At 39.0% G+C, this 144179-nt stretch overlaps 1 protein-coding gene and 1 long non-coding RNA gene across 2 annotated transcripts; both read right to left on the minus strand.

Annotated features, from left to right (window-relative positions):
• Window positions 1-23588: 23588 nt before the first annotated feature.
• On the minus strand, window positions 23589-114460 carry LOC139744858 (high-affinity choline transporter 1-like). The gene is made up of 9 exons (XM_071655269.1): window positions 114402-114460; window positions 89280-89537; window positions 40723-40836; window positions 37160-37315; window positions 34367-34515; window positions 30947-31072; window positions 30105-30258; window positions 25829-26046; window positions 23589-24495 (listed from the first exon to the last, which is right to left on the minus strand). The coding sequence occupies exons 2-9, from the start codon at window positions 89443-89445 to the stop codon at window positions 23830-23832; spliced, it is 1749 nt and encodes a 582-aa protein (XP_071511370.1). The 5' UTR covers window positions 89446-89537; window positions 114402-114460; the 3' UTR covers window positions 23589-23829.
• LOC139744857 (uncharacterized) lies at window positions 60440-62563 on the minus strand. Its single transcript, XR_011711850.1, has 3 exons — window positions 62426-62563; window positions 61841-61994; window positions 60440-61253 (listed from the first exon to the last, which is right to left on the minus strand). It is a non-coding gene; the product is annotated as an uncharacterized lncRNA (long non-coding RNA).
• Window positions 114461-144179: the final 29719 nt, after the last annotated feature.

The raw sequence follows: 144179 nt of genomic DNA on the forward strand, positions 1-144179 counted from the left end.
TCCATGCAAAGATGGATTTTAAAATAAGCATCTCTAATCTCTAAGTTATGAACCAAAACGTCTGAGATAGAGAGATATCGAGATGACAAAACAAGAAACGATGGAAACGATGTAAACATCAATTTTGAGAAAGAGTTTATTCTAATTCTATAACACTATTAATCATTTTGATATAATTTTATCATTTGTATAGTGTATACATTCAGTATAAGCATTATAAAGTTGTTAATTCTTTATTTGGTATATGTTGTTGGTATATGTTTGGTTTGTTGTTTACCATTTTCTCCTTTGTTGTCATGTTTGAACATGTACTCAGTACATAATATGCTTGCATATATCTATCATTTTGTTCTTGAAGCGCCATGAGCACTGAAAGGTGGACCTGTGCACTATACAAGTAGCCATTGTTATTATTATTGTTATTATTATTATTATTATTATTACATGTATTATCATTATACTAATGTTAATTTACAGAACTATTCATATATATGATCAGGAACCAGCGAACCTTACTGGTTTTCAAATAGAGAAAATGCTCACAAAATAAAACAGACAAAGAGGCTCAATTTTATATTCCATTTAAGTGTTTTCATTATGTGAAATGTAGTATTAAAACAAAAGATCATAGAATATACTACTGGAACAAATTAAAAGTGAAACATTATTGCTTTTCTGTGGGTTTGTTGTAGGGCCTATTGAATAACTCATACATATTTTGTGTGTAAGATCTTTCACTGTAGTTTGCTTTACGTGTAGTTGTCCTTGAGTCCTACGCGAATATAGTAGAAAAACAAATAAATGACGAACTAGAAAAGCACTCTGAGAGCGCGCAGCACCTCCGCCAAGCAGCTACTTCATTTCCACCGATGATCTTGCTCTTCCACAGAGATCAGTGATTTACACCCATACGTATACTATTATGTATGCTGAAAAATTGCTCAGTTTCCCAATATAGAAGCCTTTGTTACGTCATAAACCTTCAGCTGCGCGGCGCGCCTTGCCCAAACAGAAACTAGAGCACGCACATTAGTGCGCGTAGTGCGCGTATAAAAACCTCAAAAATGCCCAGCTTGAACTCCCAAGTTCATTGACCCTACCTTGCCAAAATATCAAAAATCCTTCATAAAATCCATAATAAATTCCGGATCACTACCAAAATTTAATCATCTGTTCCTTGTGTCATTCTCAACCTTTCCTGCAAGTTTCCGTAAATCCGTGCACAAATTTTTGAGTTATTTTGCGCACAGACAAACAAACAATACACAAATAATCAAATACACAATAATCTTACTCCTCTTTCAGCACAGGACTATATTGTGGCGGGCTTCGATGGCTTTTTTAGGTCGTTTGTCGTGTGTATCGCCCTATTAGTTGTTGTTGTTTGATCTTCGTCGTCGAGGGCGCAGTGTCGCCACTACCACAGAATATAAGGACCGAGAGTTATTAGTGTAGATGTTGTGTGTTTTCCAGAAGGATTGATCAACTCCGTGGGCGAGATGTTAAGCCCAAATGTCCGAGCGGTAAAAACATATACAGAGTAAATCGACCCTTCGGAAACTAATAGTCTCGGTGGGGATGAGTCCTTTGGTCAAAGTATATGACCGTGGAGGGAAGATGGAATATTCAAGGAGAGGAATATTTGTGTAGTGTGTGTGTGTATATGTATTGTTTGTATGTAGTAGTAGTAGTAGATGTGTATGGGTTGTGTGGTGTGTGAAAATAGAAACTAAGTCAAGTGAGTCGTACACAGAAACAAAGAAAGACACAAGGTTGTAGTACTCAGATTTCAGGTTCAACAAAAACAAAAATCAAAGTTTAATATTCCTTTTACAAAGTTCCAACTAAATCGCCACTGTTACATACTCTCTTTTACATAAATTACACAGAAACAAAGAAGGACACAAGGTTGTAGTACTCAGATTTCAGGTTCAACAAAAACAAAAATCAAAGTTTAATATTCCTTTTACAAAGTTCCAACTAAATCGCCACTGTTACATACTCTCTTTTACATAAATGAGACTAAACACCTGAAGTAATTAAGACTATCTTCAAGTTACTAATATTCATGCATGCCTATACAAACTACTTCGTATATTCTAATACAGATATATACATTTCGTTTGTTTTGTACATGTGCCTATTGAAAGTTCTTCAGTTTTCACTTAGTTAATGACTCGCCAGAATTCCTAACAGTAACATCTCCTGAAACTAATACCAAGCATGTCTCTACACTCTAGTAGAATTTGAATTTACCAAAAGATCCCAAAACATAAGTTGAAATTTTACATGGGGGACATAAGGGGGGGGTGGGTTGTAGTTGATATGTAGAGGAGTGAGCAGATGCTCGATACTTGGAGTAGAATTCCAAGAGTCTCCTCTACATAGGGGGAGGGGGAGGGAGAAAGAAAGTAGTGTGTTGAGGAGTGAGCAGAGAGTAGCTCGTTACCTGGAGCGGAACCGTCTAACGGTTGATCACAGTGGCTAGTTATTTTCGTCAAATTTTCTATGTGCTTGAAATATCTGTAAATGAATTGTATTGTAATGTAAATAGCACCAGTCTGCAAGAATCTTCAGTCTATTGAAGGAGGCAGACTTAATCAGAAGAAGATGAAGATAACAAACAAACAAACCAACGGTACGGAGCATACCCGTGACGTAATGTAAACTACAAGAAGTTCACAAGACACTGAGTAGTCGGAGCGCACATTCCTGTATGACGTCACTCAGTATACGCGCGCTCGTCACTGTTTCCCTATCGACGCGCACCAAAACATAACAGCATGCCTGGAAACGCGTTTGCATCTTTTGTTTACATACACATGACAAATTATCATTGTCATTTTATCATCCAACATCCTGCCCGATGACAGAGCTCTCACCAGTTCTCCTTAATACAAAATATACTTTATTACGTCGTCTACATCCTTTTCTACATTGGGATCTTCGCACTGACGCTACATATCTTCTTCAAGAGACGATAGAAATCATGTCTTCAAATCAAGAAATTTTGCCCGACTCTCTTCCCATTGTCGATGATCAGGATGACGGTCAAACGGAGGAGGAACAAAGAACTCTCGAGGAGGAATCTGCAGAGAGCACTGCATCATTAGTGGGTGCCACAAACATCATCAGAGGTAAGCACACTTGGAAAAAATTGCCGAAATTCCAGATTCTCTGTTAGCATGACGTGAGTGGTTAACGCGTGGTCTAAGGTGTAAGTTAATTTTGGATTTTGTGTTTTGTTTTTAAACCAAAGACTTGATTAAGAAACTTTAGACGCGACAGTGCATAGGCCTAGCGACGAAACAAAATCATTTACTATTTGAATTTGGGTGGTAGTTGCTGTGCCGGCACTTACTTAAAAAAAAATGATCACAACGTCAGCAGCTGCAACTAGACCTAGATTTACAGCAAAAACAACCATAGCAAGTACAAAACAAATTAATGAGGAAAAAAGAAAGAAACTAATGATAAACCACAAACTGAAATTTAGGGGTAGCTTCATATCGCTCCCCTTCCTTTTTAATGCCAGTTGGAAATTACTTTATAGCCATTGATCTACACCGCTGCCGATTCCACAGCTCACAATAACGACGAGCCGGAAGTTGACTCCGCCTATGCCATTGATGCTGCCCCGAAGAGCGAGGAGCTGAACTCGGTTGTCCCTATCGAGGGGACCATCCTGGCCATCGAACCGCCGTCCACCACGGTCACGACCACCGCCGCGTCATCAGCGTCGACGCAAGTGGAGTTCACCGCTACTGCGGTAGTATTCGGACCCGTGCGACCAGATAATCTCGCTCTTCCCTCGCCGTACATCGAGGACCAAGTGGCCAGTCTTAGAGGGCCGGATGTGTTTGCCGCTAACGTCAAGAATGCCTTCGAATCTCGCAAGTATCGAGAGGAAGCGGAAAAAAAGGCGGTAGAAAGTAAAGAAACCAAGAAAGGCGAGTTTTGCATCCACCTTAACTAGCTTAATTTTGCCACCACTACCCCCATAAGGTTATAGTTAAGAAGTTAGGTGCCCTATACCTTATAGCCTACAGGTTCTCCAAAGTTTCTAGAGCATTGTACACGGTTTTTTTTTTTGTTGTTGTTGTAAATGAATTTCATTTCATCAATAGTTTCAACTCTTTGTGCGTTTACCTTGAGTGTGTGCTTGTATGTGTGTGTGTGATTTTTTTTTTTTAGTTGATCATACATTGCTGATTGTATTATTGTGTTTCATTCAAGATGAATATTTCGATCATGTAAAATAAACGAAATCAAATGAAGATTATTTTTAAAAAAAGTGTGTCTGTGTACGTGTGTAGATGTGGGTGTGTGTAGGTGTTTGTTAAATCCGGTGAATGTGCATTTGTATTAAAGTCTTGATGTGGGTTTAATGTTCAAGCACACCTTCGATATCAACCTCCTCGGAAAACTGTAATCAAGCCATCACTGTTGGAATCTGTGCCTCTCCAATAGAGCCCGAGGCTACCATCGAAACAGCCACACCTTATGGAGACGACACCAAGGAGGCAACCAGACCAAGCTTCCGCAACGGCACTGAGGAAGGAGTTGAAGCCTCTCCAACAGAGCCCGCCACCAGCGTCGAGAACAATGCCATTCCGACGCAGATGACAATGAAAGGTAATACATTTACCGGTGCATGAGAAATGGACGACCGATTTCAATGATCACCAGGGGAAGTAAAATAAATAGAGAAAGAATCAACGGATCAACTTAAACGCTGGATTCAAATGACATTACGATTCAACCACCTGTCGAATTGCGAACCACTATCAATCTTATCGATAATGGGTTATGATTTGTCATTCCGAAGATTCTTTATTTCGAAGGTTTGTTAATCCGAAAATAAAATAAGGTTCGCCATTTCGAAAGTTCATTAATCTGAAAATATATAGGGTTTGTAATTCCGAAGGTTCATAGTAGGCCCTCATGCACCGTCTGTTCGTTTTCGGACTAACGAACCTTCAGAATAACGAATCCCAATTCATTTTTGGATTAACGAAACTTCGGAATAACGAATCTTAGTTCGTTTTCGGATTAACGAACCTTCGGAATAACGTCACATGTATTGAATGGGAATTAACGAACCCTTTCTCATTTTCGGATAACGAATATCTAGGTATAGGGGTTTTTTTTATAACAAATCTTCGGGATAACGAACCTTCGGAATAACGAACATGACCCGATAGATGTTTAGTTGCATTTGAAGTACATTAATCTCAGCATAACATGAAAAGAAATGAGAAGAAAAATGTATCAGTACATTTTAGATGGCAACAGGGATTGTTGTAATTCAGGCGTGACATACAAAACAACCAGAAAATTTTTGATGATGATTAAAAAAAAAGATCGGTAACAAGATTTACAGTTTCATTTTATGCTTGATTGACGCAAACCGAATATAAGCCCTTACACACGACAATGAAATGTATGGCTTGTCGAGTCATGAATGAATGAAATGAATATATATGAATGAATGAATGAATATATGAATGAATGAATGAATGAATATAAATGAATGCATGAATGAATGGGTCAGTACACCGAATAGATTATCAATTGAGCGAATGAATTAATACAGTGATGGGGAAGTGAGTGACTGAATGACTGGTCGAAAGAATTGATGGATGGATGGATGGATGAACGAATGAATGAATGTATGAGAAAAAAAAACAGTGAAATGCCTATCATGTCTTCTTTCACTATCTTTCAGCTCCACAAAAAGAAAATGACGACGACGCCGCTCTCCTTGAGGCCAAGATGTGGCATGATTCGATCGTACGTCGCCTGGCCCGACTCCGCGGTCTCTCCTCGTGGCTGGGAGAAAGGAACAAGCGCATGGACGGCATGGTGGAGATACTCGTTCGCTCGCTGGAAAACATGGGCGTCGGGGCGGTGACCGACCACGTGGGGAACTTGGTAAGCGTCTCTGACAAAAGGCTGGCATAAAGACGACGACGTCCATCAGACTATTGTTTATCGTTTGTTTATTCTGTAATTCTTAGTTGAAGAAAAATAGGGGTGGGGTGCAAAGGAGTCACACAGAGCTGGTATGGCTTACATGAAGCACAAATAAACATTAGCTCACGCTGGCAGAAAATACTAAATTCATCATTTTTCTCTTAATTTGATCGAATTAGATATGCCCGCCAAAAGCCAACAATGATAAACAAACGTCGATGTAATTTGTACGAGAGGATTGGGAAAAAAACAGTTCAACATCCCTCCAACAATTAACCTTCCTACCACTAAAAACGCTTGCACATTAAACACACAGACAAACGAGCAAACTATGAAACACACAAACAACACAATAAAAAGGAGGGAACTGTAATCGTTTTTGTCCGCATTCCTCGAAGTGCACTTAGCTATAAAAGGGAAAGCCAATTTGGAAATAGCCATTCCTTGGTCCAGTTCTCACTGCCTATATTCCTGTCAAGGAAAAGAATACAATTATTCTACCTGACAGTACCTATAAGACTGCGTGGATCTTCTTTCAAATTAGCGATGCGTTTAATCGCCTTGTGTATAATGGATAGTTATGAATACGAAAGCAATTCCACTCGGGCAGCTTAATGGATGGACGTCCACGCTGCAGTAAGTATGAAAGGTATAAGGACCCTATAAATAACACACTGAATACATGTGCAGCAGCCAGAACGATCAGAGTCATCGATTCATTACCGAACCCATTTTATCATGATCATAAAACCAGTCAACAGTAGCAAGGGCGCCGGAGGCGGGGGCGGGGGGGGTAAAACTAGTTCCCCCCCCCCATGTGCCCCCTGAAAGGTTACAAATAATTAATCAATCATGTAAAGACCAAAATGAACAATAAAGGCACTTTTCTCGTATAAAATTGTCAATTCCCTAACTTAAAAAATGCGAAATGTTCTCAAGTTTATAAGTTAATTTAGTGTATAACGATGCGATGACGTTCAGGCTTTTAAAGAATACATTTAACGAATGGCAAAGTGGCTCACCAATGCAAATGTGTATAAATAAATGTCTGTGAAAAGATATTGCATGACAAATGTGACTTCTGTTATTTTGAGTCAATAACATCGTTTCAATGCAAAATTTAATTGATAAGACATGAAAATCTATATACATTCCGAAGCGCTAGTTCGTTCTGCCTGTACTTAGTAAAAGAAATAATTTTCATTTATTTGTGACCATTGTCCTTCGCACTGATGTTTTACCATGTTTAATTCCCCAGAAATTTGTTTTTAAATGCTATATAAACGTGACTTTCATACTACTACTTGTATACCACTTCTATTGCTATTACTTTTCCAAGCGCTATCGCTTTGCTTCTACTACAATAGAAACCTGTTAATAGTATTCTATCATCACTATTATTTTAAAACAAGGTCATAGTGAAAGTTTAACTTTAATCTTCATCTTCCTCTCTCTCTATATGTATGTTTGTATGTGATGTATCTATATCTGTCTATCTGTCTATCTATCTATCTATCTATCTATCTATCTATCTTCATACCCTTATTCTACGACTCTCCTCAAATCGTATTATTTTGTTCCATTGCACTTTAATTTTTAATGTAATATCGGATATGGATTGAATTGGTTTTGAAGGGTTGTATTAGCTGTAAATGTACACAGCATGTATTGCATCATAATGAAATTATAGGCTCTCATGCGCCGAAAATATCAGTAATGATAGAAACGGCGCATTATTAAAGTACTTAATTATTGTTATTATTATTATTATCATTATTATTATTATTATTAATAATAATATCATTATTATCATTATTATAATTATTATTATTATTATTATCATCATTATTATCATTACTACTACTACTACTATTACTACTACTACCACCACTACTACTATCATCATCATCATCATCATCGTCGTCGTCATCATCACCATCATCATCTATCGAGATCTCTCTCTCTCTCTCTTACTATATTTCTTCGTTGAATGGAACAGATCCCGCTACAGAATTTCCGTCTAAAGTCTGCAATCAAGCTATCACCCACTGACATCGGATGGGAAACAGATGGTAACGGACTAATGAGCAACGATATCAACAGTAAGAGTTTACTCGTGAAACAAAGTTGAGAGAAGTCTCTAAAACCGAAGATTTGTTCCCAATTAGAAAATGTTGGTATACTCACATCCCAACAGAAATAAGCTTTAAAGCTACCTTCAAACTAAAGGGAAGTCCAAGTGTAGATTTGCGGAATCTATTGTGGTCCTTGAGAAGAGAAACCAATGCTCTGAAAAACCCAGAACAAAGCACATTGAACAAGGTTAATGACATAGGAGGCTTACATATTTCAGAAAATGGGTAACAATGTAATTTCATTACGATATCGCTTGCATAACAAGTTCACCTGAATAGTATCTATGCATGCTTTCTTCTCTTGTTCTGTGTCCTTAAGCCCCCACTCATGCATTCTTATGGTGAAGCTGCCATGTCATCATGCTTGTTCACTGTGATTTGTTATCAATTTTGAAAAACATTTTTATTCATCATCCCAATCACTGTAAATTCTGAAACTCGACCCATGCTGTATAATCAATATATTTAAGTCTGAAAATCATTCGGAGGTCTGCTTTTAGAATACAATTGAAACATCTATAAACGGTGATTAGAAAGAAATATATCTAAAAAAAAGAACAATAAACAGAACGAGGATTTGAATGACAACGGAATGAAATGGAAATTTACTCCCATGCCCTCATAGTCCAGGTGTAAAAATCCTCGTCATTTTCTAAAGTTTTGCGCCCAATTTTCTACCTCTCACTGTTTGTGTTTCATAACGTAAAAACTTATAACTTCATAACTTCATCACAACTTCATTCAACTTCATAAGAGCAAAAACTTCTCTTTCATTTCAGTACTTGCGCTGTTCATCTGCATGGTTGTTTGTGTATATGTTGCAAATGTCAATTGATTCTTGCATTGACAACACATTCTAGGTTCCTATTTGTTTTTTTTCTCTCTCTCTCCAACTGACAAATCTTTGCAAGTATACCTCTAATTCTGCGCAGGTTTAATGAATTTGACCAGTTACAATAATTTTCGCAATAACAGGTATGCAGTTAAATTCAGATAATTTCGCCAACAAAATTCTCCCATCAAAGCCAAAGCAGGTGTCGTCTGCTGACAGTCAAAGCCCTTTGTGGACATGGTTGAGTGAGCGTGGAGAGGATTGACAAAAGGACAGTCAAACAATAATCAGCAACAGAAAACATGGCACCTTATCACCATCAAGACCAGTTTGATTTTAGTCACCGATTCAGAGTGAGGTTGTCATAGTGACGACATAGCATTCAAAATGTGTGAAAAGGCGAATTTCTTTTTTCTCCGACTAGGCTTAAGCAGTATCACTAATATTACGCGTCTGCTCTTTCATTTCCCGTATTCCAGAGAGGATGTAATTCGAACGTTATAAGTTCATGGACACTCCGGCAACTCATTATGTAATCGGTGAATGATTTTAAATAGCGCAGATACAGTAAGAGAACAAAGGTGTCAAAAAGTTTACGACATCCAGCTTTTTAAGTCTGAACGATATCCATGTAATTGTATAATGTACTTGGATTATCTGGACGACCAGAATAAGGTATCGTCATGTATCTATAGCAATATCTGTTCTTGAAATATGTATGGAAAATAATCGGTCTCTTCTTGAGAACAATTTTGATTGCGTATAAATATGCCGTATAAAGAGTTTGGTTCACTACGCTCTTGTTCAAATGATTCTGTCATTTTTTTTTTGGACATTCCTGCACTGTCTGATGTCTACGGGATATCAGATTTACGTGGAAATGATAATTACACTGTAATCATTATTGAAATGGTTTTAACGACTTGTTGTAATTGTCTTATTTGCGTTAAGCATGGCTGCCAACCACAGCCCCAGACGACCATAACCTGCCGCTAACCACCGAGCAAATGCGGAAATACGAGAGCAAGCTGGAAGTGTTGCGCTCGGAGAATGAGAAGCTCCAGCGCGCACTGCAGGCGGCCATCGACAACCAGGGAGCGCTGGGCGCGCAGGTCAACCAATGGCAGGCCTGCATTGACAGCGCCGGCCAACATCTGTGTCACGTGACGAACGAGGTGCATGAGGCCAAGTCCCGCGAACGGCGCCTCCGCCACCTTCTGGTAGAAGAACAGCGGGCAAAGGTAATAATGACTTCTGAGTCCACTTCTATTGTTCCTCCTTGAGAAACTTTTACTCCCTTACTCCAGAACAGCACCTTTTTTTTTCCGCGTGCTTTGTTTAACATTCTGTGATATGGTATGATATCGAAATAAAGGATGTAATGCTTGTGGAAAGCACATTTCAATAGTTTTGTTTGTGTACAAGAAAGTACTTTCCTCAATTCTATTCCACTCCATTCTGATCCATTCAACTCAATTCAATTCCATTCCATTCCATTCAATTCAGTATATTCGTTCTGTTCTTGTTGAGAATCGTGTGTTTGTATGGTCTTGGTGTGTATTGTGTGTGTGTGTGTTGGGAGGGAGGCGGGGGTAGTAGTGTGATAGCGATATAGGCCCCAAACTTCATAACAAAGATTTCACGAGTAAAGACTGTTTCATTTGTTTAGCCATAGGTGAAGGTGCATCTGTACTTGTAACTTGGCAAGATGGTCGACGTTTTAATCCTCGTATATACCTAACACTCTTTATGTTACATGCTGATGTTATAAAATCAGGTTGTAGTTGTTTTAAAAACAACTGGAATGTTGAATTAAGGTCTCTTTGTTGATCTTCTGCTTGTCAATGTTTGCAACCAATCTTTCATTTTGATCAATTTTATTTGTGTTTTTAGAGTCCCTAGTCAAACACGGACAAGAGCATAAATGACATAGGCCCTACGTAATTCATTTGTGTTTTCTATGTCCCCAAGAATGCTCTAGTGCAACAGAGCATGACGATGACCAACGACCACGCGAAACGCACGCAGCAGAACGTGATCGACTGGCAGCAAAGGAACAACGAGCTCCTCAACGAGCAGCACGTGACGAGCACAGCAGCCATCGAAGGTGTGGTCCTGGGACAGCAAATGACTTCGTCAGAGCAGATGCAATCCGTCAATAAAGTCGTTTACAGCAATCCTGGTGTTATACCAGCAACGCACATACAGACACCGTATCATCCTGCATCCCAACGCTTAGATGTGAAACCATGGCAACCGAGAGGCTCTTTCTTCGGGTCTCGCGGTGCACGCACTCGTGGAGGAATGAACGAGTCGGCAACGTACGCGTCGCATTCCCGTGACTACGCGCACTACGACGGGTACGAGGCGCATCGCAGCAGGGGTTCGTCATACGCAATGCCTCACGGTCGATTTGTTCGGAGCCCTGGCACGACTGGCGGCAGGTCGTTCCAGAGAAGATCAAACCACCGACATCAGCATCTTGATCGCTTGCTGGATGGCTTCTTCGCTAACTTGAATAGAATCGAGAACCTGCTCACACAGCGGGGTATCAACGTGCCCGGGCCAAAGTCTTCCTCTCACGCTATAATTAATCCAACACAGCAGCAGCAAGCGCCCCAGCCAGCCAACCCGCAGCCACTGCCACAGCAATTCGTTGCCCCAGTTGCCCAACAGACGACAAGTCCGGTGATCTACTACAGTCCTCCGATCCAGCCGCTTCATTCCGAATTTATCGATCAGTCCGGTGGCGCCTCTGTCGATTCCACGTCTCAACCCATTACTCAGACAATCGTGCAACCAACAGAATTTGCACAGGCTGGAACGCAAGTCTACTAAAAGAGAGTGACTAACGTGAAAGTGTGTAGATGAATGTTGTCACCATGGTAACGCGGGAAACGTGACGTACAGTGTTCTCCTGGTGATATATCCGAGTGTGACTGAGTGCGTCTATGAGTGATTGCTGATTTAAATACAATGTTAGCGAAATATTGCTTGTATTTATACTTGTGCAAAATCACTGAGTGAAATATTCGGTCGCATGACTCATGGGTATGTACACTGTACATGTATCACGAAGTTGATCCCCGGATGTGAAGTTAATGTATCAGGAGGGGGTAATATGGGAAGCACCAGAGCGAGGAAGAATTTGAACAGAACTGTGACCATATGCAGTTTAAACATCTGTGTAACATGTAGGACAAATCATGTTAGTCGATTTAATGCGTAAATCGTTTATAAAATATCCACAATTATCAATAATCATGTGAACGTAGAAAAAACATTGATTTGACACAGACTACGAGATTATGCAAAATAACTTTAAAAGCAGGAGAGAACAACTTTATTTTATTTCCTTTGGACGCTTGATGAAGAAAAAGGTTGAGCCTGCCCCGTATGGTGCACGTCACGAGTTCGACACCCACGAATCATACAGCCCCTACAGCCCATGAGTTCGACGCTTAAGCAAACAAGGTCCAGGAAAGAATCGAACTCAAAGGCCTTATTTGCCTAGTGTCAAGCTCATGGGCTGTATGACTCATGGGCTGTATGACTCATGGGCTGTATGACTCGTGGACCCTTTTTTTTTTTCCAGTGTCGAACTCGTGAGCTGTATGACACGTAGGTGTCGGTCTCGTGGGATGAACCCGCCTCCCAATTATTGTCCAATAGCCTATCCTGATCCTGATAGATGCAACGGAAGATAGGCTTCTACCAATGTTATAGCAGATTGTGGGACAAGCTTTCATTCATTCCTGTGGACTTTCTCAAGCCAAGTGATCACATTTAGCTTGAAAAAGGACACAGGATTTGATCGAAAGCTTGCCGTCAAATGCTAAAGGTTGGTAGAAGCCTATAACATCTGTTGTATGATCATCCTCAACCAATACAAATTTTCTGTAACTTGTAGATCCTATTACATGTAAAATCATGTCTTTTCATTCAGCTCCGGGATGAAATTTTGTCGAAACATAATCTTGATGCGTAAGCTGACAAGTGCTATCTTGAGGATTTTGAAATGATGAGACCACAAACCGTGTGTTGCAAAACAAAACAAAATAAAACAAAACAAAAAACAAAACAAAACGCAATTGCTTGGATGGGGGACTTTCTTTGTTACCATGTACAACCTGAATAAAACTCGTGTGAAAGTACCCGTCATGTATGATAACGACTAGAACTTAATATACCGCATTGAAGTTGTATCTAAAGGAAATTAATACTTCGGGTGCGTTACAAAATACAGAATGCTGTATGAAATGTAATGAACATGTCCAAAAACATTGGAAACAGTGTGACGTGTTCAAGCAGAGCTGGGATGTGTACAATGTATGTTTCTATGGCTGATACGAGGTTGCGTGTTCATGCATGATAATACATTATCATGATGACTTCCGCTTACATCTAGATTCGGGGTCTCCTGTCCTGGCAGGTTGCTTTGCTGTGGTGTAACAATAAAATTTTCTACACGTGCACAATAAATTTCTAAAAATGTGCTGCAGTAAGATTGGAATATAACCTAGAGAGCTACAAGCGAATAAATCTGTAGCATTCAACAAATATACATTTTCTTCGTGGTTTGGTTTTTACACGTGTCGGCTGAAGTTGTGCGAAACTGAGTATTTTTCGTTTTCTCCTCTGGAGTATCAAATTCCTAACCCTGTTGCATCTAAAAGGTGACGGTTGACTGAAATATAAGGTTCTGATATCGACCAGACTTTGAATTAAATCTTGATTAGATTATAGCTGTTCCTGCATCTACTCGTGTGCAATGGATAACAAATAAGTGACGTAGCGTGCCAACTCATTTGATGATTTAGTCAAACACGAGAAATAGATAAACATTTAATGAGTTTTTGTCATACAGATAAATCTTTCTTTAAAGCAGATTGAGTAAAAATTGCAAAATATACCCAGAGAAAGTCTGAGAAAAATATAACGCGGACTACGACCATCCCGATCATCACATCCCGACTTGTTGGAAGGCAGCTCCAGCAAGCTATAAGAGGAGAGTATTTCACAAAATTAACAGACATGAGCGAGTCTGAGCTTCAATCGATTGCCGGGCATGCACGTTAGTATTTTTGTATAAAGTTTTTGTTTTGTTTTGTTTTGTTTTATATTTTTGTTTTTGTGTTCTCAAAGCGGGACGTCGTCTTTTACGGCAAGGGGTTTTATGACTTGCAGCTTTGGACGATAAAAGTTTTGCTTGGCTAGTGCTAACGGTTTTAATAAATTTACTGTTGCCTTTGCTCGTTGCAATCTCTTCAAACGTGCCGTGACTTATCTTCAACAAAACCACAGCGAAGATGTTATATTTCGGACAAGAGAGTTAAAGGAAATTGTCTCTCTTTCGTTTTACCTCATCCTAGCATTTCAGAGTGCATTAATTTTATCGTTACTTCAGTCATTCTAAAATGACTCTATGACTGAATATCAAAAGTTACTTAAATTCAACAGTATATAATTTGTCTCTGCTTAATTAGATTTTAGTTGCAAAAGTCTGAAGCAGTTGGTATATGTGTGGCTTATAATGTTTGCTGTAGATGGCGGTCAAAAACAGAAGAAGAAGAAGAAGAAGAAGAAGAAGAAGAAGAAGAAGAAGAAGAAGAAGAAGAAGAAAATCGAACGCTACTTCAAGCTTCAGGGACTGTGCTAGGTTATTTACCTTTCCAGCCTTTCCAGCCTTCCACGCCCAAAGTGACACAAACTATGCGAAACTGCGCTCTTGACTCGTGTCTCGCTCCTAGCCTCAAAGGACAAGTTTACCTTCATAGACATGTAGGTTGAGTGAATGCAGCAATATTAGTAGAACACATCAGTGAGAGTTTGAGGAAAATTGGACAACCCGTTCAAAAGTTGCGAATTTTTAAAGTTTCTGCTCAATCTCGGCTGGATGAGAAGACTACTATAGCTTGTGATGTCACGTGTGTACCCCAACGATATAAAGAAAGTATAAAGAAAAATCAATATAATTTCATTTTTCTCGCATAACAAAAGAATACTTGACTTCTCTCTTTCAGAAGGCAAGGGGGATGACATAACCCTTAACATACTTTTCATGTATATCAGTAACAAGTCGAAGAAATGTGCACTTTATTCAAAAAGTAAAGTTTTGTGAAATTCTCTTTTTAATTTCCTTATATCGTTCTACGCATGTGACATCATACACCGTAGTTATAGTCTTCTCATCCAGCAGTGATTGCGCAGATACCTTAAAATTCATAACCTTTGAATGGATTATCGGATTTTCCTCGCGCTTTCACAGATGTGTTATAATATTGTTGCATTCACTCAATCAACGTGTATATGAAGATGGACTTGTCCTTTAATTTACCAGACTCAGGGGCGGATCCAGGAATTCCGTAAATGGGAGGCTCCCTTGGAAAAAAAAAAGGGGGGGGGGGGCGCACGCGCCCCACCCATTTTTTTCTCTTTACCTCTTTTTTACACTAAGAGGACTAAGCCTGCAACAATTGCCATTGCCATTGACTTCAAACCATGGAGCTATAGCTCAATGTTGAAACGTACCAACACGACAGGTCGCCGATGAAAGGGATCAATCCTGACCGCATGGTCACACACAAAAGTCGAGTTAAAACCCTATAGATAGAATTAGCGACTGAACGTCATAAAATCGACAGTGGTTTCAGCTCGCTGACCATACTCCTGCTTGGGTCATCACTGACCGTTGCCCAAAACGAAAGGGACAAGCCTCTGCTCTCGCTGAAAATGGAGACGACAACTTACTGAAAAGTTTTTAAAGATATATGCATATTCAGGGATGCGAAGTAATGAAAAGGCAAGAGATGAGCATCTTATGCTTCATTGTCGAAGAGGCGTAAAGAAAGAAACAGTGGCAGATAATCTCATTTCAAGGGATTCGATCCAGACGGGTCATTGCACTAATCTGCGCGAACTTTTGTTGAACCTATCCTGCAAAGAACAAGGGCGCTATTCGAGTCTAATGACAAGGTCCTGCGATCCGACGTGCTTCAAGGTCCCCGTACACGGGGACAAGGAAATTTTCAATGCATGTTTCCAGAATACGGCCTTGCAAAGAGCTGCGTGGTCACTGGACACTATCTTGCCCAGTCATGCGGTTTTGCTTTGTTTTGTCTTGTTTTGTTCTATTAATCCGCCAAACGAGCCCTGTCTATTAAACGGAATGGAAAATATCGCTGTTGCTGGAACTGCAGAGATGGATCCAACAACACCTATCGACTTTTCTAATTTGCGTGTTATAGTTGCTACCTATGTCACTGTTCCCAGAGAAACGTTATAAACCCCGGCCACGATTTTCATCTTGCGCCCGATTTTGATGAATAATGTTAGCTTGATTTCATTCCTTTGCCCTATTTATACTTCAGCACGGACTAGCACTGGACTTGAATTCAAAGTCTCCCTGATTTCTGCACATGGCTCTGAAAATATTTACACACACACACACACACACACACACACACACACACACAAAAGCGCGTGCACACACACACACCCACAAACCCAACTTGGGAATTACTCTTGCCTTTTGAGATGAACTGCATTTATCTCGCTAATTATTGCTCTATGGAACCTTCTTGGGTTTTAATGCGGTCCCCTGGGAGCCCTTTAATGGGTGTGATGTGATACAAGTATGCTGAAAAACAAAATGGAAGGGGGGGGGGGTAGTTTACTATCAACACAGACGAGCACATACAGTGGCAGAAATATAAACCGAGCACACACTCACACGTACACACACACACGTGCACACACACACGCAATGTTGTGTGACCCGTGAAAATATTTTCCGATTGCAAGACATTTAAGTGTATTCATACTATACCCCTATCCTTACAGTTAATTTGGCTTACTAAGTATATGTATAAGAAACAATGAATATGGAAAATTTCATCCAGGAAGCAAACATTATATTACAGGGGCGGATCCAGGGGGGGGGGGGGGTGTTTCATCAATTTAATCAGCGCTGACAAGCTGTCAGTCCCTGACAATTTCAGTAAAATCCTTGGTTTTGACTGGCTGAGAAGCTTTGGTCACTGACTGTTACTATGGTGATTATAAGAGACTGACAACTTGTCAGCGCTGACAACTTTGATGAAACGCTCCCCAGGAATTCCATAAAGGGGAGGCGCCTCTACGAAATTAAGGGGGGGGGGGGGTGCACACGCCCCCCCCCCCCCATTCTTATTTCTTTTGTGCACCCGGTACGCCCCTATGGATCCTCCACTGTATCATGAGGGCATTTTTGAGCCATCAAGCCCTACAAACTAGATTTTTGTGGTTTAATGCTATTTTTAATCCTATTTTTTATGCATCGACAGTGTTTCATAATAAGGTGGAAATTCTTTCCATTTGAGTCCTTCGTTATACACTTTGTTCTTTTCAAATGCAAGATTTCCAAAAAGTCTCGGAATTGTTGAATCAATATCTGCTTCCTAAATTGGCAACACATAAATTCTACAAATAAAAGTTCTTGCTTCTCCCTCAAATCGGCAGTTTGTTGTACATTCTCTGTTCTTGCACAGAGTCGACAAATCAATCCAGTGTAAGCTAATCTTTCTCAAATATAAGATACACGATAAATTCTGGCGGGTATTTCATGAAGCGTTTTGGTCAAATATTTTTCTGACAAGCTGTTATAAGCTACTGAAATCCTTGCATCTGATTGGCTGAGAGCAAATTTGTCCGACCAATATGTCAGACAAAACGCTTCATGAAATGCCCCAGAGGTGCCAATCTAGTGATAATGTGACGATTGTTTCTGCTGCAAATTCACCCAATACCTTCCAATCCTGGTTATAACTTGTAAAAACTCACAGATTAGACACTTCTGACTTCACTAGATGCCTGCTACAAGCAGTGGAAAACATTTAAGACGATATTAAAGCAGTATTATGTATTAACATCTTTTCTAGTGGGTCCCATTATGAGTTAGCACTGACAATCGGCAGTCTTACCCAGTATCATTACTACTGAACAATTTTGAAACTTAGGAGAGCTTACACCAATATGGCCATACACACTCATGATCAACAAAAAACAACAACACACAAACAAACAAAAAAACAAACAAAAACAAACAAAAACAACCACACAAACAGACCTGCATGCAATTAAACCTCGTGTGCATCATGATACTGTACTCTTAAGCCATTCATCTGGGAACATTTCCATAAATGTCCATCAGTCATAGACTTTGCAAGTAAACAACACCAGATCAAGAAAATATTTGGGAATGGTTGACATTTAATCATTTTTTTTCTAAACATTTGTACATAATTGAGCCCTACAGGATTTCATTATTTCATTGATGCATCTCCATCGGGACACGATCTCGTAATATAAGCCCATAAAATCATTCACAAATATGACAACTTCTATCAAACAAAATATGTGGAGCAGTACATATTTTACACAGAATACAAAACAAAGAAAAAGTAAAGCTACACAGAAAAATGTAAGTACTGCATACAATTATCACCAGTTCATACAAAGCACCCACACTGATCTTAATCTTAACAAATGACATAACGAGAAGTATAATACATGTAAAATGGCACAGACTAGGGTGCGATGCTCTTGCTATTGACACTGTTACTACCAATATTCTTCAAAGTTCCCAGGGAAAGGGACATTTTTTTTTCTCTCAGAAATATTTCCCTTTTCCAGTTAGACATAAAAACAAGACAACAGTGTTAGTAGTGTGTATCTGCATCTCCTATGCTAAGAGATGCATTTGTTGATTTGGAACAGGAAGCGACCATAACTTCAAGATTTTTATCACCGATTTACTCGAGAAATATGTCTCACATGGAGGTAAAAATCTGACAAAACTCACAAACCACACTTTATTCCAATGTGGAATGTCTGTAGCAGTAGATCATGAACAAAGCATGTACACATGTTTGCCTTGGGATGCATGAAATCTTTTCAAACACGTGACCATTTACTTACGAACATTTTAATTGGCTTCAAACATGTAGAATAGCAGATGGATAGCAGCAGTGAACCACACAAGAAAACATGCGAATGATACTGACCCCTCGTGGTTCACCCCAGGTGACGAACAATAGTCAGCAAACAGTATCAACCAGGCACCAGTGTGCCATACTCTTGAATAAATGAACCATGCAGCTGTACCTCACCATCAGGCATTTACAATGTATAGTTTCAAGAACTGACCGCACACTGACTCTAGAGGGCATCTGCCAGTTCATGCAATCATGGTCAATGGTTACAAGAACCAGTGTTGCATATGTGCGCAGAAAATTCAAACACCAAGTGTCAAACTCCATCATAAGTCAGAATGTGTCCTTAACACACTGACATAACAACACTTGAACTGCACTTGCTTGTAAAGACCAGCATAAGCAAATGCACCGCAACCATCACAGCCAGATTGCATGATTTTTAATCTAAGGAACCTGTTACGTCATGAGGCCCATGAAAATTGAAAATAGATTTTCAATATGATATATACAGGTTGTATGTATGTATAGAAAGAATGTTACTTGATTTATCACATGGATTCCTTCTCGATACATGCTAACTTGGAGGTAGGAGCTGTAAGAATGGTTTTATTTTGGTCATATATGAAGCAGAATGGCATGTAATGTGTTTACTTCGCACCCACGTCACATCCTTCAGGGTTTGAGGTAATGATACACTAATGGGCCCACACCTACACTTGTAACCCATTACCATGTTACTTGATAAGGTCACAGAAAGTAGGAGCAAACTACTCTGGGGTGGTTTGGCTAAAGTTTGACATCTTATTTACCTCCAGTCCACTATAAAAGTTCTAGATTTTTTTAAATTCTTTTTTTTTTTATTGTGAAACTATGTGGTCATTTTTGAAGAAGTATGCTAGTATGGTATTTCACGTTTAATGCTACATTCATATAGCTTCCATTTTGCATCGTATTTTGCCTTTCCATATCTCTTCCCTAATTCTATGGGGAGGAAAGACAGCAACACTTAGAAGAGGTACATCATCATCATTAGGGAGCTTTAGATTTTCGACGCGCGGACGTTCAAAGGAAAAAACATGTTCTGAGCTTGCGCAGTAGCGCGCGTAAAGTCAATCTATTTTTAGCTTGCGTCGCCTGAGTTGTTTACTACGCGTACTGGGCTATTTTCACGTCCGCACAGTTTGCGACGTAGAGAGCTTCTTCATGCACTGATCATGGGGGCGCGATTTTATTTTTTGTACGTTGCGTCCCAGCGTAATCTAAAGCTACTTTTCCACACGACGCAGGGAGAAGAGAACGTCCAGTGCAAGCGTCGGCTCAAACGTCCGCGCGTCAAAATCTAAAGCTCCCTATTATCTCAAATTAAAGGCATGACACGATTATGCCATTGCTTGTATAAAAAACAGACAAAAGGAGAGGTAGACATATAACGATTCAGTTTGGCGATATGTGGTCTGTCTCAACACTGGGAGTAACAACTTCACAGTTTGACACGCAAACATGACGCTCACGGAGCTTGTCAGAACCATGCCAAGACAAACGCATGCGTACATTCACACAACGTCACAGAAACAGTGTATGAGCAAGAATTACCACACACTGAAGAATATCAGCTATTAAGTCTAAGTCACCTAAAAAAAAAAAATGAGTTGCACATGTTGAGTTACCTATACGTCTACACTGCACTTTTCTTTTGCCTGTGTATTGCTGACGAAAGACATGCAGTCCCACAATGGATGATTGCCACTCACATCATTAACGAGTGCAAAATTTTTTGTACAGAAAGACAAAATATCAACCACGTAGAATACAGACTGACATTTGTGGATTAAAGAGCCATCTAAGACACAATACCAAAACCTTGCTCACATACAAAGAGCAGTGAAACAATTTTTGAAATCATCACATTGCTACTTTGAAAGATTTTTCTTTTCTTTTTGATAGCCTACATCCCAATCCATGAGAAAATAAATAGATTTTCAGAAAATTGGCAACAATTTGTGACGCGGCACACTTCTGACAAGACGAGGAGCTGATGTCTATACACCTTACAGCAACGTCATCTACAAATCATTATGTACATTTTACAATTATTGCCTTTTACATCAAACTTTCTGGATGATTAACTCCATTACATACCAAGCAACATTGTAATTGCAACATCTCTTTTGCATATTCAGACACTTTTGCGATACATATTTTGGAAATTTCCACAGGGTTGACTTTTCACACACCACTTGCAGGTAATATAAATAGCTACAATTTTTCGTGTTATTTTTGTGCTTTTTCTTTTCGTGCACAGAATAAGATTCTCCATACAGTTTACTGAATATACCTCTTGGAGAAAAATCACTATATATAGAACACTGGCATCTGTACAAAATATATACCTCCACTGCTATTCTGTTGCATGTAGTTTGTACAAACCTACAGTTGAACTATCTACTACTCCCTCCTCCACTGGAAAGGAAGATCTGCTCACTCGACATCTGTGTAGAACACCGCTGAAAATAGAGCATACACCAATCCCTGCCTGTGGGACTGTGGTGCAGCTTGTGGAAGGAATGTTCACTGTCAGTCTCAATTCATCTCTCCTCTCCCTAAATTTTGATCCCTCTCTCCAGTACCGGTGGCATCTTTTTTTTTGCCACAAATCCATCTCACATAGTTTGAGGGCAATGGCGGTTCAAAAAATTTGGCATTTATCAAAGGCTAAAACAGTCTCTATTAAACTTACTTTAGCATAGCAAACAGCATCAGCCAAACCTGTATGCCTCTCTTTTGACATTTTTGCTGAGACCTTTCTAATTTATATTTGTTTGTCTTAAACATTTGAAGCAAAAACTCACTCTTAGAAACATTTATCATTTGCCCTAAGAGTCTATTTTCTCTGTAACTGATCTGCATGCAGGGCACTTTTTTCCCCACACACCTATTTCATTACAACCCTTATTATCTGTGTCAGCACAAGTCAGTCTATCTACTGGAATAGCTTCCAAGTCATTGTTGAATGCTTCTTTCAGTAAAAGCCTGATGGGCAAAGAGTAACAACTTGCCACTTACAGACTAATCAAGCAGCAGTCAACATGTTCACATAGACGTTGTCATCATTAGAGGTTGCTCATGTTGTGAATCCTCAGTGAAACTGGGCCTGCAGGTCTACATTGTCTATGAATGAATGAATTACAAATGAATGGGACAGCGGAGAAAAAAAAAAGAATCCCAGACAATTCTTCTAACAATGATATACAGCAAAGAAATGAGGAAAGTTGGGTTCATTCTGTCTTAATGAAATGGACCAATCCAGAGTGAGTCACACTGTGCCATGGTGGCACCCTCAGGCAGATCGATGTGCCAACATATATCAACTTTTCACATGGATCAACATTTCAAACTATTTGGTTAATGCAAAGTCACACAGCACTAACCAGAGTCTAGCAAATTCATTCACTTTTTTCTTTGTCATGCAGTCATTAGAAAGATGAAACTGACAACGAATAAGAGTAGTTTGTCAGACACATGTACAGGTTAGGTGGATATTAAGTATTTTTGACTTTCGCTGAACTGTATAGAAGAACTCCATACAAACACGAGCACTTTTTTCTTCACTAATTTCACACAAATCTGCATAGATATGAAGTTTCCTTTGCAAAGTTCTTGAAAGGGGGAGTGTGTCATAGGACACAAGCTCCTCCTTTACAGCCAGTATCCTGTCCTCACGAAGTTACTCCCACATGATATCTGGAAGTCAGTCCGTCGCGTTGGCAACCCTTCAGGTTCTTTGGTGCAGCACCGAAAGCTTCACAGTGCTGGTTGATGACAAGAATGTCCTACCAAAGGTATCAGCAACAGCTGTCAGTCTCTTGCAAGTCTCTGCCCCACACCTGATGGTACCCTTCCTTTTCACTCTTTCACTTCCCTGTGGCTTCCCTAATTGCAATTTGGTACCAGGAGGGAATAGACATGTGACAAACCAAAAACTCTAGGATTTTCGACTATTTGTCTGATTTGAACGAGATGGTATTTAACAAGAAATGAAAACAAAAAAAAAAATCCTCGTGAGTGAAATTGTCAGTGAAGAGTTCATACATTTCTGTTGAACAGATTGTTGGGAATAAGAATTTTCCATTAGAAATTGTGTTTTCTGTTATCCAATCCAAACTGCCTCACTACGTGTGATGTTGGTATTTTACTGGCAAAAGAAAAGTAGAAAGGAGGAAAAAAAATGGTTTCCACCTGTAAAAATAACACAGGGCTGCATAGTTTGGTCAGATTGTGTTCTGCTGTGAATGATAGCAATAATCGTGTCATGTGACCATGACACTCACATGATACTTTGTCTATTACCCTCCATGTCAGGTGACTTGCCAGTAAATCCCTGCCCTGGGGCAGCAAACAACAGACTGGAAGTGATTAAAACAAAAAAACAAAACTCATAACAAGCAAATGACTGAATGATGATAAAAAAGGGGGCCTTATTCTCCCGACACAATTCATGGGGATATGATTACACCATCTAAATGTATCCATTACCAATATGGAGCATACATAATTATGCTCCACTGCATGGGTACTGTAAAAGTGGAAATTTTCGCGGTGTTCAAATTTTCGCGCATTTTGCGCAACCAGAAACTAGCGCGAAAATAAAAGCACGCGAATATGTTTGCTTGCCATATGTGCCTGTGCGTGATGTCTTGATTCCGCGGAATTAAAAACACGCGAAACTCTTCCAACCCGGCCAAGCGCGAAAAATTAGTCACGCGAAAATATCCACTTTTACAGTAACTTGACCCACGAATGCTTACATTCCCACATGCACACAACCCTTTACTACATGAACATCCTTTGACTGCTCGTTGAAAAAGCACAATCTATCTTCCCCTCTCTGCCTCTCGCTAGTCTATCAGTTCTGTTATTTGGGTGAGTCGGGCGTCTGCGGGGACTCTTCTTCCACGGAGTCCTTCAGCGGCTCCTTGGATATCGACTCCGGGATGATGCTGCGACCAATGTCCAGCAGCTTCTCGCGCTGGAGCTCTGGCATGGCGCCGGGCTGGATCCCGTCCACGGGGTTGGGCGGCTGCATGGCCTTCAGCTGCAGGTTCTCATTGTCCACCGTGTCGTACTTTTCGCGGTGCAGCTCCTGCAGGTTGACCACGCAATGGAAGATGTCGTACTTCCGCTGCAGGTGGCCCTTCAGGAAGAGGAAGTTGGTGAGGTACGAGACCAGGACTATCGTCAGGAACGATAGGGACATGGCGAACGTGCGGAAGGGGAAGAGCTGGCCATCGTCCTCATTGTACATCGGGTACCTGATGAATGTGGGGATCTTGAGGGTGGCCTCGCCCCCTCCCAGCCTCAAGAAGAGGCCAACAATGTACCCCAATAGCGAGCCGTACGTGTTGCAGTTCGTAAAGTACACCACGCAGAAGAGCTGCGGGAAGAGTATGACGTAGACAAAGTCCGAGCAAAGGAACCAGAGGGCGTAGACGGACTTGATGGTGAGACCCAGTGCCAAGGCCAGGGCAGTGATAACAATGATGGAGATGCGAAGGACCCAGAGAAGTTCATACTCTGTCGCCTGAGTGGAAGAAATACATGCAGGAGAGATGCTGTTATCAAAATCTGAGTGAGACCACTGGTAATCACTTACCTATCCATGAATTCTTCTAGAGCAGCAGCTTTACTATAGAGTGAAATTGTCATTGATTATTTTCCATATGAGTACAGAGACAAAGTGGCAATACTGCCCTTGACAAATCATCTAATTTCCTTTCATCGACTATGACTCTGTTCCACTAAAAAACCTTAAAAAACATGATTACGGGACTTGCCTAACAGAAGTTGCGTCATTCCCCCCCACCCCCCCCCCCCCCCCCAAAAAAAAAAAAAAAAAAAAAAATGTGAAATGAGCCAAGACCTTTCATCCCTGTCATTTCTTGAAATGAATTATTTTCTATCCTTCTTTTTTTTCACACCACAAAATAATTATCAGATAAATTCACAAGCACAAAATTGTGGTTGGAATATGGGTTTTAGCAAAGCTACAACGAACTGCAACCTTGACTGTCAACCTTTTACTACTATGATGCTGACCATCAGTACAAAATTATGGTATCATTGGAAATTCTGAGTTTGGGTTAGAAAATGAACTTTTCAGCTGAAGTCTAGTGACCTTGGTGATTCAAAGATTTTTTTTTTTGCCCTGACTGTAATAAACATAGCTACATCTTATGAAGCATACCAGGGCCAGGTAGATTAAAAATTCACTGGAAGGGCTTTTCTTAGAGGTACTGTCTACCAGTGGCAGCATGCAGTGATATAAAAAATGTTTGAGTTATCACATTTGATGCATATCTGTAAGTCAGGTGTATCACAAAACATCGTACCATACTAAAAATCCTCAATAAAGCATAAAATCTAAGTAGACATCACTATTTATTCTTAATAAACAATAACTGTACATGGTTTAGTCTAGAAACAATTTTATCATGATTATCGTTTACATTGTGCATATTTAACAATACTTAACATTGATTACACTGGTAAACATTTTTACATAGGTTGTTTCTATCCCTAACTCATATTTTAAAACTACTTTGAAGCACTAAAGCTGGGTTTTGTTTCATCTGCACATGGTAAATAATACCTTTAACCTTTTCTGTGCCAAGGAGTTGAATACAAACAAATTTCATACAGATACAAATGAAAGATACATATGAATAATTTATGTAGCACTCAGAGGGTTAAATCATGTGAACAAGATTTTGAGCACATGAACGGAGGGACAGATGGACGGACAGACGAGAGAACACATTGCCTCCAGCATCCATCAGAGCAGAGGACCAGCATGGGAGGAGCGAAAGAAGATAAACTAATCCCTCCTCCAGTCAGTGGCTGACCGGAACACTCACGGATTGCCTGAAGACGAGCTTGTAGACATTTCTGACAAACATCGAGCTGGCTGATAGGATGGAGGAGTCAGCGGAGGACATGACCGCGGCGGAGACGGCCCCGAGACCAATGAAGGAGACGGCCGGTGGGGTCAGGTACTGGACCACCAGAGGCAGAATCAGTGCCGGTTCATCCACTGGGTTGGTCTTGTTCAAGTCTAGCTTTGTTTTGGACCAGTCTACATCGCCAAGGTAGAAAGACAAAACAAAACAAAACGAGGGGGAGAAAGGGAGAAATGTCACTGATCATTAATGTCAAATGTAACACGCCACTGATAAGTGCCTTACTTAAAGATAATAAAAAGTTTTGGTACCTCAAAAGTTTCCCTGAATTTCCTTGTCTTGGTTTGTGTTTCACGTTAAAGTACGTTGTCTGTGAGAATTACTCGCCCCAAAGTGCTCTCATGTCTTTAATAGTAATCATGCAATAATGGTTTCGTACCAGAGCCGTCGCCGTACGGCGTCGATAAATATTGTACGAAACCACTGACTGTGACCAGCAGCGTGCAGCCCATTGTATGCATAGCTAACTGCGACCAGCAGCCCTATACACATAGCGTAATGGGGCTTCACATTGTAGCATTCAGGATCATGACAGAATTAGTATCGCGGGTAAATGGCAACTTCAAATCTAAAAATTTCTTCGATTTGAAGACTTACCAATTAAGTTGAAGTATTGAAAACAGGCTTCGAACAACGTTTGGTTCTGCCATTAGTCCCTTTCTTTTCGAATTGATGACTGAATGTGACTCGGTCGAGAGGACCTTGGGAGAGCTACTACACTGACTACTACGGCCAGCGCATGCGCACACAAACATCTTATCCATTGATGGATTTGAAATTTGTGCGCATGTGATGTGTTCGCATGCACTGGCTGTAGTATTCAGTGTATGGTAGCTCTCCCAAGGTCCTCTCGACCGAGTCACATTCAGTCATCAATTCGAACAGAAAGGGACTATAGGCAGAACCAAACGTTGCCCGAAGCCTGTTTTCAATACTTCACCTTAATTGGTAAGTTTTCAAATTGAAGAATTTTTGGGATTTTAAGTTGACATTTATCCTGCGATACTAAATCTGTCATGATCCTGAATGCTACAATGCGAAGCCCGATTACGCTATGCGTATGGGACTGCTGGTCGCTATGCGTATGGGGCTGCTGGTCGCAGTTAATTGCACGATTACTAAGACATGAGAGCACTTTGGGGCGAGTAAGTCTCACAGTGTTAGTTATATGAAAGGTACTTTAACCTGAAACACAAACTAAGACAAGGAAATTCAAGGAAACTTTTGAGGTACCAAAACTTTTTATCATCTTTAATTGGTACAGTCTCCTTGGTGATATCACAATCATTTCCCTAGTACTCATCATGAATTTTCTCACACAACAATCAGATATTTTGGTCCTAAGCTGTGGAATGAGGATGCTCCTCTTTGTCATGCTTCAAAGATGAATTTGAAGGAAAACATTTTCATTCATACACCAGTTCACCATATATCTGCAAATTTGTTTTTATTTTCTGTTTCTGTGTTGTCTCTAATGTCATTTGCATTTTTTTTGGTGAAAATTATATTTTGAACTTTCTTGGGACGAGCACTTGACAAGCCTTTGGCCTTCATTTGTCCCCCACATATGATATCACAGTCTGGCCTCTCCTTTTCGGACATGTCGGGACTGGCACTAATCCAGATAAGGGATTTGGTCGGATATGGGAGACTCAATAGTCAATACACACAGCAGCCGAGGAACAATCGCCTGCACCATGCCCTGATTTAATGAAAAAGTTTTCTGTCCATGCTTCTTGCGGTGATTTGGGGGTAGTGAATGTCTGAATGCACGTTATTTAGATGAAAATTCGACGTGAATGTATGTTAATTATTGTGAGAATACTATGTAATTTATGTGAGTGTCTGTGGGAACTTTGTTGTGTGAGTTTGAAATCCCCCTTTCCCCGGTAATTATTACATTAAAAAAAGAAAATCACGCCAAGATTGCATCCAGATAATAGAGAGATCCGGATAAAGGGAGGCTGGATAGGAGAGGTCGGACTGTATTCTGTTTTCTCCTACTATCTGCTTTAAATATACATATATATATATATATATATATATATATATATATATATATATATATATATATATATATATAAAATTAGTGATTCATTCTGTAGCAGTTATTGTATCATTGTCTTTTTTATTTTTAACAATATGTGAAATAAATGAACTGACTTTGACATTTTTTACCACCAGAATCATGATGTATGGTGCTATGTGATTGTACAGGCAAATACACATTATATCATTTTACACAGGCTGTGCTCAAAAAGCTGATGCCTGATATTTTTCTTTCTACAGACCTTGGTCATTTATAGTTAAGTTGTCATAACAGAGCTTATGAAACATGCAACTACATGTTAGCAGCAGCCTTCATTATTAAACAGTTTTGCCTCATTTTTGTTGCTAAATTTAATGCTAGATGTCTGACTTTCACATCATGTACAGCTGACTTTGATACAGAGAGTGAAATTAGACAAACAGAATGGTAGAAGTCGTATCCGGATAAGACAAAATCACAGGAAAGCGATTCAATTTTGAAGCTCCACATATTGTCACCACAGCAGTATTGGTCAAAAGCACACACTTACAAATCAAAAGAGTTGATGAAATGTTTCCCCTCCCAAGTTTCCCATTGGTGCAAATAATGCTTACAAACTTGCTTTTAGACAATTTTAGGAACTACATAACCTTTCCCACTAAAAGTTAGTATTGCTAGGCTATCATTAGACTGCAATAACTTGTTGCAAATGATATCTCTTATTCTTATTTATTAACCATCAAAACGAGGAATATTTAGTGGTGATTTTTTTTTCTTTTTTTTTTTACATGACAAAGGGAGGTGATGTAAGATGATGGCAGCATCGTCTTTGCTCTTGTGATTGATATCATTGTATAATGAAATTATGTGAAACTGAGGAATTCCACAACTCTACTGTTTTGGGTTTGATTATGATTATAGCTTGACCACTATCCCTGTCTCATTTCACTTTTTTTTTTCTTTTTTTACAGTCAATTTAACTACAGTGTCAAATTGCAATTTTCACAGACAAACGTGCAATGGAAGGAAGTTAAAGGGGCTATACACTGCAAATTAATGTTGACTTCTATGGACTTGTAATACAGCAGCTTCTGTTACCAAAAGAATATCTAAATATGTGCCATACATTTTACAATAACTTTTGTACAATTTTTCTTGAGATTACTTGGATACACCCATAAAAAAAACAAAAAAACAAACAAACAAACAAACCAAGATTCTGTCAGTGACATCATCTGTCAATCACTGGTAAAGTATGAATATGATTAACAAAAGACGACAGAATGCACCATCCCTAGACTGAGCATAACTTTCATGTTTCCACATTACTAACATGATTAACAAAAGGCATTGCACTTCACCAGTGATCGACAGATGATGTCACTCAGACGGAATCTTGGTTTGGAGGGCTTTTTGTGGGCATATCGGGCATCTGAAGCCGTGCTTTTGTGCAACGCATCGTCAATGAAATTGGGGGGGAATCTGTGCATGCGTAAGTGGGTCTCTCTCTTGTCAATGTAATCCCTGAAGGAATTACGAAGTATAATAGAAAAATGATTATATATATGGCAGGTGTTTAGATATTCCTTTAGCCACATAAGTGATGATCAAGGTACATTCTAACCGCTCCTATCCAGAGATGACAGGATTGGCGCTAATCCGGATATGGGATTTGGCCGGATATGGGAGATTCAATGTTTAATACACGCAGCTGTCTAAGAACGATCTCCTACACCATGCCCTGATTTAATGAAAAGTTTTCTGTCCATGTTCTTGCTGTGATTTGGGGGTAGTGAATGTCTGAATGCATGTTATTTAGATGAAAATTATATGTGACTGTATGTTCATTACGCTGAAAATCATATGTAATTCATTCGAGTTTGTGCAGGAATTTTATTTTGAGTTTGAAATCCCCCTTTTCCCCATTATTATTAGACTGACAAAAAAAAAAAATCACGCTGAGATCGTATCCGGATGATAGAGAGATGAGGATAAAGGAAGGCCGGATAGCAGAGGTTAGACTGTATTATGAATCAACACAAGTCAACATGCATTTGCATTGCATAGTCCCTTTAAGTGCAGCTTGTAGCAGTGGAAGCATAGGAGGGAAAGGACCAGTGGGCGGGGCATGTTGTGGATCCCTACCAGCACTGTAGCCGATGGCTCCGATGAGGATGGGCGGGATCGCCATGACCAGGCAGCCGACGGCAGCAATGTAGGAGAGAGCCTGGGCACGCTCTGCGCTCTTGGAAGAAAGGACGCGCTGGAAGTACACTTGCCAGGGTATACCGCCAAACATCTGTGAGTATGAGACAGTGGCAGAGCGCCACCACATGATTAAAAAGTCAGGTGAAGTACATGCATTCGTGTGGAAATGACACTCACTCTATTGGGGTAGCAGTATCATGCATCCTAAATGCTTACATAGACACACACAGAAAGTATTTATGACTCCTGCCAGTCATCATTGAGATCATGATCAATGTAGTGTGATGCACGATCAATGTAGTGTGATGCACAATGTTGGGTTGTTAGGAGAGGTGATGAAAATTAAGGAGAAGGCAAGATATATAAGTGTAATGCTAGAAAATCATGGGTACAATATGCATATAAGGGAAAAAAGATTTAAATACACTTTGCTTTGGAGAAGTAAGGGGAAGTAAAAGCAACAAGATGGAAAAGTGGACACATGGCTCCAATGTCCTTACGATGCTTCTCAACAGGCCATTAGATCATCTACAAGAATACAATGAATGATGGAGGCTTATGGCAGAGTTCGACATAAACTTTTTTTTTTGGTGGCCTGTTTGGGCTACTAAAATCTTCAAATCTGAAATTTTGGTGGCCCGAAAAGCAAAAACTAACAATCCATTTTGAATTCTAGTTGCCCGATTGGGCTGCCAAAAGATAGATTTGGTGGCCTGACATCAATTTTTAGTGGCAATAATAAAGGCTTGTACATGAAAAACTGTTAAGTCTATACTCACCAGTAATAGTGCATAATCAAACCACACTCCTGCATATTTGGCATCCCAAGTCCCTATCCACTCACTGGAGGTATTGGCTATCGGCAGTACTATGTCATTGGTCATTGCAAAAGGAATACAGAGCCACTGGATGAAGAGAAAACAGAGGAAGAGTAATCAATCTTTCATTTTTTTTTTTCAAAGGAGAATCTATCCTGAGAGGTATAGGCAGATTCAGTGAATGTGGAAATAGTAGTAAACACATTTTCAGTGGAGTTTGGGAGAAAATTGGATTTACCTGCTTCAGAAGGCAGGGGGAATGATATTACTCTTAACATATCTCAGCAACAAGTTGAGGGAATGTGAACTCTTCTCTCTAAAAAAAAAAAACACCAACACCTAAACAAACACTGGAATTATCTTCTTCATGTTGTTCTACAAATGTGACATCACAAAAGGCTGTAGTCTTAATATCCAGCAATGACTGCACACGGATTTGACCAAATCTTTGAAATTAATGTTTTTAGGGGTTTTTTTAAGATTTTTTAATTGTTCTAAAAATTCACTGATGTGTTCTTACTATCATTTGGGGAAAATTGAAAAAAACAAAACAAAACTAGAAATGTCGCTATGGCGACTGATGCCTCCGCCATAATGCATGATTCTCCCAATAGGTGTATAGTACAATGTCTTCACAATGTGTGATGACAGTTGCACATAATTGGCAAAATACTGATAAGACAGGTTTGTCAGAAATGTCTTGAATGTTCTCTTTTCTCAAACTGGGTTTGCTATAATTGTCTAAGAGTGCAGGTACATATATTTGGGGATTTGAGGATTTTTACTTGACTTCTGACCGACCTTGTTATAAGTTTATGCATTGAGTAATTTTCAAGGTATGAAGAAAGAGTGTAATTACAATACAAAATAATTTTTTTTTTGTCATTTAAACCTGACCTTTGATCCTAAACCTTTGACCTTTGACCTTCTGGCTGGAAATTTCCCAGAGAATCTCCATTAGGTAATACATGTATATATTAAGTTTTAAAACTAATAATGCAAGCATTGCATATACTAGTATATGAGGGGAAACAGTAAAATTCTGAGGATTTGACCTTGACCTTTGACCCCTCACTATTGAGCCATGACCCCTAAATTCCCTAGATAATCCCTGCCAGTCAGAACATGCATATGTACCAAGTTCCATGAAGATATATTGAACCATTTGAGAGAAAAGTGAAATTGCAACATTTTCACCTAACCTTTGACCTTTTGACCTTTTGACCTTTGACCTTATGACATGAAACTCTCTCTGGAGAATCTTTACACAGTAGTACATGTCTACACTAAGTTTCAATAAAATACCTTTGGGCATTGCATAGATATGGGGGAAAGAGCAACATTTTTAGCATTTGACCTTGACCTTTTGACCTTTGACCTCTTGCCAATGTCACTAAAATCTCCTCAACTAATTGCCCCATCATACATCATCCTTGGACCAAGTTTGGTGAAAGCTGCTTCATCCAAATTTCAGTTATCACGTAAACAGATAAATTTTAGGATTTGACCTTGATCTTTGACCTCTGTCCAATTTCACTAAAAAATAGTCATGTAATTGTCCCATCATACATCATCCTCAGACAAAGTTTGGTGAAATTTGCTTGATCCAGTCTTGAGTTATCGCGTAAACGGATACAATTTCATGATTAGACCTTGACCTTTGGCCTTTGGCCGATTTCATCCAAACTCTTATCAAGTAATTGCCCCATCATACTTTATACTTGAACCATGTTTGGTAAAATTCCAGTTAATATTTCTCAAGTTATCGTGTAAACGAATACGGACGGATGGACAACCCGAAAACATAATGCCTCCGGCACCACTTCGTAGCGGAGGCATACAAATGTTTGGGGTAGGCCTACATTTCCCTTTTATAGCTCTAATCTTGGCTTCCCAGGTGATGTTTCCTATATGACTATTAAACTCACTATTACAGACCCCTTTTATACTGTGCACAACTTTAGTTGACAATGGGAAGGCCATAGCCAATCACCTGAGAGAGATGATAGTGCTATGACAACTGTTACCAATATAAACCTGCAATTATATTCATGTAATGTATAGTAAATAAAGCCTGGGAGCAAAGTAAGAATCTTTTATTTTATAAAAATTCATAACATTTTTAGTAATTCTTTACTTCACACTATTTTCACAAAGACCTTTGTTTTGGTCACCATAACAACAATACTGGAAATATTGCACAACTCATTCCAGAATATGTTAGCTGTGAACAAACTTGATACTTCAACCCTGCACAGAGAGTAGCTTTTGTATCTTCAAATTCTACATGACACGGTTGGCGGGCTCCTCTATTTAAGAGATACAAGGGGCAAAAGCATAATGGCGAAAGAAAAACAAGGAAAAGTAGAAATTACGCGGTGCGTAACATATGTCCCCGCCGGAAGTAGCATTTTGTAACAAAATGTGCAATATAGGTAAAAAATCAAGGTCAAAGGTCAAAGAAGTCAAAGGTCAAAATTCTGTGTAGAAGTTTTGAAGCCCTCACCTAGTGCCATCACATAAAGCAAATGGAATCGAAATTGGGTTAGAAATGGCGAAGGAGCAGCATTTTGTAGCCAATGTACAATATAGGTCAAAAATCAAGGTCAAAGGTCAAAGAAGACAAAGGTCAAAATTCTGTGTAGAAGTTTTGAAGCCCTCACCTAGTGCTATCACATAAAGCAAACGGAATCGAAATCGGGTTAGAAATGGCGAAGGAGTAGCATTCTGTAGCAAAATGCACAATATAGGTCAAAAATCAAGGTCAAAGGTCAAAGAAGTCAAAGGTCAATATTCTGTGTAGAAGTTTTGAAGCCCTCAACTAGTGCCATCATATAAAGCAAACGGAATCGAAATCGGGTTAAAAATGGCGAAGGAGTAGCATTTCGTAGCAAAATGTACAATATAGGTCAAAAATCAAGGTCAAAGGTCAAAGAAGTCAAAGGTCAAAATTCTGTGTAGAAGTTTTGAAGCCCTCACCTAGTGCCATCACATAAAGCAAACGGAATCGAAATCGGGTTAGAAATGGCGAAGGAGTAGCATTTTGTAGCAAAATGTACAATATAGGTCAAAGGTCAAGGTCAAAGGTCACGACTGAAATTCTGTGTAGAAGTTTCAAAGCTCCCATGTAGTGCTATCATATAAAGCAAACAGAATCAAAATTGGCTCATAAATGACAGAGAAGTAGCAAATTGAAGATTTTGATCACACACGGACGCACACACGGACACACGGACACACGGACGGACGGACGGACGGACACACGGACACACACACGTACGGAGCCCGTTTCATAGTCCCCTGCTCGAACTCGTTCGGCGGGGACAACAAAAACGAATGCAGTGACCTCACAAAACTGTCCACCCTCTCGGCAGTTCTTACCAGGCCAAAAAATATGCAAATGAGCTGTATAACATCTGTGTAAGCTACAGAGTAGAGACCCCCAAAGAATGTGTAGAATGCAGCGATGCAGGCAGAGATGATGACGGATATTTCTATGTTCAGCTCCAGTATGACACTTATTGTTGCACCTGTAATGGAGTAAAAAATTGAGAATGAATCAAGTTAGACTTCAACTCCAAATATACCTTAAATCTTCACACATATACAAAACTTTAATCTTTGAGTACCATACAATCCCCTACACTCTTTAATAGATGCTTAATTTTGGAGGAGACCTCCACCATAATAGGAAGGTAAAAAGATAAATGCAATACCTGAAACTATGCCGAGGTCAATCATGAATACTACTTTAAAAGCAAGCTTTGCTGAACATGAAATCAATGTGTAATAAAGACATGTTGGCAGAACAAAAATGAATCGGGGAAAAGAAAAATTCAAAATATAAGAGTACACTCAAAGACAAAATGTCAAAGGGAAGTGCTCCCACTAACAGCTGGTATCATACATGAATAGCAAAGCCTAATTTTCATGATACTGAGGCTCAAAGATGTAGCTTACAATGATCACCACCTGTTTCTGGTAACACATTGTGCAAGTTCTTTCCTTTAATTCATTAAATCCCACGACCATATTTCCTTCATTTGGTGCTCAATGTGTTTATCATAAATGCTACTTTTCATTGGTAGTGTTTCATGAGGTAGAAATAAAAAAAAAAATCATTTCAGCCTTCTACTGTTCCTACGTATATAACTTATATTTGCCCGTTTACTTTTAGAATTTCCAAAGCCACTTAATCGCTAAATTTAGAAATGATTCTCAAATAGGTAACACATTAACAGTTAAAGTTCATGTTGCCTATTGAAATTGGCAAATACATGTAAATTTCTTTTTATTTTTTGTACATTCAATATAGTTACTCAACTAGATTTTACTTCCATCCAGTATAAAATGTAGTATGCAATGATACTCTGGGGTGCCAATTTGATGAACAAGATGATTTTTGCCACAAATTTATCCAAGGACTCAATGAGTGAAATGTAATATGGACGTAGCAGTTCTTTTGCTAATGGCTAGATGAGAATGTCATGTGACATGGTATCCACTCTCAAAGCCAGTCATGTGATCACGCCACCATTTAGAGGTGATCTGGTGACTTGGAACGAATTTGCTGGGGGTGTTAGGTGTGCTATAAACCTGAAACATTCTCAGCAAAACAACCTCGATCGGTGGGCGGACTCCATAACCAAGGAAGATGGCAGGTTAACAAAAGAATGATCAGTGTTTACTGGGAACATGTATTCCAGAGCAGGAGAGTCTGATGAAACAGAATGCTAATGGGTGGAAAAGGAATTTTGCATGCCAAGGTACTATAGGTTTTCCCATTCATTTTCAAACTTTTTTCATTCAATTTCACAAATTTTTACTTCAATTTCGTCGCGGGATGTCGGGAATAGGCCAATCTTACTTTCAAATTCGTCTTTTGTCGTTCATTTTCAAATAAAGTCCATTCAATTTAGTCATTTGGCATACATTTTTGTCACTTACAGTTTAAATTCGTCAGTCTCACTTGCAGCACTCAAAACAGCAGGATAAATTCCGTCTTTTGTCAATCATTTTCGTTAAATTTCCATTCATATTCGTCTCATATCTCTATCCGGTGTGATTCCCCAGTCATTCATGTATTTTTCTGTAACGTTCATATTTTTCATTCAGGACTTGAACATACACACAAGTGTCCCCCCCCCCCCCAACACAGAACCACAGATATATACAGACACACACACAAGCAAACTGAGCACACACTGATAAAAACAGACATGCCGTCTCGCATACGAAAACACTGACAAACAATTTCTAGGCAAACATGATTAAAGACAAAATTTTAAGTGTAGAATTGTAGCTTGTTTAATGTCAAAGAATGGATAACGTAATTATGTTTGCTGCTTTCCAGGGTACAAAATTTAAAGTAACAAGAGAAAGTAAAAATATGTTGGCTTAAAGTTGGTTCACCCTCAAAATAAAGATTCGACAACATCTGGCTAATTTGAATGAAAAATTTATGAAATTGTGGGAACAAAGATGTATTTGATCTTGACATTCTGCGATTCGTCAGCGGGAGGGATGAATTTGAATGACCATTGACGATTTTGAATGTGATGTCTTCGAAAATGTTTTACGAAAAACAAATTACAATGACAATTGACGAAATTGAAGTTAGGATTTGCGTTCCACGTGCTTCTTGGGACAAAACTGAATAATAAATCTTTTGATATTGAATGACAAAAGTGCGAAAATGGATGGGGAAACCTATACTACGGCTCAATTTTGGCTTAATTTACATAACTGCCTGGAGAGATCACAGGCATGACAAATGTGATTATACCTAATCAATTTCATGTCCAAACCATCTTGGTGCTGTACATCTAGCTTTGTTCAGGATTTACTGTTATTGTTGTTGTTTTTTTTCTTTTTGTGTAATTCCACAAATGTCTGGGAATACAACGATGCTGAATCCTATGACGAACAGACGATGAAACCAATCTGCCATTAGCTGCTCAGAGAGCAATCACAGCCGAACATCCAATTTTCGGATCTAAAATGACTTCGCATCATCATCCTCACAATCGTAAAAGACAAAATGTGCATTGCATTAGGCGAGAGGCACCATAGACAAGAAGTAATGTAGTTGTGATATGGGCACATATCTTCTGATAAGCTCATCACTGTATGAATAATTGACTTGGCAGATGGAAATTACGATCTCTAACTCACCGAGCGACGAGAGGATGGCGGCAGACCAGAAGAGCTCCCCCATGAGGGCAGGCAGGAACAGGAGTCCTCCCATCCGAGAGCCGTACTTCAGCTGGAAGGGGTCCAGCATCGTCACGTAGCCCTGGGAACGCATCTGCTTGGCGAAAAGAAGACCACCTGAACACAGAGATAGAGAGAGTGAGATTCAATGAGGACCTTTAAGGGTACTTTTAATCGAAAGAGATGCTTGACTTGAACACAATTGGTGACAACACAGAAACTTGTATGCACACCAATGTCCAACCATAACCACAGAACTATGACAAGTATAATGATATGAACAGAATAATCCTGGCGTATGGTGGGTTGGTGGGAGGTCCTCAAAACAGCCATCTTGGTTATATGATAGTAATGCTGCTTGAGAAGTATCCTCTCCTTTAATGACAGCACAAAATACAATGTACTGTAAAACATGATATATTCGCAGCATGAAATTTTCGCATATTGGAGCCAATGACCTTTTTCGTGGCACAAAATTTGCGCGAATTGCCACTGGCATTCAAGGCATGTAGTGTAGACAAGAACTTTCATGTGCATTTTAATTTTGCGAATCTTGGCTCTCGCGAAATCCGCGAAATGAAAATGCATGTGGACATTCCTCGTTTTACGGTATGACTTAGAATATATCTTGAAAATGCAATCACAAAAGATCCTCGATTTATGCAATCACAAAAGATCCTTGATTTATCATCTCCAGCAGTATTACACTGTGAGCATGACTTTTTTTTTTTTTTTTTGGGGGGGGGGGGGGGGGGGGGGGTCAGACTAGTGACGGAACAGCACAAAGGGAGCGAAGATTGGTATGCAAGCAAGCAAGCAGCATCCCAGTCATGTGGTTACAATGACTCTTTTGGGGTCCTAACCCGACCAAAGTCATCAAATGTAGCCTCCTTGGTCATGTTTTGAAATCTGTTTAGATTATATCACTCCAGCATTGCATTTTTGAACAGAGAAGGAAGAACGGCAATAAGTCACATTGCAGCTGCATGATATTTCGGTCTGAGGGTAACATTTCTTTTCTTCTCTATCTTCCTTGTCTGCACCAAAATCAAATATAGTGTGCCTTGAAATAGAAACACTGACAAACAATCCACAAAAACAACCCACGAAAACAAAAACAAAGCAACAACAGCAACAAAAACCCATCAACTCTGCACAAGATGGGGGGGGGGGGGAGATATGTGAATATTCTAGGAAATTGCCATTAGTGACACCCTTGAGAAGCATCTTCCCTTCTCTCTTACACATCAATCCCTCTTATCACTCTTTGATGGAGTCATAATACCCTTGGAATTTGTTATGATTTTTCAAGATGCTAATCAATGCCTGCCCTTTTCAACTTCTAAGACTTGATATCACAGAACTCTGCCAGAATCAGCCAATATTTATATATCTTGGACGTGGGTGCTAATGTGTTCACCCAAACACCTGTCACTGCCAAGACATTTGAATATATACACGAAAGACAGAGCTAGCCAGATGAGTGTCACAGCGCTTCCACGAGTCCCCTGTGCATTCGCCTGAGATGACAGTAGACTGGGAGAATGGCAGATTGAGTGGAAAATTACCCCAACAACCCATATTTCACGGGATTCCTCTCAGGGGGATTAACCAATTCTGAGCAATTTGCCTGATGCCTTTCAGGATCTTGAAATATGTCTGCCAGATGATGAAAGGCTCGGCCAGGACAACATCAGCATGATTATCATCTGACTCACTCTTATTGTTATCTCCATTACCATCATCAACATCATTTGGTTGAATTTCTCTCCTCACCTCCTCAAGTTCAAGTTGAATTCAATAAATACAGTGAAATAAACAAACAGCTTGGTATAAATTTCATCACGGTCGTATCAAAGAGAGTTATAGAATTAATGGAAAATATTTAAAGAAATAATGATAGAAATTAAAGAGAATTAAAAAAAAGAATTAAAGAAACAGACGATTGGATCTAAAGAGTCATAGATTTAAAGGAAAAGAATTCAAAAAATAAACAAAGAGCTTGGTAGAAATTTCATCTTGATCGGACGTAAGAGAGTTACAGAATTAAAAGAAACCAAAGCCCAAATATTAATGTTGATTGAGTGAAAGCACCGAGATACTAGTAGAACACATCGGAGATAGTTTTTAGGGAAACTGGACAATCGATTAAAAAGTTATGAATCTTTAAAGTTTTGGTGCCATCACAACTGGATAAGAAGACCACTACAGTTCATGACATCATTTTGGACGGTAATATAAAGAAAATATTAGGAGAATTCTACAGAATCATATTTTTCAGAAAAGTACACGGTTCATCAACTTGTAACTGATAAGGGTAAAATCATTCCCTCTGCTTTCTGAAAGCTGTAACTCAGTAAGTCAAGTGCTCTTTCATTATGCTAGAAAAGCAAAAATATGTTGAATTTTCTGTACATTTTCTCATATTGTCATCCATAATTAATATTATGAAGTGAAGTAGTCTCCTTATCCAGCAATGACAGCACCGAAACTTTAAAAAATTCATAACTTTTGAATTGATTGCTTGATTTTCCTCAAACTTTCACAATTGTGTTCTGCTAATATTGCTGCTTTCATTCGATCCACATTTGTATTTGGTCTTTGGTACTCATTGCAAATGCTCTGTGATGTTTTCATTCACAAAGTCGTGAACAGCACATATTGCAGTAAAGTAATACATGGCAATATGCGACCATGCGTCACAAAACCAAAAGAAACTTGCATGACGAGAGTTTCTGCGAGGACTCAAAACAGGTGAAAAGAGAAAACCTAGTCAGTTTTAGTTGTTCATGTTTTTGAAAGAACAATTCTTTTCTTTTACATATCTCTAAAGTTTTGGATCATAAAACAAATGGGAAATTGCCTTTTTTTTGCAGTTTTTTCTCGAAAACTTTGTTTCAGCCTGACGTAGATTTTCTCAGATTTATGGGTTTGGAGCACTAAAAACCTTTCAAACACTTTTCACTTTCCACTCATATCTTTTGAAAGAATGATGCTATTGCGTTGGAAGTTAAAAATGGTCATAAATGGAACGTACTTTGATGTGCAAACTTTCAGTTTAGATATTAAATAATCTGTTCATAGTGGTTGCCATGGAGTTTTATATCCTGCTCTCTGTTCCATTCATTGCAGAGAGCACAGCTGGGTGAAATAACACACTTGACTAGACCCTAAACTTCAAAATCTCTTTTCGCAGCACACACTTTTCCACTATGGGTACTTTCTTTCCATTTTCTGGATGGGTTTGGAAAGTCCGTTTGCATTAGATTATATGACATTTTAGAGTTTAGAGTCTGCTCTGTCAGAAATCACCCTTAACTAAAAATCCATGTCTGGCAACTTTTTGGTGACTTTATGACGCAGGGTCAAATTACTGTATGTGTATATGATATGTGGTAATGTATCTTTCTTTCTTTTTTTTTGTCTTCAAATGTTCCCACAAGGGGAGAATATTCTTTATACATACTGCATGGTATGTTTACAGGAAGCTGCACAACACAAATATAGGCTGATGAGGCACCTACCTAAGACTAAACTGGCTGCATAACCCCATGGTGCTTGTGTCCACAGCAACCCGTAACCGGATGTATAGATATATTCAGCTGTACCGTTGATGTAGCCGCCTCCCACCCACGTGGCTGAAACAAAGCAGAAATATACATACTATGTATTTGTCATCTATTGAAAAGACAGCTGTTTAGCAACAACTTCCAGTGCCAACGTCCTGTGGAGTGAAAGAAAATTTCCATGTGTGATGGCCGTGCACGAAAAGGAAAGAAACTTTGGGCTGAAGTTGACTGCCAACTGATCCTTTCTCGACTCAAAAACATGGACACTTGGACAATTAAAATCAGTAATGACATTAAGGATATGAAAAGTCATGTACAGCCTTCATGTTCGTTACATTTTACATGTCAACAGAGGTTTGAAATAAATACATATATATATATATATATATATATATACACATATATATATATAAATATATATATATATATTCACAATGCCTCTATTAGAACAGAAAGTTGAATTACATTGATCACCACAACTTACATATGATTTTTATTTCAATGAGGTACAACCGCCAAATTTTTTCTATGAACTTATGGATTATTCTTTTTGATATTAAAGCATATAATGCTTATAGAGTGCTTTTTATAACCATGGAGAATATCAATGCACTTTAAAAGACAAGGTTGCAGTTCTGAGAAAGCATGACTCAATAGCATCCTCTCTGCACTCCACTTCTTATGGTATTTCTGTCATTTTGATGGGCTGAGATACTCCAGACCTAATTCTGACGATACCATTTGCAGAGCAAAAATTGTCCTTGGAAAGATATGGCACAAGCTAGGGAGATAGAAAGCAGAATGTCTCTGGGAGCAACTGGTATAAGATCCAAGAACTCGCCCACATGCTCAGCCCCAAATAGATACTCTGCACGATGCAAATGATATTAGTAATGCCACCAGTGGTGTCATTTTGACTGTGTACTGAGTGCTGTTCCGTGCTCTATTACATTATCTCAAAGAGTCATTCTTTCTTTCTTTCCTTTTTTTTGTTTTGGGGGGGGGGGGGGGGAAGACGGAGATGCTCAAGGGATGTAAATCAGGTTAATGCCCTGTCCGCTCCAACTTGTAAACTGGAAAAACGGACAGATTTTTGATAAAATTCAGGGATAGGGTTGCGACTCGCAATGAAATTAAAGCTCTGCGACTTCCCTTCCTCATCTCAAATGCGTGAAGCAGCTTAGGTATTTTAAGACAGAGAACAGGTTTAAGAATGGCATGTTTGAAGTGCAACAAAGGATTCTGATATGAGGATGTGTCTTGAATATGAAATAAAGTTTTAAAAATAAAGAATATACTGACACTATGTCACTCTCTAAAGATGTCAGGATTATGATGAACACTTTGCAAAATACCTGATTCTCTGTGAACACAGCAGCAAGAATTTGCTGATTGCTCTGACAGAGGTTTTCAGAAAATCATGCAGATCACGTGGAACAATTTGGAGGACCTTTGCATTTCATAGGGAATACTTGTTAACCCCTTGAAAATGAGTCCTCACTATACTCGGGCAGGTGTCCATGGGAAATGCGTGTTGTAGCAAAATCAACCCGCCCTCAATGGGTTAAAAGAATCATACAACCGTATTTCACATTGCAGACTAGTATAGTCATGTATCTACATTCTTTTCCCTTTTACTTGAAAGAGAGCCATTTTGAAGGGAAACAAATCTGACATGATAGCATGTTATTGACAAGTTCATGAGTTTTACTCTCAAAAATTGATACTTATTGCTCATCCCACCAATGTGGTTATCAATAGTGAATTCAACCACTTGGGACATTGTCTTACAAAATCCCTATTCACAACACATTATACATGTAGTGGCAATATCGCACATACGGTCTATATAATAGCCTATATATATATCTTTAAATATTTCACATGCACGTAATGGAATGGCTTCTGATTGAGATTACAGGTTGATATACTAAAATAAATGTTAAGAACTCTCATGGCAGAAGTTTGCATGTCTAAAGGAAGCTACAGATATCACAATAGCATCCTGTCAATTGAAATTTGTTTCACTTTAGTAAAACGCTTTTCTTTGTCAAAAAACACACAAGAACAACAAAACTGGATCTGACACACTTTCAGAGAATATGATAGAACACACTGTTCCTGAATAAACAATGCATCTGAGCCTGTTATTGGCACTGATCGGTGGTTGACCCAAATAAACAACAACAGGAAAACCGAAAGATGATTACATATAGATGAAAGAGTGATGGCAAAATGCCAGACAGCACGTGCGTACCGTGGTTATGATGATCAAAGTACATTTTAACAGAAACTGACTCCAATTTGACATGGACTTGCCACGGCACAGCTCACCAGTGATATGATAAAGACAGATATTTTGAATCCTTGAACAAAAATTGCATGGTATGGAAGAAGCATAATTGATACTGTTATGATTCAATTCCTATTTTCAATCCATTTCATACAATATTCCTATTTTCAATCCATTTCAATGTCTAGGAATCAGTTTGGTCTGAAATCACTTTCTATATGGCAGGGCTCCACACTAACTTTTATTTTTGGTGGCCCAAAGGCAAACATCCGACCTTTTTTGGTGGCCCGATCAGGTCACCAAATTCTTAATTTCTGAAATTTTGGTGGCCCGACGTGTAATTTTGGTGGCCCGTGGCCACCGGGCCACCGTTATAGTGTTGAGCCCTGTATATGGTACTGCAGTTGCCATGATGTCTCCTTTGTAACAAGTGTAGACAAGAGACCCGCGGGTCTAGCGCTCACCTGAGTATCGCAAGTTCACCTTTCACGCAGTCACTAATCTAAATTATTCACAGCTCTACCAAAATTTGACCAGGCATTCTCAAGTAGAAGATGAAACTGTACAATAAGGGCCCAAATTTTCTAAGATTCCTTAATTTGGGGGGGGGGGGGATTGGGGCCCCCTGGGGCCCTTTGGGTGGGGCATGGTGCCCATTTTTATAAATTGAGATCCTGACCCCCTAGGGATGCTACCTGCCAAGTTTGATGAAAATACATCATGAGGTTTTCAGGAAGAAGATGAAAATGTACAATTCAGGTCCCCATTTGGACCTTCCCAACCAACCCCCCCCCCCCCTGCCCCCAAGAGGGGCACCCCTTGATCTCCTATGAACAAACTTGAAAATACAGTCATTAATGTACTCACTCATAGTATTATCTTACCTCTATAACTTCTGATTCTAGAGAAGATTTTTAAAGATTCCTTCATTTTGGGGGTTTGGGGCCCCCCTGGGGGCCCCCTGGGAGGGGAATGGTGCCCATTTTAAGAAATTGAAATCCTAACTCCCTAGGGATGCTACCTGCCAAGTTTGGTGAAAATGGGTAATGGGGTTCTCAAGAAGAAGATAAAAATGTACAATTTAGGCCCCATTAGGACCCCTCCTCACCCCCCTCCCCTGGGTCCCAAGGGGGGCACCCCTGATTCTGCCATGAACAAACTTGAAACTACAGTCATCAATGTACAAACTCATAGTATTAACTTAGCTCTATCACTTCTGGTTCTGGAGAAGAAGATTTTTACAGATTCCATAAGTTTGGGGCGTTTGGGCCCCCTGGGGGCCCCCTGGGTGGGGCATGGTGCCCATTTTAACAAATTGAGTTCCTAACCCCCTAGGGATGCTACCTGCCAAGTTTGGTGAAAATGGGTAATGGGGTTCTCAAGAAGAAGATGAAAATGTACAATTTAGGCCCCATTAGAACCCCTCCCCACCCCCTCCCCTGGGTCCCAAGGGGGGCACCCCTAATTTTGCCATGAACAAACTTGAAACTACAGTCATCAATGTACTAACTCATAGTATTAACTTAGCTCTATCACTTCTGGTTCTAGAGAAGAAGATTTTTACAGATTCCTTAATTTTGGGGGGTTTGGGCCCCCCTGGGGGCCCCCTGGGTGGGGCATGGTGCCCATTTTAACAAATTGAGTTCCTAACCCCCTAGGGATGCTACCTGCCAAGTTTGATGAAAATCGGTCTTGGGGTTTTCAAGAAGAAGATGAAAATGTAAAAAGTTTACGCACGACGCACGACGGACGACGGACGACGGACGACGCACGACGCACGACGCACGACGGACGCCGGACGAAGGGCGATCGCAATAGCTCACTTGAGCCTTTGGCTCAGGTGAGCTAATGAAAGGAACAGAAACTACAATTTTGCAATAAGTACTGTATACGCTGAATGTTTCGTGAGGTTTCATTTTTGCGAATTTCACGAGTCAAGTGCCATTTGCAAATTTAAATACATACAAAAACATTAACTCTGATCCCTACATGAATGTGATGTGCAAGCGTACACTTCTCTGTTCAGTATTGTACTCCATAATCGCACATTAAAGCACTTGTGAAATTGTTGGGAAGTCCCAATTTGCCAAAAATTAGATTTGCTATGTATGGCGAGTATACAGTATACATGTTATGTGTTATGTTGTTATGTGTCTTTATATAAGTGACAAATCTAATGGGAAAATGGTACCCCGTTGAGAGATTTACAAATGGAGAATGACAGCACGGAATTGAAAAAGGAAGATATAAAATGACAGTATGAGGAAAGTGTGGCAAAAGATTGGAAATGGTATCAAGTGTGAATGTCGTGAACATAACATGAAACATATCTGATATATCCTGTAATCACAGCAGAACCAGTTGGGTCATGTTATGGTGATATTGCTGGCATTAAACTTTTTTATTTTGTTTCTGGAATGCCATGCCACGAAGTCCAAGTTTTCATCGGCAAAATTCTACTGTAATAGATACTGCGGTAATTCACTTGGTACCGTTCTCATTTATATCTGGTACTAAGCATTGCGCATTCGCAAAAGACACAAAGTATGTCAGGTCATGTGAGAAACACACTGCTGTAGGGTCGGTGGTATTTCCTGACATAATTCACACTCAAATCTTGCATGCCTATTTTGTTTGAAGTTTGAGTTAACACCCTAAATACCACAGTATTTTGTGGTATATTTCACCATATCTTTGCATTCACATTACAAAATACTATGCGAGTTACTCCTGTATTTCAATGTTAACGTGAATGCACCTTACATGACTCTAGAACACCCATGCAACTGAAATTTGGCTGCACAATACCTGAACTTGATAAGCATCGTGTAATGCACACTTTTACCAGATCGCATGCTTCTGCAAATGTGCATCACTGTCGAAAATAAAAGTTTAAATAAACAAAAAAACAACAACAACACAACAATACCTCACCTATTAGTCAAAGACATAACACATCACCTGTGGTGAATTTAAAGGTGCATGGTCCCGGTGTTTTAGTCAAAAGCGTACGCGGGCTCACGGCGCAAGTTTCCTATAGAGACCTACGCAATCGACTCCTCTTTAGCGCTTACGCTTTGGCCCACTTCCCTGAGTCCGAAGAAGTCCGATTCACTGTAGTCAGTGGTCGGATCACAGTTCGGCTCATGATTCGGCTGAGGGGGAAGACAGCTTTAGCAAACTTCTTTTGTGATGTCATAATAACAAGCACATATGCACGCACCCTGGCATTACTACAGACTGCGCGATGCGCAGAGAAGACAACGAAGGCAACGTTACTTAGCAACAGCTATGCACTTTACTCTTGATGACAGCTCAACTTCGCTAATCTTCGTATCAATGCTTACGGTGATCGGCAGAATCATCAACAGCGCCCTCTACACTACCAGGACTATGCCCCCTTTAAGAAAAAAAAAAACCAGGTCACTGGCAAGGTACTTAGTATATCTCTAGTCATAATGGGGTCAAAAACTAATTACAAGAAAGAATGCAAATCGGAATCAAATGTGAGAGCAAATATTGTGCAGCCCCATCTCACATGATGCAAATAATGACACATGGTCATGAAGAAGTGTTGGTGTCTCTGACAATAGCTACTGTCCTGATGAAATTTCTCACAAATCACAAAATATCTGTCATGACTAGAGGGATTGTTGTTGCAAATAAAAAAAAAGAAAGAAAAGAAAAAAAAAAGCATACTTGAACATCCTCTGAATTCCTGGAGATGTTTAAAATTGAAAGCCTGTGAGTCAAAACTTGGTTTAGATAAAACTGTCATCCATAGCTCATGAAACTACTGCATGATAAGCAGTTTCTAAAACCTGTCAAGGGGCAAGTCCAAGATAAGGTCCCCTCAGAAGGCAAAATTTCATCTTTGCTCAATATTGACATGCTTGGTATTATTTTGAAGCTTATGAGTTGAAGTTTTGATTTCCATGGAGGAAAAAATTATATTACGTAAATTTATGCAAATTTCAAGGGCTTCATTTGCATAAATGTGAAACACAGCGTTACGTATGGGACATTTATAAAAATTCATATTAATTCAAAGGAAAGCAAATGATAATTGATTAATATGTGGACATAAGAAGTTCATCAAATAGTTTAACTTGGTATGAAAATTTAGGGGTTATGCAAATGATTATGCAAATTAGCTCGTGTCCTATCATGACATGTCCCATACGTAACAAATTGAGGTCATTTTTTTAGGTTTTTCTGAAATTGCTAAGGTTATATTAATGCCCTTTTGGAAAGTTCTAATTTATTGTTTAGAGAAATTAAATACCATAGAAAAAAGAAAAAACAGTGAAAGGAATATTCGTTATTAGGCATTGAAATAATGTTACGTATGGGACAAATGCGTTACGTATGGGACATCCGCATACATAATGCATGTGAATGCATGTAGCTAGCTGGGAAGGTCTCTCAGTACACAAATGGTCAATCATCCTGAAGAAAGCATCCCAACATTGTAGCTACTTTTTGAGTTATAGACACTTTAAACAATACATGTACTTAAATGAACAATTTTCAGAAAGGAGGAGGGGAAAATGGCAAAATACACAATGAAAAATCAGCATTAAAGGGATGGTATAGTTTTTTGTAGAAATGGGGATTCAGTTTTCAACATTTAATGAGATGATTGGAAACCAATTATATGAATTACTAAAGAGCATACAATCCTAAGACTAGAGGAATTCAAAGTTTAGTGATGGAGATCCAAGTTGAAATGGTTGTGATATAAATATTTAAACAGAATATAAAGTAAAATGATTTTTTTTTTTTATTGCAAGTGATACACAAATTGTCCTTATTCAGGTTTCAATAATAGCCACGACAAAATTCATGGGTATACATGTACATACTGAGGTGTGACTCGAATCAATGACCTGACTGCTAGACAGACATCATATATCTACTCAATCACTGGGGTTCCACGCAGCAGGTATTGCTTATTTATAAAAATTAATATTTCCTGTGTCAAGTTGTTTTTTATTGAAACGAAATGGCAAACTGCCCTTCATCAATGGAAGTAAACACTTTAAACTATTCAATTTTTCGGTAGTAACTATCCTGACAAAAATAGGGCATACATACTCAGGTTGGTCATAAAAATATAGAATATGATTAAATATGATTATGATGGTAAATATTTGGGGAATATTGTTCCCTTGTCAATCTGGATTAGGATCAGTATTTGAGTAGTTTCAACTGATTCCATTTCAATAATTATGCAAAAATTTGTTTATGGGTATTTTGCAAAATTATTTTGCAAAATACCCATAAACATGTCTCTCCACACACTAAACGAATGGGGGACAAAGGGCATGCATATTCAGGTTGGTCATAAAAATATAAAAATATGATTGAATATGATTAGGATGGTGAATATTTGGGAAATATTGTTTCCTTGACAATCTGGATCAGTATTTGAGTAGTTTCAACTGATTTTACTTCAATAATTATGCAAAATACCCATAAACATGGTTCTTCACACACTAAATGAATGGGGGACAAACTGTCCCATACGGAACTGTCCCATACGTAACACGTCATGTCTGTCTTTAATTAGAACCTGTAATTAGAGCTTTTTACCTAATGACACGAAACTTACCTGTGATAATCTTGAGTGTTGTGACTTTCATCACAGTGAGTTACAAGTTGTAGAATGAAATACTTTCAGAGAGTTTTGAGGTTGAAAAAAATGTAAAAAAAAACAAAAATTTTCTGGTCCCATACGTAACGGCACATATTTTCTCTTCTAGAATATAATTGTGAAGGTCATTTTTCTCCATTTTTTGCATGATTATACTTCTCCTAGATATCAATCACCATGATAAAGTTTAATATGATCAAAAGCCATTAACACTATTTTTCAGGTCATAAAAGTTTCTGAATGTCCCATACGTAACGCGCGTGTTATCTTGGACTTGCCCCAAGACAGACTAAATCATTGTGACAATTCATTGTAGACAGTTTTAAGTATATAGCAATCTTTCCATCATAAAATAAGGTGTAAGAGCCTAAATTTAAGATATTTACCTCAATAAGTAATACAGATTGCATAAGGCTGATTTACATCTTTCTACATGTACGATGTAAGTTCGGCTTATGAAGTCAATTTAAAAGACAGATTTTTGAAATTCCAATAAGTTGTGGCTTCATTCAAACTGGCTGCATCAGTTGAAAATGAATGTGCACAAAGGCACGGCATTGCATTTCAAAATCATGCTCACTCACGTGGAATACTGAGTGTGATGATTTATGGGTAATTTTCAGCACACGCAAGGCAGAGCAATCATCTGCGTTCATTTTAAAGGGCACATGATGAGAAGGTTACAGTGGCACATAAACTTGTCTTATGGATCTCTTCTACCTGCACCTGGGCTACTCGCCATTTGCATGGGGCTGCAATTTATTGCAGTTGTCAGCCACCTAGATCTGTACACACTGTATACTCTTCACTCTGGCATATTGCAGATTCAGCTTGCTTTTAAATCAGACTGCACAAATGGTGAGGGAAATATGGCCCCCCAACAAAATGTTTAAATGACTGTCATGAATGCAATGTTCCTGCATGGTCAATCTCTATGTGCCATGGAAGGTATGGAACACCACTACAAGAGAATATCTCACTTCCAGGCAGTGAGAAGCAGATTTATATGTCAGTGTTTCTTGTACGACGGTGGTTCATGTAAAATGCATTTGCAGCAACTATAAGAGTGGAATCACTCCATTCATAGCGCAGTAATTTGCTCCTCTCCTCCCGACTATCCTCCCTCCCTTCCCCCCCCCCCCCCATCCTGCCAAAATAGGACACTTGTATACCAAAAAAACTCTCCGCATCAATATTGGAAGCCACGACTGCATCTGCTGCCAAAGGATGACGGCGGAGAGAAATGTCCTTTCCCGCTTCGCTGCAGATTTCACCGACACTCAATTTTCCCGATGATTTCCAATTGTTCCAGTCGTTGCGTCTGATCAAATTGATGCAGTCTAGCACAATTCGAACACACGATGGGTGCCAGAAATTCACATGGGACGACAGACAGATTCCATAAATAGAGTCCGTTCAGAAAGAGACTTTTTCATAGGAAGACATGAATAAACAACATAATAGTGGAATGAAAAAATTGAATATGGATTTTGAATTACAATATAATTAAGAAGACAAGAGTACAGATACTTAAGACATAGTAGTCTCCTAAAATTTGATAACAGTTCATGGGGTATATCCTGCTAAATGGGTGGGATTTGATCACACCCTTCCCATGAATATATTAACCTTTTAATCCCGTTTGAACAATTGGGTACTCTGGTTAAATTGGGAAAATCTGCACACCCAGATACTATGCAAGTAAGCAAAGGTGAAAGGGAGACTATTAGTTAGAGGTAATTAGAATATTAATTCATAAAATGTTGAGAACAGGCTTATCACATAGGATGGGACAAAGGTGAGCAGGCAATGATTTTTTAAATCTTTTGTATGGAGTCTTCTTTCTGATTTACTGGTATTCTTTAATTAGTCAAAAAATGTTGTCAATAATTTGCAATTTCATTTGCAAACATAAGCCAATGTCATCCCTTTAAAATAACATCAAATCTGTTCAATTCACAGATGCCTGATCAATGAGTAATTCATTTTTTGACAAATCACCCACAGTTTTTAAACTTTCCCCCATCCCTAACTACCACCGATATTTGACTTCTTCCCGTTACCACGGAAACGTGTCACGCACGTCGCGCAGACTGCACTGGCATAGCGGCGTCACCAGTCGGTGAGAGTCTAATCATCACGACTCATGAATGATGGATAAGGAGTCTGCCCACTCCATTACAGCGTAATTGCTCCTACACAATGATTTGACTACCCGAGCGTGGAAAATGTTTGGTATTTGGAGTACAGGCGGGCAGCTGAGGCAAAAAGCTGAATGCTAGTTTACACATCCTATGCAGTCTGACCTTTCAAGTCAATGAGTTTCCCATTGAATTATAGCATAAATATGCTAAATAAGGACATAGGCTAAGAAAACAAAATGCTTACCTACAGACAATGACTTCATCACTGATGTCTAATGAGAAATATCAGGATGACAGTAAAGCCTCCTATATGTCATGTATCATTCATCTCTTGTTTTGTTTTTTAATTCTGTGTCATTTAAAAACCTGCCTATCGACACTTTACTATATTGCGCTGCAATGTGACATATGAACATATTATGCTACTTAGCTCCATGTCATTATGTTTCTCAAATATATTTCTATTCATAGAAATCTAAAATCTCCCATTTTTTCTTCCTACATCACAACAACTGTGAAGAATTTCTACCCTTACAGCTGCTACACTGTATATCTCTGCAAACTTCCCCCCAAATTTGTCTCCTGATTTACAAACATTAGGGCAATCCTTCAATACTCTGCTCATTTTCCTTCTATTTCCTAATTTTACAATGTTTGCCAACTGATGATTTATTTATCCAAACCCTCTTTGTCTACCTTGTCTAACTTGCTCATATCACAATTTTATTTACTTCAATTGCTACTTTTGCATTCCTTTGCTTTGGACCATTCACCTCCATCAGCTTAGCCCTCCCCTCCCCCTCCGCGCTTATGACAGTTTTCATGGCTGTGCGTGCAGATAATCACAGGCTGCTTGTATTGATTTCCTCGGCACCAGAATCGATGCAGTTGTGTCCCGTGCGATGAATGGGAGGCTAAAAGGATGAGATTGCTCCTGCTGCAGCATCCTGATTCTGCCACCACTTCAGCCTAGGAGAGGTGTGGGTGGGTGGGTGGTGGTGAAGTGGGGAGGGGGGAGGTGGGGCAATATGACGACAGGAAGTGAAGTCAAGTGGAGTGTACCTATCCGCCCACCAGCTGATCTTTATAGTGCTGTCATATACATATGCTGGAAAAGTGTCATTCTGTTCAGTGTTTGGACAATCTCCTGACCACTTGATCCTCTGTCCACATGACTACAAAAAGAAAACGGCTCCCTCTTTGACAGGGAAAGTTTGTTTTTCAACGAAAGTGCACTCCAGTTATAACAAATACGGTTATAATGAAATTTCAGACACAACAAAGCAAAATTCAGGTCCTAAAATTATCATCCGACAGTCACTCAGCAGCTGGAAAACATCTTTAGTTTTAATAGGCTCAAAATCAATAGTATGCATCCCATGATCATATCATATCCTAGCAACTCAATACATGTAGCCATAGGCTGTCAAGCCCTGAAGAGATTATACATAACAGTATATTGTAACTGGTATAAACAAAACACTGTTAAGTTTACATACCAAATAGGTGAAGTTCATGCAGAGTTAATTTCTAAACTTCACTAGTCTGCTGGAAAATGATTTGTGGGATTTTCAGGCAGTGCTGGGTCTTTTTTTTTTAGGAGAGTTGTAATGGGCAAAAATGACCTTTTTACAAAAAAAAAAGTCACTTAGAATTTGTCTTTAGAACTTATACTAAAGTATATTTCCCCTCATGAATTTGTCTTTAGAACTTATACTAAAGTATATTTCCCCCCTGCTCATGAGGAAAAAAGCAATCTCAGAAGTTTCTCACATGATTAATAGTTGCACATTCAAAATGTTTTTAAAAAAAGGAAAAAGAAAAAAAATGATCTAGTTTGCTTCATCAAAAACGGAGAAGCAAACTACATATATATGCAATATCACTGATCACACTGGAGTTTACCTTTCGCCGCGGTAACGACTCATGCCGGGTGACAAAGTAGAAGGGCAAACATGACGCTGGGCATTTGATGCTCCTTAATCACACACTTGCATTCAGAAGGGCATGCCCCCTCAAACGGGGAAATGGATTTCGGCAAGCAGCGACAACTCGTGAGAAGATTATTGGTAGATGAGTCTGCATGTCAGAAATTGGATGGAGTTGTCCAAACAATCGACAGTGACAACAGCATGTTTATGGAAACAGCCCAACTGTATAGAAGGCCAAGAGGCAGGCGCCTTGCATTTGTTCATTTGCCGACTTTCGCAGTATGAGACCTAGTCATAATTCTAGTCACCGCCAATTAGGTGTTGTGTCTTTTTAGCAAGTGCCTTATTCATTTCTTACAGTGGTATCAACTGTTCTTCCTAACATTTCATTTGCTCCTGCAACAAATACTCCCATGAAATATCTGCATGCTATTAAGCCAAACATCATTTCAACGCACAAACATAACCATAGCCCTATTCCTAATCCTCACATCAAACTAAACCTATAACCCTGTCATAACCCTAACCCTAAGTCCTTGAAGAAAATAAGACTGGAGCAATTGTCGCAGGAGGAAATGTTGTGTCACCCTTTTCTACACATCGACAGATATTGAGGATATTAACAACGGTTCTCACAAAAAGTGCCTCCTGTAACATAAATTTTTCTCTTGAAAAGTTATAAAACTCCTTTCTCAATCTGTCAATGTGGTTCTTGATCATGAATTTGACCACTTGCAAAATTGTTACACATCCTAATTTGCAGAATATTATTCCCGCAAAATATATTGTGCATCATAAAAGTGGAAATTTTATGTATTTTTTTTTTTTTTTTGCAATCAGTAGGGTAAAATCAACTTCACATTTTTTTTTAATCCTGCAGAATAAAAGGGAAGAAATATTATTTTATACGAGAGGCAAAAATATTTGCATGCTTTTATTTTTGCACTCAATTTTATGTGGTACAAAATATGCAAAAGTTTCCAAATGCTGCAAATATTTCCACAAGGTGAATATTTCCACATAAACAAGATACACTGTTCAATAAAATGACAGGAAAATACACATCATAAATATGTATCATAATTTGGTACATTTGTATCTGTAAAATGTTGTGATTTTTTTGTTTTGTTTTTGGCTTGTTTCTTACATCCTACTTTACTGTGAGAGGAAGAGATGTATTTCCTGCAAAATAATTTTAAATATACTAGCCTTTATAGCAGTATGCAATGCCAGACCTACCTACAATGATATTTCACATAAACAGAACAACACACATTTAGCTTTAGACATTTAAAACAAATTCTTCATACACAGTCTTACACGGAGAGCTGAAACAGGCAAGGGGGGGGGGGGGTGGTGCTGGCAATGTACCATACAGCAGAATGAGTGTATGATTTTAACATCGTACATCTTGACAAATGGGGTAGAAGCCAAAGGATGATGATGATAAGAAATATCAGTAAAGAGGATACAAACCTGTGATACAATCAATCTCTGAGATAGTGTTTTCAAAATATTGTGAGCTCTGAGATCAGCTTTCATTTACATCTACAGGGTACAGGGCGATATAATTATTAATTGATCGATTTGCTCTGAAGAGACTCCATTCTGCGCAGGCTGCATGGAATTATGGGATCTGTTCCAACGCATCGCTCGAGGAGCTACGACTGCACGCATCCTCATCGACATCATAATAGCTGATGAGTTATGCGGAGGGAAGAAGTTGCCTGATCTAATTTGAATGACAGCTGGTTCATGTCCCACTGTCGCATTTCGGAGTCTGAGCCACTGCTACTCCCAACTTGAACCTAGTTCCTGGCAACAATGACAGCATCATAATCAATTTGCACGATAGAATATGTTTAGACCAACAGCAGTTTTCAACCAAATGCTAAATAAGATGTCAAGGATGTGTAAGGCCAGGGCCACTTCTCATTTCCTGAATCTGCTAACTGTTTGGTCTATTGAAAAAAAAAAAACTCTCCTAGAACCACAAATTTCAAAATGCCACCAACATTGAGTATCAAACACATTACCATGGTAGCAGTAAAGTAAACTTAAACCTTGTAGGCATCTTGTGCTTTTATTTTTTTTTTTTTCAAGTCATTCAGTCTTGCATTCCTTAGGGTAGTTAATTGTCCAACCATGTACACGAGATGAGACATTACACTCTTACTGGACTTGGTAAAGTGGCTTGCTGCTAAAAATAAAAAAACCTAGAGGGCAAAACACTGTACATCTTCTGTAGAGATGACAACTCTTTGGCACCGAACTAATGTACGTCGTACTTTTGAACTGTGTCCTTACTTCCACAGAGCCACAATATGCTGACCACGACTGTTCCACACCAGGATTCAATGGAGACCTTGCTACCTTTATTCCTGGTTTCAGCAAAACTCTATTCACTAGGTGCAGGTCATTTGTGATGACAATATAATACATTTTTGAACAGCTTTTCACTTTGTTGCACAGCAGACCTTTCAGAGCCCACAAGAAAAAGAACATACAACGTTTCATCGTAATACAGAAATTTGACTGTCCTATCATGCAGATGACCTAAGCAACTGTTTTTGTTGATGTTGTAGTTTTGAAAATTATGAAATGACTTTCCAAAATCGAATTTGGCAAGTTCTAGCATTAAGAGGAAAATTGAAAGAAACAGAATGGATTTTTTGTTTGGAATATTGTTGAATTCCAAGTTTAGTGGTTTGATGTTCATTATGTGACCCCCCCCCCCCCCAAAAAAAAAAAGAAGAAGAAGAAGAAGAAAATTAACTAATCTGGATGATCAAAACGTGGGATTTGAAGGTGATCCAAGGTGTGCAAGTTTCGTTCTTTGTGGATCTCCAGACTATGGTGATTGTCGATTAGCAAATTTCCTTTCTACGAGCCATATTCTGTGATCACAAGAACTAGATGCTAGGAGGTGCAGTCCCTCCCATTGACATTTTTGCATGTATGTCATCCATGCTGCCATCTTCTGAGCCTTCCACAACATCTTTAAATGCTCTCATACTTCTAATTATTATTGCAGGCTGTAAAAAACATAGTCCGCCCCCACTTTCCTGTCATTCAGGCTTTTGCGGATCTCTTCTGCGACTAAAAATGAGTACACAAGAATGCATGCATCTCCCACGAGATGCACGCGAGATGCACATTTGTACAGGAGCGCAAGCAGCACACTGTATCTCAGCCCACGCGGATGATGACGTATAAAGATGAGAGAGAGTATTACGGATCTCCAGACGCAACTTTCATCTTGCTCTCATCACCCAAGCAGGTGTGACCTTTTCTCACTAATCGGTCCCAATTGCCAATTTGAGGATGAGCAGGATCGGTCATAGAGATCATGGGCACGTCACACAGGCACCTACACATACGGATCCTGGCTGGCAAGCGAGCAAGCTGGATGACACAGGAAGTTGGAGGCAGCGCACTTGTCGGAAGCGGGAGAAAAATGATCTCTCAAGAAGCCAAAGTCATTCTATATTGGAGGGTGTATCGGTTTACGGGAAGCCTGGAATAGCACCACTGAGAATGCATGAGTCTCCAACTTGTGACTGAAGAAGCCATTTGCTGTACTTAAATGGGATGCATGTAAGAACACTTTACCCAAATGACCCAAATAGCTCCAGAAAAAGGATTAAAGAGTCTCTGGAAATATTCAAAGTTATAAGAAATATTCATGACTGAAGCAGAAGATAACTTCAAAAAAAAAAAAGAAGCTTTTAACAGTTTGTCAGACAAAAGATCTGACAAAACGCTTCATGAAATAAGGATAGCTTTCCTTTATACTATCAAGGGGAATACAAAATTGTTAGTCATTCTTGGTTTCCTTATCATATGAGATAAACCTCAGTGCACCATGACCTCTCTATTCCAGATTGGAGTATCAACAAACGAATGACTCCATGATGCAGTGAATTAGCCGAGGATTAACAATTGTTGTAGGTCACTTTGAAAGCCTTTCCTGCTCAATTTGGCAGGTGACTTTGATTTTCCCATCGGACATAACACACGTGATAGCAATTATCACTGTAAAACACCACTGAACTATTTCAGCAGCTTGTGCTAATTATAATCACAGGATATGTGCCATTGGCACCATTACAGACAGAGAAGTGTGGGTGTACAATTTAATGCATACAAAAAAGGGGGGGGGGGGTAATTTTTGTCATGTTTTGTATTGGTTCATGATAACCTTGCTACTAATATGGCACCTGTAGCGAGTGGCTTTTAATGTTTGCTGATTTCCGCATTGCATCAACTGCATTGGACAACTTTCTCCCCACAACACTGCAAACCACATTTTGGGATGCATTACACAATACAAAGTTGTACTTGTACTTGCCTTTTTTGTTGTTTTTTGTTGTTTTTTTTTTTGTAAATGATTTCTACTGTGGTACGGTAGGGCAGGGGAAGGATGTCATTGGACAATCTATGTAGTTTAAGGTTGAATTTTATAAATTTTGCTAAAATTTCTATCTTTATCTTTATTCCACAGTTGCATTTTTGGAAGCATTGCAGTTCTATCTTCACTAAAAACTATTGAATTACTTAGAACGGATTATGTCTTTCATTCAATGCCCCTGAAAACTCTGGACTTCCCACATCATTTTAAACACAACTCATCAGGTTATCTCAAACAATGGGTTAAGTCTTTCTATGTCAGGGACTGCAGACAAGGGCCCGAATTCACGAAGGTGGTACAAATGAAACCATGGTTTAAACCATGGACAAAAACCATGGAGCGCCAAGTGTCGCATGGAATATTTCGTTATGAAAGAGTCAGTCATTTCGTCGATGAAATGATTATTTTGTAACAAAATGACAACATTTTGTAACTAAATGAACATTTCGTCCACGAAATGATAATTTCGTTAACGAAACGGTAATTTTGTCGACGAAATGACCTATATCGTAACAAAATATTCCGTGCGACACTTGGCGCTCCATGGTTTTTGTCCATGGTTTAAACCATGGTTTCATTTGTACCACCTTCGTGAATTTGGTGTACCACACTAAGGGCGGACTCACACTGTGCGATTTTTACTGCGATGCGCTGCGCTGCGACAATGTGCGATATCGCAGCCTGTTGCACTCTGTCGCAGGTGCTGCGATGTATACCGCACACTGTGCGATTTGTGGCCTACGATTTACACCGTGCGCATGCGTACATCGTACATTACGGCACCTGTTCATCATAAAGAACGGTCACCATGAATGAAGTCACTCGTGACTGTTTTTTTTTTTTTTTTTTTTTTTTGCGACGTTGGTTTGAAAAGTACATGTATGTTCAAGCTTGCTTTTTTTTTTATTCTAAAGTAGCTACAGAAATTACTAGATATGAATCGAATAACACTGTATATTCTAAGAAATAAAGTTAATAATGATAGAAACAAGAAATGCCATATTTTGGTATTAATTTGGATCACTGCCTGGATCAAATTCCCCCCCTTTTTTTTTTTGGGGGGGGGGGGAGGGGGGGGAGTTACGTGGTTGTAGGATTCTTGATCATTGGAAATAGTCATTTACAGCATGTTACGCATATTTATGTAATTATTACAATTGGTAGAAATCACAGTAAGGGTGAAAAAGTACTGCTTGGTGGAGGTCTGTATTCTCTGAGTGCTTTTCTAAGGCTTTGATAGTGGAATTCTAGCATTGTGGTTTCTCAAACACATAAAATATTGTGCTGACATATTTTTCTGGTTGGCCCTTGAAAAATTCACTCTTGTTTTGTGTACGGTATGTAATTACCATCCAGATGTAAGGGAATCACACTTATTTACAATATATATTGATTCACAAATAAGAACGTGACAAGAATAAAGATAATGATATATTCAAGTCATTAAATTAAATCTAAAATATAGACACATTGATCACAATTGAAGTCAATTCAATAGTTTATTTATTTCCATCATCAAAAAAGAAAAAGATAAGATGGTACAAAGCAGTTCAAGTTGTCGATTTGTCTTTCTATATCATGACTACAGCTGTATGCTTCAATTAGTTCAATACAATTGTACTGTCAAAAAAATGCAAAAAAAAATGCAAAACTAGTAGGAAAAGCAATATCATAATTGTGCTGTACAATTCATATATACATACTGCAGTATGGATGTCATAGTTCTTAAAAGTATCACACAAAGTGACAAAAAACATCAACTTCCATTTCTTTTCCACATAAACAATGAATAAATTCAGTCAACTTGAACATCGGACCTACAATAAGTTCAGCTCAACGAGTTACCATTACAATTTGCATGAGACAGCTACCTATGCCACTACAATTTCCCAAAAAATGTTGCAAAAACAAACAAACCTCAGAGAGGAAATTGCTGCAATCTAACATACTCTACAAGCAATGTTTACAGTTAGAGTTTGTGTACAAAGGTACATAAACACTTACTGTAAACATACAGTGCATTTTGAAAAATGCCAAATTGAAATGATCATACCAGCATCCGAAGGGGTGCTTTGAGATGCACTAAATGTGCTACTGGTCCTCATCCAGATTAATCAGACACTGCATACACTGCAAAATACTGTGGCAAAGCAGTCATTTGAATTGAAATTCCAACTGTGTGTGAACCTTGTCAATTGTATACCTTAAAAATGTAATATCATTACAGGAGATCTCATCTTCATCATTGTCCATTTTCTGTCCATCCCAGATTATGTTGGTGCCTACCTTAGGCATTCTTTACAAGAGTAGATGTGCTGGTTAAAATGTGCGGAAGAAAAAAAAAATAAAAAGTTCAAGGCTAGAGTACATGTAATTTTGGTTACACATATTACTTTCCAGAATTGACTTATAAGCAAGAAATATACAATTGTGTTACCAATAAATCAGGAAGATACAAATGAATGAACATTGAATTGCTTTGACTGATAAGGGTAAGTGGCAAATTGTAGCCTACAATGTAGCAAATACAACTATAACAATTTGCTGACTCAAACTCTCAGATGTTGAGTCCAGTAATAAATGTTATCCATCGATACAGATAGAGGTATGATAAAAAACAAGCAAACAAACAAACATAATTTTGTGCAGAGGGGGGAGATCAGAAGTTAAAATATGTATGATTAAAATGCCATGCAGCACTTATACGGTAGCATATATACGACTGCATTGGAAAAAAATAGCTATCTCAGAACGCTGACTGCTGCATTCACATTGCTCTAAATTCAGAATTGCACAGTAACATGATTTCTTGTTTGCAGCTATAGTACAACTTATTGCAATGATACATGTGCCATTCTCCATTTTTCTAGCTCAAACATTTCTGGCAATACATGTATCATTGTCAGACTCACATTTCAATACGCTTAGACAAGGGCGATGAAAACACACTGTGCAATTCCATCATTGTGCAATGATTATTAAAAGCCTTGTTGATGTAGACTGGCATTATTAGGGTGATTAATAAGTTTACAAAACTAAGTTGTTCAATGGTCAAGTTAAACTAATATTAGACAACTTGCAATAAGCTCTCACTTCCACAAAGGCCTAAGGTGTTTTTACTCTGTGCAGTCCTGTGAGTGACGAAGAAATATGATGTCATGTCACTACCACTTTTGCAACAGTGCAAGTCATATAATACAACAACTTCAAGGTAAAACATCTCTTGAACTTCTGAAGTTTTCCATCGATTCAAAAGAAGTTTTGCTTACATGTTCAGCTCACTGCAAAGTGTGTTGCCGTGGTAACAGCACTAATTGCCCTCAAAGTTATGTAACGGCTTTAAGAACAGCTTTTCTTCCCCAGTTTTCGAGCCATTAAAACAATGTTTGGCCCACATGTTGAGTTTAATGTAAAGTTGCACAAAACATACATTTCTAAACAGTAGTGGAAAGAGTGTTGCTATTGTCTCTGAACATTGTAATGGCCCTCACAAATCAAACAAAAGCTTGTGGAATTTTTCCCTCTCCAGTTTTCCAGTGATACAAACAAAACAAGGTACATTTGTTGTATATGATTTAAAGTTGCAGGATACATTTTAAAGAGAAAGGGAAAGTGCATTGTCGGAGTAACAGTGCATAATCGCCTTAAAATCATGACAAAACCTTGCACATTGAAATTCTTCAGCTGTTTGATGGTACACGTATTTCAGAAAAAAAAAATGACTCACGGTGATTGCACGTAAATTTGAGTTTTTCGAGAGTAGCTGTGTTTGTAGTTGGTGGGAAAACAGAAATCAAACCATTGTAAGTTAACATCAAATGCATGTAAAGTTCATGGAAACTTGCACTGGTCCAACATAAATGAAAGAAACAAGTCAATATGTCAGTTTCTTCAAGTTCCACCTTCACGACTGCCTGCTGTAGTAGCTACCACTTTCCTGCTTTGAAAAGTCACATTTTGTTTCCAGTAAGTCCCAGAGAGACAGCAATGTCATCCCACACCGATCTTGCAGTTACAGGTGTAAGTGTTGAGGTGAACTACATGACAAGGGCTAAACAAACACAAAAAAGAGAGCAAAAGGGAGAAAATAGGGGAAATAAGAATTGTTACAAAAATGCATAAGGTTCCCTGTGAAGCAAATGTTTGTAGTTTAGGATGCCTCCAACTTTCCGCCCATTTGCTTACAGTGTTTACAGCACTTGAACTACACACATTAGCAACTGACAACCACAGTTGAGTTATCGAGTTGAGTTTTTATGAAGTTCCTCGACCATGGAATTGACTGTGGAATTTTATTTTCTTGAAAAAGTAAAAGAACAATGTGGCATGTTTTTATTTTATACTTAGAGAACTTACGCCTGAATAATCCTTTCGACAGTGATCATAGATCTGAATGCCCTGACAAAAAGAAGTATCCCTGGATGATAATTCTTTGAATAAAGTCTACTCAACAATGTTCTTTGAAGTATGTAAATCAAACTTGGGATTTTCAGGTACACCCCAAATACATAAATATGTTGCACTTGTCTGTAGAGAGAGGAAAAAAAATCAACAAGAAGCATGTTTTTGGTATTCTTTCTCTCTCTATTTTAGAGGTAAAGCAAACATTTTCCATTAGTGCATCAGCAGGGTACCTACTGCTGATAAAATTTTGGTTTCCTTTGCTTCTTGACTCCTCCTTATCTTCTTAGGTTTTGCTTTGACAGGTCCTGCTTCTCCTTCTCCTGCTCCTTATGTGTAGCATTTCAGCCTTTGACGCCTTGCTGGTAGAGTCTTTATCATCTTGTAATTCCTAGTAAATAGGAGAAAAAGAAAAAGAAAAAAACACACAAACATGATTACATATTGTATTGAATTAGAATGATGAAGAGGGATGCATTCCCCCTATCTCTTACAATGGATTCATTCTTTCAAAGAAATGATGTTTTCATTTATTTCTAGAAATTGCTTACAATGACTGTATTTGAAGTTCTATGAATAAACTATTCATCACTTTTAGGGTGGCATGAATGAAATTTTTATTTTCTTCAAAATACTGTAAAGGACAATTAAATTACCCTTTTTGAAATAATATCTTTCTTGCTCTCAACTTAATGTGTTTTTTTTAATTGTCAAGCCACCATAAAAAGAAAAAGAAACTGATGTATTCACACATGCAGTCACATAAACATTTTGGAAAGTATGAAAAAGTGTTTATTTTATCTTCTAACATATATACTGTACCTCAGTCTCCAAAATTGGTTAGGTATCCTCATGGCATGTTTGTCCTCAGAAATTGCAGGTAAGAGAGGGATTCATGTACTTCTGCAGGACAACCAGTTGCCAGCTGCTCCTTTTCTGCTCTTCCTTTTCAACATTGAGACAAGCCTCCAGTATGAATTCCTTAAGAGATTTCATTTTTATTCAGACCTGTTTAGGGTGACACAAAGGGACACCTATTTTCAGGCATTTATGATAATTACAGTAGACTGTAAATTTACCATTTGGGTAAAAAGGACAACATTTTGGAATGAATCTAGAGTTAACAAACACATATAGTGATAAACAAATTTATTCAACTATTCACCATTGTTGATCATTGGACAGGCCTGTACATAAGTGCTTCATAAATTCATATATCATAATCATAATTATTTCAGTCATTTACTAAGGTTTAAGGGCTCGAAAGCTTAACTAAATTACACTATGCATTAAATATAGTGTACGTTTAGTACAAGTATGTCAATATACATACATGTGTAACACATGACGCACACAGCATTGTTTCCTACAGTCTGCAATTTTGGATAATTCATGATTGCCCTTGAATGATGTTTTACATTCTGCAATCAAACTGCAAGTACAGTTTGTACACCCTACAGATTGGGGCAGGGTCTTTGATGATTTCAGACTGAGAGTTCATTTTGATATACTTTGTTATGAAATTAAAGGGCAATTAAAGTTAACAGAGAGTATGACATGTACACCGGTACTGTACTGTATACTATATAGCCTTACCAAGTGCTGTGCACAGCACGTTTGTGACTTGCTGAGGCAGCGACGACAAGGCTGTGTTTATTATCGACACAGATTAACAAATGACGCACTGCCGGATAATCAAATACTTTGTAGCACTAGTCTGCAGACCTGAGCATGAACATGTTACAGCCTCATACAGTAACAACTTTCAGTTTGGAGTGCATGATCGATCATCACATAAAAACTCGGACAAACATGGATATAAATGTTAATCACCTAGTACGTTAACCTACATGTAGAGAGGGTCACTTCAATGCATTGCATTTGTTTTGTGTGTGTGTGTGTTTCTAGACTACAATTTCTGTACAAATCTCCAAGAACAACTGATCAATCTAAGTTACCTCAGCTCCACTTAGGCCTTATTGTTAAAAATCTAGAGTGCTATACTCCTGGCTTAGTTAGATAATTTCCATGAGACTAGACACTACGTCTACTCTAAAAAAAAAGTTTGGGAACAGTTTGTTTATTTTTTGTCTAGGATCTGGATTCATACTGTTTGTAACTATAGCAATGGATCTCAATTACAGTGTAGGTCTAACTCCAACGGCTAGAGTTCTAATTCCTCTAACGTTTAATACAAAATAGGTCTAAGCCTACGGTTCTAGCGTTAGACCACAGCCAAGGGCAGGAAAGGCTAGCACAGCTACTGACAATCTAGATCCAGGTGCCTAGGCCTAAAGTAATAATCGACACTGTATTTCTGTAGCCATCACTAGCTTAACCAGAGTAGGCCTACCGTATGATTTTGAAATCCATGAGCACATTTTGGCCAAAAAAAATAAAAATGTAGACCCATCTAACGTTAGTACCCTTACGTTAGATCACCGTAAGGGACTAACATTACCATGGTACTATCGTTTAATGTTGTAGAACGGGTCTAAAAGTTAAAACTAAGAAGAAGCCTGCTGACTGCGAGTAGTGCTAACGTTAGTGCATGCTACGACTGCTGGTGCTAGACTAATTAACTGTCAGTGTTAGATCTAGTGCTTAGGGTCTAGACAGACTAGTTTAGTTAATCTATATAAGACTTTAATAAGAAAATGTAGATTTCTAGAGATCTTATCACTAATAATATCAGTTACATCTTGATGGGCTAGACTTTCAATTATCAATATCCTTTCCTATCAACGTGTAAAAAATATCTGGATCTGTTTCTGTTTCTGTTCCGGTTCCGTCGGTATAGAGGTCTACCGGTACTCAGAATTAACTGTACTCCACCAACGTTTGGTAACTGTGTGTCAGTATGGTCGTGTGTGCAGGGCAGGAAGAATGTTTCACATTTGAAGCCTCTAGACTAGACTAGATCTCTAACTGTTGGTTACTCTTTTTCAACGTTATGTCGTTAGACAGAAACCCCGTCTAACGTTAGGCCCTATTAACGTTATGTGTTTACTGTTACAGTTAGTGTTCACGTCCACGTCAGTCGATCCAGTAGCAGTGCAATACTAAGCCATTATGGTCTAGACTTAGATCTAGCGTGTTAGGGCCTGTCCTGACCAGGGGCCTAGACCTAGTAGTTGGTTCTATGTCGATTTAATTTATAAAATTGGACTGGAACACGTATGTACATAGATCTAGGGCAGACTATAGGCCTAGAACCACTTCTAGGCCCACACACGTATTTAGGCCTAGCTAGATATGGGTCTAGCTTATAGCATACTCAGTAGGGCCTAGGCTTAGTATAATTTAAACATTAGATCTAACACTTAACAAGTTAGTCCAAGGCTATGCATACAGTACCGGTCCGGCGGTACGCAAACAAAATTGTAACCAACCCACAGACTGTTTAATCTGCCCTCGTTCAAACTCTATACATGGGACTACGTATGGACAAAACGGCTGCAATGGACGCGAGAAGCCCATATTCATGGTAGAATTACTCACGATTGCACTCTAAGTCATTGTAAAACTCCCTCCCCATCTCATCTTCGTCATCATGTTGAGATAGATCAGTAAGCAATTGTGGAATAAAGGAAGCATATCCAGCCAAATCTTGATTAGTACTTCTTCTACCACCTTGCTTCACTGAAAGTTTTCGATCATCGTCGCAAGCGATTGTCGCAGAATTTTGAACATGTTCAAAGTTCTGCGATGGGGCTGCGATCCCTGCGATATCCCCAAATCGCCGGTTGTCGTATCGCAGACATCCTCACACTGTGCGATTTCTCGTCGTGCGACATCGTAAAGGGTAAATTGCAGTAAAAATCGCACAGTGTGAGTCCGCCCTAAGGGGTTTTCTGTGTCAATTCACACTGAGAGTGCTCAAGGGATTAAGACCACAAAACCATTTAACAGCAAGACCCGGACCACGATTCTACCGTTTGATGCTGTATCTCTTTATTAAATTCATATAATAATACATTTTTATATTTACAATCTAGCGTTAGTATTTCAAAAGGTAAAATCAAACTTCCCTTTTCTTTTGATGTCTATGTGTCTCACTTCAGCTGCTGAATCATGAAAATGTCTAAATCGCTAAAATCACACACAAGATGAAAGTTCACATTTCTCTGTAAGATTGGACATTTTTTTTAGGTCTTTCTTTGATATGGTACAGATTCAATTGATTTAAGTATGGTTCCAGCTAGCCTCTTCTTCCAATACATGATTTGATAAGTACAAGGAGACGGTTTTGGTAGCAAAATCACCACAGGACTTTTGGGGTTAAGAAAGCAAGTAACAATGCATAGCTATACTATCGAGAAATCTTACCACTCAAGCGCACAGTGCCCACACTACTGAGCAGCAGAAAGAATTTTGGTTCATCCCAGATAGATGGGGAAAGGTGGTTTTGGGGGCCATGCTACTGTTTGTTTGACACAGGCCCCCTTCCGCCTAATGGGGATGTAATTTGATTCATTATTTGACGAGGCGGCGACCGTATCCTGAGACTTAGGCCGCCATTAGCCGCCATAATGGGTTAGACAGTCTCTCAGACAGTTACCTGATTCAAAATGCCCCCTGTGAAGCCACCTCCTTCATGTTTACATTTTTCAATATTTCATGGCTAATCCCGATATAGCAACGCATCCCTCACGGAGTCGAGATGAGACGCGTGGAGCAGACTGCTTCCGCATTGGAACAATACCATGTTCTCCATTACAAATATCATACGGTATAACTATCATATGGTATACCTATGTTTCCCTTTTCTATAATTATCATAGGTCAGAAGTGAAAACTTTTGAGGGGGAAGAAATGCTATGGATGGAGCGCACACAAATGCCCCCCCCCCCCCAGATACACATATACCATTGTGGGTAGTGGTTCTGAGTTGGTCAATAACACAAAGTCATGCTAACTTGCTATGAATTAAAGTGATCACTTATCACTATGGATCGCTTTTAAATACTCATGAGCCACATTGTTAAAATCAAGCAATTCAGCACTGAAATATGTGAGGTTTTGGCAAGATAGACGAGCTAATGTACTGCAGGGGATAATGAACAGAAATGCATACATGTATCATAATTAAGGCAATGCATGTGATTACTTGATAAATTTTGGAAAGTTCTGATTTGCCATTGCTTCTATAGAGTATATTGCCTCAAATGAGATGATGATAATGAATCCTGACCAAGACTTTATAACACCACAAATTACGCAGAATATGCAAACGTCCTCATTTACACAGACCACTATCTGATCCAAAAATCCACAAATCTATCCCACGAGCTATTGTGATTATTACATATTCTCTGTGAAGCTCAAGTGGCATTGACTTCCAATCTATTCCCATTATTCCGCAGCAAAATGCCGCAGCTCCCAACGAGCAATTATCCAAAACGAATTGCTGTTTGGACTTGTGTAGTCTTCCTATTCAGACTGTCGATATATCAATTTTCACTGGATAAATGAACCTATTTGAGCTTTTCTAATAACAGAAAGCAAGGATCATATTACTCCTTTCCTCTCTTTTTTTTTTTTGGGGGGGGGGGTTTAAGAGGTATTTACAGACATTCTTTCAATGTTTGTGTTCCACACAAATCGAATCAGGAAAAATATGTCATATGCTCTTATATTTTTCAATCATCTTCTCTTAACCCGTTGAGGACGAGATCCATGTATACTCAGGCAAGCGTCTATGGGAAATGTGTGTTGTAGCAAAATCAAACCTTCCTCAACAGGTTAAGGAAGAAAGCTTTCATTACAGGGGACACATCAATTTCAACATGAAAACAGTACATACATATATCCAATGAAAACAAAACCAACAGCCATTGTATGAAGATAGAGAAAGAAATCAATTTCCTCTTTTCCTTGCAAGAAATAAAAATATGCACTCTTTCTTGGTGCATAAGACATTACTTGGAATTCAGAGACATTTCAAGGAAAAGAAAATACTGCTGAGACTTCTGGAACTTTTCTCTACACTATGCATCCATTTTTATCAAGTGACGTAAAAACAGCATAAACATGAAATTGCCAACTCGACCACACACACGTTCATATCTGTAATCAAAATGGTTGCAGTCCATTCCATTCAGCATCATCCGCAGAAGTATGATGCCATCTCCTATTCCTTCCTATATTGTCTTCTTTTCCAAGAAAATGTAGACAACTGAAGAAGAAGAAGAAGAAGAAGAAGAAGAAAAAAGCAAAGGGGCCGCCACAGAAGATTGGCGAGACGGCAGTGAGATCAAGACGAGACTGGCGTATCGGTAACCCCAAATGATGGAGACATCATACCCTCCGTTATAAATGATGCATTTTGAGCATGATACCGTACATGACGATATCTGATCCTCCTCCCCCTGCATCTAATTTGGCACGCACTTCCTTGCCCTGCCAGATGCGGAATTTCGCTCAGCTACATTCCGCTTACTGAAAAAAAAGGGAAAAAAAGGGGAAAAAGGCAAAGCTGCCCTCAGGGTGCAGTTCCAATAATGTACTCCCTGCACTGGGCATATTTCATCCCCGATGCACTCCAGTTAATGTTACTCAAAACAAGACCACGGCCATGATTATAAAGAGTGCATATTCAGGCCACATATGGACACATGCCTATCAATGTGTTCTTTTTATTGTTTGTTTTCTAATCAACAACAGACATTTCCCTTCTGAAACTAGAACAAAGTTAAAATTATTGTACTGAACACACTGATTATAGAACACACACACATTCACGTAACTGCTGCACACACACACATTTCTACAGGCCTCTGACATGGAACTATCCACTACGTGAAGGTATTCTACCACACAAATTTGGAGCATAGGGAAAGGTATATAACAAAAGCCCATGCGCTTGTCATAATTATGTACTTGACTCTACAATGTATATATTTTTCCTCTAGAAAATGTTTATTCCATACAGGCTTGGACATTTACGAAAAATTTGTGATCCACAAACCCTGGCATCTCTTCATTAACCAAGCACATCTTGTCAGTGTGTCCATGGTTACCTTCAATGTGCCCTAGTAATCATTTACAATTTAAGGCACCTACAAATGCACATACACACACACACACACACACACACACACACACACACACACACATGCACCACAGACTAATACATTCATAATAGCACATAATCACACAAAGATAAACATATATTGCATAGTGTTATACAAATATAAATTTTCCAGACTGGCAGATTGAGACACTTATACTGAATATGAAGACTAAAGCAAGTCATACAAACATACAAATCCAAGATCTTTGTAATAAATCTGTATTCTAGGCGTGGATTTGATACTTTGAACACTTGAGCTCTGATCAGAATTTATCATGCACAATGACTGAGAACATGCGGGAACGTGTGTAAAGGAGCATTCATGTTAAAGGGAATCTCTCCCCTAAAATTTAAATTTGAGAGGTGTGAGAGCATGTCCTAAGAACTCTAGAGAAAATTCTATCCCATCACAAAAAACACCCAAAACTGTGAAATATTAATTTTAATAAATCAGCACGCACTGGTGCATGCTGCAATTATAGCCAGATCTGAAAATAGTAGCCGCGCGTAGACCATCGGTGTGTGCACGTTTCCTTCGTTTGCCTCCATCTGCACACAGCTATATCGAATACCGTCTATTGGTATCGCCTCATCGAGTCATATGCATCTGCATGAGTAGATGCTGCCGCTAGGACCCTAGGTGTGGAATATAAAGCAAATAATCAACTTTTAGTTTCAGGCAATGAGACAAACTATCACTTCCTTGGCGATCTGAATGTGTACGCTATCTTTCCTCAGCTGCGCTTCGGAAAGATAGCTACATCCAGATCGCCTCGGAAGTGATAGTTTGTCCCATCACCTTCACCAACGTTGATTATTTGCTTAATATTTAGCGAGTTCATGTTGAGCAAGATTTGAGTGGAGTGGTAATTTGGTTCAATGGGTTACACTCCCGACTCCTGACTGTCAAAGCACAACAGAACTGTACAGGAGTTGAACCCGTGCTGCCACATGCATAAGTGAGATCAACCACTGTTTTGCACTTTGCGTTATGCCCTTGTCACAACTCAAAAACAACAACAATAACAAACAAAAAGATGAAAGAAGGGAATCTGCACTCATCCACGAGCTTGGAAAACTACTTAATTAATGCACACTTGCTGATGGAGAGAGCAAATTTCAAAGTCCCTATAAAGGAGAAGTGTTGTTTATGATATTTGGACAACATACCAACTGTTCTGTTGATTGAAATCCATCTACTGTAAGAGCTACACTGAGCTGACAAGACATTGCTTGATCTTCTGCTATTCAGACAAATTAAATTTACCCAAGAGTTAAAAAAAAAACTGACTAGATTACTGTATGCGAATGTCATTCAATGTCTATATACAATGCATCACAAATTATCTAAAACATTATAGTTCAAGTTTTGATGCAGCAATGCAAGTAAAACGGCATGCAAAGACATGGCACAGTGTTAAATCTCTGTTTAGACTTCAAATGGTTCATCTTGTGGCGAAAGGAAGATACCTTCGTCATGGAGAGAAATTAAACGGAAACCAAACACCTGTTTTCACTTCTCATTGTCGGACCTCCTGGCAGTGATATCTTTCCACTTTGTTGTACGCCTAAAAACACAGGCTGCTAATCAGGAAGCCGAAGAATGACACTGATGCTCTGCCTACGACATCCTATTCTAAAGCAACTGCTTCTCATGAAAACTATTATCCAATGATAGAAGAATCACAGAAAAGAAAAGAATTGAAAAAGCACAGACAGACACACACCCACACACAGAGGCACAGAAGCGGCTTGTACAGCCAGACGTCTTTCGTTTCACCAGGTGAGAGAAATGCCCAAAAAGCAAACATCTTAGGACGCTGTCCACTCCCACCTGCTAATTGAATTCCCTCTTCCTGGAGCACTCCTGCAGCCTGGCAACGGGAGACTGCAGCTCATCACGAGCAGTGCTATTACTCGAGATGCTCAAGAGTTTGTAACGGGGAACATTGATGCCAGCTTCCCACTGCCACTACATTATGCCAATTCTTGTTTTTCCTACCTTTGCACTTAAATCATCACACCTGTGGATATTTTATTCATTCTTCTGTTATGTGATTGTATGTATGTGTGTGTGTGTGTGGAGGGGGGGGGGTATGGGGTCTCTACATAACATCCTAAGTGGACAGCATTCCTCTTCTATTTCACTTTTCTTTTTGTCCCTAATTACTCTACTCTTTTCCATCCCTTCCAATCAGATGAGAAATAAGAATGTACAGTTTTGAAAAGTAAAAATAAGCCAAACAAAATATCAAAACCTTGAAAACAAGACACAGAAATCAAGATGTTATACTTTAGAAAAGAATAAAAATAGATAAGGATTCCATTTCCTCTTTTCCTGTCAGCAAAATGTTCAATACTCTATATTTCCAACCAGAAAAATCTGTAAACGAATGATTGATTATGAAACCTGTAACAACGGAGTCCAAGATTGCAATATTTCCAGCGTACCATTTTGGGTAATATTTCATATTTTCATTTTTATCCATGTGAAATTATGTTATCACAGTTTTTTTTCACACATCCTTTCATACACAGGTCTCCACTTTAGAGCAAAAATTGACTGTTTCTGCAGTCACATTGGAATTATGTTTTACCTTTAATACATCTTTTCCTGCAGTTTTGTGGTCTTAGGTGTTTTTGCTTTCATGCAATATCTTCAAATCCTTCCTCACGGTTTCTCATCATGAGGTTTTTCTATGTTGAGCTTTATGCAGCGTACTACATCAGAGTCCGTATTTAGTATGCAGGAACAGCAGAGAATAAGTGGGAACTTTGAAACATCACGATGCGTTGCGTGATGATGATGAAATTCAGTTCACTGACGTCACTGCCTAACTACCCCTCCGTGAGTAGAAGGGTTTGTTGAAAATCTTGTTCGACAATGTCATGCAGGAATGCAGGATGAATACAATCATGTGGTGTCTTTTGAGAACAGAATGAGAGACTGTTCCGGATTTTTTTTGGATGCTCAAGTAGAAAAATGAAATGTCATAACATTCTGTCCGGACATACAGCCAGGCATACAAATTGGATTGGGCTGTTCAGGAGTACAGGATTTCTCTGCCTTGCCTATTAGCTGCACGCACTGAGACAATGCGCTGGGAAATTCAATTCTCGTTCATGATATGCAATTTATACATGTGCTTCTTCCATTATCCTGTGCTCCTTTCAACTGACATTCTGAATACTATATAAGTAACACTGCAGAGTAGAGGGGTAACAAGGAACAGCACTGCATGAGTCGATGATTGCACAGTAGTAATGTATACACATTGCTCAAAGGGTTGTTGGGCAGGGGCTCTTGTTTTTATGTTGCCACTAACCACCAATTTCCTATTCACCCCAACCCTGTCCACACTCATTGCCACATTGTGCAGTCTGCACAAGGATTGAATCGTGCAGCCTGAATTTGATATCCACTGCATGCGGTTTTACCTTTTAGCAATCTCGAGTCAATCTGTACCCATTGGTTATAGCTTCATGCTCTTTGATCCAAGTCACAGGGCAAGTTTGTGAGAGCTCTTCAATTGCCTAGATTACCAAAGCAACAACATCAGGAGCAATATTGGCATCCATTGGGGAGTAAAGGTACGCCTTCATGTAGAACTTGTTCACTCGTGTTCACATTTCTGAATGAAAATATGAAGACAGTATCGTTCCATCTATTAGCGTGATATGAAGGGGGTCAGTCAATCACACAAAATCGATAACAGTCACTGAAAGGCTGGTATAGTTCTGGTTGAGATGGGGATTCAGGTTTTAACCTTTTGCAAGATAATTCGAAACCACTTATATGAAATATTACAGAGCATACAATTATAAGAGGAATTACAAGTTTGTTTTTTTTTGATGAAAATTGGTTTTCAAATGGCTGAGATATCCAGAAACAAAGTGGTCATAATAGAAGGTGGGACCCATCTTTTATCAGGACCACTTTGTGTGTTTGGATATCTTGGCCATTCTAAAACCAATTTTCATCAAATAAACTTTTAATTTCTCTCCAAATCATATGCTTTTTAGTATTTCATATAAATGGTTTCTAATTACCTCACAAAAAGTTACAACCTGAATCCCCATCTCGACCAGAACTATACCATCTCTTTAATTAGCATTGATTATTAGAATTTGCTACTCTGACATCTCCAGACATACCCCTCTGAAGGGTCACTGTAACCTCCTAGTTTGACATGTTTCTGCTCTTGAAAGAGGGTGGACAATATCATGGATAATTGTTCAATCTTCAAATGATAGATCAGAAATCAGTTTAACAAGAGACTACAAGATGATTCTGACCAAATCAGCTGTTAAACTACTTCTACAACAAAGAACTTGACGCACCTATTAGCACTCTTTCATGGTCTCATGTTTTGGCAGTTACCATATGGGGAACAAGTTTGAACACAGATTAGCTGGCATTTTAGTACCACTCCTCATCTTTTCCTACTTTCATTAGTGCCTTTCTGGCTCATAATGAAAGTGCCAAGACACTTGCATACTGTAAAACATGATATATTCGCGCCATGAAATTTTCACGGATTGGAGCCTACGTCCTTTTTCACAGCATTATATTTTCGCAAATTGCCACTGGCGTTCAATGCATATAGTGTAGACAAGAACTTTTGTGTGCATTTTAATTTCGCGAATCTTGGCGCTCGCAAAATTCACAAAACTAAAATGCACGCAAACATTCCTCATTGAATACGGTATTACTTTTTTTTTTCCTTCTCTCTTTACAATCATGAAACTGAATTAAAAAAAAGAATGAATAACTTTAGGCAACAGAGAACGGTGTCTTTTGATAAAGTGAAAGAAAAAATGCATGAGTTTATGCCTTTTTGGCTGCTTTTAAAGTAACAATAAATGATTCATACTCTTCAATATAAAGATGCATAAAACCTAGTGACAGATGAAGAAGGGTATGTGGAGGGGGGGGGGGGATAGGCCTTGGGAAATAAACAGGGAAAGAAATATATCTGTTTAAAAACAGGATGTCCAAAAATGTCAAAGATGAGACTTTTTACAGCCTGCCAATTAAGGCTCCTTCTCACTCTGGAGTGATATATGATCAACTTGTTTGGGGTGAACTTTGTGGTACCTTCCTGTCCAAACACAGCCCCCTCCCCTCCCCCTCCCATCTTCATGCTATCCCCCATTCATTCTAGAGGGGGGTATCCAATCACGAAGTGCAGCCAGCTCCATCTCCTGCCATGCAGCCTCATCTGGGGCACAGGATTAAAAATGATTCCATTATAGTAATGACATTAGGATCCCGGCAATATATTTGTCACTGGATGTCATCATGGCCGGTTTGGTTCAACAACACCCCCTCCAAAGACGTCTCGGGGGGGGGGGGGGGGGGGGGGGGGGTGGGAGGAATCTGTTGGGTAAAGCTTTAGGATGAATCCAAGTCTGGAGAAAGAAATCCAGCTGAGAGATCAATGTGGTTTTGTTATTGGACCGTACAAACCAATCCAATAGTTTCACATCATACTGAGATCTCTACAGGTTTGTTTATTCGGTTGGTTTTTTTTTTTTCATGTGATAGTCATGCGAAAAGAAGGGACTGTAAGTCAGTTTGACTGTAAAGGTAAAAGACAGTTTCCATGTGACTGTGTCTGTGTCTGTGTCTATGTCTTTGTTTTTGTCCTTACCTTGGTTTTGTATTTCTATTTACTCTGATAATGCATACTATGGAATGCCATACTCATTTATGTTAAGGGCACACTTATTGTCACAAGTTTTTTGTACTTTTACAGATGTGCCCTCAGCATTTTCAAATCGATTGTATGTTACTTGTACTAACATGTATTTATATTGGGTGGAAATAAATGTCATTGAATCTGAATCTGAATCTGCAGAAACTGTTGATTTTTGCTTTAAAACAGAGACATATTCATAAGAAATGTGTTAAGATAGCTGTGATAGCACAATTTCAGTCGGATAATGACAAAAATGCAAATATGACCTCCAAAAGGTACACCATAGGCAGGGCTCGACACTAACGGTGGCCCGGTGGCCACCAAAAATGAAAGTTGGGCCACCAAATTTTAAAAAAGGGCAAATTTGGTGGCCCGCCTCGGGCCACCAAAATTTTTTGAAAAGTATGTCAATAAATTCGTAACTTTTTGCGCCGAAAATTAGCAATTAAATTTGTTTAAAGGATGGATGAAAAGGACTGAATGAGTGCCCGAGAGTGAGTATTGCAAGTTTGTTGAAGTTTATTTATGAGTAGATATGTCCAACTTCTAATTCTTACTATCATAAAACTTAAATATTTGACTCATTAAAAAAAGAGGACTTTTAATGTTTTTTATTGTTTCTTTTTCGGGACACCAAATTTTTCTCTCGGGCCACCAACAATTTGAAATTTAGGATTTTGGTGGCCCCATCGGGCCACCAAACAAAAAAGTTAGTGTCGAGCCATGCCATAGGTATTGCAATCTCGGAGCAATCTGCTACGAAGATCTTGTCAAAAGCTGGCATAACTTCTTGATTATATTCTTGACAGAACTTTGCTTTCCTTTGAACTAGCGCCATGTGTGGACACTGGATTATTCTAAAGAAGTCTCCCTCCCACTAAAGTCAATCCCATCTGAGTTATCAAGAAGACAAATACATCTGTGAAAACATGCTTTTAATACAGACATTAGATTAAAAAGAAGAGAGAGCTTATTTGCTAGTCAATGACATCATATTCTTAAAGTTTAAACTACGATACCAATTTTGAAAGAACTATGTGACGAGCTGACATCCCCTCTTTCATTACCATGCATCGGTAGTGGAAATTGATTCATTTTCACATGACAAGCTACAGAAAGGACCTCATTAGATTGCCACTTGCATGATTAAATCTGTGATAAGGTCTCATAAAGTTATAGTGCTTAATGTGTACACAAAGCCATTGACAAACAAGGGCAAACAAGTGGAACTAATGGAAGAGTGCTTTACTGTATATGCATAACCATTCTGGAATCTTCAAATATATAAACTGTGCCACTGGTAACCATTTATAATACAGCATGACACCTTTTTGTACAGCACATAATGATTTGATTGTTTTTGGTTTTTAATTTTTGCTTTGCTTTCTAGCTTTAAGTTCCACAGTAAGCACTTCTGCTTTATTCATCAGATAATACATTTGGTCTCCTATATGGACTGTGGCTATGCCAACCAAAACCATGAACAGTCCATTGTGGATATAAATGTGTGCAAAACTTTGCTTATTGTTTTGCTTTATCTACTATTAGTAGTTTCCTTCACATTTACCACAACCATTAGCACGTAGTTCAGACCACCTGCCATTATGTTATAATATGGGCTGCCACAGAGCTGAACCACCATGGCAGCAGTGTAGATAGAGTGTCAGTACATAACTTGAAGTGCTTGCTCTTTCAATTTTTTGTGACTGTCCACAAGATTAACAATGCACAAAATTCATCTTACCCAGCAAAGCGCAAAAAAAAAAAAGAGAGAAAAAGATTAATTGCGCAAACATTTCTTGCTTTCACAGAAGTGAAAGTTTCAATTCGGACCATCATCTCTGCCGTCTAAAATGGCTGTCTCAAGTGAGTCTTCAAAGGACTCTATCAATATTTATCAATATTTCTTTTAGTGGAGGACACAAGAGAAAACTAATAAGTGGCCCTGTGCACTAACCACTACTGTCCCATATGTCTGGCCAAAACATTAAGGTGAGTCAAAAGAAGAAAACTTGTAAATTATGTAACACATTTCCACGGATAACTGAGGCCTACTCAGCAAGTGCATGTGTGTGAACATGAGTGTGCCTCTGTGGGTGTGAGAGCAGCTGTGTGTGAGTTTATATGTGTGTGTGTGTGTGTGTGTGTTTGCACATGCTAACGGAGGCAAGCGGAGTGGTTCATGAAAGACTCCTACTATGATGTGTTTTAATTAGTCCGGAGAGCTCATTGGTAGTGCAGTAAACGTCTTGAGTGATGCAATATGCATGCCACAAATGAAGCTCTGCTGATAGAAAGAGTGTGTGTGTGCGACAGAGAGAGAGAAAGAGGGTTCTCTCACAACAGCCAAATGCAATAAATACAAATGATTTATGGGCCTAGGATCCATAAACAGGGAACTACTTTGGCCTACGTGTGGGTGAGATTAATCGCTTTTATTGATGTCCATGCATTGACGCAGTCCATTCCAAGTGATGGCATTTGTACAGGCAGGATACGAACCCCCATGTCTTCATTCAGCACTTAATAGCGACCTATGACCGCATGCTGCTCATAATGGGAAAGATATTACTGGGGTGAAGACGAGAACGAAACAGAAAGAAACAAACAACAAAACAAAACAAAACAATACCAAAAAACACTGTGATGTTTCAAAGTGAGTAAATGTGCTGTGTGACAGGTTGATGAAGTGATCACGCTTCTTATCCAATATAGAGCTGAGCTGTTATAACAGGGTGGGAGGGGGGATGGACTTCGTGCAATAAGGCAACTGTTGCCATGTGTTTCATCAATGGCAACAATGACTTTCTTGCATGGATTTGGAGAAAAGGGAGATCCATGACAGATATATGTGCTGTCAAAATGAAACGAAATAAAACAAATTATGCTATCAACATACCTTAGAATTATCTTTACTGCACATGATGCACACACTTCCCAATCAATTCACGAGCGGGATATATACAGCTAAAACATAAGTGGTAAGTCATGATCTTTTTGTTGTGTTATAAACAATGTACATACTTTTCAGTAAAAATAATCTAGTTATACTGTCAGGACAAACTGATGTGATATCTTGTGCTGCTTGCTAAAAAAATGCCCTTTGTCATATTGCAACCCAACAAATGAAACCAATATCAACATGACCAATTGAAGTATATAATACTATGTCAATCTAAAAAGAATATGATATGGAGACAACTTGAGATTCTTCTCCAGTAGACACCAGGCAGAACACGCTACATGAACATTCACTTGACCCAGTAGGCCTGGTGAAAGCAGTTTTTCTGACATCCACTGGGGTCTGTCCGCAGTTTGGTTTGTGGTCAAGCAGCCGTGGAGAGAGCAGAATTAGGATATACAAAGTTTGCTCTCCTCATGGGATTTGTTATTTCCTCCCCTGACAAATAATCCCCTCTCCATGGGAGGATGCAATTTTCGTGTGGTTTTTGGCAATTCCCATTACAGGGGCTAATGAAAATTCTGAACTAACTCTGACCGAGCGTCCCACAATCCTCTCAAGTTTCCCCCCACATCCCTTGGGTCCACATCTCTCTTTAACGCCCCTGGCAACTCCCAACCGTTGCTGGGGACTGGCGTGACCTCTCGGCCACTCGATTTTGCTCACAGACTGCAATCGATAGCTATCGATTTTACACTTTCCTCTGTTTGCGTTGGAAGTGTATACTTGAGAAGGCACGAAGGGTACAGTAAGAGAGGCAAGAGAAGAAGATGATTTTTTCTTTATTACTCCGCCCTTCAAAAGTATCTGTCAACTATAACAACTATAGATGAAAAAGTGTTGAAATTGAGTTATGAAAAGCTAATTTGTAGCGACTGCAAGATTCTAATTTTGTGCATAGTTTGTTCTCTTTATTTAACAATATTTTTGTGGACCTTCAAATTTGGTAAAGAAAGACACTATTGTTCCCCCCAGGATGTAAAAATAAGTGAATTTAAAGACACTACATTTCTAAAGTGGGTGGTAAATTTGATTTTTTTTCCCATTCCAATTTGATATAAATCGTATTAGACTAGTTCTTCAAAAGTGTTAATGTAGCAAATATAAAAGCAAGGAACTGTACAATTTAAGACAATTCACAACCAGTTAGCATTGTCAAAAATTTCATATCCATTCATTAAAATAAAAAATTCAAGTCTAAGCCCTCATTTATCTTAATCAAAAATAAAAATATCCTCTCATTAGCAGCAGTAATGTGAAAAATGTAAGGTGCAAAAAAGAAAGAAAGAAAAGAAACCGGAACAACAATAATTGTAATCTTTTGCTAGGATTATAAAGCTGTCACTCTGTGACATATTTATAGTAGGCTCCCTTTACTCTCCCTCTCTTGTCAAGAACAAACCACTTTCCATAAGTGATCACCATCCAAAATGTTTACATATCAGATAAGAGGTGTATGACTGCCAGTGAAAGCTACATTGCCCCCTCTCATATAATATGTCTCCATTCTCTCCTTCAATATATATATTTCTTGTAAACATACAGATTCAAACATAAACACACACATACACACACACAGACACATGCACACATACAGACAAACATACACATCTCTCTGCCTAGATTTTGTGCACCAGTGGATGGCGTACAACCGCGATGACCCTTAACAATTCATCCCGAAGACGCTCCAGTCACATAAACATCTTCATTCAATTTCATTAGTGCCGACTGATAACAGACCATTAAAGCCATCCCCCAAAAGACACATTCCATGTGCTAGCATGCAGGGGCATGATATATCTATATCTGTCAAGTGGGATCTTCTTACAGTCCCTGATCTCTGGCAATATACCTTCTGTCCCTGCTCTGAATTTATGATTTTTTTTTTGTTTTTTTGATAATATCTGACTTTACTGTTTTATCAAGTCATTAATTTTTTTTTTTCAGATTGAATGACGGTGCAATTCCTGCACCACATTACAGAGATACATATTTCAGCAAGATAAACAACAACAACAACAACAACAACAACAACAACAACAACAACATCAACAACAACACATGAATCATCACTAGATCTACAAATTAAAAGAAATATCATGAAAATGGTGAATGATCACATATATTTCATGAAATAAAATGACGTACATTAATCATTCATACAGAATTCACTTCATGTGTAAACACCACAACTCATGTATATGTTTCAAAGAGGTATAACAAGTACCAATACTTAAACCTACAGTATTAACAGAACACTGGAGAAACCTTGCCTTGCAGACATGAGTAAATGCTGTTCTCTTTATGAGTCTGGCAGAACCTTCTTTTATCCTCTCTTTTTTTTTTCATTTGAATTTGAGATAACCCACAACTAAATAAAGTACAAATTTTCTACAAGAATGAGAGATATATAAAGGCACCTATTTTCAGATTATGAATATACAATGTTGTGCATGCACTTGTGTTTCCTACTGATGCAGCAATAGTGGGGGGGGGGGGGGTGTAAGAACAAATCTGGATGGGATTTTGGCATATCATTATTCGGGAACACCAGCTCTAACTACACAAGGCCTTTGCGGGTACTTGCGGTGCACTGGAAAGATGCAAGTTTCACGCCGCCTCCGCCGCCTCGCCAGACACGATGTATCTCCATGTGGTAAGCTTGTTATTTGCCTTTAACGAAGGAAACAAGCTCATGTCACGTCAGCACGAATATCCTCCTGCATACAAATCAATTTCATTACGAGGCGGCAGACAAGAAACAGGGATCTGAATTCTTACAAGACTGCCACAAATAAAAATAGACAAATGGCAATGTCACGTATAAAAGGAGACAAAGGCAGCTGCAATAATGGACAAAACTGTGGCAAAATATTTGAACATACAATTTGGCTACTTACATTAGTCTTTCTCTTTTTTCTTGGACACCCAATGACTGTCTCTTTAATTTGCCAAATACATTTTGGCATGGCTGTCAAATCTATCCTGTCATTAAATGCTGTAGCAGAAACACACAAACTAATATCACTCAAGGAAATTTTATTGGTCTCCTAAAAATATGATTGTGTCTTTCTTATTAGTACTGCAGAAGAAGAGAGTTTATTTTCTATCTCACTGCAGAAATAGCACCAATTTAATGACTAGTCTTAACAATCCAATTTTCTCAAAACAAATTGAAGTAAGGAAAAAAAAAAAAAAACAAGCTGTCTAAATTCTCCGAAATATACAGTATCTCAAATCCAGTCAAATGTGTTACAGACAAATCAGTGAAACACAGTGAGGAAAACTGAATGATCCATTTGAAAGTTATGAATGTCTAAAGTTTTTATTAAATCCATGTGTTGTCACTGCTGGATGGGAAAACTACTATATCAATATGTCATGTCACAGTACTACAATGATGTAAAGCAAAAAAAAAAAAAAAAAGATATGTTTTTTTTTCCCCCCGGATATATAGTACACGCTCCCTTTCTTTGTTATTTACAGAATGATCAGGATAATATCATTCCCCCTGCATTTTGAAGGAGGCAAGTCAAGTGCTCAGTGTTTTATGGCAGAAAGGATTCTCTTTAGGTATCATTATATACATATCTTTTTTTTCTTTTACATAGTTCCACTAATGTGACATTACAAACTGTTGTAAACTTCTTATTCGGTGATAAGAGCACATTGATTTAAACAAAACTTAACAAAATCATAACTTTTGAATGAATTATGTGATGTTCCTCAAACTTTACTGATACGCTCTACAAGTATTTCTACTCTGATTAATCCACATTATTGTTTGGGGTGAATTCCTCTTTAAAGTTATGACCTAGAAAATATTGTTAACATGCTCCAGAGAGACTTAACAAGGAAGGACAGAGGAAGGATGGACGGACAAACGGACAGACAGATGGACACCCCAAAAACACAATGCCTCCAGCAACACTTTGCGGGGGAGGCATAAAAATATCCAAAAGTGATAGTGTACGGTGACCACACATACACACATATCTTTGTTTCAACCATACAAAGATTTTATCCTCCTCGTAATACATACATGTACAGAATACTATCATTCATTTATGAACTTTTTTTTTTCTTTTTATCCTGTATTCCACACTTCGGCCTATCTTCTTTCTGTTCCACTCTGTTTCATAAGGAGCGGTGGTGATATGTCGCTGCTCAAGCGTGGAGAGTCAGAGGAGGGTATGCTGACGGCAGAACATTTCACTTTCCGATTCCACAAACTGCATCTATGACGACACAAGTACGTACGTAACAGTCTCTCGCTCTCATGTGGGAGTTATTTTTGATAATCTCATTCAGCAGAGCCTGGCTCATTCAGTCAATTCAAATCAATGACTGCATTCAAACCTCCAGCATGGGAGCCTGATGACATGTTTGTGGACTTAAATGCCTCCTCATCATTCAGGTCTCACTTGGATGTACAGATGGTTTTGGCACTTAATCATATAAAAAGTTGGGGCGGAATTCCTCCTGAAACCCTATTCCTTAGCATGAGAGAGAAGAAAAATCATCTTGTTTCGCAGTTGAATGTTATGGACACCTGCAAGGTGCACGTTTGTTGTTTACGATGTATTGCACTTAAGGTAATGTATTACGTATTGATTTGTATGTGATACATTTCTGTTCTATGGAAGGGTCTCAGATGTCTTAAAAATAAATATAACACAGTAAAGCCAGTGCCGTTCGCTCATCACATCACACAAGTGTTGTCTTTTATAAGTGTGGAAAATATTACAAGATTTTAAAAGACCCTAGAATAATTTTGCAAGATCTTTAGGCAGAAAAAAAGGCAGGAGTTATTCAACTTCCCTAATGCTCACAATATTAAAGGGGTCACAAGGAGAACATTTGTAATCAAAAGCAGAATGAGTAACAGCACTATGAAACTGGAATCTTTAATATTAATCTTTTAGCCATTTGTAGGAAAATAATGATTCCATGACCATCAAAAAGACCAGTATCCACTTTCGGTTTCTACATTTGATATTGGCATGTAACCAAAGCTTTAAGACATGTATGGGTAAGCCTTTTTGCAACTGAAATAAAAGTTAGAAACTAAATGACATCTTATTCAAAGTTGTCGTCTGGGTAGCTCCCAGCTGGCTTGTGGTACATGTATATAATGTAGATAAAACAATGCCACTGATTGGACAAGTGACACTTGTAATAAGGTGTACAATGAACCTTTTTCTCATCTGACATTTATTCCGAGCGATGCCTTCACTATCCCAGCGATGATTCCTCTAGCTCTAAGTCAGAAAGTGTCCTCAGACTGCAAGTAGGACTCATCAAACATGGTGTAGGTGAGTCAAGACAGTGGCCGGCTAAGTGGGGAGGCCGTTTGGCTTGTTGGTCCCTAAAGTAGCAACCCCCTCTCCCCACCCTCCCGCTTTGCCTCCCGATGGAGGTACTCACTTCGTGCAAATAAATACTCTGGATGTGTGTCAAGTGATCTGCATGTAGTTAGCCCGCTCCCGTATGACGGAGGCGGACTCCCAGTGCTGGGGATGGACGCTCACATATCAAGACAGTCTTGCCGCCCATTTTCCTATTCATGGAATCCGTCAATCCCCGAGGTGCAGGTTCGCTGCATGTTCGTCTGCATGCTGCCTACACTCGCGAGGACTCTGCGGGGAGGTGCATCGTGAAAATCAGATTCATGAGTTCCATTGCTAATTGTCACGGTAACCCCGCGCCCGAGGATCGGGACGGACTGGGAATGTCATTTACTTCTCTTGGCCGTGGCAAACAAACTGCATCATGCGTCAACGTGGCCGCCCCATGATACCAAATGCAATTATGCTGCTAGCATTACCTTCCTCACTCCACACTGTGCTAGCATGCACTTCTTCTTTAGGAGGTGGAGACGTATATTCATTTTGCTGGCGCTTGTCCAAAGCAAGCACGACCAACTGAGAATATGATTCAAAACACTTCCTGAAGTTTTTGTTATTGTTATCTTAAGTGTGAACTCTGCCAGGCTCACAAATATGCAATGCAGATAGCATAAACAATGGCAAAATTATCTGGGTATGGCTTGATGCACCATTGTTTGCCGAGCATTGACCAACCTGCCATGTGTAGCCTGAACACATGCCATCATCCATAAGACAGCCCTCTATTGATCTGCTATGGGAATTCTACCATTGTTTGGATTGGCTTTGGTCTAAGTGTGAAATGATGGGATTTTATATCACTAATCCTCAACACAAATGACACAATAGATGTGACTCTTATTTGAGGTCTAAATGTAGAAAATGTGCAAAATTCACTGACTCACTTTGTTAGAAATGAACAAAGAGGCCCAATGTCTTGCCTCTTGCTGTTGAGTTTTTATAGAAAATTGACTATCATGTATCAATAAGGAAATCACAGAATACTGAGTTCTTGATTTCTTCAGTTTTCTCATGAAATGGAAAACAGCACGGTTTACTAACAGTTTATCTCAAGGTTTTTTGATGTGTAGTCTATCAGTATACTTACTTGTCCTACAGAATCCTTGAAGACTTGTGAAAACAAGACAATTATCTAATGTGTATATCTTAAACAACACAGAAAGGCATGAGCAGTCATAAATAAAGACAGAGCTTCTATCTCAACATTCAGACTAGGTTCTAAAATGTATGTCATGGGGAAAGTCCCGTGCTGCAGAAATTTCCCTTCCAAAACCACTGTGTGGATGCTCAGGGGTCGTCTTCTCACAGTGTCTCCACGAAACCTGTTGGGTCTCCACGAGTTCGTAATTGATAGCCCTTAGCTGTATTCATTGAATGTGCACATGCATGAACTCTGTTGTCAAATGGTAGGGCACTTCTGCACAGCAGAAGGGCCCTTAATTGCATGAAATTTCAACCCAAAATATGATTTTTGATTGTGACATAATTCAACAAGAGTTTTGAAAGCCCTTTTATGTAACATTCGTTATCATAATTTCTTCCTTTTTTATGTGATTTTTTGATCGCTCAAGCCTTAGGGCCCTTTTGCCGGGCAGGGGATGAATTGTTCTGGCAGCTGGGGAAGATTTGCCAACTAGTGCGGACGGTCAGTTGTAAAAAGGATAAGATCTCTCCCGACTGTTCCCAAGACTCGGAGTTGGAGGCAGTCTGTCCATTTTGCTGTCACATGATACAGATTTTTCCTTCGATCTTGCGACATCACCCTGGGGGTATGCAAGCATGTAAGGAACGCTAAATGGACACAACTGGTCAACAGGAAACGACGTCAGAATGTCTTAGCCCCATCCTGAGTTTGGCATGAAACTGACACTCCTAGGATCAGTTACACCTCATTATTCTAGAGCTGTCCAAAAATGAAAAGATCTGAGCTGGATATGAAAGAAGAATTTATAGAATCATCATAATACATGAACATTTTCCACTCATTGTATTTGTCTTGATTTGTATGTAACACACCTCCCACAATACTAGTGTAATAAAAGTTTGCCATTCTTTTTAAATGTTTAAATCAAAGAAAAGGTACTCTCAGCATGGGTATATTCCCCCTTCTAAGAAATACAATTAATAAATCTTTATATCATAACATAGCACAAGTCTGCATATTTCTATAGCATGGTTATATATTCATGATGTCATGTTTTCAATTTGAGTACCGACTGCTTTTTTTTTTTTCTAGCATAGTAAAAGAGCACTTGACTTCATCTCTTTCAAGAGGCAGAGGGGATGATAATACCCTTACCGCATGTCAGTGACATGTTGAAGAAATGAATACTTTTCATGAAAAACAAATTCGAAGTTCATGTTTGGTGTTTCTCATGCATAATACTGAATATATGGGGGTTTTACTTTTATGACTTTGGAAATAACTTGTGCAATAAACAACATCCTGTATCACCGACTCCCGAAATATATGCACATATATGTACATATATCCATCTACACCTACTGTCTGATACATAATGCAGCATCCTAATTACTTATTCATTTTGCGATTATGTATACTTTGCATATATGCAGATGGCCAACTCTTCCAACCTTAAATATGTTTTTACCTTCAGAAAATATCATGTTTTCCTAAGCATCAGTATGGCTTTCATACAGTCTATGGATGTGTTGGCAGCCCCATGCGACAATGCGACACTAGTATAATGCTTGTAGGAAGTGATCATATGTCATGGCAGACCTATTCTCAATTTTGCCAGAAAAATTCTCAGAAAACATGCCTGCTGTAACTCAACACTATCACCTGCCTGCATCTCGGAGAGAGGGAGACTAGCCAGTGTTTGTCCCACAAACAAAAGCTCCACCTCCCCAAGGTGCAGAAACATGCGTGGTCTCCCACAGAAACCAACCTGTCCTGCGATCTGGGGTATATAATGCATACCGGTACGTGAGGCAGGGTGACAGTACTCTCCGGAAGAAGGCCACATGTACGCCGTCTTTACTTCTCTGCAGAATGTGCTATACAAATACATCATCATTCACTACATCAGATAGTTGTCCCTATTCAAATGGAAAAGTAAGGACACAATTGTAAACCAGCACTTATTACCCCGTTTCCAAGAAGATTACCAACATTTTATTTGGTCTTGTCTTTCTCCTTTTTCTTCAAAATTACAATACTATCAAGAACAGCAAACATGAAATGATAACTGCCTGTGAGTTTTGCAAAATGCACCACTTTGGTCATACTTAGATTGCTCCTGACTATTGACAATTGGAGCAACAAAATATTGAACATTATAGAAAAATGTCAAAAACAAATAGTGCACAAATTTAAATACAAACACTGACCTAGCGAGTAGTCTTATTAGGCAGCAGAAAAGCATAAATGCATGGCATATTCGGTGACTCGCTAATCACAAAAACTGAACAAATACTTGAAAAAAGGCTGAAAAAATATGCGCGCCAACCTAACTGCACTGTCTGTCTGAATAGACGGACAAAAATATGCAGAGGAAGAGATCGGCATTGCGCGGGCACATGTAACCTGAGCACAACATTGAGTGTTGCTTAGTGTGGCATCATTCCAGAGAGAATGTCTGCTTGCATTCCCAAGTACGAGGAAATATGGCAGACATGATCTTCCCTCAGTCCTTCAGGGACTGTGTTTGGGTAAACAAAAAACCTGTCAACTTCAGCCCTGTATAGAGATGTACGAAATTAACATTGCTCTGTCTCTCTACTCTCCCACTTTCTTTCTCCATCTATGTCTGTCTTGTGTTCCCTCTCTATCTCTCTATCTATCTATCTATCTATTTATCTCTCTATCCATCTATCTATCTATCTATCTATCTATCTATCTCTCCCTCTTGCACTTGCTCCTTTGTGAATCAAAGAGGGCACGTATGCAGAGCACTCAAATGGGCCTGCTCCGAAAGTCCTGCGAAAATCGATTCAAGTTATTGAGATGGTGGGCAGAAACTTGCCCAGATGTGGAGGCCTCTGTAAGCAAGCACACACACAAATGCACATTCGCACGCGCACACACACACACACACACACACACACACACACACACACACACACACACACATGCACACAAATATAATATGCATTTCTGTTTAATACAATGCATAAAAATTTCTCTGCATTGTAGTACAATTCACTTCCATTTCACACATGATTTATGTCAGCGGTCATATATAGCAGGCCTGCTAATAAGTATAGACACCTGCCCAGTGACCTGCAAAACTAGTATTCTACTCATCAAGTACTGTAAAACATTATATATTCGCGGCATGAATTTTTCGCGAATTGGAGCCGACGGCCTTTTTTGCGGCATGAAATTTTCGCGAACTACCACTGGTATTCAATGCGTATAGCGTAGACAAGAACTTTCGCGTGCATTTTAATTTCGCGAATCTTGGCGCTCGCGAAATTCACGAAATTAAAATGCACGCGAACATTCCTCGTTTTACAGTAATATATGTAAAATGAAACACTATCATGACTACCATCTTACAAGCAGGCTTATAAATTGACAATTTAAAACTAAATGAGCTTTCTCAGATATACCATACCAACATGAAAGCACTGAGCAAGCCACTAAGCATGTAGTTATAAGTTTTAGTGCCTATCATAACTTACATCACAAGCACTGGTATGTTTGATCTTCCAAAGAAATAGAAAACCAAAAACAAACAATCAAACAAACAAATTAATAGACAATAACAGCAACAACAGCAGCAGCATCACCAAAACAACACAAACAAACAAACAAACACAAGCAAACAAACAAACAAACAAACATGCTAGAGCTTGGAGTGATATCAAACCTTTGTGTATCACATCAACTACCTGTCCATAGGAATTTGTGTGAAACTTGTAAACGTTTGACTCATTGGCACACAAAAGGTAAAAGTTATTGATTGCCCGAGAACATTGCATGAGACTTTAAGACCGTGGCATTTTCCCAAAGATATGCAGAACCCTGTAAATATGATTTTATCATTAATGTTTTCAATGAAGAGCTGATGGGTTGTGATGTGCTCTCGCGAGGCAGAGGGTACGTCAGCCCAGTTCACATCTACTGCTGACGTGAGAATGTTGAAAGGGCATTGTGCGACCTTTTCACTGGTCTGATTGGATTAGCCCCTCTTTCCTGATGGAATCAGACCAGTCAAACAATTCATCAATTCAGGAATAGATATCTCGGTTCCGTGATGGTCCTAACTTGTCCACACACGAGCAAATTGTGACCATACCGCATCCCAAAATGAGTAACCTCTTTACCAGGTGGAAACAAAACACAAATGAACAAACAGATGAATGGATATCAGTGGGCTTTACCTTAAATGCCACATTGATGAAAAATGCTACCAAAGTTTTATCAAATAAAAGTCTATTTCATAGAGCAATGGCATATTCATTAAATCTGCAAGTTACCTAAATACTTTATCTAAATTGATTATTTCTTCCTACCATGTTTTCATATGTTACGAGGTTACCATTTTTTTTTTCAATTTATTTTCCATCAATTAATAAGATGCATTGCTTGTCAGATTTTTTTTTCTGTTTAGTATATTACGTACAGTGTACTCCCGTTATAACAAAGACCTTGGGACTGGCAGTCTTGTTACAACAAAATTTCATTAGAACTGAACAGCATGGTGTATAAAGACATATAGATGATAATCATGGGACCTGAATTTTGATTTTGTTGTAACACAAATTTTGAAATAAACCATGTTCATTGTAATGGGAGTGCTCTGTATCTGTTATTTGAATAATTTCTATATGTATTTCTTGTTTTAATGCTAATGGAAGTCATGTTCCCAATCTTGTCTGTGGACAAAGAAAACATTCAATTCAATTAAATTATCAGTCTGGGTAAAAAAGTCAGAACACTGAGGGCGCTTGCATCAACAGTGATAGATTTTTCCCCATGATGCATCTCAATGATAGTCAATGACGTCCACACAGAAATGACGAAGACGGAGCTCACTTAACCAGTACCCTCAACTCAAATATGGAAACCTGGTACACCAAGTTCCCAAAATGTACACAAGAGTGTCTGCAGTCATGTCCATTTGTGTCATGCTGGCCAGAGAAATTTCTTTGATCAAAAGATTAGAGTTTATATTCTATTAATATCTGTTCATTTTCTGCATCAAAACTACATGTATCTGTGTCTAATTTACCTTTCCAAACATAGCAGTATGCTTGTTATGCTGTTAAACCTGAATAAAAACATATAGCATTCAAGGGTGAGTTCACTAGATTTTGACTTTCACTGACATTCACTCAATCCGCATGTAAATTTGGGGTTCATTCCCCTTTAATCTAACAAGCATTCATGATATTTAGTTGTCATTGAAGCAGCTGTATCAATAGTGGGTGGCTATTGTAGAGGTGTTTGGTGGCTGCAGATGGAAAAGTTTTCTTGATATTACAAAAAAAGACGGAAAAATAGTGGGGAAAAAAAAAGCAATTCTGACTGATACTCCAGGCTCAGTACATGACTCACCTGTCATGGTAAATATGCCGACAGCCACACCGATATTCCTCCCCGCCACCATGACATCTTCGGTGTCGCTGCTCCCCTTACCCTTCCTGGCGGCCCATAGGCCCACGGCCAGGATCAGCAGATAGAAGATCACTATGGCGACGACCCCTCCCCAGTGGACCGCCATCTTGGAAATGTACGAAGTCTCCCTGGACGTGGAAAGATGCTGTCTTCTATCTCCTAGTCTCGAGTGGCGGAGTAAATGCTGGCAATGTCAGTCTGTGGGCAGGAAGGCAAGGACAGATTGCGATTGTTCAAATTTGCAAATGAAGTTGATCAAAATGCACTTAACATATCTGGGGAAAACATTGGGACTGGACATGTCTCTTGAGGAAACATGGTGTGATGGTCTGTTATTTTTCTTGGGTAGTAACAATGCTTTGCCAATCTTCAGGGTGTTTTCCACTTAAAACCCATCAGTAGACTTTTAGTTACTTTAAGTTTTATGAAACTACACGTTGCCATTGAGGAAGCACCTGGATGCTCATTATCACAGTAACCACAGGATACATTGCCATAAGTCTCTTCCAAAGGACTGGGCTAGAAGGCTAGTTTTAAAGCTTAGATCTATGGACATTTTGAATAGTTTAAAGAATTATCCTTGCACTAGACTAACACCTCTGAAGCATCTACAGACAAATTCAACTCCACTATTAAAGGCATTATGAAGGATTTCCTGTGAATTCCAGGAAAACTGTGTCTCATGGCCTAAATCATGGCATGGACATAAATTTTTTTTGTGTGTTTTAATAATATGCTTTCAAAAGAGTCACCTTTGTTCAAATTTTGAAAGCTTGCATAGAAAGGGATGGTAATGGATTGTTTTGTTGTTGTATTCTTATCCATATGCGAGGTATAATCTTCTCGGTACAGGATGTGAGATGTAGTCTTATCAAAAGAATATCGCTCCTGTTGAGTACAGGAAATGAAAGTAGATAACACACTGGTTTATTTTTGGTAACATATCATGAAAGCGGAAGTTCTGTTGACAATCGCAATGACATACATTGTGACTACTCAGGAAAGGAGAGAACATTTGTAAAAGGAAAATATCCGAAAGTACACATCTAAAACATGATTTTGGAACTAATTAGAGTAATGCCTTCTTGGAGTCTATCCTGGACAACCTAAAGCTTACAATGATTCTTTTTTTTCAAGGCTGTTACATGGATACTCCACAGGATGCTGGCAAATTAAAACAAAAAGAAAATCATCCATCTTGTATTATGATCAGACACATTGATGACTTGGAATGAATCATCAAACCATTACCACAGAGAGTTGGGAAACTCTACAGCCCTGCTTAAAGGCACATTTCATTCAAACTGTCATAATAAAATGATGGGAACACCACAAACATGAATATACGAATGCTGCATACTGGCATTGGTCCGACAGTCCCTGACCAGTAAAAATCACTGTCTGACCAGTATCTTATTCTGGAATGGACCAGTAAAAGATGGAAAAACTGGGCACCTACTGGTCTGACAGACAGGTTGGACCAGTAGAGGAAATGGGTTAGTGTGCATCCCTGAATATACTATTCTTTCATAATCATTATTTACAAGTTTCTTTTTTGTTGCTTTGTGATATATATTTCTACGGTTCATTCACAACTTCAGTGTGAAATGCAGTGCTAAGACTGGCCTTCAGATTCCTTCGAAGTGCCAAAAAGATCATAAAGCTAAACGCACTGTACTTACCCCCCCCCCCCAAAAAAAAAAGAAGAAGAAAAAACCCAACCCACACATTCACATCAATCACAAAGAATTTATATTCAGATGATACAATTACAATGATTGAATATTTCTCTAAACAACAACAATCAGACATCAAATATGTTCTAACATCTCTTACAAGACATTGAGAGAGAGAAAAAAAAAGGAACAGGGTCACACAAGAGGAATGAAAATTTTGGTTGCCGACAGGGGGAAAAAAACCCTCTGAAATAAGCAAATTAAGGAAAATTCTTAGAGGAATGACATCTTTTTTTTTTTCAAGAGACATGATAGCAGCAATAACTGAAGCATTCATCTAGGATGTCCACGTTATCGGGGAAAAGCAGGGAAGAGGAGTCCAGGGGACGGAAGTGGCCCTGTCCCCTCGTCAATATTGACTCCTTGTCGCAGATAAGGCAGCGAGGCAAACACTCCAGCTAAGACTCAATTTCCTACAGGCTCTGCGGCACTCACACGACATAGACTTTAATGGTCCCCTACATCACAGAGATAAAACTGTCTCATAACCTCCACATATTGTGAATGTGGTGGTCCTTCCTATACATGCTCTCCCGCACTTTCCATAACTTTTGCTGAAAGATAACGATGATATTGTTTATGCCATTAATTCTTTTCATGTTTTTCTTCACAAAAACATCTTTTGTAAATTCTTGGAGATGAATGATATTCGAAACAAGAGACCCGCGGGTCTAGCGCTCACCCGAGTATCGCAAGTTCACCTTTCACGCAGTCACTTATCTAAATTATTCACAGCTCTACCAAAATTTGACCAGGCATTCTCAAGTAGAAGATGAAAATGTACAATAAGGGCCCAATTTTTTTTTAAGATTCCTTAATTTGGGGGGATTGGGGCCCCCTGGGGCCCTCTGGGTGGGGCATGGTGCCCATTTTGATAAATTGAGATCCTGACCCCCTAGGGATGCTACCTACCAAGTTTGACGAAAATCCATCAAGAGGTTTTCAGGAAGAAGATGAAAATGTACAGTTCAGGCCCCCATTTGGACCTTCCCAACCACCGTCCCCCACCCCTGCCCCCAAGAGGGGCATCCCTGGATCTCCTATGCACAAACTTGAAACTACAGTCATTAATGTACTCACTCATAGTATTATCTTAGCTCTATAACTTCTGATTCTAGAGAAGATTTTTACAGATTCCTTCAGTTTGGGGGTTTGGGCCCCCAGGGGGGCCCCCTGGGTGGGGAATGGTGCCCATTTTAACAAATTGAGATCCTAACCCCTTAGGGATGCTACCTGCCAAGTTTGGTGAAAATGGGTCATGGGGTTCTCAAGAAGAAGATGAAAATGTACAATTTAGGCCCCATTAGAACCCCTCCCCTGGGTCCCAAGGGGGGCACCCCTGATTCTGCCATGAACAAATTTGAAACTACAGTCATCAATGTACTAACTCATAGTATTAACTTAGCTCTATCACTTCTGGTTCTAGAGAAGATTTTTACAGATTCCTTAATTTTGGGGGGTTTGGGCCCCCCTGGGTGGGGCATGGTGCCCATTCTAATAAATTGAGTTCCTAACCCCCTAGGGATGCTACCTGCCAAGTTTGATGAAAATCGGTCATGGGGTTTTCAAGAAGAAGATGAAAATGTAAAAGGTTTACGCACGATGCACGACGCACGACGCACGCCGGACGAAGGGCGATCGCAATAGCTCACTTGAGCCTTTGGCTCAGGTGAGCTAAAAATTAGTATGCCAAAATGTTGCTTCCTTAATGCTTCCTTCACTTAAAAGGGATATCTACCAGGTATCTCTCATTCTTATGCTGATGTTCCACTGCCAATCTCGCCAAGTTTACAATTGTCTCACAATTCCTGATTAGTATAAAAAAAAATTATGAAAAAAAAATAATACAGCACAAACACTTCATAGAAATTCAATCAGACTCTGTTGCACATTTCACCGTTCTGTATTCAAGCATCAATAGATCATCGCAAGTTGTACTTCAACAGCAAAATATCTTATGATACACTGCTTACAATTCAGAAATTAAACTGAATTAAATTTGATACACCGATGTTGATATTGAAAGGCACACAAAGAATATTTAGGGCCTGGTGTAATAATGTGTCTTGATACAGACCAGATAATAGGTTCAGTGTGTTTTGTAGGCAGGAAGTTTAGTCTGAAAGACAAGGACAAAAATGCCTGCGAGAGCATCCATATGAGCTCTGATGAGATGAGAGTTACCCAGAAGTCCAGTCACTATATTATAAAATATAATGCAGTGCTCATCTTTCAAGAGATGACATGTAGTGGTACAAGTGGCATACAGATGGTAATAAAATAATTTTGTTTTCTGAATTTTCTGAATTTTGTTGAAATAATATTCTTAACTCTTAACGTGCCATGGTCGCCGAACGGCGACCTTAGTCCTGACGTGCCATGGTCGCCGATCGGCGACTAAGAAGAGCGAGAAAAGCATTGATCATTTAATTTCTTCTGGTACCGTAATGTGTTACACCAAGAAACTGCCAATGATATGTAGTGGTAGCTGATTAGCATAGCCATCGTTTCCACTGAAAATGTGAGCATGCTTACATTAGAAAATTTTGAGTAATTACATGATTTTTCAGCTAGATGTATTTTTTTCGCGTCGGGAAAATCCGTAGCGAGCGCACCCTCTGCGAGATGTGTATGAATCAAAAGTCTCATTGGTAAACCACACGTGTGTATGCTATTGAATCTGCGTGTATTGTCTATGCGGTTCCATTGCATTGTTCCGCTTGGATGCTGTCCTGCGGGAAGCTCTTTTGATTTTGTCCCTCAAAGAGGGTCAGCTTTCGTTCGTTGGTCAAGTCTTTCATCCTTTTGTTTTGGTGAACGTCACTAATCGTCCCCACGCTAGCATAGGAATTGCGCGCGGACAAAGACCTGCCGATTTCAATAGAGTACCCCCGCCCGTGGTCCGCTTAGACAAAAGAAGGATTAGTAGGCTCTTCCTTCTCAAGTGGACAAAAGACACTCTTCCAGGGCCCGGGACAATCACTTCAGTTTCAAATACAGGATCTGGGACTAAAGGACTCAGATTTGGGAATGAATTACTGAGGCAGAAAGAGAAATTGCTAAGACAAAATAAACTGCTTGTATCTTTGGAATCATACAATTCTAGAACGCAATTTTGTTATCATTTGAAAGAGGATATGTTGCTCTAAAACTTTCTCACAGAGTCAAGGGAGCGTTCTATTGAAGAAAGAACACGACTGACTCTTTTTTTCCATACTACACAATAATTTCTAATAATTTTTCTGATGTATCAATTATTTCTGCAATATTTCAGGTTCAGAGAGATATTATGGCAAACTGACTACATGACACGAAAGAACAAACATTTCTTGATAATTGTTGTGTAGAACTCAATTCAAAACAGTCAATAGTTTCAGAGATATGGCGGTTTTAAATTTCATTGTCAGTGCAGTTTCGAAACGTTCTGGCGTTAGGTAAAAACCTCTGGCACGTTAGGGGTTTTGGGCCTGGCACATTAAGAGTTAATAGGTTTTTTTTTTTAAGAGAAATGAAGATGCATAATTGTTTGGCAGATGTCTGAATCTTTAAAAGTTCAGTTTTTGTTGTTGTCATAAACAATGTCTCAATATATAGACAAATTACAATATATCATTCTGTTGCATTATGACAGAATGATATAATATAACTTGTCTATTTACCAAGACATTGTTTTTATGACAATTTTTTTTTCATTGGAAAGTTATGTTTTAACAAGTCAACATTGCATATCTTTCCTATGTCAAGTTTTGTTTATAGAGGAATCTCCTAATTATTGTGACACAAAGGCCCTGGCAATGGATTTGAATAAATTCGTAAATTTCATATTGATCTAAACCATGTATTTCCTAGGAGCACGATGTTGCCCTGGAAAAAAAAAATCAAGTGTTTCTGATAATAAGTGTCCTTTTCTGTTAGGGTCAAAAGTAGCTGTAATGAGTCCAAAGTGATAACATTACTGAATACAGGAAACAGCACAAGATACTATTGTGCACCCACACTGCTGATTCTAGCAACAACGAAAAAAGTGTCTTTTCTCACTCTGCACTGAATCTTCCCCCCCCCCCCCAACTCAAAAAAGAAAAAGATAAAAGAAAAAAAAAAAGGAATGATGTGCAAAGCCAATCTAGCACAATTACTCAATATGTATTCCGCTCCACACAGCTCCGGATGTTTGCACAACAATGGCTACCGAATGCTGCCACCGCTGCCACAAGCTATAGAGGTAACCGGGAGATGCACTCCCGAGGATGAAATTGGGGATGAAATTTACACTCCATCTCAACAAACAGTTGGGTATTTGACCACCCAATTAAGCCAGAAGATGCCATGGAAAAGGGAACGTCGATACAGGTTTAAGTGTGTCTGTGTGGGCGCGCATGGAATAGAGTTCTACGAAAACAGCAGCATGGCACTTCTCCGTGGAAGCTCTTCTTTTCCCCCTACCCTCGGGTGAGCAAGGATGTGGAAACCTTTCCTCACCTATACTGTGTACATGGACACTAGATTTTTATACTGATATACCACTAAACATTTCTGTCACAATTTTTTTTTCCAATAGAATAACTGCATATGGCAAGTCTTTTGGAAAGAAAAAAAAAAGGTCATATCTAATAGCTAAATGGTATTTTTCTTAAAACTCTAGTAAATATATGAAATTAGAAGTTATGAAGATAGGAACATTTAGGAACAGATAGGAACATTTGAGAATTAGTATTTTGTCAGAAAAGAGGATAATACCACTGGTAGCATCTTTTCCAATTTTACTTTCCTTCTGCCCCAATTCCCCCCCCCCAAAAAAAAAAAAACACTTTAAAAACTTTTTCTTTAAAACTGCAGCAAAGTAGTTTGTAAAGCTATCAGTGCTCACAGGTAAAAGGACCATGAATATGCCCTATGTATAATAGGATATTTTGAGTTATGCAACTTAACAATTCTCTGTCTTTATGGATGCTAGGTTCATTTATACAATTTTGTGTCTGAGTGTTCAATTAAAAGTCAAAGATTTATCTTAATGCAGCCTACAATAAATGGAGGGTGCATGACACACGAAGGCTGGAATTCACAAGTCTTGTCTGTGAATTATGTAAATTTTGACTGCACAAACCCACGTCACACATCGCGTGCGTCAACAAACATCCAATACTGAATCACACTGACATGCATAAGTGCAGGGTACTCCTCTTTCATGCTTGTTTTAGTCCGTGGACTAATTCCAAATGATGGATATGATCTTACCGTTGAATTTCATTTCGACTATCCTTGCAAATTCCCGCCAAAGAATTTAAAAAGGTGCCCAAATTACTTGAAAGGTACCTGAAAATGATCCAAAATTATCACTTTCCACCAAGGACAAACATGTTCCTTTCTGTAAATCATCCTGAAGTAAAGACAATAATTGAGGGTTATCACAGACACAAAAGTTATCATGAATTTTAAGGCATTGCTGTACATGTAGGTACAAAATGATACAATGAATATTAGGTATTTTATCTAAGAGTTATCCATACGTTAACTTGAACTTTGCAACAGCAAGAGGATAAGTTACATGTATTAAGTGCCCTTTCCAAGTAACTAGTAACTTTGTCTTCCCTACTCCTCATGAACTCACTTTTGAGCATATATCTGTAACCACTGTCTTCCCTGATTTTGTCTGATACTTCTTGAGTGGTACTCATGACCAATTAAAAGTGCAATACCTGGGAAGTTTACTCTTCCTGCTTTTTAAGCCCAACTCTTTCTACAGGGAATGCTATTTCTGATGATTGTGTGGGCCCACGCAAGCAAAATTTGATGCCTGTGACATGTAATGTCATCCGTTGTGTGCTTCAACAAACAAACTTTCCCAGAAAAGGCTGTCCCTGCCTCCTGCCTCAGCAAAGCATGTCTTTCAGTGTCCTGCACCATCCTATGCACATTTCTGTTGAGTTTTGGCCTCATTTCTGAAGTTTCAATGCCGCACCAACATCCGATAATGCGTGGGAACCGACCGGATGTAAACGCAGCCATTTTTAACAATCGTGACAATGCACGCAGTGTTGAACACATTGGCAAGTAACATTTATCACACGCTTTAATAAACACAATTGACCAACCCCATTTTGACGGTGATGAAAAATGAGGAATATTGATCTGCCCTCAACTTTAATTGATCTCAGCAATACAAGTCATGCCAACTTCATAAAGGTTAAACATAACATTGTTCATCCTTGATATGACCATGCAAAAAGAATGAATATGTGTCTCCCCTTACATGACCTTAGATGACAAGAGTACAAGTTATCACCATCCATTTTCCATCATTACACTGTAGGTGCAATAAGATGGGCGTCCTACCTCCCAATACTCCAAGCACATAATAACCAGATAATTTGCACAATTAGCGATCAATATATACTTCACAGAATGCATATATATCTCATCACAATGGGGAGGGAGAGAGAAATGAAACACATTTTCTAGATTTTCTAAGAGTTACACAGAAAGATTCTATGAATTTTGCTCTTTTCAGCCTGGTAAGACTGATGTGACAATCTCAGTTGTGAGCCAAATAATTCACAAGGGACAACTCTTAAGATATGCACGCTATCCAATGCAACAAGTTTGACATGTATAATTTGTCTACCGCGGTACTTGGAATATCTGTGAGTTTCTAGCATCACAGTGCCCCATTTTGCTACAAAATGCATTTCCCACAGACCCCTGCCCGAGTATACTTGGGACTAGTCCTCAACGGGTTAAAGTTTGGTAAGCCTCAATTCCACATTTACCACAGTCTCTCGCTGTGGCTACAAGTATGTGTAAACAGTGCCCTCACTTACCTCATGCATAAAATTGTCCGTTTTAGAACCAGACATCACATGAACAACATATATTCTTCTTCTCTGCACCCATGTTACATTCTACAAGTGTACATGTGTATACTGCCCTCCTCTCTCCTTCCTCATGTAACAGTGCAATGAGGTCGATCAAGAAATGATGTACCTTATATGAATTATACTGTGATTGAAATATTCCTTGAAGTGACAGATAATATATGAAATACATGCTCCAAGACATTTTGCAGGACACCTTTTGCTTTTATTGCAGTATGAAAATAGAAATCAATGTCGTTCAGCTTTGTAAAGTTCAGTAAAAGCATGTCATGGTCAGATGACACAGACTGTGTATACAAGAATATTACTCTGCCTTCCTTTTGAATGAAAAATTACTGAGAAAAACACAGAGAAATAGCTTTGAAACAAAAGAAAGATATATATGAGACACTGTGCAGCATTTGTATCACCTTGATTTTACTTGGCATCAGCCTTGTGCTTATCACTGGTTTCTATCTTTCTTTCTTCTTTTGAAACTATCATCATAGTGCTGGCATAAAATGCTACATGCATGCAAGGGTTATTGTATAGGCATTATAAAAAGAAAATCTACATCTCTGTCAATGTTTTAATATATATGCATAACAGACGTCATTTAATGTGATCTGTCTATTACATTGTCACTTGTTTACTACGCAGGATTTCTTTCCATCCCACATTGGTACCTTAATTGCATTAGGATTATCATTAAGAGGACAAACACTGTGCAAATTCCAGTAGACAAGACCACCACTCCAGCTAAGGCATACAGTACATGCACTCAGCTTCTTGGCAACCACTGACAAAAGTAAACACAAGAGTGAGAACTAATTAGAGAGATATAGGCAGACAGAGATAAATGGATAATTAAGGAGATAGAAATATAGGCAGATAGAAAGATAGAGAGATAAAGATATCATAGTTACAGAGACAGATTGATATAGAGAGATACCAGTAGAGAGATAGACAGAGAAAGAGTGATAGACTGAAAGAGAAATAGAGAGATGAGAAATGCAGACATATAGAGAAATAGAATGATAGATAGATAGATAGACAGATAGATAGATAGATAGATAGATAGAAAGAAAGAGAGGGAAGGACAGAGAAGCATCAGCAAAAGCAGAAGCAAAGAAATTGGGAATATTATTATTATTATCATTATTATTATTATTATTATTATTATCTTTATTACTATTATTATTATTATTACTACTACTATTATTATTAAAATTATTATTATTATTATTATTATTGTTATCATCACTATTATTATTAATACTATTATTATATATTCAGCAAATAATGTACAGGAGAAAGATGAATAAAGACTGTCCAGACAGTGTAATGGTTTACAAAGAGTGGAAATTTTCTGCGAGTATTGTAGGACATTCAAAGAAGAGAAAGAGAAGGAAGGAGAGAGAGAGAGAGAGGGAGAGATTGGTTGATATTTGTGATGATGCAATGATCTGTCAACCTGCTAATGAATTCAGCAGGTCTGTGTGGATGGCCACAGTGCGTTGCGATGTAGCGCTAATTAGGTGGGAGTGTAACCAGAGTGTGTTGTACAAACAAGGTTTTATTCAAAGCAAATTCATTTGGTTACGACATGATGGCAATAAATGGATCCTGACCCTGCTCCATGGTAAACAATTAGCTTGAAGAAAAGAACAAGCTGTACTTACCAGCACTTGCACACTTTACAAGCATCTTTATTAGGTTGCTAACAAGCCTGATTAGAAAGAATTCCTTAAAGGCTGTCATGCTGTATCACATTACGATAATAAACTTTGACATCTAAAATTAAGAAACTTTCAGAGTTGCGGTGTCTACTGTAAAACAATCAGAATAATGTTGTCCCGCTTCTGATGAAATTATAACCATAATGCTCATGTGCAAATTTCCCATGCTTTGCAATTATCATTTCCAGTTAATCTTCATGATGGAACATTGTTGAATATAAAAATATGTCACATTCAAGTAAATTTCAGGCATTTTTTTTCTTCTGCTAAGAGAAAACATACATACCATGAGATGATGAAATGAAGAAAACATGCCATGATTTCATGAGCAAGTTACAGTTTATTAAATGTTCTTGAAATGTTGACAGCTTTCACACAACACAATTCCTTACCAGTGGGACACTGTGGTACTCTTCCTGCAAAGGGGAGCCCACATGAACCATCTCCTAACTTTGGGACTGAGGATAATACAGACTGCAATTACAATGTATTTCAGTGACGTCTTCGTCTTCTCTTCCTTCAACTGAGTCTGATGCACCTGTTACCTCCTGACTTTTTCTCTCTTTTTTTGGGGGGGGGGGGGGGGGGGAGGGGGGGTTTCCTGTGATAAACGGCAGGTTACAATCATACTCAAGAGCACCTGTTTTCTCTCACTACTTGTTTGCTGGCAAATTACTTTTATGAATTGTAAATAATATGCCTCTGTGAAGTTTCGTTACATGCACATTTCTACTTCGCAATTGAGTTACAGCAACAATTCTAGTCATATTAGCATTTCTGCATGAATATTCTGTCATTTCAGGCTGTGCACTGGAATGGCTAACCTAATTTAAAACAGTACTCTTTTGACGGTAGATGCCACTTGAAGTAGGCAGTTGCAGAGTTACAAATGAAACAGTCCTTTTTCTCCCATGGCAAAGTGATGGAAAAAAGTGTTCAAGCAGCCATGTATGTAGATTTTATAATCTAATTTTCTGTGTAGGTTTCGCTACTTCCTTTGACTACACCAACTTATTTGAACAATTAACCTGTGGATTAAAGCACCCAAACACCTGTTGCATTTATTTTGGCTTTGTTATGTAACTTGTGTTGGTATTTTTTAAAGCAATTTCCTCTATGACTCCACAAAATATGTATATAGATTAAATCTGAACACAGGGCCGATTTACTTACTTTATTTTTGCTATATCTCAGTGTTTTCCTTTTCTCGAGAGTTTTGCATTATTTAAAAAATTGACAACTTGAAAAAGCATTGCCTCGCAAGTGTTGATCATTTCCAAGGTAGAATATTTCTCTGTTCTCTCTTGACAAGGAATGACAATTCTTTCTCAGTGTATCACTGTGGTTCTTGATTTCAAATTCCAACACCCAACAAATTTTTTTAAAGTCCAATTTACAAAACAATATACTTACTTTAAAGGGGATGGCTGGTAACTGATCAGTGGGAATGCTGGAGGATGATTGTTCCAATCCTTGTGGGATTCACTCAAGAGTACATTATACATCTATTGTTGTGTGAAAATTATTTGCTTCAGAATGGTCTCATATTCAAGTAATGTGCAGTCTAATGTTTCCAGGTTAGCGTACCTGGTCAGTGACGGGGCATTAATCTGCACATTACTTGAATATGAGACCGTTCTGAAGCAAATAATTTTCACACAACAGTAGATATAAAATGTACTCTTAAATGAATCCCACACGGATTGGAACAATCATCCCTCAGCATTCCCACTGATTCCCATTGATCGGTTACTAGCCATCCCCTTTAAGATTTAAAAAGAAAGTCAGGAAATCACTGTTCACCTTCATCTATACAGCTTCTGCAGATCTGGGCAATATGTGAAAAATAACTCAGAATTGACATTTTATTCCAAGTGTCACATACCTCTGGTGCCTGTAGGTATTTTCTAAAATTAATCCTAACATACATGTTACAATGCTTGATTCTTATCCTGACCTTCTTGTCCATAAAAAGATGTCAAATTAAAAAGGAGAAAGCCATAAAAAGGAAAGCAGAGGAGCACTCTAAGCCATCCATTAGAGTTCCAAAGTTGTTGGACAATCACTGGTCCCTATGCAGTTGTTAGGAAATCATTTTGTCATTATGCATTTCCCTAGATTGAGTAAGAATTGGAGTAAAGTGTTCCAAATGTGATTACACATATCTGCCTTTTAAAGTGGTTGCCATGCCAACCAGCGGACTGGCCCCTTCATGGGGCTTTAGAAGACAATTTTTTTTTTTTTAACTTATGTTCATCGCCATGTCTTTCCTTGTGAATGCTCTGCGTAGTGGGGCATGAAAGACTGGCATTCCACTGAGAATAAAAAATACTACTAAAAATTGATCTGCTTTCAATGGAAAGAAGACATTTTAGTCTGAATTGCAGTTCGTTTTGAGATATGCTGTGTTTATCATAATAAGTGCTTTCTCATGGCATACTTACTCGAGTAATAGAAATGTCTACTGTATTTTTTGCAACAAAAAAAAACCACACTCTTATTGTACAAATATGGTGCAACTGCAATCAACTGTACCCATTCCATGGTTAAAAATGACCTCAATTTCAGTTGCTCATTAATTATGTCCGATTGAAATTTGAGAAATTGACCCTAATCCTGAATTACAAATATTGGCCATTTTAAAACGGAATATATCTAACATATTGATCTATCCCTTTTTAAAAATATTTATGGACATAACTGTTAATATCATCATTTCTTTTTTGTGCAAAATGATAATAAATAACCTAACATAAACTGTAGATTACCTTCAGAAAAAAGGAATGACCAATGCAGGAGATCATACAACCTTACTTAATGTCACAACCCCACCTCTACCCACCCACTCGGCCAAACGAATGCCTTCTTTCTCCTGCAAAGTGTCGGGAATTTGTTGGATCCAATTCAAACATAATCAGCCGACATGGCAGGAAATTCCGAGAGTGCCAAAAAAAAAAAAATTCTCATAATCTAATCCCAACCTGACTCACAGTGATGATCAGTGTAGCCATGACATTTTCATCCATCCTGTGTCAGCTCAAAAAATTTTAGAAAGGGGGAGAAAAAAAACCACCACAGGATGCTGAGCAAAGACAACAAAAGAGAAGAGCCACTTGCAACCACCTACTGAAATTGAATAAAAACGGACACGCGTACGTCTCTCGACACAAGATCATCAGCGCTCGTTTCCAGAGGTAACCTTACTGAATAAATTTGTCTGCGAGAGATGACCTGAGAGAGGGAAGGACAGAAGGAATGAAAGTGCACTGCTGGTCCAAACACGGTTCTCTATACTTCATTCGGGCTCACAGCTTGCATTCTGGAGAAATTAACACACAAGGGCAACTGGAAATGGTGAAACGTGAAATATCCACGATCCCAATCAACTTCAGGATGAAGTAGTGTTGCTCATGGATTTCTGTCATGCCAGTTTTTTGTCCACGGAATGAAAATCTTTGATGTTCGAAGTAAATGGTTGAATACTTTCCCCATCCCACAGTACAGAAGAAAGATACCAGCAGATACAATAACCGGGGATGTCTCTCTCTTCCCACCTCCCTGCAATAACTCAGTGCAGCAATGGCTTTGCATGAAATAATTTGAGTGAATGCTGCATTCTTTTCTGCACATGGATGATAAAATTACTGATGCACACTGAAGGTAACGACATAACTTGAAATTCATTTCCTGTTAGCATCATCGGATGGCACCAGGCTTCCTCCGCATCCAGTTATGTGCAAACATAGAATGCTCCCTTGCAGCATTCCACTCAGTTTGTTTTTGCTCAGAACTTTGTTGACAGAACATGAAATCATGAAGCTCTCCCAGCCAAAGTGAGAGAGAGAAAAAAAAAAGGAAAGAGAAAGAAAGTGAGAAAGAAAGAGAGCTCTGAAACAAAGGTCACTTTTAAACAACAGGATGTGACACTAACTAGAATCATGTGTCCACCCCTTGGCTGTTTAGATTTGAGAGTGGTTAGAAAACAAAATCTGCTAAAACCCTTATAACTACATATGTCTTGCATTGTAACTCCCCAAACTACAAGGTGAAGACAGTAAAGAACCTCATGCTACAATATATAAAGAGGATTATAGGAATAATCATCACATAAAAACACACCAAAAATATCTCTGAACAGATCTCAAGATCTTATAATTTTCTTTGTTCATTTGTTTGCACAAAATAGTCAGCATGAATATATTTCATCTCCATGTTCACCTGATACAGTAACAGACACAAAGGCCAAAAGAATTGCAAAACACAGTCATTTGGCTTAAAAAAGGTAAGATGTTTGCTATAATCAATAATAAAAGAATTATATTTCAACTCTAATATAATTGAGTTTTGATACCAAACTCTTTAAAATGTTTAAAAAAAAAAAATCTGATTTATGCAGTATGTTGCAATAATGTTGTGAATTGGCTTTTGTGTTTATAAATGCCTAATTTATGCACAGCATCTGAACTTCAGAGCCAATTTTCTCAAATCTATGTGAATCTGTTGGTTGGCTTTTCATCCCTTCTGTCACTGGAGAATGAAAGTACCCAAATCAGAACTTTAAGAATCAGCAACTTTATAAGATTTTTGTGGGGAGAGGTGCTCATACAAGGAGTCCTATAGCTACCAGTTATACCATTATACCAGTACTAAAATCATATGCTTGGTCCATACAAAACATAAAAAACTACTGACATAATGACACATTTGTAATATATTTTGGCAAACAAAAAACTGGTGCCACGTCACAACCTGAAGTCAAGTAAAAGGAGCTTCAAGCTTTCTACCTAAGATGTGAACTCAGTACACTCAATTGGTACTAGTTGTAGCCTCACATTGATCACTCCATTGAAGCATGTACTGTATACGCCATATATTTTCGCGAGTCTAAATTTTTGCAAATCAGGAATTCCTAACGATTTCGCGAGTGGTCAGATTCACGATCGTGGAGCCCTGTACTGAACGGAGAAGAGTACACGCGTACGTCACATTCACTTCGGGATCACAGTCAATATTTTTGTGTGTCTTTAATTTCACAAATAGCACCTGACTTGCGTAATTCGCGAAAATAAAAACCTTGCGAAATATTCGGTATATTCAGTACTTACATGTATCCCACACAAGCAGCATGATGTAATAGGGAAAATATGGATACCGGTATTCTGCGAAACAATTACAGGAATTTTAATCATGTAACCCACATAAAATTATCATAATTGAGTAATTGATTATATTCATCTACATAATGGCAATGCTGTGATCTTTCCATTGCTCATAATAGTACTGCTCAAAGTCTACAATCTGCTAATATCAGCAGAGACTCCAACTCTCCCGTTTTCGACGGGAGATCTCCCGCCGAAAAACCCATTTTTGCAAAATCTCCCGTTCTCCCGTTTGAAATTTAATTTCTCCCGCCCTGGCTCTTTGTCTCCTGTTGGAAAGGATTTCTTACTTATTTCTATCGTGTGTTAAAGAAATAAGCCTTAGATAGCACAAGAGAGCATCTAGAACCCTAGGAACTTCGCGCTTCACGCACATCAAGTTGGAGTCTCCCGTTTGCTAGGGGTTTCAGGCGGGAGATTCTCCAGATCAGGAGGTGCTTTGGGTTGGAGTCTCTGTGTCAGGGTTTCAACAAAATAGAGTAAAAAATGCAAAAAGTTTGTCACTTGCAAGAAAATGAGATGTACAAGTCAAGTTAATAAGTTCTTACAAGCTGTATTTCATTTGCAACCTTAAGGAAGTGATTCAGCGTGATTTCTGAACACTCAAAGTCATCTTTACTCATCCCTGATTTTAAGATGTTCACTTGCTTGACAAACTGAAGCACACTTCCCTTCCCTTTTTGATTTTTTTTTCTTTACAAGCACAAACGAATTCAAGCAGTTTTGATTACGCATATTCGTCCGTTTTATTAACAACTCAGCTGAATGTCTATATGCAACCCTAAAAGAAATTCCTTGCACTCGCGCTGTACTCGCTCTAATGCCGCTTCCAGTGTGTGTGACGAAAAAAAGTGAGATAGCACATCTCCAAGGTGTCTCCTCTCATCTTACTCCAAGGAGTGATCCAATTCCCTGCCTAATGGAGACTTCATTAGTCCTCACTTTGCAATGGTGTATTTACAATCACTCTGAAATTGACCATCACTGGAGAAATACGCACTTCTCATTAGTCAAGTCTGTACCACTTGGCTTTTCATAAGCCATGACACAACAGCTAGCAGCGTCACTCGGTATGCCGGAAAATTACAGGAATTTCAACCTCAAAGTCAATCTTAAAGAAGTATTTGAAATCAAGTTTGTCATTTTTTTTCTCTCTCTTTCTTCTCTTTTTTTTTGGGGGGGGGGGGGATGGGAAGAGGGGATTTGATTAGATTTACCTACAGCTTCTATTCCGGTACTTTTTATACAAAAACGATTTGGACATACTTATTTAATCCCATAATTTGGTATTTCACAAACAATGATTCAACATCACAACATGTCTGGTTGTAACTGAGGATACAAGGATCAAGGAGACTATTCTTGTGAGGAGGGAGCAGCAATAGATTTTAACCCGTTGATGACAGACTGATTTTGCTACAACACGCAATTCCCATAAAAACCTGCCCGGGTATACTCGGGACTCGTCTTCAACGGGTTAAGACATTGAAATAACCCACTCAAATTGACAGCAAATTGCAAAATGTACAGCAGGCGTATTCTATAAAGCAATGAAGTTGTTTTACTTTCCTGTGATGTACACAGATACCAAATGGGACAATGGATTTGATCTACACTCTGTACAGTAGACATGCTTGCAGTTATGCAATATGATTTCCTCAGCCCTGTATAACGACAGTTCTGGGACCACAGTCATAGATATAATGATGTATACTCTATCAAACTAGAAAGTGATCTGGAGTAAAATGGAAAGACAACTATGAACAGGGTATGTATCTATTTCTCTGAATTAGGTCTCATTTTCTATTCTCCTTGGGTCAGAGTGTGTGCTAGCTCACGTACTGTAATCCAAGTAAAAACCAAATAACTCTGCAACAACAACAAAAATACCATATTGCCCACAGGAGAACAACTAAAAAAATGATGACATTATGGCAAAACATCCATCATGCGTGTGTTGAAAATTTCAATCAGGCTCTATACTAGGCTTGAAATCAGTGGTTGTGAAGTATCAAGCAGCAACCAGATAGTCGGGACATGCATCATTCCAGATATCTTGTCAAGAAAAGAAACACTCAGGTAATTTTTATTTGTCAGACAATATTTCTATCCTGGATGACAGATTAACAATGTTATATTTGACAGAAATCTTTCAACTGCAATCCTCTGTAGATAAAATAATTTTGTCCTGTTGGTCAACACATGCAGAACTTCATGCAGCTACATAAGTGTAATGTGATACAGCTCAAGACAGACAACACTGTCACTGGCATAAAACAGAGCAATAAAGTAGTCATACCATGGTAACTGTACAGCCTATGCCATTCTGGCTTTAAGAAGTTTGATTTCATTGGAACCTCTATAGATGTACCAGTACAGTCTAGAGAAGTTCTCAAAGAAAGAAAAATAACAATAATGAAAATTTTTAAAATGGCACAATTTCCTATCTAAATGAGAGCTCATATAGTTAATATACATTTGTGAGATTACACCAACCAATTATCAAATACGATCAGGCAAATGAGTGACCAACTAATCATCTTATTAACATATTTCTATCATTTTATGTTTTCTATAAGCGAGAGTGGTAGAAAGGGGAGAAGCTATAACTGCATTTGATCCTAACATTCAAGTTTGAGATCAAGACATTGAGACAATATTAACAGGTACACTAGCATTTTATGAAAATTTTCCCTTATTGATCCCCTTCTCATATCGGTGTGTGCTGAGAGTAATATAGTCCTTTCGGTACACACAAGCTCATTGAGATGAATCGTCAATCAATGGAGCAGTCAATATCCCGGCCTAGACTTGATCCGCTACTTCCGTTACAAGCAGTCCGTAATTACGGCTCATTGCCATGATCACAGCCGTGATGTCATCCCGTAGGCGCGATTATTAATTAACAAGATGATGGACTGACGTACGCTCGCAAGTCAATACCTAACTTCTTCCAGTGGACCAAATCATGTGTGTGATTATATTGTGGTTTGGAGCAAGACTTTTCATCACTTCTCTCTTTTTTTTCAGTCTGTCTCTTCACTCTCCCCCCCCCCCTGCACTTTCTCTGATTCCGAGTCTGTCTTTTAGAAGAGTGAAATTCATCATGAAGTTGATAAATTGTGCGATGATCCTTGACATCGCTAGGGATTCTCTGCGGAGGAGAGATGATTGGTGGTGTTTCCTGGAAAGAGTCTGCTAACCGTGGTGGATGCAGGGAGGGCTAATTGGGGAGATGGCTGAGACTAAGCACAGGTGTGCAGCCTGAACTATATATAGGATTCACTCGGAAGATATAGGGCCTGTCCCCACCCCCCCCCCCCCCCCCCCCCTTCCTGATTCACTGGATCTAGAGCTATACTTTTGTTATTCTTCATTTTACTTAATCATGTTTCTGGATAGTTATTCTTATGAGGGCTCACTGCTGTCAAGTTCTACAGTCAACAACCAATGTGTCTCCAATATGATGGTCTTAGAGCCATTGTTTCATATTACCTGTGAAGCACAACAGAAAGTGAGCTCATTGAAATGAGTAATCTGATACATGCGGTGCAATTATGTGGGGTCAAATACAAATATCATGCACTTGGCTATTCAGTGCACAGTTCTTGAGATTTTGTACAACTGCTAGAGTGCTACGGTCCAACACATTTGCAACATTTGCTCGAAGACGAAGGAAATACAACACAATTTACAAACCACAGAAGACTCTCACTCATTAAAATCTGGTCTCCAAGTCTTTGATATATCAATTGGGAAAAGATGGCACAGAATGCAGCTTAAAATCAAATACCGAAACTCTTTGATATCAGTCTGGTACAGACACAGCATTCATCCACCCTACCTACAATTCTCATGAGGACCAAAAGGTTAAGAAGTGCACGAGCTCCACCACTGAAAGGCATCACCATATGAGCTGATGAAGATGAGCAGGTGTGTGGCAGACTCGTTTCCTCAAATCCATGCATTTAGCATGAACTCTCCATCAATACTTCATGGCCCAGCCTGCATTGCATCCTGTATCAGTTTTGTACCAGTGAAGTTGGTACGTCATTTCACAAAGAGTCTCTGTAAAGGATTCAATTAACTCAAAAGTTTATGATATACTACGATCATGTGATGCATGTACTGTGTAGGAATAATCTCAGCTTGATGTCAAGTTATGCATTTAATAGCACGCTGGGGAACTTTAGCCAGATTCTACATCAGATCTCATATCAGATATTGCAGGAGGGAAAGGTGTTTCAGGTGAATTCAATAGAATTACAGATTGCAGAGTCTGTATGCGGTAGCAACCCCAATGCTGCCACAGGCTGCCAAGTTAAAAATTACAGGATATTAAAAAAATATATATATATCACACCCAAATAAACTGCCTCAAAGTTTAAAGACTGTATCATGGTATCATGTTGCTCTATTCTGTTTCTGTGAACTGCTTTAGTGGCAGTACCAAGTAAGCAAGTAGATGAAATGTATAAAGCAATATTTTGAGGACCGTTAAAATGTTCAGATAAGTCTGTCCGTATCGTTTGATAGCCAAAGTGCCCTTCTGATATCTGCAGCATGGTTCTATGGTATTGTCCCGTTCATTGCGGGAAGAAGTTTGAATAATCTGCATGTCACATGTGGAGCACAAATCAATTCATGTTGCTACAGATATGAACATAATGTATGAATACATCGGTTTGTATTACAGTGTTGTATGATTTACAGCAAAGGGGAGGGTAGGGAGGTACAAAGGTTGTATAGTGGTTATGAGAAGTTGAGATTACCTGAACTTTTCACTAATCTGAATGCAGACAAGATGGTTACCTGCACTACAAATATCATGCACTCAGTGCAGTAACCCCTATCCTACCCCTCCTCCCATACCCTATACCACTTAGCTTTGTACTCCTCATTTTCAGCCAGTGCGCTCATGAATTATTCATACTCTAGATCATTACGCCCCTCCCTTAGCCTTAGGGGGCAAGACGACTGTAATGCGGCCACTGCACAATCTTCTCATGGTCCAATCCACCGCTAAGGTGGCAGCAAATTGTCCGTGCGACCCTCTCCCGCTATGAATCAAGTGAGTAAAGAAAGTACGGACCACACATAAAAGAGACTTCTTTTCTTGGTCAAAGCATTTCACTTGAAAACTGTCAACTTCATACATTTCTCTTGCCCCATTTCACCTACATCCGCCACAGAACAATTTTCATTTGAGAAGGCTTTGTTCCCTGGCCTAATAACATGCATGCAAACGTAGAAAATGAAACCATTTTAATTGGTTTATTGATTACCAACACTTTAATGCAGCATAATGGCCGGACATCTGAGCCATGTCATGTGTGCGGGATAGATCAATGGAGCTTAACCATGAGAGCATGCTTGAGATATATCACAAATATGATAAGCTTTGTCCTGAAGCTGAACTGATTCTGCTGCCCCCTGTGGTAAGAGAAGCTTCATATCCAGGGATAGCAGAAGGATTAAGCCACTATCACCTTTGTCGGGAGGACTTCACAGAGGCTGCTTGCCATGGAAATATCCCCCTTTCTAAGATAAGGCCAGTCTCCGACACAGCTTCTGCTTGTTGGCTGTGTGACCCTAAAATGCCATCTCCCTCTGCCGCTGGCATTGATGAACATCGTAACGTGCCAGCGATGGTACAGTGAAATTGATTTACCATGTAGCCCTGGTCTAAAAATACTGAAATGAGTTGGCCCGAATCAATAAACACAGCTAACGAATCGATTAATTAAGTCAGTCATCCGACATGATGTGTATGAATACCTGTAAGCTTTGTATGGTGGGTACGCATATTCATACGTACATCATAGCTTGGCACATGAAAAATTGGATCAGTTGTGTTTGAAGCTCATTATAACTATACCTTTTCTTTCATTATTTCTGTGACTGAAATAAAGCTTTGGGATAGCCACACATTGGAGGCCTTTGCAGCAAATGAAGTGTGCATTAGGAAAGTTTCTACAAGCAGCACCAAAAAAGTCTGGTGAATGAAAAAAAAAGGGGAGAAAACCCTGCAAATTGCATACTATACGATGCATTTTATCTATTATTTTATATTACGTATGCACACTAAAATTTGATAGGAAACAGGTGCATTGACTTCAAAGAGCAGATGTCAGCATAACATTCACCCTCACCATTAAAGGCACCCATTAAAGGCACCCATTAACCACACAGATACCTAAAACCTGATGCCTACCTGTATCAATGGGGGGGGGGGGGGATTAGCCGATGATGCCAAGGATAGAGCTACACAGAGCACATACTTCATACATTGATCTTGTCTATCTCATTGGCCTTTCATACATCAGTTAATAAAAAAATAATTCATAAACATAATGTTAAATGAAGGAAAGATATTATTCAAAGGGGTGAATGTTCAGGTGTGAGTTTCTTCAATTTGTCTCCCTCTACAAATTAAATTTGTTACGGTCACAACTGCTGATCTGTAAATTAATAAACATGTTGGAAAAAAGGAACCAGTGGGACTCGAACCTGTCATCTACTGCTTTCCGGGCAGCGACACTACCACCAGGCTGTCCCTGGTTGCCGGAAGTGACACGATGAACATGGAACAAATACCCAAGCTCCGAAATTCCGACATTCTTGAATGTTAAGTAGTCCAAGGCGGACAAGGCATATTAAATGAAAGAAAGATATTATTCACAGGGGTGAAGGTTCAGGTGTGAGTTTCTTCAATTTGTCTCCCTCTAAACATAATGTTATAAATACACACACACACAAACACACACACACACACACAAACACACACATTAAAAAAAAATACATGTGATTATCTTAATCAAGTGCACGGCTACTGGGTGGGACTGACTCTCTGCTTAACGTCAAGTGCTGATGAATTTGAAAAACAAAATGATTGCCTCATCAGGAATACAGAGAAATGAGGATCATCATCAGACTTTATCTGCTAATGATGCATCCAAACATATTCATGGGGTGTAGCTACATGACTATGGATGCTACTAGATATGCACCTCCGTATTTGCAATGCAGATTTTCTTATAGTACCTTGCGCATGTTATTTGGTGGTGCCCAATAAAAGTCTGTGTCTGTTCATTAGCATGTCAGCTTTAGATTTGAAAACTACAAGAGATGAGCTGTTTTCTTCCTAACACTGTTTCCCAAGTCCACTCCCACACCATGCTGCCTTTATGCAGATAATTAATTTCTTCTTTCTCATTATCCCAACAGGGTATGTTCTGTCAGGAATGCAAATAATCTTTTAATTAATCAGTTAGCAGCCCAAGGTGTAATTTACATTTATGAGATGCTTACAAGAGGGCTTCTTATATAAACTCATAAAGGCCTAATGAGGATGTTCCAGTAAAGGAACCTGTTACTTTAAGCATGCCTTCAGCACTGCTGTTCCAATACTACTGAAGATTCACAGTTCTGCATATTACATGCTGTGCCTGCTTTCTAGCAGCTTTATACATGAATACAAAAACCCTTCTGTACACAAATGTACTCTATTCCAATGTACCTCAGCTCATTCATGTTTTTTCTTTGTAGTTTTCTAACAGTACATGACTTGTTTATCATTTTGATTGTGTTTTCAAAATATGTAACATATAATATGTGTACAAATGCTGAAATGAGCTTTTGCAACTATACCAAAATGACCACAAAAAAAAGCAAAACATAAAAGCTTATCAGGCATTTATGAGAATCACTATTGGTCTGTTGGTCACGGGTGGAATGAATTGAAAGAACACTGCCAGATTGTGTTACTTGAATGAAAAGAATTTAAAAAAAAAATTGCACAAACAACCACATGTTGAAAAAACAAACTGATGATCCAATTCAGCATCACAGAGCACATTTGCACTCCAGTGAATTCATAAGGCTGGGCACTCATGGGTAATAAGCCGTTGTGCGAATATTTCCTACCGTGATCGCTATCTATGACCTCTGCTTCTACATTGTTAGAGACAAATCTACTGGCTGCAGATCACCATTTCCCCCTTGACAATGTATGATATGAAATAATCAATATTCTACCTCATCGGCGCAAGACATCAAATTCAAACTGTTCGCTTCTCACTTTACTTAAGGGTATTATAAAAAACTACATGTATGTTTCACTGTTTTGTAAAAATCTGCATTATACAATGTAGTCCCACCTATGCAGTTATTTGTGTGCCAAAATGACCATCCTGTCAACTAACATTAGCAATAAATGATAAATTTTTATGGAGTTAATGAAACCTCCCACAGCTTTGTCATACTTTCTTGGTCAATCTAATTTGTATATCAAGTCATCAAAATAACCTGATTTTGCATGTATTCAAAGATTGCTTTATCTAAAAACATATGCCACATGGGCCATCCATTTTGGGTTAGTTGGGTTGGAATCACATCAGTTTCAGTGCATGCAAGTTCTACTGTAAAATAATGTCCACTTCTTATTCCTTTTTCCCCTTTAAAAGCACTGCTTAAGTGCTGACTTACAGGATCATGCTAGGATGAGTTGAAATCGTGTTACTGACACAGCAACTCTGAAGCACAAATCACTACCTGATGCAATACTTTTCTAAAATACCACATTCCTAGTTCTTTTACCCACTGAGGACGGGCTGATTTGCTACAACATGCATTTCCCATAGACACTTGCCCAAGTATACTCGGGACTCGTCCTCAACGGGTTAACAAGTTAGTGATTATGTATAACCTTTTTAAAATTTTGTTTCCAAGCCAAAGCTATGAACTGTACTTTGTCCTTTTTTGTACAATTAGAAGAAAAATAAAATACATTGCAATGGGAACACCCATGCCAATATACAGAAAAGCTGTTGATGGATATAAATTGAAATTTGCAATACTTTTCACTAAAACCAAGCCTGGTACAAGAGAAACAACTTTAAATTGTGAGCAAAACTGAAAAAAGACAGTCAAAACACAATATCCAGTCAAATGGTCTAATACATCTGAAGGATGATGCTAAAAAGTGCAATACAGATTATCAATACTTAAAAAAGAGTTGGTTCAATGAACAATTTCAGTGTCTGAATATGACAGAATGAATCAACACAACAGGACTGAAGGAAAATTAAATTGAGAGAGAGAAAAAACAAAACTTTCTAGCACAAATATTGAGTACACACACACACAAATCCTACATTACTTTTGAAACAAACAACCAAACAAAAAGGCATTTGAATGTATTTTCTACAAGTACAATGAAGTTTTGATTCATAGCAATATATTATTTGATTTGGGAATATTTGTAAATGCTTGCATTCGAAGGGTTAACATCTTAGATGTTGAATGCTAACTTTTGCTGGAAAGTTTTATTCACACAAGTTTGCTTGAAATTCATTTGGAATTTTTAAAAAAGTGTTCTTATTTTAGCCAACATCACATACATTATTTACTTTTAATTACAAACCACAAAGTCCAGGTCAATGTAGTAAATGCAGATAGTAGGAGGTTTTGGATTAAACGATATGCAAACTTTCATGCAGTTTAAGGTTAATTGGATCTTTATCAATATTTTTTTCCCCTGTGATCAGCTGCCTTTTTATGCAATAAATCATCTTACCTCTGCAGCAGTTGAAGAAAATTACTGGAAACCTTGCGCACACATGCAGCCAAGACAAGTATCCAACTGAGAAGACCTGTAAAGCACACAACACCAGAAAGAAAAACTGAACGTGAGTCTGCGGCAAATCCAACAAGGAGTCCTTTCTTTGGCCATGCGTAATTAGCACCAGCTCGAGAAGAGAAAGATCCACGCGATACGCTCTCCCAGCTTGAAATGGTATCATCAACCACCTGAATTCAATATCTCTCCCTCTCTCTATCTCAACCTGGTGCTCTCTCTCTTCTCCGCCTCTGCATCATCTCTCTTGGTGTCTGCATCGTGCTCTTTCTCTCTCCCTCTCTTCCTCTCGCGTTCCCTCACTCCCCAGCAGCGCTACGTCAATATTCATTTCTTGACGTCACTTCCACCTCGTTTTGTCGCAGTAATTGATTTTGCTCCCCTCGGCTAACTCGGCTCTCACTGCTGCTCACTAGGAGCCCCGGCTGCACATGATACGTCTGTCTCATCCCTTATCACCGATGGGCTGGCACGGCAACGATAGACCACGCACACCGCATCCCCTTAATGAATTACCTACTCAGATCTCTCACGACAAATCGCGCTCACACCTCTGTGCTCTATCGCAAGGACAAGTTAAACCAACCCCTGCTGGACGCAAACGGAGGTTGTCCACAGCTTCCACCCTCTCCTCCTTGCCACTGTTCGCTTTGCTCCTTCATCCGAACGTGGGTCTCTCTCTCTCTACCTCACTACGGGGAGAAACCTCTCCTACGCCTTGAATATAACGCGCCCCAAACCTCCTGTCCTCGGGGTAATTTCATACCCGCCTACCCAAGCGCGGAGCAGGCAATCACACGCCTTGTGCTACAGTCAACATGACTCCAGCCATCCTACCTTATCATCGTCTGGATTTGCCTAAATCTCCAGCGCTCTACCCCAACCTTTTCAGAGGGGCGCGGGAATCCAATACGCAGTGTATTGGAACGCTGCCATCACTGAATAGTAACACACGATGAGCTTGGCTACGGGACACAAGTAGACAAGATCAGACTTCATTCTTGACTTGCCGATTCATGCGACCCATACATGTACCTAGATCACATCAATCTCCCTACTAAATGGGCCAATTTCGATGTAATGATACACAGTTCAGCCTCAACTGTAACAAGCACAAAAGAAAGATTTGAAATCTACTCTAAGATCTAGTGTACACTGCAATCATTCTGGAAGGTACAAAAAGGGACAATGAAAAATGAGAAAAGAGATGACAAAGATGGGCACACTGAAAGTGAAAAGAATAATTTATTCTTTTTAATCAATTTACCATTTATGTGAAAATCAAGCTAGCCCTCAGCTTCTAAAAGAAGTAAAGAAACACTCCAGACGTATCATTGTCTCACACAGACGAAATAGAGGGATAACAATCGCGATCCAAATACCCGGATTTTTTTGTGCCTGTTCAGATCATGGAGAGAAATATCCTGCTATAATTTGTGACCAAACTGCACATGCCCGAAATCTACCAAAATGGGAACCCTCCCCCTCGTGTTTGTGCACTGTTTAATCATACATGTTTTGAATGATGCGATAAAAAAAATCGAGATTTTTTGTCTTGCATTCACATATTATGTGTGGCAGTGCAAATCATGCTATTTCTCAAATTATCGCAATCATTCTAACTGAAGAATTTCTTGGGATTTGGATCTCAAATCTCAAGATTTGTATCCCCTAAATTCACGTCAGTTTGAACCCCACTAGTGTCATCATCCCTCAGACTCTGTCGATGTGATAAGTATTACAGAACAGGAGAACACAGTCAACAGGCTTTCAACTTTAGATCACACATCCACTGTGAAGTTTACATTTGTATACTAGTCCCATGGTTTGGTACATTTTTTCCCCCATGCAGACACTCATTATGATAATTGATCTTCAGTACCCACCATATATTTTGCTGGGTTTCTATTTTTGCAAGTTTTGTGATTCAGGCACTTTTCAAGGATTAAAGAACATGTATGCAAAAACATTAACGTTGATCCCATTATAAATGTCGTGTGCACATGTACAGTGTATATTGGTAAGCTGTAGGCCTACACACAGAACATGTGAAACAAGGTGCGTAATAACTTTGTAGGTGTATACTAAACAATTGCAAATTTAACCACTCTTGGAAATTGTTGGGAAGTCCTGATTTGTGACAAATTAGACTTGCTAAATACAAGGTGTACATAGAGTAAATTCTTTCCACTCTCATTCATGTTGGTCTGCAGACTGATATATCTTAGCATTGCAAGATACTGATTAGCAACTTTGCTGATTTTTCTATTCTGATTGTGACATACATGAATACTTTGCATGGTATAATGGTAGAGCTTTCCCTACATAACAATCATATATCACCATTACTGTTATTATTACTAACACTATTATTGTCATCATACTCATTATCATAATCTAAATTTTCCAAATGGAAGAATAAGCAATTTCAGAGGTTTACAAATTTTTGTCAACAGATCTGTATTACATTTCACAACTGTAGAAGTCATGCAATGTATAGTATGACAGTCTTACCCGTTCAGGACGGTTTGATTTTGCTACAACAAGCATTTCCGATAGATGCATGCCCAAGCATACTCGGGACTCATCCTCAACAGGTTAAAGGACAAGTTCACCTTCATAGACATGTGGATTGAGTGAATGCAGCAATATTAGTAGAACACATCAGTGAGAGTTTGAGGAAAATCGGACATTCCGTTCAAAAGTTATGAATTTTTGAAGTTTCTGCTCACTCAAGGCTGGATGAGAAGACTACTATAGCTTGTGATGTCACATGTGTACAATGATATATAAACTGAGAATAAAGAAAATTCAACAATTTCACTTTTCTCACATAACAAAAGAACACTTGATTTCTCTCTTTCAGAAGGCAGGGGGTATGATATTGCCCATAACATATGTCAGTAACAAGTCGAAGAAATGTGCACTTTTTTTCAAAATGTAAAATTTTGTGAATTTCTCTTTATATTTTCCTTGTATGGTTGTACACATGTGACATCATGCACTGTAGTAGTCTTCTCATCCAGCAGTAACTGTGCAGATACTTTAAAAATTCATAACTTTTGAACGGATAGTCCAATTTCCCCCAAACTTTCACTGATGTGTTCTACTAATGTTGCTGCATTCACTCAATTCTTATGTACAATGTATATGAAGGTGGACTTGTCCTTTATGATCAAACTTTTCTACTCTACCCTACCCAATTGCTGAGGATATAGGCAACATAACACTCCCCAAGGTCTCATATCAGCAACTACTCATTCAGGGTTACAAACAGGAAACAATAAAAACACAATAATTCTACAAACTAAAAACTACAAAGAATTAACTGTGCCACTCTATATTGCTTTTGAGGCAATTACTTCACCTCCATTTGGTTGTGAATTTTTCAAGGATGGTTACTCTATATGTAGCTCTATTTATAGTTACACATACTTTTGTATTGTAGTTGTATTCTCTTTTTCATTTGATGACTGTATGCATTTTCATGCATCTACACACCAATCACATAAAGTATAAGGTTCAGCATAAAGAGATCCAATGGGGTTTACTTTGTAGAGGAACTGACAGGGATTATTCATAGTTTACACTCCTCGCTGGCTCTTACCAGCCTGTCAGCCTTTGTCATAATTATCTATCATGATTTCCAGTCCCAGTCCATTTGGAAGGATGTCATGATAAGATCTGGCAGACTTCAGTTCACAACAGGTGTGGAACACCTCCCTCCCCCTCCCCCCCCCCCCCCCAAAAAAAAATGATGCTTCATGTATAGAGGGCGCTGTTTACCTCCAATGCTGCAAACCTGTTTGAAGGTCATTTGTCTGGGCGAAACTATAGACTACTGATTACATCAAACCAATCACATCTCTAATACTGTACCCCTCCCTGCAAATACTATTCTGCAATATTGTTTGCTGTGAATATACAATGTAATTATATTGTTTTTTGCAAAGCCTTTTTCTTTTCTTTTTTCTTCCATTCTTTTGTGCCAATTGTAAAAATATTTTTCATCATATTTTTCCAGCAACTCTTCTCAGTTGAAAGAAACAGAAGTGTCACAATATTGTAAGCATTAATCCCTCGAATAGTGCAAGGATGACTTTTGTACTCCTACATTCTCAGCAGAAAAAGAAAAGAAGAAATATAGCATACACACGAAGTATGATAATTGCATCCTTCTCTTCCTGACTTTAGCAGCAAATGTACATACAACTAGGCTATGGAATCATAGGACTGCTGTAGGGGGGCCTACAGATCACGTACAATCACACTTCCATTGTACCGATTTTCTTTTGAACCGTATTGACAAGATGTGAGTTGACCTCCCGACTATATTCTATTCCTCGCTTCACTACACCTGCTACTGGCCCAGGTTGAAAAACCCATAGAATGGGCATGTCACAAGAACCTAAAGGCCGGCCTATTGGCGTCAATGTGAAAAATAGTAGTATGTGAAACCCGTTGAGTTTCTATAGGTTAAATGAATAGGACCCACAGAAACCAAAAGATGACTTTTGTCAGACCATTAGAAATGCACAAATTCTGCTGGGCCAACAGGAAGTCACAGAGATAACCTCATGGACCCACAGAATTTGTAATGCACTATTTCTCAAAAACAAACAACAACAAACAAACAAACAAACAAACAAACAAAGAGAAATCAATTCACACAATTAAACATACTGATGACTTCACAATTTGCCAATGCAACAGAGAACTGAACATGTACCACCCAAATCCAGGACTACAAACCGAACACACCAGTCCTGGGTTATATTCATAGAATATCACTTTGCACTGACTGCAAATTGTCTTTAGGGTTAGTTTATAAAATTCCTTTATTTTTTTCCTAAATATTAATGTGTATAATCATATTTTGCAAGATTCCTGTCTGTGACATCCATTTGTTGCAAAAACCTACATGAAAACAAAACATGCTATTGTAGCATCTTTGTAGAAATGTGAAGTAAAATAAAATTCTTCACAAATATGCCAAGTAATTTCTATAGGAATCCAGTAGAAACTAATGGGACCATTTTGGATCTTCTATTGGTGTTGCATTTAATATTGCAATGATTCTGATAGAAACTGTTAATGCCATGTTTCATGAAAATTTATTGGTTCCAACAGGAAACCTACAGATATCTATTAAACCAATATAAACCAATAAGAAAGTTTTATCGGTTTTGAACAGGACTTTGCTGGATTTTAGACTTGGGAGGCAATCATTGCATGCATACAGATTTCCAAAATTTGACACTCGGCAACAAATTTGACCTGAATGCTCCACCAGGCACCCAGGGGTGAGGGGCGGGATAGACGGAAAGCTCACCAATCATTTGAACATACTCTTGAGCTATTTTCAGTCTGTGGATAATAATACCCTTACCCTTACTCATTCTCAAGCCAATTATGTACTTGTCTGGCATACTTCTTGTTTCATTGTGTTAGATGCATATCATACACATGTGTTGCCACACTTTCATATCACTGAAAATGAGACTGAATGTCAACAATAGGGCCATTCTCATTGCAAAAAATCGCGATATGAAAACTCGCGATGTTTTACCTTTGTGTCCACATTGGCAGGTAAACATCGCGAAGTTAGCTCTGGTGCCAACAATCGCGATCTTTCCTGACGTACTGAGCATGCCCAGTTTACTCCAATCGCGCAATCGGCCTTTGTTTGGGGTCAAGCGGATACTGAAGTCACGTGAGTAATATCGCGATATTTCTGCTGCGTGCTTTCTCATTGCAAAACTCCTTGCGAAGTTTCGCTCGAAGTTAGAAAAATCGTACTCCGTCTTGCGATTTTTCGGGCGATGGTTTTGCGAGAGTCGCCAGGCAACTTTCACCGTAACTTCACGATTTTTCTAATATCGCGAGTTTTCACCTGCAATGAGAATGGCCCTCGAATGTCAACAATAGTGGAGTCCAGATTATGGTGACTGAAGTGAGACAAAATAAGCTGATTAGTACAGTCAACTGTAGATAGATACACTTGTATCTGAATCTTTTTGTGTGAATGAATACAAAAAAAATGTTTTCATAATTTCTGATTGTATTATCTCTCTCTTTGTGGCATGTGATGGGAGGGGTTGGGAGGGCCTCTTATCACCTTGATAGAGTGATGGAATATATTATGAGATATGACTACTGATATGAGGTGAGCATAAAAATACGAAAAAAATAATGTGAACTCACTAAATATGTTAAGAAGCTACTCAAAATCCTGTGGAAAGTCTACCAAAATATCCAGTGAGATTTTTTTTTTTCAATTATCACTGAACCTGATTAAAAGCTAAATCTATCAGTCAATGCAAATGTTCAGTGTAATCATCAATCTTTGCCATTTTAAATCACATTTTAGGGTCACTGCCCCATCACAATTAAGTAATATATTGCATGCTTGCGCTGCAGATGCCAAAACATGGCGAGTGTCTTACTGTACAGCTTTTGATTTTTCTGAAATATGAAGATGAGTCGGTTGAATGCCGTTTGCAGATCTACACAATGTAGATAGCGTGCATGGTAGACAGTTTACATGCCAGTAGTATGCGCAGTTAGGCTCTCCTTTTGGAGCTGTTATAGCTTCCAATACACACAATTCAAAAAGAAAAATAGAATATATATATATATACATATTCATCTCTCACATGATTTTGACCCAAGTACAAGCAAAACTACACTTGAATACCAATGTATCACTCCACTAATCTACATTTTCAATGCATGACCCAGGAATTTCCAAATCAAACAAACAAGTTCTGATAACTCATCAGCAGCAAACAAAAGTAAAATTGGATTGTGACCAGTTTGTAGGAGGTGAAAATTAACCTTTTTTCTTTCATTTTCTTTCTGTTTTTTTTTTTTCAACAGCAGCAACACTGATAAAAGAACTGCATGATGGTCACCTAATATTTCCTGTATTGGAGTCAGTCTGAAGGTTAGTTTCTACTGTCAATGCACTCTTGACACTACATTCTTGGCTAATATCCATTCTTTACACATCTGTCACTTGACAGTTGTTTTTCTTTTTTCTTTTCTTCTCCAAATCAAGGTCTCTCAATGTTAATTGACACTTTCCAGTTGAAAATACAATACAAGTTCCACTTGGACAATGTTCATAGGTAATTCAGTGTATATCCAATATAAAGGAAGTATGCTGCAATATTTGATATTCACGTTTTTATTTGGGTCATGGAATGAGGCTTATTTGCTGGCTACAGAAGAATCTATAGGACATACACTGTAAGAGCCCCTTTATCTAATGCTCTGATGCATGTTAGGAGCAAAAAGTGATTTCTCAGTAATCAATACCTTATTTTCATAGTTCAACTTGCTTTATATTGTCAGATGCATGTTAGGAGCAAAAAAAAGTGTTTTCTCAGTTATCAATTCATTATTTTCACAGTGCAACTTGCCTTACAGTGTATATCGTCTGATGTATGTTATTGTTAGGAGTAAAATCTTAACCTGATTCTACAGTGTGTATGCCGAGCAATACAAATTGCAAGGCCTTAAAAACGATAAAAACAACTGAGCCCCTTCCACTACCCTGCACAACAAGGCGGCCCACCAAGACGACAAACCACGACGAGCTGCCCCTGATGGCCCGCAAGAGGCCAGCCATCTCCTTACATTCTCTGATGCATGTAATACCCCGGTCACACAGCACTCCACGTCTAAATCACGCACAAAAAGTTATGAAAATCTGATGGACGTGGTCCTAACTGGTAATTTTTTGGTCAATTTTAGTTTGGCCGTGCTTTGTACAGGGTATGGCCGTTGGCGGCTGGTCCACTGCTGAAGCACCGCCTAAGCATGGCTAACTACGTCCAGCCACGTGTATGTAAGTGGAAAAATCAATTTGTCAGTGATAAGCTGCTAAACACACCCTATTTCCAGTGATACCAATGCGTAACACGCATCAGATGACCGTGCTCTGCCCGCTAAATTTTTGTGTCTTACCGCCTCTCCCCAAGTTTTAATCACTGCCGGAACATGGATTATCACATGTGTTGCACGTTTTTACCACTTGTGCCACCCGTGGTTGTCCGCGGAGTAAAATTTTGAGCAGTTCAAAATTTTTTACCACGTCCGACGCCGTTTCGATTTTTCCCCGCATCCTGCCACGTCTATAAATCAACCGTAGCTCATCTTAAACTCGACATCAACGCGAACAACATCGTCTGCTTCACGGGAGACCACTTTTAGACGGGTTTTGGCTGTGATTAAGACGTAAAGCGCTGTGTGACCGGGGCTTAAGGAGCAAAAAGTTCTCAGTAATCAATTACCTTATTTACACAGTGCAACTTGCTTTATCTAATTCTCTGATGCATGTTAGGAGTAAAAAGTTATTTCTCAGTGATCAATACCATATTTCCACAATGCAACTTTCCTTATCTAATTCTCTGAGCTATTTCTCAGCAATCATGGCCTGCAAATATTGTAAATTACGGTTACCAGCTGATCACTGCTTTACTAAAAGAGTCAGCTCCTGAATGAAACACAGAATAACTATATAATAAATCCTCACTTAAAAACAACATGGGTCTGGGTTCACCTGTTTTAAAGTCAAATAAACAAATAAACATTGAACTCTAATCATTGTAAAACACAATAAACTGTGAGTGAAGCATTTTTTTCCAGTCTAATTGACTGCAAACTTTTTGGCTCCATGTTTCAATGAATGCAAAAACCTAAACATCACACTATGGCTGTCCTTTCTAAGACTGTGGACTATAAAGACCCCGTTTACAGTGAGTGAAAAGGCCAGGCTCGGCCGCCGCCTAGCCCGGCCTTCATTTCACTGTAAACGCGCAAAAGGCCAAATGTGGTACCAAAATCGGCCGCGCGTTTGGCCAAGCTCTGGAGGTAGAGGAGCCGCGGCCGAGCCCAGCCTTTTCTCACTGTAAACGCAAACTGGGCCAAATGCGGTACCAAATTTAGTCTGGCTTCCAGACGCTCTGCCTGTATTATTTCGCTATTCAGGATATTAACGCCCTCAACGTCAAAATTATCCTGCAGAGGTCTTTGCCTTCGGCAAAGGCAGCGACTTTGTCGCGGGGCGGCGACTTCGTCACCGCGGAGTCCAGTTGGCAAAGGGTCTGGAAACCAGACTATACCACATTGCGATTAAAAGCCCGGGCCGAGCCCGGCACTGTAAACAGACAGAATTGCAGGGCTCCGCCCCGCAATTGAGGCCGGGCTCGGCCGTGGCTCGGCCCAGCCCCGCACTGTAAAAGGGGCCTTAAATATAAGTTGGTTTCTTCACTGATCAGCATGCAATTATTCAACTTTTCAAAACTCAATCAAAACATTTAGATGCAGATGACGGCATTGCACTATAAGATTGAAAGTAGCATCATGATTAACATTTTGAGGTGTAGCGATACATACATTGTATCAACTTTGCCCCACCCATTCCCCCTTTACAGCTCAGCCTTGAACAAAGAATAATCATATCTTTACAAACAAGTGGTGTTATTACTTGAATGGCATGGATATCTGCTTTTTATGATGATGGGACTTTGTATGATAAACGTAAATGAGGGGCTATTGTGCTCTTACACTGTAGGAGTAGACAATGGAAAAGAGGGGGGGGGGGATGTATCCTTCACCTACGCTTATGAACTTTGGCTCCTTGACAACAAAAAGATTCCACAAAAGTGTGATCACATTGTTCACAGCAGATGCAGTGCACAGAGAAAATATAGTTCTCTACACATGGTCGAATGATATGAGATATTCTGTAAATTTCCAGCCAGATGATCATGCCCACAACCAATGTCTCTGATTTGGGGTAGAAGCCCTGCAAACAAAACCATATTGTTCCAAATGGTGATGTTCCTTATACCGAAGGCTCGTTGTAATGGCTCCATGGGATGTAGAATGTGGTACACTTGCCATCATCTACTACCCCCCCCCCCCCCCTTTGGTAATATGATTTTTTTTTTTAAATAGTCAGTTTAAAGACAAATGGACCCAGGATTCAATAAGGCGCTATTCGATAATTTTGATCCTTACACATCTGCCACCTGCTGCCCTTTTCCAAACATTCTCACAGTTACCAGTTACCAATGGTTGAAACTGTCAATCCCTATTCATCTCTTGATTCGGTCGTTGTTCCTATCTGGTTCAGAACTGAGCTAATTGTGAACTGCTGTTGAACCTTCACAACATTAGAGGGAGTACATGATATGCAACATGCACCCACAATTTACCCTCATTGATGGCTAACTAGTTTTACCTTGTCAATCTTTGAAAAAAAAAGAAGAATTGCAGCGGTTATCACGCCATCCAACACTGCCCTCTTGAATCTCGGGTCCCTGAGCTTTTAAGTGATGGTGGCAGACCAAGGAGGTTTAAGAGATGGAGTAACAACATTGTTTTCCCTTTGAGCCCATGTTGGATGCTCCCACTCAAAAATATTTGAAGCATGTGCCGAACAGGATCTGCCGCGCAGATGCCAAAGACAATTGACTCGTGTCTCATTGCATAATCACCAGCCACTTTCAAAGGAAGATATGTCTTTGTGATGGTAATTACTTTTCACTATCCCTTCTTATAAAAGGTAGGTGGCACAGACGAGAGGATGCACGAATAGAAATTGAGCAAAAAAAGCTGAAATAAAGATGAAAATTACCTGACTGGGCATACCCGAGCACTAATCTGATATATCTATCAATAAAGAACTATACTTGAATATTATTCCATATTAGTTTCATTTGTGGAAATTAAGCAGAAAAGTGATAAAACCAGCTTCCAGGATGGTACAGTTTTAAACATTTTCAAATGATACGGCTCTGATTTACACTTTTGCACAAGTTTCTGGAAGGGATTGACTTTTGTTTTAGATGTTTTATCATTAAGTGAAATTTCATTTCATTTAATAGATAAATAAGCAAAATTTGGCCAACATTATGATAACGTTCAAAATGAATCTTCAGATTGCTCAGCAAGACGGCAGTGTCGAACATTGATCATCAAAGGCACAAGTGCACCTGTGAAATTCTTTGGTACATCAATAGAAATCTGACAACTGTTTGAATAATTACAGCCAGTACAGCCAGTTGGAACTCCATGTATAAAACCTCCTTGGGCAGACTGTACCACACCATGTAGTATAAAGGTGCCAATGCTCCAGGGCCAGATCTATTCAAAGACTTAGGATGAATATCAGCAGTTGAATCAAGGTAGACTCTTGTCAACATGCAAACAAGTAAAAGTGGGACCATAGGGGTTTACCATAACAATGGAATCAGTCTCGCTTTACGGAAATCCACCTGGAGCACCAGGCACAGACCATGACTGTTTGTTGACTGTGTGAAAGTATGTTGCATGTTGATCGATCCATTCGTATAATTGGTAACTAAGCAGGCTAATGTTCCTTGTCATTCCTAAAGTTACACTTATGCTATATTTGTTGCGTACCTGTGTCCTATACTGCCACATGATTGATGCATGGATTACATAAAATCACCATCACCATCACCATCATCATCATCATAGTGGTAACCCAAGCACAAATTAATCTTATCACTTGTAGCAATTAATATGTGGATTGATAAGGGGTACGTTTGTTGCTCTGAGGCTCTTCTCCTTTTCTTCATAAATTCTTGATCTTCCTTTCCTTCTTCTTTTGTCTTCTCCCCTTTCACTTTCTAAAGGCATTTAAAAGAAATAGTATCACAATCAATACACTGTTTCAATACTGCAATTGTGTACATGATATTGTACATTGGAGATTAAATATCCTGGTAGACAATGCGATGTGATCCTTTGAATGAATAGTATACAAATCTAAACCTACCAGGAACTGTATCTACTCCAATTACAATCAGAGCATAATGTGATATTAGACTGGTATCTGATTTCCTCTCATTACAATGTACGTGTACATGTAATGCCACACCACTGATTGCGGCTGAACTCAAGCTGCCCTTTGCAATGCAAATTGGACTCAATGATTCAGTGCAAATCTATTCATGATATCAAAGCAAATTTACAGAGACTCCAACCCCAAGCACCTTCTGATCTGGAGATTCTCCCGCCTGAAACCCCTAGCAAACGGGAGACTCCAACTTGATGTGCGCGAAGCACGAGCGTGAAGCGTGAAGTTCCTCGCTGCCAGGGTCTAAGCTCTAGGGTTCTAGATGCTCTCTCGTGTTATCTAACTGGGCTTATTTTTTTCAACATACGATGACACTAACTAAGAAATCATTTCAAGCGGGAGACACAGAGCCAGGGCGGGAGAAATTAAATCTCAAGCGGGAGAACAGGAGATTTTGCAAAAATGGGCTTTCGGCGGAAGATCTCCTGTCGAAAGCGGGAGAGTTGGAGCCTCTGAATTTACATTTAAAATATCAGAGCAAATCACTTATCTACAGCCATTATTTCACAGTCTGTATAAAGACTGATAGCACTTGACAACTCATGTAGTCAGAATTTTCCTAGCATTGATTGCAAGATATATTTTATGACTTTGTCATACCATTTAATTCTACTGCACCTAAGGACAGTGATAGTCACCTGTGCTTTACATCCGGCACACAATTAATACGAGGCTCAAAGAGAGAGAGACAGAGGGGAAAAAAAGAAAAAAGCACAGCAAATTTACTTCTAAATAAAAATTTAATAGTTGTAACTTTCACACACAGTGAGTGTTTAGCCTGGACTTGAACATTTTTGGACTCTATGTGCAACTAAAATCACACTGAGTTTCATGCAACACAGAACCATGAAACTGTAAAGAGCAGTGCAATATTTGTGTAATAAACCCAGTTAGGATGAACTGATTAGACTATTTACACACATTTGATTAATTTCCACAGACCCCTGCCAAAATATGCACAGGACTAGTCTTGAACAGGCTAAAAGAAACAATTATACACTGGAATGCATTCATCACAAGGCTATAATTGTGGGTTTCTTGGAATTTTATTCATTTTTATTAAGAGCTACTATGGTACATAAATAACTAGTGACTCTGAAAATAATTACGCAGTACCCACTGCATGCTACATAAGGACTAGAACCACCACTTGCTGTCGAGTGGAAGCTCGGTGGTCGAGTGGAGATGACACCTGTCCGGAGATCAGGAGGTCGTAGGTTCGAATCCTGCTCAAGTATGTACGCCCATGATTTTTTTATGATGGCTAACACTAAAACACTGATCAATTCAGTGCTTATTTACGTCTATGTAGAGCAATTTGTCAATCAGTTGCGATGAAAACACATCCACTGAAGAATTCACGAATATGAAAAATTACACAGGCTGCTGCATGCTATAAGGATTAGAACCACCACTTGCTGTTGGGCGGAAGCTCGGTGGTCTAGTGGAGATGACATCTGTCTGGAGATTAGGAGGTCGTAGGTTCGAATCCTGCTCGAGTATGTATGCTCATGATTATTTTTTGTCATGGATACTGACTCCAATTCTCCCACTCTCGACGGGAGATCTCCCGCCGCCGAAAGCCCATTTTTGCAAAATCTCCTGTTCTCCCACTTGAGATTAAATTTCTCCTGATAGAAATAGGATGTTGAAAAATAAGCCTTAGATAGCATGAGATAACATCTAGAACCCTAGAGTTGAACCCCGGCCACAAGGAACTTCACGCTTCGTGACATCAAGTTGAAGTCTCCTGTTTGCTTGGGGTTTCAGGCGGGAGAATCTCCAGAGCAGAAGGTGCTTGGGGTTGGAGTCTCTACTAAAACACAGATCATTTCAGTGCTTATTTACATTGATGTAGGGCAATTTGTTTAATCAGTTGCAATGAAACATCTCGACAGAAGAATTTCATGAATTTGAATAATTATGCAGTACCCGCTGCATGCTGTAAGGATTAGAACCAACAATTGCTGTCGGGCGGAGGCTCGGTGGTCTAGTGGAGATGACGCCTGTCCGGAGATCAGGTCGTAGGTTCAAATCCTACTCGAGTATGTACGCCCATGATTTTTTTATCATGGCTACTACCAAACACTGATCAATTTAGTGCTTATTTACGTCGATGTAGGGCAATTTGTCAATCAGTTGCAATGAAAACATCTCGAGGGAAGAATTTCATGAATTTGAATAATTGCACAGAACCCACTGCATGCTATTAGGATTTGAACCAACACTTGCTGTCGGGCGGAGGCTCCGTGGTCTAGTGGAGATGACGCCTGTCCGGAGATCAGGGGGGTGTTTCATCAACGAGTTCGTCGGAGGTTTTCACCAACAAATTTCCTATCAGCCAATCAGACACAAGGATTTCAATAGCTTTTAACAGTTGTCAGTGTAAATCACTGACAAAAAGTTTCATGAAACGGTCCCCAGGAGGTCGTAGGTTTGAATCCTGCTGGAGTATGTACGCCCATAATTTTTTATCATGGCTACTACCAAACACTGATCAATTCAGTGCTCATTTACGTTGATGTAGGGCAATTTGTCAATCACTTGCAATGAATACATCTCGAGGGAAGAATTTCATGAATTTGAATGATTATGAAAGAGACCTTTCACTTTCAATCATGATGAAAATAGCTTTCTTGGTGGGGGGGGGGGGGTAGTACCACAATCAAAGAGAAAAGGCAGAGAACAATCAATCTTAGACTGTAAAGCAACTTGGTTTCGCAGTCTCTTAGCATGCAAGTGATAGGGAGAAATGTTTACAGTCAAACTGGTCTAGATAGCAACCATCCATGGAAGACAAAGAAGATGGCTGCTATGGACAGGTTCTTTACCATGGCTTTCCTCTCCGTGAGATTTATTTATTTCCTCATTTTTTTAAATTTTTTTTTAGTGATCTTATGCACAAGGTGGCCTAAAGGGCAGGTTTGACTGTATTTTAAATATAGGGCCTACTGTGAGAGCATAATAACATCTATGCATCAGACTTATGAATGACCTGTTGAGGTGTTGAATGTGTCTTTGAAAACTAGAGGCAACAATATGAGAAGAATCTCTACATTTTGAGTTGTCAGCAAAGTTAGCAATAAAGTGCATCCTGGAAATAATTTGGTTTGGTTTTCCACGAGATGATATTTGGCAAGCTGTCAATTTTGCAATAGTTGACTCTCGACATCAGCAAAAACAACTAATATCTAATGCCTAATATAGCACTTGAAACTCTGGATGAGTCCATGTGTGTAATCTTTCTTTGTAGACAAATGCTTGGTACAGTTTGTTTAATTTGGCTTCCACAACACCATAGTTCCATGGAACATCAAAATTGGTCAATACCATACAGGCAAACATGTACATAACTCAGTCTATACACCATGTAAACTTTTGAATCATAATGTGGTAAAGTAGTAGTACGCTGATACACATTTTGTAGACTGTACTACACGGAAGAAGAAGAAGAAGAAGAAGAAGAGAATTGATTTTCTATAGTATTGTCAACATACATTGCCCTCTGCCAGTGATCTTAGAAGTATCTTTTTGAAATGTAAACATCATCGTGCAATCAGGGCTAACTTTGACAATCAACTTTACAATGTTTATTCTTTTAGTGCAACAGACTGTTCATTGGTTTTTCAAAGGAAAACACACATACTGGGACGATCATCTTATCTTAAACAGGGTAATTTATCCTGCAACCAGTACAAACAGCCACAAAGTCTCTTTCAAACTACAGCAAATCCTGCCTTTGTGTCAATTTGATACACTCTTCTTGGATCTGCACAGCGTCTGTGTTAAACAAATTTACCCAATTAATGCAGTGTAACAAAGTACCTCGTCATTAGTTAATGAATTCTATTACTTTCATAGGAAGTGTTAACCAGTTGACTATTACAAGTACAGCGCCCTACTAGTACTAGCTAGGACCAGATTATGCAGAGAATAAGTGGTGCAGAATCAACAGACTCCCAATTCAGAGTCACAGCACTGAAAAGCCATGGATTTTTATGCAAGCCCTGAATAATGGAATCAGCATTCCACTTGTTATAGTATTCATGGTCAGTTCTGCCTTTGTATGCTCCAGCAATTCTTGGTCAAAGAGATTTATTCAGAGTCATCTTCTCTTTACTCTATGTTCATTGTTCCATGCATATTTATATAGGCGATGAATGGTGGACAGAACTGGCACGGAATAGTTCTACCCTGTTGTAAACACAGTTTTGTACATGTACAATGCCTCTAACCTGGGTTTAATTTCACACATTTTTTGCTGCACCTTGATCTTTCGCTACTCCTTGCACAAGGGCTAGATTACACACCTCCCTTCTTCTCCTTTACAATTTTATCTGCCCGCTGCAATCCTAAAGATCATTGCAGATATCAGCTGATTTGAGTACACGTACATGTGTGTTTTTTACTACTTTGCCCAGATTTCATCCTGCTTTTCAGGAGAGAATTGAAGTGGGTTAGTTCTCCAACAGACCTCCCTGCTCTAACCCAGCATTGAGACTAGATCCCACTTCTCTGGGACAGTTAGGAGAAATCTTCTTTTTTTTCTTACAGCTGACCATTCGCACCACTACTATCGACTCTCCATGAGCTGTGGGAACAATCGCAGTTCAGGTCATACTGTCATTGAAGATGAATATCCTGCCCTTTGACATAAGAATTTGCCCATGTGCACACTTGAATACAGCTTGGCACAATGAATTACAAAACCATGAAGGTCACTCCTCCCTATGATTCTGAGAAGTTTTATGTGGACACAAAGACTTGTGTCCTTGAGCATCCAAACAATTGTTTTGAAGGGGAAAGTCCTGCAGCGCGGGATTTTCCTTGAGGTATCAGACCTAGTCAGAATATGGGTGAGGCTCCTCCGAAAGACTTGGCAACAAGAGTATAGTGCCTTGCCAACAGGTGCTAGATACTGTCAGGCTGAGGCTTGCATCTTACATGTGAATAGAAGCCCTCCATCTTATGTGGTCTAAACAGCTCCCCAATTCATGTGCAACACAGTAATAGTGTTTACTAATAAAAGCCATACCAATGTAGGGTTGTGATAAGAGTGCAAGGGCATTCCCAGTACAAAGTTGAAATGTAAAACCTGATTGAAAAATAAATGATAGCTTTTGTAGGGATTCATTTTGAACCATCTATAGCAGTGTATCCTCCCCCTCTGTTATCACATGTACAGGTACCACCACTCTATACACCGATGCATCAGCCCACGTATATTCACATGCATCCATGCACCCGACCTATCACAGACACTCCACACATCACATGACATTTTCCCGCCTTTTTTTCACTCCTCACCGATTGGTCTCTATAATGCTGGAAACATGCTCAACTCACCCAAGATTACACATCCATTTACATACCGGTACTATGAATATTTAGTTTCAACCATTGTTTTCTCATTTGCATGTTCTGTTATGATGATTGGGTGTACTAATATTTATGTACAATTCGAATTTGAAGGTAAACTTTATGCCAAATAATCTGACCATTGAACTGGCTACAAAGCAGTTGGCCAGGAGACTTCAGCAGAGCAACATGTGTGCTGCCCTGTCTGTTTCTGTTGAGTCGCTAGAGAGCTGAAAGAACCTGAGCCCTACACTATTTAAAAGGAAAACTCAAAACAACCACACAGATGCATGGATCTCTCAAGAACTTTTTATCCCAGTAGTCACAGGCAGTGTACCAAGTAATGTATCAATTTCTGTACTTGCTCAAGCAAGTTGGTAGCAACAATCACATTTGGGATCCGAATCTCTTGATGCTGGATCAAAACTAGATTCAGCTATTTGAGGTAATTAATAAATAATTGGCATACAATTTGTTGTGGGTACTCACAACTGAATGACACATGCCTTAAAACTACAAACAAACAACAACAACAACAATAACAGGTAATCTGGTTATTAAATGGCTCTCCTCAACGTTTTTCTTCAATATGCCTGCCTGAGAATTACCTTGCTATACAGGGGCGGATCCAGGAATTCTGTAAGGGGGGGGGGGGGTGACTAATATTTCTGGTGGCACTTCCGGGTTTCATTTCATTTTTTTTTCTTTTGTTTTTCACGAAAAATAAAGGGGGGGGGGGGTGTGCGCCGGTTGCGCCCCCCTCTGGATCCGCCACTGCTATAATTATATACTGGTAATAGTAACAATGATAATAATAATTGACAGTGCTTATATAGCGCATAACACAAAGTGATAATGTCCCTATATGCCCTCAAAAAATGAAAAGATTATACAAAAAACATACAATTACAATTACAGTGATGGTACCGAGCTTCATGTTTGCTTACACTATAAACAAATGCGTTTTCAAGGCAGACTTGAATCTATTTACATCTATTTACAGAGTATTCAATTTTCATCTCAGGCTTACTGCGATCAAGCCCAAATGCGAAGCTCTCACAGTCTCACTTCGAGACTGTGGATCGAGTACTCCAGCGAGCTAATCTCAGGCCTGTGTTACATCACCGAACCCACAATGAAAGTTGAAGCTTTGTTCATACTCCTTACAGAAAAAAAAATATATTAATGATAATTTCTTTCACCATAACTCCCTCTAAGTCTGTCAAAGGCCATGATTCATCCCAAAGAATACATTACCGGTAGGCAAACCTACTGAACATTACTGTGTTATGTGACTAATTTCCAAAATCTTATTACCCTGGCTACCAAGTCAGCCTTATTACACATTGAATGCAACTAGCACAAAAATGTGCCATCTTTGCATCAGAGCCATTCTAATACAGTAGGGATTAGGATGATTACATAATACCCCAGTACCTCGAATCCACTGAGTTTTCTTCGACGGTCAGTTTCACTTTGGGGGATTATTTTCTGTGTTGACAACTAAATCAAATTGATGAGCAATAGTTGGGACTGCTAAGTTTAATAAACATTAAGAAATATAAACTCAATATATACACTTCCTCATATCATATCAAGAGCATAAACATCTTTTGTTAATGTGAACGAGAATAAAGTACATAGTACATACTGATCTGTTCAAGCAAAAACAGGAGTCAGTCACCTCTGCTGTACATTCAACAAATCATCACTAAAAACGTTACATGGGATGTACACTAGATGTTTTAGTTGTTGTTGTTGTTCACAATTGACTACTGTACTACAACGGGTATGCTGAATTTCATTCGTGCACTCCCATGAGTATTAATCAGTAAGGTTAGAGGGAACGCGTTATGTTATTCGGTTTCTATCGTTATTTAGAACGAGACACCATCTGTTCGAATACATCCCGGCGGGAGTGTAGCCCGGTCGATAATACCACGCGTCCCCTATGATCCAGCATACGCAAGTGATATTTTCGAACTGAACAGTTAATTTAGACCTATGATATTCAAGTACATGTACTGCATAGTAGACAAGTATAAGGTAACTCTACTGATGACCGCTCTTCGCATTAGACACCTTACCTTGATTGGCAATGTCTGGAATGAGTGAAATGATTCCACTAGTTATTACTTGCTCGGTTTCCAGAAACAAACATTCTCCAAATGCAACGGAAGGGAAGGCACGAGCATTTCGGTCACCGCCGAATGAGCACGAGAATCTGCCGCAAGTAGCACGTTGTGTTCTTTGTGAACGTCGTCTGCAAGCGAACAATCAGAATGCCGGATCTCTACAAACCCACCAGTTACGTTGAGTGTTGGGCAACAGAATACACAGCAAGCACACGAATATATGCATGAACCACGTGTCTCAGATCTGTGGGCGCTAAGCCAAAACAAAGGACGCGTTTGGATCAGTCACTCGATAGGACCTATATAATTTTTTTTTTTTTTTTTTAACTGCTCTCAAAGAAGAAGAAGAAGAAGAGAGAGAGAGAAAAAGCGAGCAATTACTAAAATGTGAGTTGTTGTACAGTACTGTATTACCAGTGCACATAGACGTAGGCCCTAGTAGTCGCAACAACTGGTAATGGGGGAATTATACTCTTAGGAGGTTCCGCACAGCTACAGTATAGGAAGAAGAAGAAATCTTGTTGATTTGTGATGGGAAAGCAATATACAGGTCATGTGCTCAATTTCTGGTGGCGAGCACACAATCATATCCCGTCAGTCCACCTCTCTACTATGTGACATCATTGTTTGTCCCCCCCCCCCCTCCTCTCCCCCTCCCCCCCCCCCAGAAGTTCACATCGAACTATTAACTCGTTAATGCCTTTATTACAGAAGATGGTGCAAAGCGTAGTCTCACTTCCACATTAATTTTGATATAAGGGTGTATATTTTGACAGTAAGTACTAGGTGTTTCAAAAAACATTTCCGACTTTTGATCCTTAATAGTTCAAAAACTATATGAGCAATAGCTGAATAGTGTACAATTTTGTTGGAGGCAATTTCAAAATGTCAGCATAATTCAGTTTCATTAAATTAAACATTAATTTTTCAGTTAGGTTTCAGATTTTGCTGTATTTTCAACCCTCTGTTATACAAAACTTTAACTTTGCACAGAAGTCAATTGGTGTGTATGGGAGTGTGTAGTTGACACCCAGACAATAGTCCTGGACAATGACCAGGATTTGAACGCCCATTATTTATCATTATCTATTTATACAGCTTAGTCTTTATTCATTCTGAAATGGGGTGTATGCAAGCACGTGGAAACATGTGCTTACTTTTTTCATGTGCATGCATTTCACCCTTTGCTAGGAATTCAGACTAGCAGTGCCCAGGGCAATCCATCATGATAATAAAGCATTCATGTGCCTTGGAGCAGAGCTCTGAACAGGTGGTATCCAGGTCCATCGTTCAGGGTCATTGTAAGTACACTCTCACATACACATCATTAGTTCCTGTGTAAAGTTCAGGTTTAAAATTTGACCAAAATCTGGAACCTAACTTTGAAATTAATCATGAAACTGAAAAATTTCATGAAAATGATGTATGTTTTCATATCTAAATCGCCTAAAACTAAATTGTACACTATTCTGCTATTACTCATAATACTATCAATGACAATGTTATCTGATATACTTAGTATTATAGTTTTAAAGTGGGAAATGTTTTTTGTAACACCTAGTATATGTAGGTTTTAGGTTAAAGACACGACTTTGTGAGAACACATTCATCACCTTTATGAAATACCTTTTATGCTCGGTATCAGTTAGAGCGGATATTATGGAAAGATATATAGCACCCATAGAGATGTATGCTAATAATATAGTAAATATCTCTATGATAGCACCTGTGTATTGCGCAAAAATGTGACTCAGGTAAGTTTGAGGTAAATCCATCGCCGCACCCTTTCGAGATAAGCCGTTCAAGATCAAGTTACATTTCGACATGATATTCTGATTAATCCAAGGCTCAATAAGGAGGCTGCGTGAAATCATGCAAAGAAAATATGAAAAGATAGCTACACTTTTTGTTTCATATACTCTCTAAAAAAAATCGAGTGAAAATTTTCACTCTAAAAAGAGTGAATACAAAAAATAGTGAATTTCGAGTGAAATTGGAGTGAATTTTGAGTGAAAATGCTCATTTTCACTCATTTTGGAGTGACGTTCAGGGATCACTCGAAGATTTTGGAGTGATCCCTGACGTCACTCCAAAATGAGTGAAAATGAGCATTTTCTCTCAAAATTCACTCCAATTTCACTCGAAATTCACTATTTTTTTTATTCACTCTTTTTAGAGTGAAAATTTTCACTCGATTTTTTTTAGAGAGTAGAGGCCTACTGAAAGCGCACTAGAATCATCGCCCTTAGAAGGCACGGAGATAATTAGGCCTACCTTTAATTCATAAACGTTGTACATCAGAAACAATAATGAAGTCAACGGAATGTGTACTTTTCATGTTTTTTTTTATGTAGTTTTATGCAATGTACGTACGGATCGCTATATAGTTCCTTTTTTGGGCTTTTGTAATTTTTCAAAGATTCAGTTTCAAGGCAATAAAGGAATGGTGTGTGTGGGGGGGGGTGCAGAATAGCCTCTCACACTGGCGTAGCCAGGGGGGGGGGGGCGATGGGGGCGGTCGCCCCCCCCCCCCCCTAAGATTTGGACCGGGGATTTGGGAGGCGGAAAAAAAAAATGCGTGTATACTGTATGCATGCACATGAAGCGGGTCTCCTTTGCAACCTTTCATCAAATAAGATATTTTTTTTTTTAATATTTCACTCAAAGTGTGCACCAGATCGTTGAATTTCAATTCAAAATATGCAAAATCTCTCGTGCTTGGGAGGGGGTATCCCCCTCCCAAACCCTCCCCCTCTGTGCCTCTTTCCCTAGCCAAGTACACTTTTTAGATTTACAAAAAATTCTGAATAATTCTGAGTGCACAAGACTTATCACTTATATTCCGAAAACTGAAGGTTCCCTCATGTATCTTAAGGGGAATTTCCCCTTTTAATCGACCCTTTCCTCCCTCAGCCCCTCCCCCAGAAAAAAAAAAAAATCAGTTTTTTTTTTTTTTTTGTCTTTTGGGTGATTTCTCAAATGTTGATTCCATCAAATATGCGTATACGAGATATCTCAATTTCAACCTTAAAAAGATAAAAGCTCCATCGGAAGGGAAGGGTGGAGATAACACTCGCCCACGCCTTCTCCCTGCTAGCCCCCCCCCCCCCCCCCCCCCGGCCATGCAAAGAAGTAGACTGTGGCTATACCCAGTGCCGAGTCTGGCCAACTCATAAATTGGACGCCATGTCGTTACCCAGCGTACAGTGCGCTTACAGTGCGCTTATGGTTTTAGCATGTGCGCTTGGGGGTTAGCGTCCCAAAGGCGCAAGACTGTGTTGCTTGACTTTTTTTTTTTTTTTTTTTTTTTTTTTTTTTTTTATAGAGAGAGAGTAGAGAGGGAGGGAGAGAGAGAAGGGTGTAGGTTGGGGGAACATATTCTTTCATTCCATCCACGTTGAACAAAGCCAACAATCAATCATTTTTACACATTCAAATAGACACAGGTACACAGAAAAATAATGGGGCGGCTGTCTAAAGGACAAAATTCCTGAATATTGATATGACAGATTATTGCTGTCAAAATAAAAGAAGAATTCAGGGTATGCAGTTTCGTAAACTTTCACTAAACTGTATGCTATATTGTATTTAGCAAGTTGTCCAAGGAACAAAAGGTTAAATGATAATTATATAAATTTACAAGTCTATAGCTGTGCACAGACAATAGACAAATCTGTTTCGCACGTCATAAGGAACCATCAATTACCATCCTACTTAGTACCATTATTATGTATGTATTAAACTGACATGATGGCATACTAGTATGTAATTCAAAAGGAATTATATAGGCCTACACATGTACAGTGTACAGCATAAAACGTCATCGGCAAGTGCTTATTAAGGTATGTGAAAGGATCTCAGATTGTTTAAAAATACTTTTAAAGACCTGTAATTGAACGAAAGCACAAGTACCTGGATAACATGATTTGTGGGACATCCTCAGTGACATCCGTACCAAAAGAAACAATGATCACGTCAGTTGAATAGAAGATTATGAAATAAGTCAAGAAACATAAAATAAAAATGTCCAAATAGCGACCGGTATACCGCTGCCATATTACAATGTTCTCTTGGCAGGTGTAGAGTACGTCTTGATTATGTTAAACGACAGTTTCACATAAGTTGGCAGAAAAAAAAAATGGCATGTTTATCACAAAATTTAATGCGTCGAGTGTTTCCTTTCATTGAACTAGGTGTGAATGGATGACTTTTATTGTTTAAGAGAGCAAGTATTAGGCATTTGAGCATTTTTACCCGTAAGTTGACCAATCTATTTTCATGGCAATATTTTGAGCGCTTATTTGAAAGATATATGGAAAATCCTGTCCTTTTAGTATATTCACTTGACCTTTGACCATCAAAGCCAAAATCTTCCCTGCGGCGTCATTATGTAGTAATGGTGGCTACAAATATCGTGTTTGGTTTTGGGTTTGTGCATTGGGCAATCTCCAAGGTATGGAGGAACTGGGTATAAAATAATATTTCAACAATGAGATAGTAGAATTTTAACATGTTACCTAACATTGATCCTTGATTTCCCCCCCCTCCCATGACTCCCCCCCCAAAAAAAAACAAAACAAAACAAAACAAAACAAAAACAAAACAGCGAACAAACAAACAAACAAACAAACCATAAAATCACGAGAGAATCACGGTCGGGCAGTAATTTTCGTCTGGAAATACGACTGTACTCACCTTCATAAATTGCATTATGGGGGAAATAGTAATATTTTAAGAATTTGACCATTATGTACATGATTTTGACCGTGTTTGAGCGTGTTTACACAAAAGTTTATAAGCTAAACAGAACTTCGTCCACTCACACATGCATGAATGTTAAAGGGACAGTACAGTATTGGTGGAGATGAAAATTGGGCTTTTAACTTTTTGCGAGATACCAAGAAAACACTTATGATAAAGTACAGAGCATACCATTTCAAAAGGAATTCAAAGTTTATTTGATGAAAATCGGGTTTGGAATGACTGAAACATCCAAAAACAAAGTAAAACAAAGCGATCGTAATAAAGTGTGGGTCCCACACTTTATAAGAATCACTCTTTTTTGGATATCTCAGCCATTTTAAAACCAATTTTTATCAAATAAACGTTGAATTCCTCGTAGAATTACATGCTCTTTCATATTCCATAAGAGGTTTCTCATTATCTCACCAAAAAAGTTAGAAACTTGAAATTAGGTCTCAACCAAAACTGTACGATCCCTTTAAGTTTCATTACAAACGGTGTCCACAAAATTGATCATACGGAATGAAGGACAGACGGAAGGACGGACGGGACGACCAAGACAAGCTAATGCCTCAGGCGACACTTCGTACGTTATGGCGGTGACATACAAATGTGAATAACAACTTGGATAGTCTGAAAGACACCGCTAGGAACCTAAAGAAGACAAATCCTAAAGTTTTCCCCTTGCACTCGGATTTCCCACTTCTTTTTTCTTTCGTTTTGGATCTGTCGGAATGCGGTACATCGTTACATTTGAGCCAGGTCAGTTCGCGCAACGCCATGCTGCGCAGGAATTAAGTCATGACGAATCTTCAGTTTATCGCAGTAAGATATCAAAATATCTTTCGTGTAGGCCTATTAATCTTCTACAGGGCGGATCCAGGAATTGTGTAAAGGGGGGGGGGCGTGACTCATTTTTCTGGTGCCACTTTCGGGTTTCATTTCATTTTTTCTTTTTATTTCTTTTGTTTTAACGAAAAATAAAGGGGGGCGTGCCCCGGTTGCGCCCTCCTCTGGATCCGCCACTGTTCTACTTCAAGAAAGTAGACAACGGCAAGACCCTCACTGCACCGTGACTGATACTGGGGATGTCCCAAAGTCCAGCAATGTTAGTGCGTAGCTACGCATATTGAACAATGGGCACTGCGTATGAGCTCTGCTCGCGCCCGCGTGATTGACTTTGGCAACGACATGGCGCCTGTAGATCACGGGACCAGCTTTTGACCAATCACAGGCTTCAAAACACATAAGCCGAAAACCGAGTTGGCCAGACTCTATTAATATACGGCACTGGCTATACCCAGATCGCTTTATTTCAATTCTAAAAACGCAAAAGCTCCGCGAGCGGGAAGGGGAATCCCCCTTCCCCTAAGCTCTATACCTCACTAGACTTTATACATACGGTATGGTGCACATTCGGAATAAGAGCTAAATTCCGTGATTTTAATTCTTCGATGAAAAAGTATTGCACCAAAAATTTGCACCAGATCGCTGAATTTCAGGTCTGAAAACGCAAAATCACCTTCGTGTGGGAGGGGATATGCCCCTATCTACACCCTCGTGTGCATGCTTTTTCTGTTTGATTGCTGAACAGACAGCGTTCATGATATTCAGTGTAAGAATTAATACAAGAAGACTAGTGTATCTAAATTATACCATTTTATGGGCAAATTGTTCAATAATAATCTACACTAAAATATACTGCAACCTTAAACAAGTGGGACTGTTTCAACTCGTTAAAACACGCAAAAACATGCATCAAATTGCACCATTTGCAACATCAAAATGCAAAAAGTTCTCGCCGTGGGAGGGGGGGGGGACACCCCCCTCCCACACCTTCCCCTACCCCCTCGCTCGATCCGCTCGCTCGGGTTCAGTCGCGTTCATGATATTCACTGAAGAGAATTAATACAACAAGTGTATCTAAATTATACCATTTTATAGGCAAATTGTTCAATAATAATCTACACTAAAATATACTGCTACCTTAAACAAGTGGGACTGTTTCACGTCGATGAAACACGCAAAAACATGCATCAAATTGCACCATTTGCAAAATCAAAATGCAAAAAGTTCTTACCGTGGGAGGGGGGACACCCCCCTCCCACACCCTCCCCTCCCCCTCGCTCGCTCCGCTCGCTCGGGTTCAGTGGCGTTCATAATATTCAGTGAAAAGAATTAATACAAGAAGTGTATTTGAATTATACCATTTTATAGGCAAATTGTTCAATAATAATCTACACTAAAATATACTGCTACCTTAAACAAGTGGGACTGTTTCACGTCGATAAAACGCGCAAAAACATGCATCAAATTGCACCATTTGCAACATCAAAATGCAAAAAGTTCTTACTGTGGGAGGGGGGACACCCCCTCCCACACCCTCCCCTCCCCCCTCGCTCGCTCCGCTCGCTCGGGTTCAGTCACGTTCATGATATTCAGTGAAAATAATTAATACAAGAAGTGTATCTAAATTATACCATTTTATAGGCAAATTGTTCAATAATAATCTACACTAAAATATACTGCAACCTTAAACAAGTGGGACTGTTTCAACTCGTTAAAACACGCAAAAACATGCATCAAATTGCACCATTTGCAACATCAAAATGCAAAAAGTTCTCGCCGTGGGAGGGGGGGGGGGACACCCCCCTCCCACACCTTCCCCTACCCCCTCGCTCGATCCGCTCGCTCGGGTTCAGTCGCGTTCATGATATTAACTGAAGAGAATTAATACAACAAGTGTATCTAAATTATACCATTTTATAGGCAAATTGTTCAATAATAATCTACACTAAAATATACTGCTACCTTAAACAAGTGGGACTGTTTCACGTCGATGAAACACGCAAAAACATGCATCAAATTGCACCATTTGCAAAATCAAAATGCAAAAAGTTCTTACCGTGGGAGGGGGGACACCCCCCTCCCACACCCTCCCCTCCCCCTCGCTCGCTCCGCTCGCTCGGGTTCAGTGGCGTTCATAATATTCAGTGAAAAGAATTAATACAAGAAGTGTATTTGAATTATACCATTTTATAGGTAAATTGTTCAATAATAATCTACACTAAAATATACTGCTACCTTAAACAAGTGGGACTGTTTCACGTCGATAAAACGCGCAAAAACATGCATCAAATTGCACCATTTGCAACATCAAAATGCAAAAAGTTCTTACCGTGGGAGGGGGGACACCCCCCTCCCACACCCTCCCCTCCCCCTCGCTCGCTCCGCTCGCTCGGGTTCAGTGGCGTTCATAATATTCAGTGAAAAGAATTAATACAAGAAGTGTATTTGAATTATACCATTTTATAGGTAAATTGTTCAATAATAATCTACACTAAAATATACTGCTACCTTAAACAAGTGGGACTGTTTCACGTCGATAAAACGCGCAAAAACATGCATCAAATTGCACCATTTGCAACATCAAAATGCAAAAAGTTCTTACTGTGGGAGGGGGGACACCCCCTCCCACACCCTCCCCTCCCCCCTCGCTCGCTCCGCTCGCTCGGGTTCAGTCACGTTCATGATATTCAGTGAAAATAATTAATACAAGAAGTGTATCTAAATTATACCATTTTATAGGCAAATTGTTCAATAATAATCTACACTAAAATATACTGCAACCTTAAACAAGTGGGACTGTTTCAACTCGTTAAAACACGCAAAAACATGCATCAAATTGCACCATTTGCAACATCAAAATGCAAAAAGTTCTCGCCGTGGGAGGGGGGGGGGGGGGACACCCCCCTCCCACACCTTCCCCTACCCCCTCGCTCGATCCGCTCGCTCGGGTTCAGTCGCGTTCATGATATTAACTGAAGAGAATTAATACAACAAGTGTATCTAAATTATACCATTTTATAGGCAAATTGTTCAATAATAATCTACACTAAAATATACTGCTACCTTAAACAAGTGGGACTGTTTCACGTCGATGAAACACGCAAAAACATGCATCAAATTGCACCATTTGCAAAATCAAAATGCAAAAAGTTCTTACCGTGGGAGGGGGGACACCCCCCTCCCACACCCTCCCCTCCCCCTCGCTCGCTCCGCTCGCTCGGGTTCAGTGGCGTTCATAATATTCAGTGAAAAGAATTAATACAAGAAGTGTATTTGAATTATACCATTTTATAGGTAAATTGTTCAATAATAATCTACACTAAAATATACTGCTACCTTAAACAAGTGGGACTGTTTCACGTCGATAAAACGCGCAAAAACATGCATCAAATTGCACCATTTGCAACATCAAAATGCAAAAAGTTCTTACCGTGGGAGGGGGGACACCCCCCTCCCACACCCTCCCCTCCCCCTCGCTCGCTCCGCTCGCTCGGGTTCAGTGGCGTTCATAATATTCAGTGAAAAGAATTAATACAAGAAGTGTATTTGAATTATACCATTTTATAGGTAAATTGTTCAATAATAATCTACACTAAAATATACTGCTACCTTAAACAAGTGGGACTGTTTCACGTCGATAAAACGCGCAAAAACATGCATCAAATTGCACCATTTGCAACATCAAAATGCAAAAAGTTCTTACTGTGGGAGGGGGGACAACCCCCTCCCACACCCTCCCCTCCCCCCTCGCTCGCTCCGCTCGCTCGGGTTCAGTCACGTTCATGATATTCAGTGAAAAGAATTAATACAAGAAGTGTATCTAAATTATACCATTATAGGCAAATTGTTCAATAATAATCTACACTAAAATAAACTGCTACCTTAAACAAGTGGGAATATTTCACGTCGATAAAACGCGCCAAAAACATACATCAAATTGCACCATTTGCAACATCAAAATGCAAAAAGTTCTTACTGTGGGAGGGGGACACCCCCCTCCCACACCCTCCCCTACCCCCTCGCTCGCTCCGCTCGCTCGGGTTCAGTCTCGTTCATGATATTCAGTGAAAAGAATTAATACAAGAAGTGTATCTAAATCATACCATTTTATAGGCAATTGTTCAATAATAATCTACATCAAAATAAACTGCTACCATAAACAAGTGGGACTGTTTCACGTCGATAAAACGCGCAAAAACATGCATCAAATTGCACCATTTACAACATCAAAATGCAAAAAGTTCTTACTGTGGGAGGGGGGACACCCCCCTCCCACACCCTCCCCTACCCCCTCGCTCGCTCCGCTCGCTCGGGTTCAGTCGCGTTCATGATATTCAGTGAAAAGAATCAATACAAGAAATGTATCTAAATTATACCATTTTATAGGCAAATTGTTCAATAATAATCTACATCAAAAAAAACTGCTACCATAAACAAGTGGGACTGTTTCACGTCGATAAAACGCGCAAAAACATGCATCAAATTGCACCATTTACAACATCAAAATGCAAAAAGTTCTTACTGTGGGAGGGGGGACACCCCCCTCCCACACCCTCCCCTACCCCCTCGCTCGCTCCGCTCGCTCGGGTTCAGTCGCGTTCATGATATTCAGTGAAAAGAATCAATACAAGAAATGTATCTAAATTATACCATTTTATAGGCAAATTGTTCAATAATAATCTACATCAAAATAAACTGCTACCGTAAACAAGTGGGACTGTTTCACGTCGATAAAAC

This window comes from Diadema antillarum, unplaced genomic scaffold (genome assembly GCF_040938485.1).
Source record: "Diadema antillarum isolate AM-2024a unplaced genomic scaffold, OU_Dant_1.0 seq00001215_RagTag, whole genome shotgun sequence".
NCBI lineage: Eukaryota > Metazoa > Echinodermata > Echinoidea > Diadematoida > Diadematidae > Diadema > Diadema antillarum.

Bases quoted from the DNA above. Each gene is read 5' to 3' on its own strand.
- LOC139744858 (XM_071655269.1), bottom strand. From the start codon at position 89,445: ATGGCGGTCCACTGGGGAGGGGTCGTCGCCATAGTGATCTTCTATCTG. The intron at 26,047-30,104 runs GTAGGGATCCAC...TTGGCGATGTAG, and splicing joins AGCCATCGGCTACAGTGCTG to ACTGGTCCAAAACAAAGCTA. The intron at 24,496-25,828 runs GTGAGTGTTCCG...TCTTCCACTCAG, and splicing joins AGCTCGTCTTCAGGCAATCC to GCGACAGAGTATGAACTTCT.